Source organism: Triturus cristatus, chromosome 11 (assembly GCF_964204655.1).
Source record: "Triturus cristatus chromosome 11, aTriCri1.1, whole genome shotgun sequence".
Taxonomy (NCBI): domain Eukaryota; kingdom Metazoa; phylum Chordata; class Amphibia; order Caudata; family Salamandridae; genus Triturus; species Triturus cristatus.
Genome location: NC_140594.1, coordinates 387,408,185 through 387,552,363, shown reverse-complemented (window position 1 = coordinate 387,552,363; position 144,179 = coordinate 387,408,185). Strand labels below are relative to the sequence as shown.

Genomic DNA, 144,179 nt, shown 5'->3' with positions numbered 1-144,179 from the left:
TTGGCTAGCGCCACCTAGCGCTCCCGCAAATGTTTTATAATAGCAGTCATTGCTTGTAATCTAGAGTCCAAAGATGGAATATTAGTTTGAGGTTGTACTAACAGCAATGGACTGTAATGTGGATGATAGCCATGATTCGCGAAGAATGGTGACATGTTCGTGGAAGCATGCTTTAAATTATTGTAGGCGAATTCAGCTTCCCAGAGGAGATTCACCCATGAGCCTTGTTGTTTGAATAAATAGCATTGTAGATATTGTTTTAATACCTGGTTCACTCGCTCTGCTTGGCCATCCGATTCCGGATGGAAACTTGTGGACAAGTTTCTTTTTATCTGTAAGTGTCGCACCAAGCTTTCCATACTTTTGAGGTAAATTGTGCATCTCGATCGGAAATAATAGTGCGAGGCAAGCCGTGTAATCGTACTATGTTTTGAACCAGTAAGGTTACTAACTGAGTTGCTGTTGGTATTTTCTCACAAGCAATAAAGTGAGCCATCTTTGACAGTCTGTCGACCATCACTAAAATGGTGGGTTTCCCTTGATCCTTGGGTAAGTCTATAATAAAGTCCATGGATATATCTTCCCAGAGCCACGTTGGAGTAGGAAGGGGCTGCAATAATCCTTTTTTTGCGCTATGAACTCCTTTAGCTTGAGCACAAACGTCACATTGAGTTATATTTTGGATAACATCTTGTCTCCAGGTAGGCCACCAGAAATGTCTTTGGACAAGCTCTTGGGTTTTTGCTATTCCTGGATGTCCAGCTAATGGTTTTGTGTGACACCATTGTAAGACTTGTTTTTGTAAGGATTATGATGGAATGTATAGGAGTGTTTTTTGAAACGGTAATCCTTGAATAATAGTTCTATCTTTCTCTTATTGTTGCCAAATTATGATCTGTTTTAACGGCATACTTTTTCTTATGTCTTTGAAAAAATTGTTCAGACATGGTAACTCCGATAATTTGTTCTTCTGGAATTATGGATTGAGGTGTAATTGCCTTTTTTTGTTTTTTCTTCTGCTGTTTCGCATTGAGATAAAGCATCTGCTTTGTTATTTATTTTGCCAGGTCTGAACGTTATAACAAAATTAAATTCTGCAAAGAATACGGTCCAAAGCTCGAGCACATGGTAAAAATTGGAGGTTACGATGGTCGGTATAGACAGTCAACGTATGTTTTGCACCTAGAAGATAATGGCGCCATTCTTTAAAGGCGAGACGAATAGCCAACAGTTCTTTTTCTGCCACTGTATAGTTCATCTCAGCTGATAAAAATATTTTGGATAGGAATGCAATGGGATGTAATTGGTTAGTTCGTTCATCCTTTTGAGATAGAATTGCCCCAATTGCAGTATCTGAAGCATCCACTTCAATTATGAAACGCTGATCGATGTCTGGATGATTTAAAACAGGGGCTGCTGTAAATGCAGTTTTAAGGGTTTGAAGGGCAGATTTGGTTTCTGGCGTCCATAGGAATGGAACATATTTCCTTAGCAATTTCGTTAAAGGACTTGCTTTGCTGGAAAACTCCTTGATGAAGCGACGATAAAAATTTGCGAATCCTAGAAATCGCTGGATATCTTTCACTGAGGATGGTTCTGGCCAGTCTAATATTGCCTGAACTTTTCTGGGTGCCATTGTGATTCCTTGAGGTGACAATATGAAACCTAAGAATTCCACCTTGTAGGTGTGGAATTCGCACTTAGATAGTTTACAGAACAGGCCATGTTGGCGCAGGGTGTTTAATACCAGTTTTACATGTTTCTCTTGTTCCAAGACAGACTGTGAATAGATCAACAAATCATCGATTTAAGCGATGTCGAACCTGTCAAGAAAATCTCGTAAGACAGCATTTATGAAAAATTGAAATGCCACAGGGGCATTGCATAATCCAAAGGGCATTACTCAGTATTCGAACAAGCCAAAACGAGTTCGAAAAGCGATCTTCCACTCGTCTCCGGTTCGGACATGTACGAGATGGTATACCCTTCTCAGATCCAACTTGGTGTAAATAGTTGGTGTTAGAAATTGGGGTCTCCAGTTGGCAATGGCGGCCGCCAATGTCCAAGTAGGGACCCTTCTTCCTAAGTCAGGGCAACCCTCTGGTAACGTAGCATGAGCAGTTAGGCCTATCTCAGAGGCAGTGTGTGAAGCATTTATGACCATGTACAATAAGGCAGCAACGACAAAAGGACAGAACTCAGGTAGGTATAGAAAAATAATATCTTTATCTAACAGTTTAACTCGAAATTCTCAAGGCGTTTCAACAGCTACAATTCACGTCAACCCATAGGGACTCCAAAAGGCAATTATGTATTCACCAGAACGTGACACTGACTAAGTTCAAGGCTGGGGCCAACGCGACCCGTTGCGCACCAGATACCTGTCAGTGAAAGGGGACACAGCAAGCAGCCTCTCGAAGAAGCAGTGACGATGACAGGCGGACTCCCAGCGACCACAAGTCCGGGCTGCAGAGGTCTGTAGCATACACCCACAATGATTCGGGCACTCAGGGACAGGTGGGCTCTCAGCGGCAGCAGCACGAGGCTGCGGCAGCCTGGGCTGGTGGTGGTGATGACTCTCGTTGTGCAGCTCCGTGGTGGGCTCACAACGGCAGCAGCTCTCTCTTAGCAGCGGCGGCCCATGAGACGATAGCAACAATCCTCGACATGGGTGAACAAGGTGCGGGCACACAGCGGCAGCAGCTCTCTCTTCCCGGCAGCAGCCCACAGGGCAAATCCCAATGATGCAAAGTTGATAAAGGTGCGGGCACTCAGCGGCCACAGCTCTCTCTTAGCTGCGGCGGCCCACGGGACGAATCGCGATGATGCAAAAGTTGACAAGGGTGCGGGCACTCAGCGACAGCAGCGCTCTCTTAGCTGCAGCGGCCCACAGGACAAATCACGATGGTGCGAAGTGGCAAAGGATGCGGGCACTCAGCGGCGGGCATTCAGCGGCAACAGCTCTCTCTTAGCTGCAGCGGCCCACAGGACAAATCACGATGATGCAAAGTGGCAAAGGGTGCGGGCACTCAGCGGCAGCAGCTCTCTTAGCTGCGGCGGCCCACAGGACAAATCACGATGATGCAAAGGGTGCGGGCACTCAGCGGCAGCAGCTCTCTCATAGCTGCGGCGGCCAACAGGACGAACCACAATGATGCAAACGTTTGCTAGGGTGCGGGCACTCAGAAGCAGCAGCTCTCTCTCTTAGCTGCAGCGGCCCACACGGATCCAGCAAAAGGGTCAAGGGTTCAGATTCAGGCGGGCTCTCAGCGGCGGCAGCTCTCTCTTAGCTGCATCGGCCCACACAGATCCAGCGAAAGGTTCAAGGGTTCGGATTCAGGCGGGCTCTCAGCGGCGGCAGCTCTCTCTAATCTGCAGCGGCCCACACAGGGTCAGCGAAAGTTTCAAAGGTGCCCAGTCTGCGGTCCTCACAGTAGAACTAGAGGCTCCGGATTACCCGACAGAGGCCTCACCTGCAAGCAGAATTCCTCGCACAGGAGTTCCGATGGCTGACGGGGTGAAGTCTAATGTCCCTGAGACTTCTGCAGGAGGTGCTCTCGATTCAGGCCCTTGGGTAGTTTCTTCGGCAAGCTTGGTGAAAGTTTCAATGTCCTTTCCTCTGTTCACTCGGACAGAGTTTCGTCTTGACATCCAGAAGGGACACACCCGGACAAATTTCCAGCGCAGCATTTTATACCTAAAAAGTCTTTGTTCTCTAAGGTCACAAATTACCGACTCCAGTCAGAACCAGTTCGGGGGGGTCGGGGAGCACTTGGTTTACGAGGTGACATCCTGCCCTTTCAGAATGAGGGGGTCTGCTATCAGACGCCCAGTGGGAGGTGGAGCCGTCATTCACCTTGCCTGGCACGGCCCTGCTCGGATCAAAGAGTCACCCCTCCCCTGGCTCTGAATACCGATCTCTCTCTCCAGCCAGGTCTGGCCCTGCTGCTCCAAAACCAGATGGCAAATACACATACTCGTAAAGCCTACAGTAAAGCTTAGACAAGAAACTATCACGTTTTCAGAAGAGGCATTTCTAAACATGGGATATATAAACAGTCCTTACTAAAAATGTGTCACTCAATGTCTTGGGCACAAACATATCTAACTCGAAGTTCCTATCAGGTTCCTGGGGCCAGATAGGATGATAGAAAGTAATCCTCAACTGGCCCAGTCTGGCCTATGAGAACGGATCGTGTACCAGTAGTGACAGTGAAATGGAGGGTAACTCACTATTGGACATGCTACACAGATCTAGGCCTTATGGTTATCCTAAGCCATAGAGTCATTTATATACAGGGAGCATTCGCGCTGTGGCACTGATTAGCAGTGGCATTGCGCCCAGAGCATCTAAATCAAGCCAACATAAAAAAATAGAAAGAGGAGAGGGGAAGGGAAGGGAGACCCACGCCAATGATGCCAGGTCTAACAGTTGGTGATCTTACCTGGTCCAAGAGAACGGGGATAAGTGGCAAAGGATATCTGTTTTTAATCGTGATGTTATTTAAAGCGCAATAGTCTATGCACACGCATTATTTCCCATTACTTTTGGGCACAATAAACAGAGGGGACGTGGCCGGAGACTTGGAAGGGTGAATTAAACCATTCTTCAAAAATGTGTCTAGGTAGTTTCTAAGATGTTGGTTATCTTGTTCAGTAAGTGCATAGATCCTGCACCAGGTAGAAGGTCTATTTTACAGTTGTATGTTCTATGAGGGGGAAGGATCTCAGCACTTTCGTCACAGAATACTTCTCGGAACTCTTCATTCACTGCAGGTAATTCTATGTCCTGCTCCGCAGCTATAGCGATATAATGAGCAGTAGACTTGGTATGATCTTGAACTAAGAGTTTGGACATATTTTCTACTGGGTGTAAACATTCCTGTTGACACCACTCTGACTGAAAAGTAACACTTCTCTTAGACCAGTCTATTGTGGGTTTGTGGTCGGTCAACCAAGGCCTCCCAAGGATGACACCAAATTGGGGAGCATCAATTATATCAAAGGATATTTCCTCCATGTGCGTTTGATCCTGAGTAAAACATGTCATGGTTACTTTAATAGTAGAATGAGTAATCAGTCCAGATGTTAATTGTTTGACATCTACCGCATGAACCATTTCTGGTTTTGTTTTTACCAAGGTAGGTATTTCTAATTTTGTTGCGAAAGCGGTATTGATAAAGTTGCCGGTGGCTCCAGAATCCACCATGACACCACAGTTTTAGGCTCTTGCTGAGAAATGGTGAATTGTACGTTTAATACTAGATGGGGAACAGAGCTTTGCAATGTGATGGCAACAGATTGATCAGGAGGCAAAGATTTGGTACTCGAGGAAGTCTCCTGGCTGTTCCCCAAGTATTCTAGTTTCCCACTTTGGTCGTAGTTGTATTTGGCTTTGCTAAGCAGTCTTTGACAAAATGTCCTTTTTTGCCGTAACGTAGACCTTTTTTCCGACGAAACTCCTTTTCTTCAGAGGTTAAGGGTTTTTGTATACCTCCGATCTCTATTAGTTCATTAGTATCCTGTAATACAAGGTGTGGTTTTTCTTTAGGTCGAATGGAAGGTCTGAACTCTATCCCTTTCTTGTTTCCTTTACGATCCAAAACTCTGTGGTCTAACCGAAGACTTAAAGCTATTAGGTCTTCACATGTTCTTGGTTGAGGGTCTATCGGAGCTATCAAATCTTTTGAATTCGTCTCTTAAGCCTTGATAATATAAGGCTGCCCTTTTTTCCTATGGCCAATTTGTTTCTGTTAAGCGATTGAATTGGGTTAGATAATGGACCAGGTCTTTATTTCCCTGTTTGAGTTCTAACAACTCTCGATCAGCTGATCCTGTTATTGTTCTTCGGTCGAAGACCTTTTCAAATTCCGTTTTGAAGCAAGACCAACTATAAAGCAATGGGTCATCCGATTGCTCCAAATAAGAGATCAAGAAGGGGGTTCACGATTGAGCATCGGCGAAGGATGTGGGTTTAACCATAAAGTGTAACTGCACCTGAGTTAAAAAGGTTTGAAATTTGTGGGGTTCACCTGCAAACCTTTCGTGAGGTGCAAAAGGAACAGTCATTGGAACCGTTACCGATACTGTAGATGGATTTGAGCTACTGGCAGCGGCTACCTCAGGAGGACGAGACAGCGCTAGTTGTGTTTGTAATTGAGTGACCCTATTAGCCAACACCGCAGTTTCCTGCCTAGCAGCTGACAGTTCTTTCTGCCCCAACATAGAACACAAATCTTCCAAGGTGGCCATTCCGAAGATACTGCTCAGGAGGAACCAATTTTGTCGGCTGGTTATTCTGTCAGAACTGGTAAAATTCCGTTGGGTTCCTCAGGAGCAGTACCCTCAAGAAGCCCACCTTCCAGCAGCCTTGACTCAAGCTTAACTGCACTGAGTATCAAAGTGGTAGACGGGTGGGAAGGGAATTAGGGAGGGTACTGAGGGGAAGGAGACCTGGAACGAGACGTTGTCCTTGATTAGCTTTCCTTTAGTGCTTAACCCCTTCGCTGCCAGGCCTTTTCCCCCTACTGTGCCACGCCCTTTTTTGGCTATTTGGGGTAGTGCGCGCTGAGGCCCCTGTAACTTTTTGACCACATAAGGTAACCACGCCAAATTTGCGTCCTTTTCTTCCAACATCGTGGGGATTCTGAAGGTACTCAGGCCTTGTGGATTCCCCTGGAGGTGTCACAGAAATGAGCCAAAATACAGCAAAATTTAGTTTTTTTGGGGAAAAATCGGAAAAACGGGCTGCAAATGAAAGCATCTAGGTTTTTCCCTGAAAATGTTATCAAAAAAGGGTTTGTGGGGCTGAAATCACCATTTTCCCAGCTTTTAGGGGATACCAGACTTTTGTCAGAAACCCAAAATTTTTTACACAGTTTTGGCATTTTTCTGGGACATAGCCTATTTTTGCTATTTTTTGTGCTTTCAGCCTCCTTCCAGTTAATGGTAGAAATGGGTACAAAAGCAATAATGGATCCTGGAAAGCTATACATTTTAGAGAAGTAGATAACATTCTGAATTCTGCAAGGGGTCATTTGTGTAGATCCATCAAGGTTTCTTTATAGAAACTAACAGTTAAATATAGGAGAAATTGAAAATTTGTTGAAAAAAAGCGCCTTTTGTGTCAATGTTTTCACCTGTAACTTCTTCTAATTTTGACAGCTCTTTGAAAGCAATATACCGTTACATCCGCTGGACATTACTGGTTGTGGGGATATATAGGAGTTGTAGGTTCACCAAGAACCCGACGAACCCAGAGCCAAAAACTGAGCAGCAACTTGCAATGGTTTTTTATTATGTACCGGGTATATAGTAATTATTCTGTAAAAATGTGTACATGGAAAAATCGGTATGAAAGACACCTATGTATTTCTGAAATGGGAACAAAATATAGAGTTTAGAAACAGTAGATATTTGCACATTTCCGAAATTGGGATACTCATACTAGCATGAGAATTATCAGTCATTTTTTAGAATGACTTCTTTTTTACACAATGTCTTTCATTTGGAAGGCAGAAATGCATCGAAAATCAATAGGTAATAAGAGTTCCTTTACAAATCTGAATTACCCTAAGTCTCCCGATAAGAATGGTACCTAACTTGTAGGGGTAGGCATAGTGCCCACGACAGGAAATGGCTCAAAACCCAACGTGAACACACCACATTTTCACAATGCAAAATTACCCTTTTTTAGCAAAGTGCCTAACTGTAGTTTTTTAACCCTAGCTCTGCCGGCACCTAGGGAAACCTAGCAAACCTATACATTTTTTAAAACTAGACACCCAGGGGAATCCAGGATGGGGTGACTTGACTGCTTCCCACCAGGTTCTGTTACCCAGAATCCCTTGCAAACCTAAAAAATTGCCAAAAAACACCTTTTCCCCACATTTCTCTGATGGAAAGTTCTGGAATCTGCGTGGATCCACAAATTTCCACCCACCCCGCGTTCCCCAAAGTCTTCCGAGAAAAATGGTACCTCACTTGTGTGGGTCAGCCTAGTGCCCGCGACAGGAAACGGCGCAAAACGGAAGGTGGACACACCTCAATTTCACTGTGAAAAATGACCCTTTTTTGGCAAAGTGCCTAGCTGTAGTTTTTGAACCATAGCTCTGCTGGCACCTAGGGAAACCTAGCAAACCTATACATTTTTGAAAACTAGACACCCAGGGGAATCCAGGATGGGGTGACTTGACTGCCTCCCACCAGGTTCTGTTACCCAGAATCCCTTGCAAACCTAAAAAATTGCCAAAACAAACACATTTTCCCCACATTTCTGTGGTGGAAAGTTCTGGAATCTGCGTGGATCCACAAATTTCCACCCACCCAGTGTTCCCCAAAGTCTTCCGATAAAAATGGTACCTCACTTGTGTGGGTCGGCCCAGTGCCCGCGACATGAAACGGCGCAAAACGCATCGTGGACACACCTCAATTTCGCAGTGAAAAATGAACCTTTTTTGGCAAAGTGCCTGGCTGTAGTTTTTTAACCCTAGCTCTGCCGGCACCTAGGGAAACCTACCAAACCCACACATTTCTGAAAACTAGACACCCAGGGGATTCCAGGGAGGTATGGCTTGCGTGGATCCCCCAACGTTTCCTTACCCAGAATGCCCTGCAAACCTCAAATTTAGCTGAAAAGATTCACCTTTTTCACCCATTTTTGTGTGGGAAAGTTGTGGCATCACCGGGCTGACACAAATTTCCTACCACCCAGCGTTCCCCCGGGTCTCCCGATAAAAACGGTGCCTCACTTGTGTGGGAGGCCCAAGTACCCGCGACAGGCAAGGGCCTAAAACGTATTGAGACGACATGAAAATTGCCTACCTCAAAACGACCTGGTTTTGCAAAGGGGGGTCACCTGGGTTTTTGGCCCGGTGCTCGGCGGCCACCTAGGGGAACCTACCAAACCCACACATTTCTGAAAACTAGACACCCGGGGGATTCCAGAGAGGTATGGCTTGCGTGGATCTCCTAACGTTTCCTTACCCAGAATGCCCTGCAAACCTCAAATTTAGCTGAAAAATTCACCTTTTTCACACATTTTTGTGTGGGAAAGTTGTGGCATCACCGGGCTGACACAAATTTCCTACCACCCAGCGTTCCCCCAGGTCTCCCGATAAAAACGGTGCCTCACTCGTGTGGGAGGCCCAAGTACCCGCGACAGGCAAGGGCCCAACACGTATTGAGGCGACATGAAAATTGCCTACCTCAAAACGACCTGGTTTTGCAAGGGGGGTCACCTGGGTTTTTGGCCTGGTGCTCGGCGGCCACCTAAGGGAACCTACCAAACCCACACATTTCTGAAAACTAGACACCCGGGGGATTCTAGGGAGGTATGGCTTGCGTGGATCCCCCAACGTTTCCTTACGCAGAATGCCCTGCAAACCTCAAATTTAGCTGAAAAATTCACCTTTTTCACACATTTTTGTGTGGGAAAGTTGTGGAATCACTGGGCTGACACAAATTTCCTACCACCCAGCGTTCCCCCAGGTCTCCCGATAAAAACGGTGCCTCACTCGTGTGGGAGGCCCAAGTACCCGCGACAGGCAAGGGCCCAAAACGTATTGAGGCGACATGAAAATTGCCTACCTCAAAACGACCTGGTTTTGCAAGGGGGTCACCTGGGTTTTTGGCCCGGTGCTCGGCGGCCACCTAAGGGAACCTACCAAACCCACACATTTCTGAAAACTAGATACCCGGGGGATTCCAGGGAGGTATGGCTTGCGTGGATCCCCCAACGTTTCCTTACCCAGAATTCCCTGCAAACCTCAAATTTAGCTGAAAAATTCACCTTTTTCACACATTTTTGTGTGGGAAAGTTGTGGCATCACCGGGCTGACACAAATTTCCTACCACCCAGCGTTCCCCCGGGTCTCCCGATAAAAACGGTGTCTCACTTGTGTGGGAGGCCCAAGTACCCACGACAGGCAAGGGCCCAAAACGTATTGAGGCGACATGAAAATTGCCTACCTCAAAACAACCTGGTTTTGCAAGGGGGTCACCTGGGTTTTTGGCCCGGTGCTCGGCGGCCACCTAAGGGAACCTACCAAACCCACACATTTCTGAAAACTAGATACCCGGGGGATTCCAGGGAGGTATGGCTTGCGTGGATCCCCCAACGTTTCCTTACCCAGAATGCCCTGCAAACCTCAAATTTAGCTGAAAAATTCACCTTTTTCACACATTTTTGTGTGGGAAAGTTGTGGCATCACCGGGCTGACACAAATTTCCTACCACCCAGCGTTCCCCCAGGTCTCCCGATAAAAACGGTGCCTCACTTGTGTGGGAGGCCCAAGTACCCGCGACAGGCAAGGGCCCAAAACGTATTGAGGCGACATGAAAATTGCCTACCTCAAAACGACCTGGTTTTGCAAGGGGGTCACCTGGGTTTTTGGCCCGGTGCTCGGCGGCCACCTAAGGGAACCTACCAAACCCACACATTTCTGAAAACTAGATACCCGGGGGATTCCAGGGAGGTATGGCTTGCATGGATCCCCCAACGTTTCCTTACCCAGAATGCCCTGCAAACCTCAAATTTAGCTGAAAAATTCACCTTTTTCACACATTTTTGTGTGGGAAAGTTGTGGCATCACCGGGCTGACACAAATTTCCTACCACCCAGCGTTCCCCCGGGTCTCCCGATAAAAACGGTGCCTCACTTGTGTGGGAGGCCCAAGTACCCACGACAGGCAAGGGCCCAAAACGTATTGAGGTGACATGAAAATTGCCTACCTCAAAACAACCTGGTTTTGCAAGGGGGTCACCTGGGTTTTTGGCCCGGTGCTCGGCGGCCACCTAAGGGAACCTACCAAACCCACACATTTCTGAAAACTAGATACCCGGGGGATTCCAGGGAGGTATGGCTTGCGTGGATCCCCCAACGTTTCCTTACCCAGAATGCCCTGCTGTCAGATCTAGAGTCGCGATCTCCCCAGGAAGAGATGACTAGTCCTCAAATCCCTCCTGCCAAACCCAGTGACAAGAGATTAACTACTGTCTCTGAATTCAGCCAAGGGGGAAAGGGGAAGTGGAAGACAAAACATGAGAGAGACTGCCTCTGGACACGGTTCTTCACTGGGCTTCCTATGAAGATATCTGAAATGACAAACACACTTGTTTAATATCTTCCCTACCTACCCTACTCTAGGTAATTAATCTATTATCTTTTACAAATACCTTTTTATACCAGAGAACTTGCCACTCTCTATCTTATTTGTTTTGCCTATTGTTTATTTGATCAGTCTTCGGGAATTCTGTATTCTCTATCTTGAAATTCTTGGCGCTTGGGGATACTTCTCCAACCAAGGGTATTGATAGTACAGTCTTTGTGTGAAAGTTCAGTCTTGTATCTTTTCAAAAATGAATTGCTGACTCCTTTGAAACTTCTGACCCGTAGTGTCACTTTACTTTTTAGGAACTTGTAATCTACCTCATGGAGTCTATGACAAGTTCGAATTGCAGTTGATAAGCTTGCTGCTTGAGTTTTAATTGCAAGCGTAACATTAAAAGTTCTGCTCATACATTAGTCAGAGGTTCCTCCAATGCTTTTCTTTCTGCCTTCACTTGACTAATAAAATGTATTAAATACTCTTACTTCTGAGGAGAGAAGGTTTCTCTTGACTGAAACGCTTCTCCAGGATTCCAATACTCCACTGCTCTCACCGTCTTCGAACTCCAAAACAGAACTTGCTGAGAGAACTCTGTGAATTTCAAAAAGGTCACGTCAGGACACTCAAAAACCCATTTGAAATGCGTACTGAATAACTTCCCTGTACACTGGAAGTCGAGCGCTGAACTATTTCAACGTGTGTTTTCTCCTCAGGAAATACGGACACACAGGAGCTCAAAACACGACCGTTGCTGGGATTCTTTCAGTTGAAGTGCGCCGCGCGAATATCGCGCAGGCGCGTTGAAAACAAAGAAGTGTCTCGCGACCAGAACAACTAGACCGCAGACCTTCTTAAGAAGTGAAAGCTCGTAACTAACAGTGGAAAACAGATTCTCTCAAGCCATTGAGGATGGACTTGAGAGACGTTCTCCAGGTCGGAGCCAATCTTAACCAACGGGGATATTTGGTCAAGCACAGTCTATCTGGGAGGGAGTCAGCTCTTTTGGAAATTAAATTAAAACAGAACAATGGGGTCTTGACAGTACTCCCCACCAAAAGACGTCCCTTCCTTCTTGGCTTAGTAGGATTTTGTTTATGAAAGTCTCGAATGAGTCTTGGAGCATGAACATTAGTATATGGTTCCCAAGATCTTTCTTCTGGACCAAAATTCTTCCAACTGATCAAATAATACAATTGACCTTTTCTAAAGGTGGAATCAAGAATCTCATGCACCTCAAACTCCTCCGCTGAATCTACCACAATAGGTTTAGGAAGTGAGTGGACTCTCAAATTTGGTGGGCTCTTTTTCAACAAGGAAACATGAAACACCGGATGTATTTTGAGATAAGAGGGCAAGTGAATCTTTACTGATACAGGGTTTATCATTCTGTTTACCTTGAATGGGCCAATGAATCTTGGTTGAAACTTACGATTCTCTTTTAATTTAAGATGTTTAGTGGATAACCAAACCTTCTCTCCTGATTTAAAAACTGGACACTCTCGTCTCTTCTTATCTGCCTGGGACTTATAAGAGTTTTTAGCCTTTTGTAAATTCTCACCAGCAAGAATGAAAGACTTTTGAACTCTATTTACCAATTCTTCTGCCACTGGTACTGAACCCTCTTCCTTCTCTAAAACTAAACTTGGGTGTCTACCATAGTTTAAGAAAAAGAGGGAATAACCTGTAGAGGAGTGCTTGGCGTTGTTATAAGCAAATTCAGCGGACCAAACTAAATCTGCCCACCCAGCTTTCTGATCCATCAAATAAAGTCTGAGGTATTGCTCAAGGTCTTGATTGACTCTCTCGGTCTGACCATCAGTTTCAGGATGGAAACTGGTGGAAAAGCGAGCGTCAATTCCGAACCTTCTGGTGAAAGCCTTCCAAAAATGGGAAACAAATTGTGAGCCCCGGTCAGAAACTAAAACCTTTGGGATTCCATGCAGTCTTACAATGTGCAGAGTAAATAATTGTGCCAATTCTGGAGCTCGAGGTATATTTTTCAGTGGGACAAAATGTGCCATTTTAGAAAACATATCCACCATCACCAAAATTGTGTTAAACCCATAACAGGGAGGGAGGTCTACTATCAGATCCATCAAGACCGTATGCCAAGGATAAGGTGGAGTGGGCATTGGCATCAAGAGCCCTTGTGGTGCTCTCCGATCCGATTTTCCTTGCAAACATCTCTCGCAGGTGGTAACATACAGCCGTATTTGAGCTCTTATGTTGGGCCACCAAAAATTCCTTTCCACCAGTTCAGAAGTCTTTTGTATTCCTTTATGACCAGCCATCAAATCATCATGACACATCTTCAAGGCTTTCTCTTGAAGCCCCTTTGTAGGAAGATACAAACAATTTCTGAGGTATGGAAGACCATCCCGGATCTCTCTCTCCAGCTCCTCATCTGCCCAGCGATTCATCTCTTCTTGGGACATTGCCTCCCGAATTTCTTTTGAAAAATCTGTATTGAGGGTGGCCACAATGATCTTTTCTTCTGGAATTATAGTCTGTTTCTTTTGGTCAACTTCAGAGTAGTCAGAGTTTATTCTTGAAAGTGCATCTGCTTTTGCATTACTTGTACCTGGTCTGAATGTTATTACAAAATTGAAATCTGCAAAAAATAGAGACCAACGCAATTGTCTGGCCGTTAATGTTCTAGCTGACTTGAGAAATTGGAGGTTACGATGATCCGTATACACAGTGACCTTATGCACTGCAACAAGCAAGTAATGCCTCCATTCTAAAAAGGTACCTTTTACAGCCAACAGCTCTTTGTCAGCGATTGAATAATTGCATTCAGGAGGGGTTAACTTTCTGGAATAGTAGGCCACTGGATGAAGCTGACCTGTATCCCGATGTCGTTGAGAGAGAATTCCTCCAATAGCAACGTCAGAGGCATCCGCTTCTACGTAAAATGGCTCATCTGCCCTTGGATGCAACAGAATAGGTGCTTGCGTAAAGGATCTCTTCAGGAATCGAAAGGCTTCTTCTGCTTCATCATTCCAAACAAACTTCACCCCTTTTTTCAACAATCTTGTGATTGGACTGACTTTATGAGAGAAATTCGAAATAAATCTCCTGTAGAAATTAGAGAACCCAATAAAACTTTGGACCTCTTTCACAGATGAAGGAGAAGGCCAATCTTGCACTACTCTCACTTTTGCATTATCCATGCTTACTCCTTCAGGAGATAAAACAAATCCAAGAAATTCTACCTTTTCCACATGAAAGGCACATTTCTCCAATTTCACAAAAAGATGGTTCTCAAGTAGTCTGGATAAAATTGCTCTAACATGGGTTACATGCTCTTCAAGACTATCTGAAAAGATCAGAATATCGTCGATATAAACGACAGCTATTCGATCCAAAAATTCTCTGAGAACGTCATTTACAAAATGTTGAAATGCGGCTGGGGCATTGCACAACCCATAGGGCATTACAAGATACTCAAATAATCCATAGCGGGTTCGAAATGCTGTTTTCCACTCATCACCTGAAGCGATGCGGATCAAATGATACGCCCCTCGTAAGTCCAATTTGGTGTAGACTTTTGCATTCTTGACCTGATCCAACAAGACTGAAATTAGTGGGAGCGGGTATCGATTTTTCATTGTGACTTGATTCAAGGCTCTAAAGTCTATACAAGTACGAAGATCTCCGTCTTTCTTTGGGATGAAAAATAAAGGAGACGAGACTGGGGACTTGGAAGGACGTATAAACCCATTTGCCAAGTATTTTTCCAAGTAACTTTTGAGATATTGATTTTCAGTTGCTGTCAAGGCGTAAATTCTACTGCAAGGCAGAACCGCCCCAGGTTCAATATCTATCTTACAGTCGTAAGGACGATGAGGGGGAAGTTTTTCGGCCTCTTTTTCATCAAAAACTGAAGCTAAATCCTCATATTCCCTGGGAATCTCTTTAGTTTCTAAAGAGCAAATTGACGCTGAAAGACAAGCCAGTCCTTTGGCTGGTGATTCTTCTAATAACTGGATTTGCTCACAAAAACAATTTTCCTTGCAATAAGTTGAATTCATAGAAATGGTTCTCTTTTCCCAATCTATGTATGGGTTGTGTTCTGTTAACCATGGAAAACCTAGAATGAGCTGAAACTGCGGAGCGTCAATCAGGTTGAACGTTATTATTTCTGAATGTTCATTGAACCCAGTTAACTGGATAGATTCAGTTTCATGAGTAATGAGCCCTGAAGACAAGTTTGTACCATCCACAGCTCTGACCACTTCCACGACCTGCTTCTCAACAAATTTTAATCCAATTCTTCGAGCATATTTGATGTCACAAAAGTTCCCCGTTGCCCCTGAGTCGATCATCACGGAAACTCCGATCACTTCTTGATCACAAAATTTTGCAGTTACAGATACAACCAGATGGGGTGCAGAAGATTGTAATGTATTCACAACTTGCTGGTAAAATGGAGCTGTCTTTAAATTCGCTTCACCCTGTGCAACTCCTTTTACAGGTGAAGCCGATCTTTTACCTGCTGTGCAACCTTAGTTTTTTTCGGACAATCTTTTACAAAATGACCAGAGAGACCACAATACAGACACAGATGCCCAGATCTTCGTCTTTCCTTTTCTTCCTTGGATAGAGGACCTCTTATTGATCCTATCTGCATGGGTTCATCTACAGATGAATTTTCAGAGGTCTTATTTCCCTCAGTCTTCATTCGATCAAAGCGAGGTGGGAGCGGACGGAAGTCTCTTCTTTTTTCACTTCGTCTCTCACTCAAACGATGATCGATCTGTAGCACCAAATCAATTAATTCAGAGATTTCAGTGGGTCGCCTAGGAATCTGTGCCAAAGCGTCCTTAAGTTCATCTTTTAAACCTCTATAAAAAATTGCTGCTCTCTTGGCTTCTGGCCAACTTGATTCCACAATCAACTTATTAAATTGGGCTAGATAGGCTACCAAATCCCGATTGCCCTGCTTGAGCTCCAAAAGTTCATTGTCTGTGGCTTGTGAGGCTGCACGTCGATCAAATATTCGTAAAAATTCTACCTTAAAGTCATTATAGTTGTACAATTTGGGATCATTCTGCGTGACCAATGACATTGACCAGGCTGCTGCATCACCATTCAAATACGACAGTATGAAAGCCACCTTTGATTGATCCTCTGCAAAAATGACTGGCCGACACAAAAAATGCAAAGTACATTGTGTCAAAAATATTTGCGTCTTTTGGGGGTCCCCACCAAATCTCTCAGGAGGCGCCAAGGGAATAATAGGTGAGACAGCATGTATAACCTGAGTGGAGATATCTGAAGGGGATAAATTACTTGGTAGACTCGGTGAGCCCTTATATCCAGTACCGGAAGCCACAAACTCTTCTAATCTTTGTCTGGTCTGAATAGTTTCCTGACTCGATCTCCTAACTTCTTCTCTTAAAGATTTATTCTCCTCTAAGGCACAATCAAGTTGTTTCTGCATTCCTTCTAAAATGGAACCTAGGGCCTTCAAATCTACCCCGTCTGCCATTCTGTTCAGGAGGAGATCTATAATCCTCAAAAGAGGTTTTTTTAGGGCACTTCAATCTGTCAGATCTAGAGTTGCGATCTCCCCAGGAACAGATGACTAGTCCTCAAATCCCTCCTGCCAAACCCAGTGACAAGAGATTAACTACTGTCTCTGAATTCAGCCAAGGGGGAAAGGGGAAGTGGAAGACAAAACATGAGAGAGACTGCCTCTGGACACGGTTCTTCACTGGGCTTCCTATGAAGATATCTGAAATGACAAACACACTTGTTTAATATCTTCCCTACCTACCCTACTCTAGGTAATTAATCTATTATCTTTTACAAATACCTTTTTATACCAGAGAACTTGCCACTCTCTATCTTATTTGTTTTGCCTATTGTTTATTTGATCAGTCTTCGGGAATTCTGTATTCTCTATCTTGAAATTCTTGGCGCTTGGGGATACTTCTCCAACCAAGGGTATTGATAGTACAGTCTTTGTGTGAAAGTTCAGTCTTGTATCTTTTCAAAAATGAATTGCTGACTCCTTTGAAACTTCTGACCCGTAGTGTCACTTTACTTTTTAGGAACTTGTAATCTACCTCATGGAGTCTATGACAAGTTCGAATTGCAGTTGATAAGCTTGCTGCTTGAGTTTTAATTGCAAGCGTAATATTAAAAGTTCTGCTCATACATTAGTCAGAGGTTCCTCCAATGCTTTTCTTTCTGCCTTCACTTGACTAATAAAATGTATTAAATACTCTTACTTCTGAGGAGAGAAGGTTTCTCTTGACTGAAACGCTTCTCCAGGATTCCAATACTCCACTGCTCTCACCGTCTTCGAACTCCAAAACAGAACTTGCTGAGAGAACTCTGTGAATTTCAAAAAGGTCACGTCAGGACACTCAAAAACCCATTTGAAATGCGTACTGAATAACTTCCCTGTACACTGGAAGTCGAGCGCTGAACTATTTCAACGTGTGTTTTCTCCTCAGGAAATACGGACACACCGGAGCTCAAAACACGACCGTTGCTGGGATTCTTTCAGTTGAAGTGCGCCGCGCGAATATCGCGCAGGCGCGTTGAAAACAAAGAAGTGTCTCGCGACCAGAACAACTAGACCGCAGACCTTCTTAAGAAGTGAAAGCTCGTAACTAACAGTGGAAAACAGATTCTCTCAAGCCATTGAGGATGGACTTGAGAGACGTTCTCCAGGTCGGAGCCAATCTTAACCAACGGGGATATTTGGTCAAGCACAGTCTATCTGGGAGGGAGTCAGCTCTTTTGGAAAATAGATTAAAACAGAACAATGGGGTCTTGACACCTGCAAACCTCAAATTTAGCTGAAAAATTCACCTTTTTCACACATTTTTGTGTGGGAAAGTTGTGGCATCACCGGGCTGACACAAATTTCCTACCACCCAGCGTTCCCCCAGGTCTCCCGAGAAAAACGGTGCCTCACTTGTGTGGGAGGCCCAAGTACCCACGACAGGCAAGGGCCCAAAACGTATTGAGGCGACATGAAAATTGCCTACCTCAAAACGACCTGGTTTTGCAAGGGGGGTCACCTGGGTTTTTGGCCCGGTGCTCGGCGGTCACCTAACAGAACCTACCAATCCCACACATTTCTGAAAACTAGACACCCGGGGGATTCCATGGAGGTATGGCTTGCGTGGATCCCCCAACGTTTCCTTATCCAGAATGCCCTGCAAACCTCAAATTTAGCTGAAAAAATCACCTTTTTCACACATTTTTGTGTGGGAAAGTTGTGGCATCACCGGGCTGACACAAATTTCCTACCACCCAGCGTTCCTCGGGTCTCCTGATAAAAACGGTGCCTCACTCGTGTGGGAGGCCTAAGGACCCGCCACGGGCAAGGGCCCAAAACGTAGTTAGGCGACATGAAAATTGCCTACCTCAAAACGACCTGGTTTTGCAAGGGGGGTCACCTGGGCTTTTGGCCCGGTGCTCGGCAGCCACCTAGGGGATCCTACCAAACTCACACATTTCTGAAAACTAGACACCCGGGGGATTCCAGGGAGGTATGGCTTGCGTGGATCCCCCAACGTTTCCTTACCCAGAATGCCCTGCAAACCTCAAATTTAGCTGAAAAAATCACCTTTTTCACACATTTTTGTGTGGGAAAGTTGTGGCATCACCGGGCTGACACAAATTTCTTGCCCGCACCAGAGGGATTCCCCAGGGAATGCCTCATGAAAAGCTGGACCCGTCATGGGCACAGCGCGACTGTGCTCCCTGACGAGTCCAGCTCGTCATGGGCACACAAGGGGTTAATAAACTCTTTGACTATATTTAACATGGGTTAAACAATGACAACATACCTGTAAAAGAAAAGTAGGTTATGCATAGAACAGTAGTTGTGTACGTCTTCTCAGGCTCCACTGCCAATTTCTGTTCCTATAATTCTCAAGGATACAATGTTATGGCTAAAAAACCATGTTTCAAAACAAAGGACACATTCATATAAAGAGCCACTTGGCTTTAAACACAATGTTTCCATAATGATGTGCTTTAACAACTGTTAAATATCACAGTGGTACTTCCAACAACCTTTTTTCAATACACAACACATTACATATGCTAATGAGGCAGATTAATATTCAAATGCTCAAGGAATCGCTTCAGCGCTATGTATCAGAGTCCAAATATGCAAATGTTCAAAGAGCGCTTCAGCGCAATGTGACACAATGCCAAAGTCATCACGTATGCAAATCCCCCAAAAGCGCTTCAGCGCAATGTGTCCAAAATGCCAAGTTGTCAAAATTACCAAACATGAAAATGACCAACGCGTACTTCAGCCCAATATACAAACATGCCAAAATCAGCAAACATGTAAGTGACCAAAGAGCGCTTCAGCGCGATGTACAACAGTGCCAAGATCACCAAACATGTAAATTACCAAAGAGCGCTTCAGCGGGATGTACAAAGTGCCAAAATTACCAAACATGTAAATGCTCAAAGAGCGCTTAAACGCGACATGCAACTTTCTTTCAAAATGCAAAATAACAAAAACAGCAAATAACAAAAACGGCACTTCTGTAGTAGGGGATCTCTGTGTATAGTCATAATCTAGTGAATAGTCCCGCCCATGTGCGTGGACCCCGGAGCAATAAAAAATAATCTCTAAAAGGTGACAAATCATGCAGACCTGCATACACCTTTAAGAGAGAATTTAATTTAAAGACAGATAATGCAGCCTATACCCACAGGCTACACTGTCCAGTATTTCAACTAGAATTCCACCAACATCCACAAACAGCACTGCCTGTCTAGTTTTTCTCCCCATAGGAAAAAACCCTGCCTCTACCAACAAAAGCCTCTGGAATGATAGAGAGGAAGGAGTGGACAGACAAGCCCCATAGGCTGCCATTATGTGGCTTAAAACAGGATACTGTGCCTTTAAGAAAACTTTCCAGGTTTCCAGAACTTTCCCCAGTATCCCAGAATGCCCAGCAGGTCCCATCTACTTTCAGTTCTTTTTTCCGGCTCCTGCTAGCAGGACCCTGGAGCATTGAGCTCTCCCCTTTTCAAGGGTTTTTTGGAGATTTTGTCAATTTTTGTCACTTTTTCAAGTGCTTAGTAGCTGGTACTGTCAACATGCCTGGCTTGTTCGACAAGTGCCCGGAATGTGGTAGAAAGAAGGCTAAAACTGATCCACACGAGGTGTGTATAGGTTGCCTTCCCCAGTCCCACGTGCCTGAAGACTGTACCATCTGCCACTCGTTCTCAGCCAGGACCCTGAGGGACAGAATGAAAATCAGGCTTCAAGTTCTGGAGGAGAGAAGACTGAAGGCACCAGGTGGGTCTGGAGGGGCTGATTTGGCCCATACTGAGGCCTCTGGGGGGCTCCCCAGGGGCAGGAAGACCAGTAAGCGCTCCCACTCCCCGTCGAGGGCGTCGACGGCGACGTCGAGGAGGATGACCACCGTCTGTTCGCCGTCTCCCCAGGGCTCTGGGGAGAAGCGGCGTCGACAATCGACGTCGAGGGACCTGAATAGGCCGCCGTCGACTACATCGGCATCGTCGGCGACGACGCCGTGTTCGGCGCCGTCCAGCAGTCGGCGTCGAGATCGGACCCGGCGTCGGCGCTCGCCGTCGAGGGGAGATCGGCGTTCGCCGTCGATGAAGAGGAGACGGTCGACGTTGCTGCCGAAGAGGAGATCGACGTCGAGACGCTCGAGGTCGAGGAGATCGCCGTCGAGGCACAGGTCGCCGTCGAGGACGATGAGATGGCCCACATGAAGGCGGAGGCGGAAACCCTGACGGCCGTTGGGTTGGAGAAGGCCGAGAAGAAGAAGCGCCCGTTCTAGAGGCGGTTCGGGTCTTCGGGCAGAGGGCGTGGGCAGGGTTCGGGACAGCAGCAGCAACAACAGCAGCAGTTCCGCAAGCCCTTCCAGAAGCGCCAGAGGGGTAGAGGAGGCCAGCAGGCTACTACCACTACCAAGGGCCCGGCTGGGTCTCGGCCCTGAGCGGCTACTTCCCCCTCAACCGTTACCCACTCCAGTGGGGGGAAGCATTCAATTTTTTCCGGCAGAGTGGAGAAAAATTACTCAGGACAAGTGGGTGCTGAATATTGTTTGCAATGGATACAGTCTTCGGTTTATCAGCCCGCCTCCAGCGATTCCGCCGGTCAGCTCTCGATTCCAGCTGAGAGAGCTCCAGGCGGAGGCAGACATCTTGTCGGTAGAAGAAGTACCTCTGTCTCAAAGGGGAAGAGGTCTGTACTCTCGGTTCTTCCTCGTTCGCAAGAAGGACAAGAACGAGTTCAGGCCCATTCTGGATTTGCGACAGGCAAACAAATGGATTCGCAGAGAGAAGTTTCGCATGCTATCGTTGCACCAGATTTACCCTCAGCTGCAACGGGGAGACTGGCTCTGTGCCATAGATCTACAGGATGCGTACTTACATGTGCCCATAGCAAGGAAGCACAGGAAGTTCCTGCGATTCCAAGTCGGCGCCAATCACTATCAATACACAGTACTGCCATTCGGGCTGAAGTCTGCTCCCAGGACCTTCTCGAAGTGCATGGCGGTGGTGGCGGCACACCTGCGGAGGAACAAGGTGTTTGTCTACCCGTATCTGGACGATTGGCTGATCAAGGCTTCATCCTTCTCGGAAGCACAAGATCACTTCCGATGGACGTGCGCTCTCTTACACAAGTTGGGGTTGCACGTCAACATGTCCAAATCGGTCACGACTCCGGTCCAGTGCATACAGTACCTGGGGGCCTCCATCGATACGCGGTCAGCAAGCGTGTCTCCTTCGGAGGAGAGACGGTTATCACTCCTTCGGAAGGCTCAGGACCTCAGGACTGCTCCATCGACGACAGTGAGGAAGGTGTCTTCTCTACTGGGATCAATGGCCTCCTGTATCTTCCTCACGCCTCACGCACGGCTTCACATGAGACCACTGCAGGAGTGCTTGGAGGATCAGTGGGATCAGAGGACAGGCTCTTGGGATGACAAGATACGACTGTCGCTGCATGCTCTTCAGTCTCTAAAGTGGTGGTGTTCGGCGGAAAACCTCCTCAAGGGGGTTCCCTTCCACAAGGACATTCCCACGACGAGTGTAGTGACGGATGCTTCTCTCCAGGGCTGGGGAGCGCATTCCGGGGACTTGCAGATTCAAGGAAAGTGGTCTCCTTTGGAATCGACGTACCACATCAATTTCCTGGAACTCAGATCTGTCTTCCTGGCACTGAAGGCCTTCCTTCCGTCCTTCCAGACCACCTCGCTGCTGATACAGACGGACAATACAACCACGATGTATTACCTCAACAAGCGGGGGGGGGTCGAGATCGCGCACTCTGTCGCAGGAGGCGCAGGCGATCTGGCGCTGGCTGCTGGCCCGAGGACTGACGATTACGGCCACGCATCTGCCAGGGGTGCAGAATGCTCAGGCGGACGCCTTGAGCAGGCTGATTCTGGAAAACCACGAATGGGTCATAAACGACGAAGTACTAGGAGAAGTCTTCACAAGGTGGGGGACTCCAGACGTAGATCTGTTCGCCACCGCCGAAAACAGCAAATGCCGAGACTTCGCATCCAGGTACTACCAGCGGGGGACGCTGGGGAATGCGCTATGGATCGATTGGTCGAACAGCTTTCTGTACGCTTTTCCACCCATTCCCCTGATTCCGGCAGTGCTCATCAAGCTGTCCCAGTCCAGGGCGCGGATGATCCTGATCGCCCCGGAGTGGCCCAGGCAGTGGTGGTTCACGGACCTACTTCACCGGTCTCTCCTTCCTCACATGCGGTTGCCGTGCAGGCCGGACCTTCTCACGAAGTTCGGGGGGCGGATGGTGCACCCCAACCTCTCGTCTTTGAGTTTGGCGGCATGGCTCCTGAAATAGTGCAATATGGCCATCTGAATCTACCAGACGATTGTATGGACATTCTGAAGGAGTCTAAGCGACCTTCCACTAGGACATCCTATGCTTACAAGTGGAAGAGGTTCTGTATCTGGTGTAAGTCCAAGAACTTTGATCCAACAACATGTAAGGAAGATGTCATCCTTCCATACCTTTTACATCTGGCGCAGTCTGGCCTTAATTTCCATTCCATTAAGGTTCATCTGGCTGCTTTGACTGCTTACAGGAAATGCCCTTCACAGACTTCCTTCTTTCAGATCCCTGTGGTCAAGGATTTTTTGGAAGGCTTGAAGAAAGTGTTTCCTCCCGTCAGACTTCCCTCGCCTTCCTGGGACTTGAATGTGGTGCTGTCCAGACTGATGAAGGAGCCTTTTGAACCCATTCACAAGGCTTCATTGCAGCACCTATCCTGGAAGGCGGCGTTCCTAGTGGCCATTACATCGGCCCGCAGGGTGAGTGAACTTCAGGCATTATGTTGTCAAGAACCTTATACTCTATTTCATGCTGCTAAGGTTGTGATGCGTACTCACCCTAAATTTCTTCCTAAGGTTATCTCTGATTTTCATGTCAACAAGACCATAACTTTACCTACGTTCTTTCAGAATCCCTCTTCGCCAGCGGAAAGGTCTCTCCATTCCCTGGATGTTCGGAGGGTGTTGAAATTTTATCTGGATAAGACCAAGGATATTCGTAGGTCTGACCAATTGTTTGTTAATTATGGCTCAGTCAGGACTGGTCTTGCGACCTCTAAGCAGTCCATTTCTCGGTGGATTGTGTCCTGCATACAATTGTGTTATCAAAAGGCTAATAAGACCTTAGGGGGTAAACCTAAGGCTCATTCCACCAGGGGCAAAGCTGCCACGACGGCTTTGCTGCGTAATGTTCCGATTGCGGAAATCTGCAAGGCGGCCACTTGGAAGTCGGTCCATATCTTTGCTGCGCATTACTGTCTGGACACGGATGCCAGGGCAGATGCTCAGGTTGGGCAGGCTGCGCTGCGAAATTTGTTCGCACAGTAGTGGTAGTGTCTTGTGTGTTCTCCACCGCTTTTGTTGTGTGGGGATGGGCTTGCCATTCTATTCACTAGATTATGACTATACACAGAGATCCCCTACTACAGAAGGAGTAGTTTCTTTTCTGTAACTCCAGTTCTGTAGTAGGGGTATCTCTGTTACAGTCATAAGCGCCCGCCCTCCTCCTCGGTGGAGAGATACTTATTCATATGTAGAATGCTACAGGTCTGGCGTGCTACGCCTTCAAAAAGAACTGAAAGTAGATGGGACCTGCTGGGCATTCTGGGATACTGGGGAAAGTTCTGGAAACCTGGAAAGTTTTCTTAAAGGCACAGTATCCTGTTTTAAGCCACATAATGGCAGCCTATGGGGCTTGTCTGTCCACTCCTTCCTCTCTATCATTCCAGAGGCTTTTGTTGGTAGAGGCAGGGTTTTTTCCTATGGGGAGAAAAACTAGACAGGCAGTGCTGTTTGTGGATGTTGGTGGAATTCTAGTTGAAGTACTGGACAGTGTAGCCTGTGGGTATAGGCTGCATTATCTGTCTTTAAATTAAATTCTCTCTTAAAGGTGTATGCAGGTCTGCATGATTTGTCACCTTTTAGAGATTATTTTTTATTGCTCCGGGGTCCACGCACATGGGCGGGACTATTCACTAGATTATGACTATAGCAGAGATACCCCTACTACAGAACTGGAGTTACAGAAAAGAAACTACTCCTTAGTTCCTTTCACAATGCTGTTGGTTAAGAAAGGAATGATCCTACCTGATTGTAGCTGAGAGAGGATCTACAACCTGGGAAAAGAACACAGAAGTCTCCTTGCTGCAACCGGAATTTTCTTTCACCAACCAGAGAACAGGAACAGCTGCTGCTCAAGCTCAGGATTCTCAGTAACCAGAAATGAGAACAGGGTGTGGCCCCTATTTAAAGAGCTCAGGGAGAAGCTTCCAGAACAGGGTGTGGCCCCTATTCAAAGAAGCTTCCAGATTCCAGCTCACAGGTAAACTACTGGAGCTGAGAAGGGACAATAGGCCGTGATAACATCATAGTCTGCAACAAGCACTGGCACAGACAAATAGCAGAGTCACAACAAGCATTGGTAAAAACAATAGAAAACAGTAAACAGGTGCCAGACAAGGTGCACCAGGAAACTGACTTGGCTGTCAGTGAAGAAGTAAGTCCACTTCTCTGAGTCCTGACTCACCCTAAATCCATTACCCTCAAGCCAGACACTGGATGGAGAATAGTACAACAAATGTGAGATATGTGCCTGCCTCGTCGAGTCCCTCCAAAGAACCTGACTATATATCTGTCTTTCTTTCCGAGGCTAGTGGGACTGCCCCGGAAGAACAGGTAAATGATGATGGCATGCATTGCACGCTGACTCTAAGTGATTGGTGTTTGTGTTGTGTATGATATCTACTAGTATTTAATCTAAACACAAAAAAGTAACTCAAGTCAATGTTTCCCTTGTTGTTCAATAACAAAATTGTACTACTGCAGGCCGATCCATTGCATTTTTGATTCTGGACTCACTCTTGACACTACAGAGTTGGACACCATAATGACCAAACCATACTCGCAGTCGGTCAGTAGGATTGGAGATGGTTGATGGAATAACTCGGGCATTTCATGAAGTGGCCTAAAAGGTAAACAACAACTACACCAGACCTACATGTAGTGGTGGTATGACTGACAGCGATGGATTGATTTTGTTATTTAATTTGGAAAATGCTATGTTGCTGGGTATGTGTGCTCAGTGCTGTTTGGCTCAAAATCTAATCTAAGTGGAGGTTGGGTGGGCGGGCCTGCTCCTGTTGTTGTAGGTTATTGCTGGAAACAGAGTAGACATGATTTAGCCATGCCGCCTCTGAAAGTTTTCTTGTTGCACTCCTTCGTAATTTTCTCCTTGATTGTTCAATATCCTTTTTGTCTTTACATCTACACTTACAGGCCGGCTTATACCTTGTTTTATACTGGGAAATACAACTCACATGTACCTTACCAAACCGCATCCCACAGACAGGCACCCAAGATGACAGGCGGACACTCTAAGGAAGGACCAAGAGGAATGCCAAGTTGCAACCCCCAATTTGACCATAATTATAGTACCATCATTTCATTTGATCCATTTTTTTCTTCAATCATTACGTCTGTGTGTGTTGTTGTTTATTATGTTTGCTTATATTTGACTCCTACAGATATTTTTTAATTTTCTTTGCTAGCTTTAAAAGGAAGCCCGGTACACCAGAACATCAAATGTATGTAACTTGTTTCTTTCTGGGGGCAGACAGGAAAGCAAATGCATAATAATAATAATTAATAATATACTGCTGCCCTGTACTCCTAGTCTAGTACTACTCATCAAGTAAGTCATCATTATGCATGCATTTCCTTTTTATCCCTTAATAGATTTATGATGGTCGGCTGCCAAGATTGTGTGTTGTCCATGTGTAGTTTTTCTCTTTGTCAAACCTTTCCCCAAACCCCTCTTCCCAACCATTCATCCAAACCTAACCCTCCTTCCCCAGGCTGTCTGATATATATTGAGGTGTGACTAAATTACATTTGCACCAATAATGATCACACACTTGCTGGGGCAGGTGTGGTGAAAGCAACCCTAACTCAAGGCAGGGCGAAGATCTTCTGCTCTATATATATATATACACACACAGACACATATATATATACACACACACTTCACTATAGCACACACTGGTGATATAGGTTGCCCACCCATGCACAGTATTCGATATTCAAATGTATTTTCCAGAGTAACATAAAGAATCCATCATAATAATATAATTGGTTGCCAGCATTGAGTCACCAACCATCATCCTAGTTCCAGCACTAAAGGTTACAAAGGCGCTTGTCCGCTTCATCATCGTAGCTAGAGTCGACTTCAGTTTGTAACTTATACTTGGCTAGCCCTCCAGGCATTCTGGTTTATTCTACTCTAGCATTGCTTATCATCATCATGGTTTCTTGTTTGGCAGTCTTCTTGTGTACTGTACTTCTACTACTTGTTCCCGAGTCTCCCTCAGGTGACTGACTGTCTCATTTTCTTTTTTTTGCAAATGTTACTGTTAGTGTCTACTACTACTACTACTACCACCACCATGGCACCTTGGGAAACCAAACCATCACCATGCAGCCATTGCTTCGCCTAAGTATAAATAAACATCAATCACAGGTAAGAGAAGAAGTTTGGGGGAGGCATAATTAATAATATGGAAATTAATTCACACACCCACACCCATGTGAGTCTATAGGGGTTTTAGTTGCATACTGCATAGACTAGGATAAGAGACTGACAGTACTAGTAGGACAAGTCACAAGTGAGGGTACCGCATCTATCTGTTGGTGTGTTACACTATCATCAGATTATTTCAGTCAAAAACTGGCTGTGGCCCTGAAGCAGCAAAGGAAGCCATGTGAAATAAAATAGTAACCCCCCCCCCCCCCACAAAACATTCACATCATATGTAAACTAAATAATTTATTCCCCTAACAAATAGACTAATGAAAAAAACACAACACCTGACCCGACACTCTCTCTAACCCCAACCATTGTCCATAAGAGTCCAATGCCCATTCCATTGTCCATAAATAAACCCCAACTTTTCGCCAACGCCCAATTCCCACCCACCAAAAAAAGATGAAAAAAGGGGCAAGGTGACAGAGTTCTAGCGGGGGGCTCGCCGGTTCTTTTCCAGGGCCTTTATCCACTCCTTTAGGCGTGCCATCTGGAGGAGCATGCGGCGCTTAAATGCCTTACAGTTGCATGCACAGCATGGGCAGCAGTGTTCAGAGAATAAGTGTGGCAGGCGGCTGCGAGACCATGGTGCCGTACCACCGGAGGCACTGGGGGGCCTGGCTGGGGTCTGGGGCATTGGAGGAGGCTGCAGCTGCTGCCGCTTCCTCCTCCCCCTCTGCCAGAACCACCAGCTACAGATATTTGGTACAGATGCCCTCCAGCTTCCGTTGCCAGGCCATGGCTGCTAACTCTTTCCTGTTTGGTGGTGGTTTCGGTTGGGAAGGAGTAGCTATATGAAGAAAGAAAAAAGACAATTGTAACCAATACTTTCAGCAAAACAGTAACACAAAATTAATTATACACATAAAATTATAGTGGCCCAGTAGCACTAGCAAGCACAGTACATAACATTTGTGGTATCCTCCCACTTCCTCGGCATCTAACATTTGTGGGAGTTTCAGGCATTACTACTAGGCACTATGAGTAGACAAGTCTTCTTCTTCTTCTTCTCTCTCGCTCCTGTTTAGCTAAATTAACGTTGTAGGCATGCCAGCTCAGTCAGCTTGTGCCCTAGACAGACAGACTTGTTTATTTACAGCTGTCTGCAGGTAGGGCAGCTGTAGTCTACAACTGCACAATTATCTTACTTTTCTATTATGGCCATAATCTGTTACATCAATGGCAACTGCTCAATTTCACTTTCACCCTGACTACTACAACAAGGCAGATGATATCTGATCCGAATGATCATTGATTATATATGGGACGACATGAGGTACCTTTGATTGTGTAACCAACCATGCAGCCGATAGGCCACCCATGGCAGGCTAACATGGTAAAAAATGACATAGGTAGGGATTGGGCCTCGGATTCGGAGGGAGGCGATTGATAATGGGTGGGTATGGGTACATACATACACAATATATATATGCTGTGCTTGCAAACTACTGTGAGTCAAGGAAGTATTCTGAAATACAACCTTGAATCAAAAACCTTGAAAACAAAGTCCTTGTTTCTCTTCCCAGTTATTTTTCCATTTATATTTGCATTGCTCTTCTAGCATTATATTTGTTTTAATTCTAATCTTATTCTATTCTTCACCCATGGCTTTGCTACTGTGGCACGGTTTATTTTTCTTTTACATTGTCTTCATCCAGTGACAGTCTCCACCTATGCTATGATTGAATACCATCCAGGCATCCATCCATTTCAAGTAAACATGGCTATCATTCTTCTAAATCTCTGAACAAACCTTTCACCAACAACATATATTTGTAATTTTTTTTAAACCACAACCCATGCGTCCTTCCTTGCTTGCCTTTGAGTTTGACCCATCAAACCACCCGGAGGATTCCTATCACCCATACAGTTTCATCCACCCAGCCAGGCATCCTTTCTTTCACCCATCCTTCAACCACCCATGCATCCGATTACTCTCAGTCACCTATGCATCCCACACATCCTTCTCTGCCAGTCATATATTACATGTCACCCGTCCTTTCTCCTTCCATCCTTCTTTCCCTTTTCGTTCAAGCCATCCATCAAGGTCGTCTGACTCTTAGTCTTCTTCATAAAACTTTCCCAGCTGAGTTGAAGTCAGATAGAAGAGGCCTTTAGTTACTCAACTCCCGCCATGAATGCTATTGCTAATGCTATTGCTAATGCTAAGTAAAGGGTGTCTTCTTCAACCGTTGTTCACAACAACTTAGTCTCTCTCAACAGTACAGTGTATACCCTTGCAGCGGCTGTGTATTGTCAATAAGTAAGGAATATAGCTTACCACCGCCCGCCACTCCTGCTGGCTCACCCACCCCCTGCAGCAGCTGCCGCTTCTGCTCCCTCTTGGCTGGCGTCGCCTGCCCTCCTGCTGGCCTTGGCACTGGTGGTTGGTAAACCTAGAAAAACATTACACACTTTTTAGATGCCAAATACGCCACCTATTTATTTATTTTCACTAGCAAGATTGAAAATACAATACATACACCACACACATCACTAGTACAAATCGGGGACTAGAGTTGAGTAGGCAGTAGTAAGTCCTATCCTATCCAAAATTGTTAAATAGTTGGTTGGGCATTTTGTTGGTGGCAATTTTCAAAAAGCCTCTCAAGAAGAGGATAACCCAAAGGACTGGACTCAGTGGCTAGAGCTATTGGTGAATCTGAGTTTTAATACTTTTTAAAAAGAAAAAGAGTGGCCAACTGGGCAAGCTACAGACAGACTAATAGTAGTACAGAGTCTGAGGCAGTTAATTGATGTAAAAAAAACTGACACTAGAAATATAATAACTAAGTAGGTAGGTAATGCAGAGATAGCAAGAATTTAGAAACAAATAGATCGAAGAAGATTTGGTAAAAAATAGAATTAGGAAATGGAAATAATAGTTTGAAAAAATAAGGTGCAGTAAAAGATAGGGAAATATAATCATTAATATTAAAAACAGGAGGACGTACTGGGGCCAGCAGCAGAGCCCGCTGTAGAGAAGCGATCCTGGCCCTGGGAGGCATCTCCAGCTCCCGCGTCAGACCCCGTCGTCTTCTTGCCCCTGGATGTTGATCATGTAAGATATAATAAAGAGACAAAAATTGATTGGTGTGAATCAAATAAAATATTTAAAAAAACGCTCTAAAAAGATTTTTTTGACAGGAAATGACAATTGCAATAAAATTGACCTATCTAATCTGATCGACTAGTAGCATCACGATCGTGGACCGTCTAGTTATTTTATTTATTAATCCAGTGTTCCATTCCGATTCCAGAATCCTAAACTTAAGTCCTACCACCTAGCCCACCTATTCCAAAGACATTGGAATGAATTGCCAAAAATTATATATGCTTCTTCTAAGTTCTGATCTCATTCACAATCATCAATGAATCAACCCCCTTTGACCGGCCAATTGTTCACTAAGTCTGCCTTTCCATTTATTTTAGTCCTCAAAAATGCATAGATGGACGCATGCATATTGCATACAACAAATTGTTGGTTGGTTGCTGCTGATAAGTTGCTCTATTACTCACTCACTAACAAACTACAAAAGGTTCTACTATGGACGGGAGTCAGCAGCACGTGATGGAGGACGCGTCATGCCATCTAATACTAAGTAACTAACTATAATAACTACCTACCTACCACCACTATCTTCGTGACAGGACAAATGAAAGGAGTCTCTCTAGCATTGCCTAACTTAAGTTCTCTAACCTCTCTTACATAATCAGCCCAAGCGAGCGCAAAGTTGCAAACAAGTAAGATTAGTAGCGCTAAGCACCTGTCTAGAAGAATAACAATCACATAATATAAGATTTTTAAACGTAACTTACCTGCATGTAAGCAGCAGCAGCATTCTTGCTATTTGGGAAAAAATTATATTCACAAGTATACAGAACAGAACACACAAAAAACAGGATGTCAGACCACCGGTAAATCAGCTGGTTGTGGGTGCGCAGGACCTCAGAGTAGCGAAACACTGCCCGGTGCACCCTCGCCCACCAGCGGTAATGCTCCTGGATCCCAGAGCCGGGGCCTGCTGCCAAGGTTATGGGGAGGTGGCGCTGTACAAGAAAACACAAGGGCTGCTATTTCCACCTCAGAGACAGGGCCCGGGATCCTCGGTGCACTACTCTTTGCCATAGCCTTGTCCTTAGCCTTAGCCATGGTTCCGAGGGGGCGAGCGGAAAAGAAAATGTAGTGGTAAATCATAAAGTCAGGAAAAGAAGCAGGGAAGTAAAAAAAAAAAGCAAGTAATAGAAAAACAGTAAACAAAAACGCAGTAAAAGTAGAAATAAAACGCAAAATATACACTTAGGGAGAGAGAGTCTTGTGCAGTTCCTATAGAAAATATACAGGATCTGCACGTTTAGACAACATACACTGTAGGATTGGTGTCAGACGAGCTCTAATCACCCCCACTGGGTAGGTTAGCTCTTCTGTATCAGCTAGTTCACAGTGCCACCATAATCTCCTCTTATCAAGGAGAGAATAGTTTCTGGCAACCTCAGAACATGACAACCCTGATCCCTCAGGACCGTGGAAACAATGTACTACCTCTTACTCAGTCACTCGAGCCTATTTTGTTTCTTTCAGAGAGATACACCGAATAAAACAAGCTGGATGTTTTCAATACTCATTTATTGAACAATTGTTATTCTGGTGTAGAATAGATGTGCTGCAAGAACCATTATTCAGTATAGGATATACATGATTAACAGTACTATGAAAGTAACAGGATGATATAGTTCTAACATCTTACTAAAATCATGAATACATTCAAGTATATAAAACACATGATAATAAAAGGTGCGTACTCCTACTATGCCTCCCTATCTAGATGTACCTAAATGTACCTAGCATGGGTGTAGGTGTTAAGCCAAGAATTCCTCTAGGATCTAGTCAACCCCATTACCTTAAGTGAGACTGTGGGACCCTGTTCTGGTCTCGAGTTGGACACGCTGCGAGGGATGTCTTCAGACCACTGCGAGCTGTAGAGTCTGTATGCAGGAACCTCAGAGTCTCTGGTCAGTCTTGATCTCCTCTATCTATCTTAGCAAGATGTGATGTATATATACCTATAGGTCTCCCCAGGGGTCTTACCTTGCTGTATGACTGTGTCAGCCTAAGGATGACATCGGGCATGAACTTTGTACATAGATTTTATACAGGAGGTGGCAGTCCTGCTATGCTTCCAAGAACCCTCATGCAAAATGTATGAGATTTAGAACTAGGGAAAACCCGTGTTCTGAATGCAGTGTAATATCTAGGTAAAAGGTCAGTCCCTGTAAACCGTGACAATTGTAATGTAGGGAGAGAATATAGGTGAAGGGTAATGAGTTTATCGAGGCCTATATTATACTACCTATATGCAATATAAGAAGAGGGATAGATAATACATTAAAATGATCAGAAAAAAGTGTAAGAAACAAAGGATTAAAAAGACTGTAGAGGGATAAAAAAACAGCCCCCAGAACCACACAAAGAGTAGAAAAATGAGATGGCCGCACCCTTTGGCGACCCTGTGGTGAAGTTCCCGCGATATTTCCCCCAAACACTCAATCCGCGTTGCCGAACGTCAGAAACGTCTCGCGAGCATGCAGAACAAACAACTCTGCATGCTCGCGGAACTGTCTGAAAATGTAAAACAAATAACGCCTGCGGTGGGGTGGGAGATAGGGACAGGAGCACCAGGCACAAGGGGGAGGGGCTGGAACATCTCATGCACTTGGCAGAACAGCATTGTAATGCAAATTAAACAAGAGGGAAAGAGTGGGGGAAGAGCAGAGGAAGCACAGCGGCCGTGAAGCGGCACCGCAAGGGAAACACAACGCTCAGACTTTGCCTGGTGAAATTTAAAACAATAGTCTCTGAGCCAGGAAATAAAATGGGACAGGTGGCAGAGTACAATTCCTGTGGCAACACTCAATGGAAGTTAACAATTGAGAAAAAGATGGGATAAAAGTGAAGCATTATCCAATTAGAAGCAATGTGTTTTTAAAGAACAATGACAAAAGCCAGTCAAAGGCTGGAGGCAGGCTTTCTAAGTGCACAGAGTGAATACAACATGTCTTGCGAGTCAGCGCATGTGTTGCTGCGCTGCCTAGGCTTGACCTAAAAAGGGGGTTACAAGGGATTCTAGCTTGAAATTCAGCTGGGTTCCAATGGATGTAATGGCAGAGGCTGGGCCTCCAACACACTTCCCATAAGGCAGCCATCCAGCCAAACCCTAATTGAGGCCAGAGGGGTATGAGTAGGCTATCTGGTTTTAGGTTTAAACCTATAATAACTGATAAAACCCCACCGAAAGGAAAATAGCCATCACCGGTATAAACATATAAACACTGAAAAAACACCTTAGCAACCACAAACTAAGTGCCATTCAAAGAAAGGAAAGGATGAGTGAAAGAGTCATTTTTATTTCTACATGAAGGGGCCAATACAATGTAACTTTGTTATACAAGGCAACAGCAAGAAAGACTGGGCTAATATTAAGCTGCTTTAGTTTTGTTGTTTAGGGATGTCACTAAACATTGTCTCTTCTTCCTTCCGCTTTTTACAGTTCTATGGTCTTTGGGCTAAAGATGCAGTGTTTCGAAGCAAGTTTTAGGTCTTATGTATTTATTTTAAAAATGGTAGAGAATCAGGAAATATCAAAATAATATTTGATATTTTGGCTACATTTGATTTCACTGATAGGTAAAATGGCTGGTTTCATAAGAATCTTTCCCAATATGTACCATCACATTTACCCATAGACAGAGAATGGGTGAAGTCATTTGATACATCAGCCCCGTTTCTAGCGGGTCTGTATTGATTGTAGGTGAATTGCCAAACACCCCATGCTTTAAACTTTCAATGCCAGGTGTAGTGACAGTTATATGTGAAAAGAATGCTGTCACCAAGCATCTGAGATGGTGGTAAAAATATGACACCAGACGCTGGTAAACATGGTACGCAGTGTCACTTGGAATGCTGCTGGAAAACGTTCCTACCAAGTTCAATAAAGATTGTAGTAATATTTTTGTATTTGCAGTAATTCAGCCATGTACATGAAAAATGTGTATGATGACCTGTCAAAATTGCTACCTGAGCTGAAGTGCTTCCCTGTAAGAGATCCTTGTCACTTGGTAAATGGTATGCTGAAAGCATCTTTACAATCTTCAGAGTTAATGAAGAATGGTATTGAGTTTGTAGTCTATTCTGGTACACTGTTTCGTTATGCCCGGGAACTAAAATGAAAATATTTCCCATTTTGTGCTTTGTGTGGCATCAAAGAAAGAGTCATCCTAACTGTGCCATTTGGCCGGTGGTTTTCAGTCCTAGAGGCTGTGAATGCCATATTATCTATGTGGCGACCTTTTATGGAATTATTGCTTAGTGATGACGCCAAAGGCAAGAAATGTGATAATCTTCGGTCACATATCTAAAGTGATGTGAAAAAAGTACAGTCTACTGCATGCTTTGGTTTTTACAGAATTACATAACTGCTGTAGTGGACTTAATCAAAATACTACAGTCTGAAAACACCCTTGTCTACTTGGTGTAGATGTGAAACATCTCCTTGAGAGTAAGCTGGGCAACATTTTTAGTGACTTTGGCACTGCAACATGCTCCATGTTAAACGCCTTGCCACTTGGTAAGCTAAGAAATGTTGAGGAGCAATTCAGGAAATGTTCATTTACAGTCTATGGGAAATGGCTTGCAATGATGCATAGAAATGTCCCTTCACCAGCCATGGCATTTGAAGTTAATGAGACCTCAATGAGGTACTCTGCACAAGTTCTAGATCCCTTCTGAATTTTCTCCAGACTTTGAAAAGTAATGCTTCAATTATGACCGCTTCAGTAACTGAAGGCATATGTGCCCAATTCAATGCATACACTGCAGAACATGTCCTAGACAATCACAAAATTCAGGTGCACCAGTATTTGCATGGAAAGCTATGTCGTTGGCCAGAGTTAGCAAATTGTGTACTGGCTGTTTTGGCATTGCCCGTCTCAAGTGCCATTGTTGAGGAGACCTTTTCACAGATAAACGTTTACATAGGAAGGAAAGAGCAATCGTGCATGACCAAAGAGACTCTAAAGAAGTATTGTATGGTTTACTACAATAAGTCTGATTTGTAAAAATGTATTTGGACCTCCTATACACTGTACACACACTGTCTATACACCATGCACTATCTGTGCAGAAAGCAAGTAATAATTAAAAGCAAAACATTCCATAAACAGCTGCAAAAACACTGTTCCTGTTGTTTTTAATGGTGTGAAAATGTGTATCCACTGATAACCACTCTTTTTTTAAGGAACTGAAAAAAACCCCACCAGAATTTACCAAAAATAGAAACTGAAAACAGGAAAGCCTAGGTATGAGCAGTAAGTGGGAGGTAATGGAAATTCCTCCCTTATCTGGAAGAGAAAACACCCAAATGAATTATTCTCCTACACTGGGTTTGCATGCTTCAGGAAATATACTTTCAGGGCATTTTCCTCCAAATTTTGCACTTCCTATGGAAACTGTTAGATTTTTAATTACTTACCATGTATAAATCTATCAGTTGACCCTCGTATTTTAGCTGAAGCCCTCATGAATGCTGTGACAGGCATGCAATGTCAGACGTGTACATGACATTCATACATTTAACAGTATAGTCCTCCTGATGTAAGAAAAGGTGGGCATACTTTAGAGTGTGAATGAAGTAGTGTTCTAAAGGAAATTATGCTTTACCATTCACAAGGCCCCTTTAGTTATAAGTAAGGGTGAAAACAGACAGTCACTGCCAGTAAGACTGACATCTAAATTCAACTTCATATTCATAAAGGTTGGCATACCTCCACAGAGCCCAGGTGGAAATGCATACCTTTTGGCTTGTGCCAGTGGTCTAACCGTGAGATCCCATCCATTGCCATCCAAAAGTGAATGTATTTTGATGCTTCCACTCAGGAAAAGAGAATGAGGCTTGGAAATTAACCCAATCAACTATGCAAGGAATTGATAATCTACCATTCTAACTTCAATCCATGAAAATTTAGAGAACTTGTTATCAGAAGTCTTACGGTAGTGTTGACAAGTAGGCAAACTGGAAATGTAGTTGCTCTAGTGTGCATTGTAGGTTGTTTTAACCACCTTCGCATTCTAAAAGCAGCCAGTGATTTCGGTAAGACAACATCCTTATTATATATTGTGCAATTCAGCTTTTAGATTTGTATCTCCTCATTTCTGATGGATACATCTGCCAGTGGATTCCTCACATTGTGAATATCCCCTGCGCCAGCAACATTCGGAAACATTTGTAGCAGTCCACGCCGATGAGGTCGAAGACGACGTCACAGAGACACGGCTCCGCTCGCGACTCCGCTGACGTCACCGGCTCCATAAGAAGACCTCGTCGGCGTGATGACGTCAGTTCCCTTTTTTCCGCGCCGTCGACGCCAACGGATTTCGGGAATTGCTGTTGGTAGCTTCACTGTTACTTTGTGTTTTTTCTGTTTTTCTCTGTTTCTCTTTCGAGAAATATGTCGACAAGGAAGTCGGGCTTCAAGCCCTGTCGGGAATGTGGCAAGCACATGTCAATTACAGACCCACATGAAGACTGTGTTTGGTGTCTCTCGTCCGACCATGATGTGGATGGTTGTTCTTGTTGCCGGAAGATGAGTTCTAAGGCTCTTAAAGAAAGGGAGGCGAAGCTTTTCATCGCCAGGATGAAGAAAGAAAAGAGAGGAAGGAGAAAGTCCAAGTCGAGGTCGAGGTCGGTGTCCAAATCGACTTCGGGACATGCTTCGAGAGGCAAGAAGCATAAGAAGAAGAGGAGACATTCTTCACGGCATCACTCCGATAAGAGTTCGGCTCCGAAGTCGCCGGCTCGGAGGGAATCCGTGTCTCCTTCTCCAGTCCCGGCCTCACCTCTGGTTCCTTCTTCTCCGGTGGCTTCGCTGGCTCCGGCTTCATCTCCGGTTCCGGTGATATCCCCGACGCCGGCTTCATCTCCGGCTCCGGATTCATCTCCGGCTCCGTCCCCGGTTGAGGATCTTCCAGTCCCGGGTGAGCCTGCGACGCCGCTTATTCCACCGTCGGCGCCGGTAGGCCCGAGTCCGGTGATGCCTGACCAGTACCCTGCCTTCCCTGGACCGGGTCAGGACCCGTCGCATTATCTGAATGCGATGTATGGGGTGTTTTCGAGGGCCATGTATACCACTGGTGCAACTGCGGGTCCGATTGGTCCAACGGCTTTTAACTTGGAAGTGCCACAGGTCTATCCTCAAGCTCCATTCATGCTGTTCTTTCAAGCGACGCCGTCTTGGCATCTGCCGGCGCCGAGGACGTCGACTCCGTTTCCCTCTTCACCGGCGCCGGCTCGACCTCGTTCGACGCCGGCTGCTCCTCTGTGGATCCACGTTCGACGCCGCTGCCGGCGCCGTCTGATTCGAACACGGCGCCGCCAACGCCGCTGGTGCGGATTCGATCCAGAAGGAAGGCACAGAGAGTGGTGGATGAAAGGAGGTATCTTTTGGAGAAAGCTGAACCTGAAGAGGGAGAGTTGGTTGAATCTGATGAGGTGTATGAGGAGCTAAAGGACGCAAGTGGTTTGGATTTGTCTCCGGAGTGGGAGATCACTCCTCCATCAGATGAGCCCTCAAAGGATGCAGCACCGTATCATGCGGTTATTAGGAAGGCTGCAGAGCTGCTTGATCTCCAGTTGCCAACTACGGAGTTTAAGTCAAATATATTTACTGAGGTATTGCATTCTCCTACGGCAGTGTCAGAGCCATTGCTTCCCTTCAATGAGGCTATTGTTGACCCTGTTTTAGAGGTCTGGCGTAAGCCTTTTTCTGCTCCTGCGGTTTCCAAGACTGTTGCTAGGAGATACAGAGCAGCCGCAGGGGACCCTGAGTTTTTAACATCACACCCTTCGCCTGAGAGCCTGGTGATTCAGGCAGCTTGTTCGGGGAAGTCCAGGGGTGCTTTTCCTCAGGTGCCTGGTGACAGAGAGGCTAAGAAGTTAGATCAGTGGGCCAAGAAGGTCTTTTCATCGGCCAGCATGGCACTTAAATCGACAAATGCAACTTGCCTCTTGGGACGATATGTGCATGCGCTTATGGATTCGGCTAAGAAACTGGCGCCGAAACTGTCTGAGGAGGATAGGGCTGGATTCAATGAGATCTTGTCGGATGCCCAGGCGGCTGCACGCCAGGTGATCCAGAGTGGATTGGACACGGCGGATTCGGTGGCGAGAGTCATGGGATCTTCTGTCGCCACCAGAAGGAGTGCATGGTTAAGATCTTCGGAGTTTTCACAGGATGTGCAATCGACTCTTTTGGACCTGCCATTTGATGGTTCTGGCCTGTTTGGCAAAAAGGCAGATGCTGCTCTGGGGCGATTTAAAGACAGCAAGGTGACAGCTAAATCTCTGGGCCTGCAGTCTCAGTCGAGGGGGTCTTTTAAACAATATAGAGGTTTCGGAAGGACATCTTTTCGAACCTATAGGCAGACCCAGCAGCAGCAGCAGCAGCAGCAGCAGCAGCTAGGTTCCTCGTCTAGAGGTTACAGAGGAAGAATCAGGGGTCGCTCACGTGGCCGTCAGCTCTCCTCCTCCTCTTCCTCCTCCTCAGCCCCTCCCACCACCGCAAAGCAGCCCTAGATCCACCATTCCGGATCTTGCTGGTTCTGTGGGGGGCCGGCTTACCCATTTTCTGCAAGATTGGGAGTCTGTAACTACAGATCTCTGGGTTCTGGATCTTGTAGAAAATGGGTACGCCCTTCCCTTTCGGGAGTTCCCTCCGAATTACCCTCCTTGTCAAGGTGCTTGCTCGGAGGACCACCGTCTTCTCCTACAGGAGGAAGTCCTGAAGCTGTTTCAAAAAGGTGCGATAGAGGTGGTTCCAGAGCAGGAGAGGGGTCGGGATGCTACTCCCGGTATTTTCTGATTCCCAAAGAGGACGGCAAATTGCGTCTGATACTGGACCTCAGAATCTTGAACTTTTACCTGAAACAGGAGAAGTTCAAGATGCTCACCCTTGCGCAGGTTCTTCAAGCGCTGAATCAGGAGGACTGGATGGTGTCGCTCGACTTGCAGGATGCGTATTTTCACATCCCCATCCTGAAGTCGCACAGGAAGTATCTCCGGTTTACGGTAGGGTCGCAACATTATCAGTTTGCGGTCCTTCCGTTTGGTCTTACTTCGGCACCTCGAGTCTTCACGAAGGTGATGGCAGTGGTGGCTGCCAATCTCAGAAGGTCGGGGGTCTCGGTTATCCCTTATTTGGACGACTGGCTGATCAAGGCGGAGTCGCTGGAGAAGGTGCTGCGTCATCTGCAGGATACAACTCAGCTGTTGTACAAATTGGGTTTTTCGATAAACGTGCCCAAGTCTCACCTGGTGCCCTCTCAGTGCAACCTGTTCATAGGTGCGGTACTGGACACTACTGTTTGTCGAGCATTCCCTCCTCCTCAAAGGATTCTCGACATACAGGAAATGATTCCTTTATTTTACAACGGAGCGGTCGTTCCAGTTCTGAAGGCCCTTCGCCTGCTCGGTCTGTTCGCCTCCTGCATCCTGTTGGTCAACCATGCACGCTGGCACATGAGGGCGCTCCAGGGGTGTCTCCGCAAGCAGTGGTATCAGCACAAGGGAGATCTCAGGGATTCTGTGAGGATCTCCAGAGAAGCTGCAGCGGATCTATCTTGGTGGAGCGTGGAGGGCAATCTGTCCCAAGGAAAGCCCTTCCATCTACCTCCATCGGTGACAACAGTGATAACGGATGCATCCACCTTAGGGTGGGGGCTCATCCCGGGGATCTGGAGATCAAGGGTCTTTGGTCTCCAGAGGAAAGGTTGCTTCACATCAACCTTCTGGAATTGCGGGCGATTCGTTTGGCGCTCAAGGCCTTCCTCCCTTCCCTTCGCGGTCAGTCTGTTCAAGTCCTGACGGACAACACTACTGCGATGTGGTATATAAACAAACAGGGAGGAGTGGGGTCTCTTTGTCTCTGCAGAGAGGCCCTGCGTCTATGGTCCTGGGCTCAGGACCATCAGATTTGTCTAATGGCAAATCATCTGGCCGGGGTGCTGAACGTACGTGCGGACAGTCTCAGTCGGCAGTTCTCAGTGGATCACGAGTGGAGGCTTCATCCGGAGGTAGTTCGTCACGTCTTTCGAATGTGGGGGACTCCTCGGGTGGACCTGTTTGCCACTCACGAGAATGCTCACTGCCCGTCATTCTGCAGTCTCCAGTATCCGATGCAGGGAGCATTGGGGGACGCGTTTCAGTCGAGTTGGAGATCTCGACTCCTTTACGCGTTTCCTCCCATACCCTTGATTCCTCAGGTTCTGAGGAAGATTCGCCAAGACCGGGCCCAAGTCATATAGATCGCCCCGGATTGGCCAAGAAGGGTGTGGTATACAGATCTTCTCCACCTCTCCTTGTGCCCTCCGCTCCGTCTCCCTCTGAGGGCAGACCTCCTCTCTCAGTCGGAGGGGCAGGTTCTACACCCCCACCTCCAGAGCTTACACCTTCATGCCTGGAGATTGAACGGGGCAATCTGAATTATTTCTCTCTCCCACCAGATGTGGTGGATGTTATTTTATCGGCCAGGCGACACTCCACCAAATCTATATATTCATATAGGTGGTCTAAATTTGTGTTTTGGTGCGGAGAGAGGTCCATTGATCCCTTGAAGGCCCGTCTATCTAACATTCTACAGTTTGCCCTTTCACTTGCTCAGCAAGGCTTTGCTGTGGCTACTGTGAAAGGATACTTATCGGCTTTGTCGGCTTTCCTTTGTTTGCCGGATCAGCCGTCATTATTCAAATCACCTATTGTTCTTCGTTTTATAAAGGGCCTTACAAACAAGTTTCCTCCAGCTCCTTTTATTATGCCTCAATGGGACTTAAACCTTGTATTAACTTAACTTATGGGTTCTCCCTTCGAGCCCTTACACAAGTGTCCTTTGAGGCTGTTGTCCCTTAAGACGGTATTCCTCATTGCAATCACCTCGGCAAGGAGGGTAAGTGAGCTTCAAGCTCTAAGTTCAAAACCCCCATTCTTGACTGTTCATGCTGAACGAATGGTACTCAGGACCAGGGCTGCGTTTTGGCCTAAGGTGGTAACATCTGGGGCAGTCCATTACCCTTCCTTCTATCCTCCCCCTCACCCTTCCAAGGAGGAGGAGCGGCTTCACCGCTTGGACCCTAAGAGGGCGGTGAGCTTCTACCTGGACAGGACAAAGGACTTCAGGGTTGATGACCAGCTCTTCGTGGGCTTTGCTGGCTGCAGGAAAGGTCGAGCGGTGCACAAGCGCACCCTTTCCAGGTGGATTGTCTTGTGCATCAAGATTTGCTACTCCCTGGCTGGTAAGGAACCTCCGGAGGTTTTGAGAGCTCATTCCACTAGAGCAAAGTCTTCCACGTCTGCTTTGTCTAGGGGTGTTCCTGTGGAGGACATTTGTAGGGCGGCAACTTGGGCCTCCCTCCATACCTTCGCAAAACATTATTGCTTAGACACCGAGGTGAGGAGGGACGGACACTTTGCGCGATCCGTCCTTCAGGACTTTCCGGTATAGAAGGGTGGACACCCTCCTCCGGGAGTGGGGACTGCTGTGGAATCTATTCACAAGGTGAGGAATCCACTGGCAGATGTATCCATCAGAAGAACAAGTTACTTACCTTCGGTAACGCTTTTTCTGGTGGATACAGTATCTTCCTGTGGATTCCTCACTGACCCACCCGCCTCCCCGTTGTCCATCCTTCTATACCTGTAATTCTATTGATGGTATTTCAAATGTGTTTTGTTACTGTCAAAGGCATTATGTTATTTCTTGTGCCTTGCTATTTATTCTCCACACTGTGTGTGTTGCTTTGCATATCATTTACTGTGTATACTCTGTATATATTGCTGTCGGTCCGTCCGTGTGCCTCGAGGGCACGGAAAAAAGGGCGGAACTGACGTCATCACGCCGACGAGGTCTTCTTATGGAGCCGGTGACGTCAGCGGAGTCACGAGCGGAGCCGTGTCTCTGTGACGTCGTCTTCGACCTCATCGGCGTGGACTGCTACAAAAGTTTCCGAATGTTGCTGGCGCAGGGGATATTCACAAGGTGAGGAATCCACAGGCAGATACTGTATCCACCAGAAAAAGCGTTACCGAAGGTAAGTAACTTGTTCTTTTCTATTCTGCCGTAACTATGATTTTATTAGTGACCCAGGAAACGTGTCCATTGTCTTGCACCTCATGTCAGGCCTATATTGCTGTTATGAAGGAGACCCATTTTGGTCCATTAAATCATATACAAGAAAGGTTTATGTACATTGTACATCCTGAACCGTATTATTTCAAGCTGCTCTCAAATGCGACGATCATGGGAAAGGAGGCACAGTAAAGAAAAGTAAATCCTAAGGGTCACAAAGTGTGTTCAAGCATGGATTGAAACTAGGTTCTAATGGTCAGGGCCCCATAACTAGTTTTTGCGCCAGGCCACCCAAAATCTTGTGACTGGCCTGCATTGTCTCTGTTTACTTAACAAAGGGCATCATTACAATGTCGGGCACTTAGTGGACTGGAACCCGCTCGACCATAGGTCGGCGGTTCCGACCGCACAATTTGGATGTGACCGCCCTCCGGGCGGTCAGAAACATCCATTTTACAATGGCAGCTTGTGCAGTGGGCAGAAAAGGCTTGCAGCACAAGCTGCCATTGTAAAATGGATGCTTTAAACATCCCTGCACCATGTGGCAGGCTCCCACTGTGTGGCAGATGCCACACATTGCAGGGATATTTAAGGCGTGACTATAGGTGCTCTCCAGGCCTCATAGCGGAGGCTGCGGAGGGACGGGGGCCCGGCTAGGTGCCCCCAAATTCACTTTCTGACAGCCTTTCCATGTCGTAAAGGCTGTGGGAAAGTGCCACCATAATCCTGACGGCTGAGCCGTGGCTGGCTCCGCTGTCATTATGGGAGTATGATGGCTTCTGATGGGCTCCTTGAGCAGAGACGTTTTAATGCATGGGCAAAGTGGGCTCTGGCCCAGGGCCCCAGCCTTTCAGGGGGCCCCCTGACAGTTAGCTCCATTCTCCAGAGTTTTGCCCTAATGACCTTGAATAATTCCTAAACAGTTTGTTTTAAATTCTGTTTTCCTTTCATTTATTTCTTATGTACCTGATGTGTTAGAGTCTAGTACAGCCATTTTGCAGAGAAATTTTGTGTTTATGTTTCATGCAATATACATAAAAAACGTTTATTTTAGATCAAAACAAGGCCTAACATATAAGAAATAGGAGGGCGTCACAGACATTATTTGCAGTAATATTGGTGAGCTGCTGCTGTGTTACAATATTGAAAACACACATAACTATCCCTGAATATTAGATGTAAACACATTCAGGGCCTTATTTATGAGAAGTGATGCATCGCTGTGTGAAAACATGGATGCGTCACTTCTTAGTGCGCCCTCGTTGCGACATGATGGATGTGTCATATTTACTGTATGACGCATCATGTCGCAAGGAGTTACAGATATGTTAGTATTTCTGAAAAATCTGTATGCGCAAAAGTGATGCATTGCTGGGGTGTGTCTGAAAATAGACGCAACTCCAGCAATGTGTCCTTTCACATGGGGCAAGCCCCATGTGAAAGGGCCTGCATCAGTCTTATGCCTGCTGTGTGGCAGGTGTAAGGTATTGACGCAATGGCGTCCTAGAAGTGGCGCACTGAGTTCTCATAGATTTCAATGCGCCACTTCTACAAGGCATTTTGCGGGGCAACACCCACCCTGCATACATTATGCCTGGCGCGGGTATAATGCGGTGCAGGGGTTTACAAAGTGAAGCATCTGCCTAGATGCGTCACTTTGTAAATAGGGCGTAACATTGCATATATTTTAATGCTGCCGGTGCGTCACAAAAAGTGACGCACCAGCGGCATAAAAGTGAAGCAAGGCCTCATAAATAAGGCGCTTAGAATTTGGACGAGTGTTCCTTTGCACTGTCAGGGACCTAATGAAATGAAATTGTGTATTTAATAAAGCGCGCAGCTACTCAGACTAGAGAGTCCTGGCGCATGACAGTGGGAGGAAACCATGCGTAAAAGACCCATCAGTTATCAAAATGCCAGGTTTTTAAGTTCTTTCATGAGAGAGAGTAGGTCTGTGGTTAGTCTCAGAGACGCAGGGAGGCTATTCCACAATTTTGGGCCTAGAAAGCCGTGGGATCTGCCTCCAATGCGGGCACTGCATATTTTAGGCATGATGGCCAGGTTGGCATTGGAAGAATTTAGGGGTCTAGCTGTTGTGTAGCGATTAACGCGCTTATTTATGTAGCCGGCTCCTAAGCCATGGAAAGCTTTTTAAAGAAGATGGTCATCGCTTTGAAGCCGATCCGTTCTTTTATGCGGAGAGACTTAAGAATAGGGGTCATACTAGATCTGGGTTTGGGTCTCAGGATGGCTCTGGCCGCCCCGTATTGTACCACTTGTAGGCGCTGGATAAGGGATTTGGGAAGACAGAGGTACAAGCTGTTGACATAGTCAAGCTTTGATGTCACCCCAGTCTGCACCACGATCTTTCTGCTCTCAAGCGGTAACAGTGGCAGGAGTTTTTTTTAGCATCCGGAGTATGCCAAAGCAAGTGCCATTTAGATTTTGAATTTGAAAGCACATGGAGAGTGTCTTGTCTATGACAATTCCTACGTTTTTGACTTTCTCCTTTTCAGCGGGCGGGGGCGGCAGATCTTTTGGCCACCAAGCGCTCCAGTCAGGCGTTTATGGATTACCAAAGAAAACAACTTCAGTTTTGTCAGGATTGCACTTCAGCTGATTGATCTTAAGCCAGTTAAAAAACCTTTGTGAGGCAAGACCTAATCATTGCCCCGTCAAAGTCGGTTCCTTTATCACACGTAAAAATCAACTGAGTGTCATCAGCATAGGAAACAATTTGCGGCGCCCTCTTCCTCTACCAGAAATGCAAGGGGGATAGATATATATTAAAAAGGGTAGGACTGAGAATGGAGCCCTGAGGGACACCTACATTCATGGCCGGAACTGGGGATGAGAAAGGGGGGAGCCAGATGTCCTGAGATCTATTTGCCAAGAAGGATGACATCCATTGTAAAGGCGGACCCCCCCCCCAGATCGATGTTAGCAAGTCTCTCCGGGAGCCTCTCATGTGGGACCATATCGAAGGCCGCCGACGTATCGAGCAGTATCAGAACAGTCTTGCCTCCCTGGTCCAGCTTACCCTTGAGAAATTCAGGCACTTCCAGCAGAGTGGACTCCATACTGTAGTTAGCCCTAAAACCGGATTGGGACTCATGAAGGAGCTTCCCATCGTCAATGTGTTTTTGGACATGCTTCTCTAGTACTCTGGAGAGGGTCGGAAGAAGGGAGATTGGTCTGTAGTTGGCAGGGTCCGTCGGTTTGGCGTTAGCCTTTTTTATCAGTTGAAGAATCTTAGCATTCTTCCATAATTTCTGCATGTTGCCTGAGGAGAGAGAAGCATTAAATAGCTGGTTTACTGTGGGGTTTATGGTGGGAGCTAATAGGTTCAAGATATTCCCTGGACATGGGTCAGTAGGAGAGCCAGACTTAATGCTTTGGAGAGGGGTCAGTGACTCTTCAAGCTGAAACTCAGGGAAAGCTAGTAAAGATGTAGGATCCAAGAGGTGAAATTTGCTATTAGAACTAAGGTAGAAGGTCAGTTCTTCCTCTGAGATGTTAGTGAAGGCTTGTTGGATCATGGATTATGGAGATCTTTTTGTGGAAGAATTCAACTATTTACTTGTCTTAGACCATTCTTCAGTGCATGTCCCTTCCTTTGTGCCGGCTCTCAGGGCAGTAAAGGATTTAACTATGCTAAAGATTTCCTTACTCTTATTTTGGGCATTTTCTATCTTGGTTTGAAAGAGGTTTTTCTTGGCTGCCTTCACAAGAATGTAATGAGCTTTTAAGGTGTCTTTATACACCTTCCTGTCCTCAGGTAGGATTTACGCATTTCCGTTCAATTGTTCCACAATTTCTGTTGCGAGATCTAAGGGAATCGTTAAACCATGGAGCTGGTGGGGCTGACCTCTTTGAGAAGCAGCAAACAACCAGTACCACTGCATCAATGTTGGTTCGGAACCATGAATCTATTGAGAGGGCGTCTGAGTTGGGGCAGCCAGACAGCTCTGGTGAGGAACGACCGAGGGCATCTGCTAAAATCAGGATGGATATTTTATGGAACGTCCTGTAATTAGAGACCCTCTGCCCTGTGTTAGCTCAAGGGGCTGTGGCAGAGTTGGGAATGATGAATTTGAATAGGAGGTGGTCCGACCAGGTAATGGGAAGAGGTAGGTTTACTGATATGTCAAAGTTGTGAACGATTTGGTCTAGGGTATGGCCCTTCTCATGGGTGGCCAAAGAAACAGATGGAAACATGCTGCAGGCCTGCAGCGCCTCCAACAAGGAAATTGTTTGAGGGTCTTTTCCATTGTCCATATGTATATTGAAATATCCCAGAATGAGGCAGTTGTTGTATTTTAAGGCCAGGGAGGTGGTGGCTATATTAAGCGTAGTAATAACATTTCCAATAGCACTGGGAGGTCTGCAAATCAGAAATCCAGCTATGCTATGATGGGGGGATAAGGTACAGCAGAAGCCTAAGCAGTCTAGTTTTTTATTGTAAATTATGGCAACACCTCCCTCCTTCCCATTCGATCGGTCCCTCCTAAGAATGTTATAACCCGTAGGGATGGCCGAGGTGATAGTAGGGTTGGAGGATTCAGACAGCCAGGTCTCAGTGAGAAATAAAAGATCAGACTGTTAGTCTAAAAGTAGGCCATAAATGTATGGTTCATGCTTTTGTATAGAGCGACAATTTAAAAGGGTGGCCTTTAAGTCCTCTGTTTTCTTATTGTTTTTACACTTATTGTTGCGTGGGAGGATATTGGGTGCGAGTTTCCTGGGCTGGAGGAGAGTCCAGTTGCACTTATTGCATCGAAAGTCTACCTCCAACCTCGGATCAGCGGCTGTACAGTGACATAATGGTAGCCGCTTAAGGCTAAGCAGTTTTTCCCTAATACAATATAGTGAAAGAAACTCACCGGAGGGGAACTGGGCAGCATGGCCGGCGCCGAACGCCTCCGGGCGCAGACAGGCTTACCCTCGGCGCCAGTGGCGCGCCCGCTGTGCACGTCCACTTAGCACGTCCGTTTGCATCGGGAATATATAGGCTAATGCCTATGATGCAAACTGGATCGCCAATGCAGCTGAGGAAGTTGAAACTGCATAGGCATAAGTGAGGAGCCCGATAGTAGCCCCAGCCCTCCGCACAATCGGCGTATCAGCCGCGGCGGACCAGGACTGGAGGAAAAGCGAGATACGAATCCAAGCAGCTAAGGAGGTGTAGGCAAACAGAATCAAGTAAAGTGCAAGTGCGCAGAGGTAGGAGAAATTATTAAAAAGCACAGAGTAATTTAGCCAGACATATACAATTTAAAAAGTAATAAAAACCTAGTAGCAGGGCAGGAAACACAAAATCCTACAGCTATCAGCTGCGCGCATCCGTTTGCATCGGGAATATATAGGCTGATGCCTATGATACAAACTGGATCACTAGCACAGCTGAGGAAGTGGAAACTGCGTGGGCGGAAGGGAGTAGCCCGATAGTAGCCCCAGCCCTCCACACAATCGGCGTATCAGCAGCAGCGGACCAGAACTGGAGGAAAACCGAAATGCGAATCGGAGCAGCTAAGGAGGTGTTGGCAAGCAGAATCAAGTAAAGTGCAAGGGCGCATAGGTAGAAGAAATTGTTAAAAAGCACAGAGTAATTCAGCCACACATATACAATTTAAAAAATATTAAAAACATAGTAGCAGGGCAGGAAACCCTAAATCCTACACCTGTAAGCTGCACATGTCCATTTACATCGGGAATATATAGGCTAATGCCTATGATGCAAACTGGATCGCTAGCGCAGCTGAGGAAGCGGAAACTGCGTGGGAAACAGGGGCTCAAATTAGATCATAAATTCAAAGGTGTCCTGAACAGGGGCCCCCAAAATATGTTTGGCCCAGGGCCCCCCAAATCCTTAAGATGTCCCTGTCCTTGAGCCCGTTAGAAGAGCAGCGGCATGTCCCTGCTGGTTTCCTTCTGACCTTTGGTATTGTATTAGGGCAGTTAGAGGGAAACCATCAATCTGCGACGGAAATCCTCTGACAAGGTGTTGGATGGTTTTTCGCCCGACATCGAAATCGAGACCAAAGTGTTTAAAGAACATATTGTGTATTTTTATAGTCTGAGGCTTTCATTTAAATAGCTTCATTTAGTAACAGGAGCTCTCCAGGAAGGTGTTATATCCACATAAGTGCAGAGCTGTTTCATCTTTCCTGTGTCACAGTGGTTTGTGTATGTTATGTAACCATTATATGTCTACAAGTTGAAAGGTTACACCGTGTTTCCTTTGACTGCTTGCCAAGAGTGTGGTTCTATGTAAAGCCCTCTGTTGAATAAGGCCATGTAGCTTTATTCAACAAAGGCTAGTGGTTACTCGTTGGCTTGGGGTTGGTCAGTGATATACAGAATGTGTCTTTGTTTTCCTTAAAATGTTATGGAGGCTCTGAAATAGCCTGCACAGTATAATGAAACCGATTCACAAATATTTTGCGATGAGTAGGTACAACTCTTATAGAACGCATGGCTTACTGTTGGATTCAGGAATGAGCCAGGTGTAGTACAAGGGTAAGTCACAGAATACTGTTTGTAAATCAAACCCTCCCAGTGTAACCTAGACTAACAAATAGCCTCAAGAAGCTGACCACGCTGCATGTAGGTAGGGAAACTCCCTAAAAGGCTAGGTCAATTACAGACTTGGGCAAGAGCTCATATATTCCCGCAGCCTATGAAAACATTCTGGGACTAAAAGAGATAGACACTGGCAGACCATCCACCAAACAGAGGCCTCAGCCTCAACTCCTCCGGCAGAGAATTTCATACCCTGTTTAGAAATCCCCACCAGCTGCTGCTGAAGCTTCCTTCACTGCACTGACGTTTTCTGGGAAATGGAGTGTTTAAAGTAATCACTTGACAAACTTAGTTTTCAGGGAAAACAACCTCCCAAAGCAGGAATTAGTTTTATCTGATCCAAATGTGAATGGCCTAAATGTGCAGGGAGTTTTCTCCCTTCAAGTATGGTCCATTCTGCATTTTCCCTGCCATAGCGCCCCTTACCCTCGAGTGTGGATAGAGTGGAATGAACGTCACTGTGACTTGGAGGACCTTTTGCAGACAGACTGTCAGGTTTGTGGCTTAGCTAGCGGAGCCAGTGGATACTTTGCCAGGGTAAACCTGCCATTTTCTCTTCTCTAAATATTATGGGATGGAGCAAGGCGGTGGCAGGGCTATGTGGGGAAAACTAGCCATGATCATGGATAGAGGATTATCTCAGGGGGTCCGGTGATGCTTCTGCTGCAAGCCAGAAAAAACAAACTGGGATAGAGTGAGATGTGGCTGGGACCCCAAGAGCAAGTGGAGAGGCCGATGCATCAAATGGTTTTGTCACAAGGTTCTCCCTGATGCTCCAACCCACAAAATACTGAACAGTGCCCTTCCCCTCCTTTGCTTTCAAGATGTGATTGAGGCCCTAGATGCAGTGCAAAAAGAGGTTTTCTGAACAGGGCAAAATTCTTAGAAGATTCCGCGTGCGAGAGGTGAATGGTGGACAGAGGTGGTCTCTGCCTGCCAGGGAGATGAGCATCCCGAAGATCGGCACCATGAGTCCCAAAATATGGGGCGCTGACCCTGGTGACACAGTGTGGGGCATCAGGGAGATCCGAATAGGTAAGTAACAATGCTTGTCAATCAATCAATCAGTATTTGCTCAGCGCATCTCTGTCACTCCTAGGGGTATCTGGGCGCTGAGAATGCCAGAGCTCAGTCAAAAAGCCAGGTCTTGGGTTTCTTCTTGAAATCTTCCAGGGTGGGGGCTGTCCGGAGGGGCTAGTTGTTCCAGGTCTTAGCGCCCCCTCTGTGGTTGACGCGAGGGTGAGTGACGGGGATGCCAGTTGTCTTAAGGGCTGGTGGATGTTCAGTCCATGGTTTACGTAGGATGGTCGCTGGTCGCTGGTCGTTAGGGCTTTAGAGGCAATCGTGAGGATCTTGAACTGGCATCTCTTCTGAACCGGGAGCGAGTGGAGGTTTCTGAGGTGTGGGGTGATGTGTCCATTTGGGGAGGTCCAGGATGAATCTTGCTGCAGTGTTCTGTATGGTTTGGAGTCTTCTGAGGAGATGAGTGGAAATTCTAGAGTAGAGGGCATTGCCGTAGTTGAGGTGACTAATGACAACTGCCTGAGTGATGGTCTTTCTGGTGCGAGTGGGATCCAGCTGAAGGTTCTGCAGAGCATGTGGAGAGTGTGAAAGCAGGAAGAGGTGACTGCATTTATTTAGCGTTTCATGGTGAGTTGGCTGCCGTTGCTGATGTTCAGCTTGCGCCCATGGTCTGTCCGCATGGGTGTTGGTCCGAGTTTTGCTACCCCCCAGGTGTGGGCCCATCCCGTGGTGTCTTTCCTGAATATCAGCACTTCTGTTTTGTACGAGTTGAGTTTGAGGCAGTTGTCTCTCATCCAATTGGCTACGTTGGTCATTGCATTGACAAAGTTGGTTCTGGTTGGCGGGGTCTTTGGTGAGCGAGAGGATTAGTTGGGTACCGTCGGCATAGGAGATTATGTTGAGTCCGTGGGATCTGACAATGTCTGCGAGGGGGGTCAGGTAGATGTTGAAGAGGGGGGGACTGAGAGATGATCCTTGGGAGAAGCCACAGATGAGTTTCTTGGAGGATGTGAAAGGAGGCAGTTGGAGGCTCTGTGTGCGTCCTGTGTGGAATGAGGCTATCCATTTGAGGGCGTTCTGCTGGATGTCTATGCTGCGGAGTCTGTCTGTCGATGAGGGTGTGGTGAGAGACGGTGTTGAATGCCGCCGAGAGGTTGAGGAGGATCAGGGCCATAGTTTCTCTGCGGTCGAGTAGGGTTCTGATGTCGTCTAAGGCAGCAATCACTGCGGTCTCATTGCTTTGATTGGAGCAGATTCCTGATTGTGAGATGTCGAGTAAGTGGTTGCTTTCTAGGTGTTTAGTGAGCTGTTGGTTGATGGCCTTCTCGAGTACTTTTGCTGGGTAGGGGAGCATGGATATCAGTCGGTAAGTCTTGAGGTTGTTGGGGTCGTTTGTTTGTCAGACCTAAAGGAACGAACCCCTGAAGATGACAGTAGACCGCACAAGGTGAATCCATAGAAAACTAACACTGAGAAATACCTGAGACTGCCTTTAATTACCACAGCTTCATTTTACAGAACAATCCCCTTAACACCATGCTTCAAAAAGATGTTACATGAAGACCTCAAGATAAAAAAAAATGTTTTTGCCACACTCCGCTCGAAACTCAAAATACAGATTGGAAAATGGACCAGAGCAATCCTGTGACTCTGGCTAGACCCCTCGGGAGTCTTTGAGTTCTATGTCCTATTATAAAATCTGAAGGCCAGTGTTCGAAGCATCGTTCACGAAGTTATGGCGATTGAGGCATAGTACGAAAGAGGACTGTGAAGTTTTGTACCTGTGCGTTGGGACCGTCTGCATTTTACTTGCCCCCATGGGCAAGTAAAATGATTGATGGTAGTTCCATGTCCAGTAGGGCAAGTTAACCATCACTGTGATCTGTTGACCCCTTGACAGAGTAACCTCCAGGTCAGAGGTTTACGATGCTGGAGCCAGCTTAGGCCCTGCCGATAGGCCTATGTAAACCTGCCATTTTGCATAACTCTAAAAAGAGAGGAACGAGTTCTGCGGGATAGAGCAGTGCTCTTGCCATCCCTTACCATAAAACAAGCATTGGCAAAGCCAATAGGATTGGCTTGTCGGCCAGCCTTATGACATTCTTGTTTTGTCATGATTTTTGCAAAGCTTTAATGTTCGGGAAGCTGCTGGGCATTTGTCAATCTAAAAAAAACATTGGCTAGAGCCAAAAATGTTTTTGGGGTCTCAAAATGTACACATTAGTAGATTACTCTCTGGCACTGAAGGGAATAACTTTGTTTGTGCTTGTGCTCCTTGTGCTAGGGCAGCATGCTCTAAGTAATTGTCCTTTGATGTATTCTCGAGAAAAATGTGAATGACACAACCACAGAAAAATAGATGAAGTGTAACTATCTCATACACATAATTTTAGTAAAATCAAAAGGTCTTGGCAGACACAGATCTAAAAGGTAAATGGTTCTGACATTGGCTGAGAGCCTGTTGCCTTTGAGGAAGAAAGAGGGAAGGAAAAGAAAGAGAATGAAGAAAGGTAGGAAAGAAAATGAAAGACAAAAGAAAAAAAAAGAAAGGGATGAATGAAAGAAAGAAAGAAAAAAGGAAGGAAGGAAACAGAAAAAGGAAGGAAATAAAGAAGGCAGTAAAGAAAGAAAGAAAAAGGATAGAAATACTGAAATAAAAAAGGGAAGAAATAAAAACTAAAGGAAAGATAGAAAGAAAGACAGAAGTAAGAAAGTAAAGAAGGAATGCAGGAAGTAAGAAAGGTAAATAAGGAAAGCAAGAGAGAAATAATGTAATATAGAAGGAACAAATCATAGAAACAAAGTAAGAAGTTAGGAAAGAAGGAAAAGGTAAAGGAAAGTGTTAAAAGTGCCACAAATTAACACAATAAAAGACAGGTTTCTTCCTGGGTAAAGTTTATTAAAGAACCATTGGTGAAATTGAGTTCAGTATAAATGTACTCTGAAGAATTGTACGCTTATGAATTCATTTGTATAATTTTAAAGCTTTCCATTTGTGTACAAAGTAGTAAGAGGATAACTTAATACAGAACAGCTTCAAGTGGTCAGAATTTGTCATGCTGTGAAATACCAGCAGTAACAGAAATTTACAACAGCATTGGCATAAGACAAGAACTGATGAAATCCAGTATTTGTAAAGCACACAATTACCCGAGGGTGTCAAGGCGCTGGGGGCTGTCGGGAAGATTAAGCGAGCTATTCCTCAGAGTCACATGGTGCTGGGCTAACCTGCCACCAGCACCGGGGATCAAACCATGAACCCCGTGGTCTGGAGTCAGGCGCCCTGGCCGCTGTGCCACACCTCTTCCCCAAAAGTGTGGAGTTTGGCCTGTGTTCACTTCTGGTATAAAGCTACTTACTTTCACCTCAAGCTCTAAACACAAAGCCAAAACTAGAGTAATTATAAAAGAAAAATCGAAAACACTGACACTGAAATTAACTACTTTGTGTGGAAATGTGCTCATTGTGAGGGCAAAATGCAGTCACTCTAAGTGAAGTTAAGCAGTGGTAGAAGTAGGTTGACCCTTTGCCCCATGCTGCATGTGATAGTGGGTGGCAGCAACATGTGAATGACACAATAACAGACCAATTTATGAAGAGAGGTGGCTGAAAGCACCATCTGAAAGAAATACATTAGTTATAGATTCCTTACCATAGAATTACCCCCAGGCGTCAGACAAGATCCGGAAAGTTTTTTCTTCAGCAGTACCTCTGCGCGTCGGAAAGTGGCATCGGTCGGCTCCGCGTCTGTCGTTGGGGGATGACATCACGGCAGCTACTTAGACGCCACCCTCGCGCGCTGATATCAGTTCTTGTTTTTCCGCACCAGCCAGCGCAGATCTGGGAAGAGCGGTACCTCAGTCATTTTTTTGACTAACTTTTTCTCGACTTTTGCCGATGTCTTTTTTTGAGTCTTCGACTCTGAAGGTGCACGAGGGATGCCCGTTTTCAAAACCTCCGGTTCCTGTCATCGCATGATGTCTGTGATGGATCTGCACCTCGTGTGTCTTTTTTTAGCCTGGAGCGCGACTACGACCCCAAGTCGTGCTCCAACTGCCGGTCGATGGCACCGACGGCGTTGTAGGAACGGTCCCGAAATCTGCTTGAGCACCGTCAGTCGGCTCCGCAACATTCGAGGTCCCGGTCGAGAGAGAGGTCGAGGGACAGATCGCGGAGCCACCACCATTCCGGTTTGAAATCTTCGAAGTCTTCGCACTCTGTCAGAGTACATATCAGAATGCCACTAACCTGAGATCCTCTGCACGGCAGGGGTGATATCTGAAGATATGTAACCCTTTCCCCATTTCTGGTATCTTCCGAGAGTATCTTAATATACCACTCCAGTAAGAAACACCAGTCAGGGGAAAGGGAAAAAAGGGACAAAGGAATCAATAACGCAAAAGAAGATGCAGCCGTGTTGACTATCCATCAGGCGGGCTTCCCTGGTAGAAGGAGCAACAGCACTAGCCTCTCTACCCAACTTGCTAGCCTCGAGGGACCTGCAGTAAACAAGAGAGAACGAGAGAGAGAGAGTAATACTAATGTGCCAAACAAACAATATATCAGTCTACTGTAGAATGACTGAGCAAGCACTTACGTTCTACACTGCCACATTCACGCCACATGTATATGACCACCAGAACCTTGGAAACATGGCACTCCTGTGTCTACTTGGCAAAAAAAATAGTTATTGGCTTACTGTAGCATAGTCTATATACACGCATGTGTACCAACGAAGTTGAATCTAAATAAAGTACAAAAAATATAGGAATGTACTTATCTGAATGTCTCCTTCAGAGTTTCTTCAAAAATAATTAACTCTTCTGCACTAGTACCTCACACAAATAAAGGAATTAATTGCTTCCATTATTGTAGCCATGTAATTCTTCATGCGCACCTGCGCAGAAATGTAGCTCAGCAAAGTCTCAAGTCGAAACTTTAGTTGACTAAATAGTTATCCTTCCAGGGCTTATTTAATCCTTCCTCGTCGCGCTCCGACGCGGGAAGGTACAACCCGGTGAACACTACTCCAGCGTTAACCTCCAAGTTTCCAAATGTCTAAATAAAAGTATTTATTCTTCGCGCGCTCCGGCGCTGGAACGAAGAACCAAGGATACACTTGCCTGAGCGTGTCAGCCCGTAATTACCTTCCTTGCAACAATGTTGCCTCTCTTCTTTGTGTTTCAACGCAGAAACAGAAAGACGTGAAAAAGCGCTCGCCTGAGCGTTGAATCCAGCTGGTCAGGTACAAGTTGAAACAATGTCTCCAAATCTTCATCGCGCACCGTGCTAAAAAACAAAGAAACGTGAAATAAAGGCTCCTCACAGCCGGTAGGAATCTCCAAGGGAAAGGCAAACACTGCAGCTGCCTTCCGTACACCAACTCAAATTGTCAAGCACTGGACGATTCGCAGTTGGCGTTTTTTAAACCTTGGAAACCAGATCTTCTTCTATGTCCCTCCTCTTTAGGCATTCTGGTATGTGGAGTTCTCACATTCACGCAACCACTTTCATGCCTTAGATCGGATTCCTGCCCTTGCGGCCAGTCAGAGTCAAGACAGAACCCCCTCTCAGGGACCGACGCCCCGACGGTCTCCCGGCTTTGTGGGCTTCTGAAGGTGAAAATGTCTAAGGAGCCCCAGGCACCTAAGGTTACGTCTGTGTTCCCATGTTCTATCTTCAGGTCCATAACCCTTCCAATCTACCAAATAGTACACCTGCCCTCTGGCTAGTTTGGAATCCAAGATGCGTTTAACCTCGTATTCCTCTTCCTCTTCTATTTCTATGGGTGGAGGCTGTGCTGCTTACCTAGTTTGTGCAGGACAGTGACGCAATAATGAGACATGAAAAGTGGGATGAATGTGCCAAGAGGAAGGGAGATCTAGTTTTATGGCTACGGGGTTCATGACTCTGTTTACAAGATAGGGACCAATGAATTTAGGTTTTAGTCGAGTATTCCCTTTCATCTTTAAATGTTTTGTGTTAAGCCAAACTTTATCCCCCACCTGGTATACAGGTTCAGCCGAGCGTCTTTTGTCAGCCTGGTATTTGTCTGACAGCTGTGCCTTAGCCAGATGAGCTTTAGAGTTTTGCATCACCTTTCTAAGATGGGAATGGTGTTCTTGTAAAGAAGGATGTTTGGACTTTACGGGCCATTCAAAGGGTAACATGTTGGGATGATGTCCATTTAAACAAAAGAAAGGGGAGCACCCTAGAGTGGAAGGCATTTCAACAATGAAGTCCATAGAGACTGTGTGCCAAGTAACCGGTGGTATGGGTATTGGTCGCAGCAATCCACTTGGTCATTGGTGTAGTGTTTTGCTCTGGGCACAAATTGGTGCAGTCTGACACATATTGGATGATATCAGTGCGTAATGTACGCCACCAAAAATGCCTCTTCGTCGCTTGGATGGTGTTCACTATTCCCAAGTGTCCTCCCAATGTAGAATCATGTATCTATTGTATAGCCTGTATTTGTAGTGATTCTTCAGGTACGTATAGCTTGTTCTCTTGGTACAGTAATCCATTTACCACCGTGCGATGTTCAGAATCAATATCCAACCATTCTTGTTGATCAAAAACAGCTGTTTTCTGCCTTACTTCCTCCAGGAAGTCTCTCGTAGTCACCAGAGCGGTAACTGATTCAGGAAAGGCTGCCTTTTGTAGGATTATGAGTGGTTCCTCCGAGGACTCTATGCTGTCTTCCCGCACTTGATTCGGCCTAGATAAGGCATCCGCCTTCCCGTTTTGCGGTCCGGGTCTATACTTGATTATGAAGTCATAATCTGAAAAGAAAAGAGACCAGCAAAGCTGTCGAGGGGTAAATGCTCTTGCTGTTTTTAGGAATTGCAAATTCCGATGGTCAGTGTAGATCACTATTGTATGTTGAGCCCCTAACAAGTAATGTCTCCATTCTTCGCATATTCTCTTTATGGCCAGGAGTTCTTTATCCTTTATTCAGTAGTTAACCTGGCATGGTGTTAGTTTTTTGGAGAAATAAGCCACAGAATGTAGCTGTCCAGTGTCGGGATGTCTTTTGGAAGAGACTGCTCCTATCGCATACTGTGATGCGTCTGTCTCTACCACGAAAGGCATAGTAACATCGGGATGTCTCAACACAGGAGCTTACATGAAGTGATCTTTCAACACTTGAAATGCCTGATAAGCAGCCTCATTCCATTCAAAACAAACTCCTTTTCGTAGCAGATGTGTTATGGGTTGGATGATCTTGGAGAAGTCCTTTATAAATCGGCGGTAGAAGTTGGCAAAGCCCAGAAAGCTTTGCAATGCCTTTACATTAGAAAGGGCTTCCCATTGTGTGATACCTTGAATCTTTTTCTTGTCCATGCATAATCCCCCTGGACCAATGATGTATCCCAGGAACTCTACCTCCGAGGCGTGGAATAGGCACTTCTCCAATTTGGCAAAGAGTGTATACTTCTGCAGGCACTCCAACACTGCCTTCACATGAGACACATGTTCTTCCATTGTACCTGAATAAATCAAAATGTTGTCAATACCGACGATACATGAAACATCCAACAATCCTCTTAATACTTCATCCATAGAGTATTGGAATGCGGCCGGCGCGTTTCATAATCCAAAGCGCATCACCTGGTACTCATACAGTCCGAATTTTGTCCGAAACGCAGTCTTCCATTCATCTCACTTCTGTACCCGTACCAGGGGATATGCTCCAGAAGATCCAATTTCGTGAACACTTTGGCTCCTTTCAGTTGATCCAACAGAACAGGAATTAACGGTATTGGGTATCGGTTCTTAATTGTTACTCTATTAATCGCTCTGAAGTCTATGCAGGCTCTTAATCCACCCTCCTTCGGTATAAAGAATAAAGGAGATGAAGCAGGAGACGATGAAGGGCGCATGAAGCCAGAAGCCCACATCTTTTCGAGGTATTGTTATAGATACAAAGTTTCAGGCTCGGTGAGAGCATAAATCCGGCTGCATGGAATGGCGGCTCCTAGCACCAAGTCAATTTTAAAGTCATAGACCCGATGAGGAGGTAGCCTTCCTGCTTCTTGTTCACTGAACACAACAAGGTACTGCTCATACTCTGGGGGCAAGGTAGTATCACAACACAATGTTCGGTCGCTGCATCCACTGGATAAAAGACTGGTAGGCGTTTCCATGATCTCACTCTGGAGGGCTCTCTCCTTAGTGCAGTGCTCCTTGCAATATGCTGAGTCCATTAGGACTGTTCTGGCAGCCCACTTCACTGATAGATCATGATAAGTCAACCATGGCATCCTCAATGTAAGTGTAAAGTGACGGATGTCAATTAAATCGAATTGTATGTGTTCGTAATGGTCATCCCCCATTTGCATTTGTATCTTCTGTGTATGGTAACGTACTGGTCCAGAAGTCAACGCTGTACCATTCACTGCCTTAACCGGTTCGGGAACCTCCTTCTGGATGCATGGAACCCCTAATACCTTGGTGTAGGCTTAGTCCATGAAATTTCCTGTTGCGCCTGAGTCCAACAACGCATGGATGACCACATGCTCCTTCGTGTGTAACCACAATGTGACACATACGTTCATGTGTGCTACGGAGGACTGAACCGTATTTGCCACTTCTGATGAGACCTCTATTTTCTTCTGCCTCAAACAAGGGATCTCCATCATACTTGAGATCTTCAGTTTTCCGACGGCGTGGAGGGAGTACTCACCACCGGTATTCTCTTTGGCCCCGAAGTGGTCCTATCGCCCAGCTTGCCCCTTGCCTTACAATCCTTGATAAAGTGACCTGGCTTTCCTCAATACAAGCATAATTTTTGTTTATGATGTTTATCTCTTTCTTTCGGTTAGAGTGGCCCCCTTATTCCGTTAACTTGCATTGGTTCTGTTCCATCAGATGGGGGGGAAACGTTCTTCCACTGCTGGTTTAGAGCGAGGCACAAAGTATTTGACCTCAGTTCTTGTCTTATCTCCTTTCCTTTCTTGGAGACGATGATCTAACTGCACAGTGAGATCTATTAACTCATCGCATCTCTATGGCAAATGCACGACTTGTGCTAACACGTTCTTTAATTCTCCTCTTAATCCTTGATAAAACAAAGATGTTCTTTTTTCCATAGGCCAATCCGTTTCTATAATAAGCCTATTGAATGTAGTGATATAGGAGATGAGGTCTTGCGAACCCTGTTTTAAAGAAATAAGCTCTCTATCCAGTGATAACAGGTGTGCCTTTCTGTTGAATAGTTTTCTTATTTCTGTACAAAAGTCAGAGGTCGAGAAATTGTACAACACTGGATCATCCCTTTCAATAAGTGGTATGGTCCAACTGGCAGCATTACCCCCAAGATAGGACATTATAAAAGCAGTCTTTGCTTGATCAGTAGAGAACACCATGGGTTTACACATAAAGTGTAATCCTCACTGGCTGAGAAATATTCAGAATTTCTTAGAGTCCCCGAAGAACCTTTCTGGAGGAGCTAGGGGTAGCTGTGACGGTTGAATCCCTTGAATGGAAGTGGGACTTGCCTGTGAGGCATTGGAAAGAAAGGTAGGACTATGAGCTGTTCCCGTAACCCCTTCTCCTTGAGCCTGGCCTAGGTGTAGAGTGCCTTTATATAGGACCCCCCTCTATTAGAAGCAGGACTCTTGCGGGATATTTACGCTATATCTCTCCTTACTGTTCCCATCTCATTCTTCAATTCTAAATTCTCACTGCAAAATGCATCAACCTCCATCCTCAAGGTATTCAGGGTTTCCAACACCGTGGTGAGGATGGTGTTGGTGTCCATCGCCCAGGCCGAAGGTATACGTGGGCTTGACAATCTGTCAAGAGTACAAATCGGAATGCCACTAACCTGAGATCCTCTGCACAGCAGGGGCAATGTCTGAAGATATGTAAACCTTTGCCCTTTCCTGGTATCTTCCGAGAGTATCTTAATATACCAGTCCAGTAAGAAACACCAGTCGGAAAAGGGAAAAAAGGGACAAAGGAAACAAAAACCCAAAAGAAGATGCAGCCGTGTCGACTACCCATCAGGCGGGCTTCCCTGGTAGAAGAAACAACAGCACTAGCCTCTCTAACCAGCTTGCAGCACCTGCAGTAAACAAGAGAGACAGAGAGTAATACTAACATGCCAAACAAACAATATATCAGTCTACTGTAGAATGACTGAGCAAGTACTTACGTTCTACACTTCCATTTCACGCCATATATATATGACCACCAGAACTTTAGAAACATGACACTACTGTGTCTACTATGCAAAAAAAATAGTTATTGGCTTACTGTAGCATAGTCTATATACATGCATGTGTACCAGCGAAAGTTGAATCTAAATAAAGTACAAAACATATACGAATGTACTTATCTGAATGTCTCCTTCAGAGTTTCTTCAAAAATAACTAATGCTCCTGCGCTAGTACCTCACACAAATAAAGGAATTAACTGCTTCCATTATTGTAGCCATGTAATTCTTCATGCGCACCTGCGCAGAAATGTAGCTCAGCAAAGTCTCAAGTCGATACTTTAGTTGCTTAAATAGTTATCCTTCCAGTGCTTATTTAATCCTTCCTCGTCGCGCTCCAGCGCAGGAAGGTAGAACCCGGTGAACGCTACTCCTTCGTTAACCTCCAAGTTTCCAAACGTCTAAATAAAAGTATTTATTCTTCGCGCGCTCCAGCGCAGGAACGAAGAACCAAGGATACGCTTGCCCGAGCGTTTCAGCCAGTAATTACCTTCCTTGCAACAATGTGGCCTCTCTTTGTTGCGTTTCAACGCAGAAACAGAAAGACGTGAAAAGGCGCTTGCCTGAGCGTTTAATCCAGCTGGTCAGGCACAAGTCAAAACAATCTAAAAAAAGAGAGTTTCCCAGGGACCAGAAAGGACTGGGTGTCAGATATTTATCAAAAAAGATTCCTTTCTGTGTATTACTTTTTTAGTTGGTGACCATGAGGCCTACACATTTAGATCAATAACCTTTGATTTTTGACTGTGACACTGGACAAATATTATTACTCCAGACTAGAATATACTTTTTGTTACTCTCAAAATTTATTTTTCATAGGAAAACACTTATATTCAATAAAATCATATTTTAAAATTGCATTCAATATATACTCTGATTGGGTGCTCTGGTACAATCTTATATATGCTATCTAACAATTCCGTATTACAGTATCTATCACAGAGTCACACACAGTTCAAATCATGTACTTTCAAAATTGCAAATTAAATACTACACAAATACATTTCATATACTTTAAAAAGTCCCACTGTCGACGCGTTTCGGTGCATAGGTTACAATAGTAGCACCTTCCTCAGGACGGACGAGAATTTAAAACCAAAGTTTTGTTCTTCTTTTTTAAGTGTAGGAGTTGAAGTCCTTCTGTGGGTGTTCAGGACGACTTTATCACCTCTCAACTTTTGTGATTTTAGACCACTTGCATCATAGTCAGTGGAGTCATAGAATTTTTTAAAAAGTCACGTTGACACATGTTCAATGGTGTCTTAAAACAGGTACGTCTTTCGATATGCACCGCCTGTATTCAGTTGTTTAGCTGTGCCAATAGGTTTTTCGCCTAATGTTTAAGTTCAGGCTGTCCTTCCCTGCACCTTTTCAAGTGGTGTCCTGATACCAGTTAGAGCCTGCAATATCTTCTGGCAGCCTGAATCTTGACAACGCTGTCTTCTTTTCTTTAAGCGCTGTCAGCCACACTGTAGGTTTTCTTGGGGGTGTTTGTACTTTTACTCCCAACCTTTAAAAATCGGCGAGCCTGCTTGTCACAACGTCCTGCTTCCACCGCAACTGGTATCAGGACACCACTTGAAAAGGTGCAGGGAAGGACAGCCTGAACTTAAACATTAGGCGAAAAACCTATTGGCACAGCTAAACAACTGAATACAGGCAGTGCATATCGAAAGACGTACCTGTTTTAAGACACCATTGAACATGTGTCAACGTGACTTTTTAAAAAATTCTATGACTCCACTGACTATGATGCAAGTGGTCTAAAATCACAAAAGTTGAGAGGTGATAAAGTCGTCCTGAACACCCACAGAAGGACTTCAACCCCTACACTTAAAAAAGAAGAACAAAACTTTGGTTTTAAATTCTCGTCCGTCCTGAGGAAGGTGCTACTATTGTAACCTATGCACCGAAACGCGTCGACAGTGGGACTTTTTAAAGTATATGAAATGTATTTGTGTAGTATTTAATTTGCAATTTTGAAAGTACATGATTTGAACTGTGTGTGACTCTGAGATAGATACCGTAATACGGAATTGTTAGATAGCATATATAAGATTGTACCAGAGCACCCAATCAGAGTATATATTGAATGCAATTTTAAAATATGATTTTATTGAATATAAGTGTTTTCCTATGAAAAATAAATTTTGAGAGTAACAAAAAGTATATTCTAGTCTGGAGTAATAATATTTGTCCAGTGTCACAGTCAAAAATCAAAGGTTATTGATCTAAATGTGTAGGCCTCATGGTCACCAACTAAAAGAGTAATACACAGAAAGGAATCTTTTTTGATAAACAAGTCAAAACAATGTCTCCAACTCTTCATCGTGCACCGCGCTGAAACGAAGAGACGTGAAATAAAGGCTCCTCACAGCCGGTAGGAATCTCCAAGGGAAAGGAAACACCTCAGCTGCCTTCCGTACACCAACTCGAATTGTCAAGCACTGGATGATTTGCAGTTGGCATTTTTTAAACCTTGGAAACCGGATCTTCTTCTATGCCCCTCCTCTTTAGGCATTCTGGTATTTGGAGTTCTCACATTCACTCGCAACCACTTTCACGCCTTAGATCGGATTCCTGCCCTTGCGGCCAGTCAGAGTCATGACACACTCGGGGTCGGGTATGTCGAAGCATAAGAAGAAGTCGAAGACGCATTGTCGCTCTTCGACTTCTCCTCGTCAGTCGGCTGATCCGATGAGACACGTGGGTGGTGTCCCTCCCGCGGCTCTGCGCTCGGAGCCCGAAGAGTCGACTCCGAGCTCCCCACCCTTTCTTTGACCCGGAGCGACTCCGGCCTCACTTTGTACATTCTATGAAGCGATGCATGCCATCTTTGGGTGGACAGACCCCACCGATGCGCCTTCGTGCCCCGCGGACTCGATTGGCGTGTCTAGGTCTTCGCTGCTGCCGGCGACTCCGGCGCTGCATGCCCCCCTTGGATCCAGGCCTGGATCCGGATTGGGGCCGGTTGCCCTCGTTACGCCTCCACCGGCGCCGCTTACAATGGCACACTACCACACTCGATGCCAGTCGGCCCCCCAGCCGGCGTCGACCCCGGCCTCCATCCTGACGTGGACACGTAGCCGGACCGGCCACGTCTGATGCTGGATCCTGCGCCGGGTGGGGTTTTTGTGCCCCTGTTCACTCCTGGGGTCCCTTTTCAATCACAGTGGCACCCAGAGGAAGATGAGGAGGACTGGGAGGGGTCAGGGGACCCTCTAAATGACCAGTTGGACAGTGAACAGGACTGGAGAGAGAACCTGGGGGATGCCAGTGGTTCGGACTCCTCCCTTGACCTTGGCATGTTGTCTCCTCCTACAATGGCTACGGAGGAGGGAGCGTCCTATGCAGCGGTGTTGCGTAGGGAGGTCGAGGCTCTTAACCTCGTGCTTCCTACGGTGGCGGTCTGGACTAACCTCCTGACTGAGGTGCTTCAACCAGCTGCAAGCTCTTCGGAGTCCCTGCTGCCATTTAATGAAGCCTTCACTGACGTCCTTTGGGCACGTGGTCCAGGCCCAACACAGGGGCTCCCGTGGACAGGATGATTGCCCGACACCACCGCCCGGCTCCGGGCGACCCCACTTTCCTCTCCCAACACCCCACCCCGGAGAGTTTGGTTGTCCAAGCCTCCACTTCCAAGAGGTCCTTTCCTACCGCTCCACCGGAAAGTGATTCCAAGGAGCTGGAGCACCTTGGTAAGAAAATGTTCTCTTCAGCCAGCTTAGGACTGTGGTCCGTAAAAACACCGATTGTCTCTTGGGCTGTTATTCCCACTCAGTGTGGGATACGGTGGCGCAGGTGCTGCCTCAGTGTCCGGAGGAGGCTGGAGCAGTGCTCTTCGAGGCTGTTGCCGCCGGGAGGGATGCAGACAAGTGGGTTGGACACCGCCGACTCTCTGGGCAGGACCATTTCAACATCAGTAGCGCTTTGTCGCTATGCCTGGATGAGGTCCACTGGCTTTTCGGGGGATGTCCAGAACACCCTGATGGACATGCCATTTGATGGCCGGCGCCTTTTTGGCGACAAAGCAGACAACGCTATAGAGTGTTTTTAAGGACTCACAGGCTATGGCCAAGTCCTTGGGCCTCTCCACCCGCCCTACGCAGTCTACTTTTCGCCCCTTTCGCAGCTACGGAAGGGGTGCCCCTCTACGTCCTGCCTAGAGCCACAGGCCGCAACAAGTTACCCTACCTTGGCGAGGCCGGAACATGGAAACAACCGCTGTGGTTCCAGAGGCCTGCAGGCGGGCCAGTCCACCAACCCCCCCTCTGCAGCAGCCTCCAAACCCTTCTAGTCCAACTTTTCAGGCCCATCAAACGCCAGTGGGCAGCAGGCTTCGCCATCATGTCCCCCACTGGTGCACCATCACGTCGGACAGGTGGGTTTTGCAAATAGTCTGAAGGGGCTACTCCCTCCCCTTTGAGACTACCCCTCCAGCCATGTCACCGAGATACCACCGTATGTCAGAGGATCATCTGGCCCTTCTCCAGCAGGAGGTTGCGGCTCTCTTGGCCAAGGGAGCCATTGAGCTCGTTCCTGTCCTAGAAATAGGTCGTGGTTGTTACTCCCACTACTTTCTGGTCCCCAAGAAGGACAAGGGCCTGCGTCCTATCTTGGACCTCCAGGACGTCAAGCGCTTCCTCCGGAAGGAGAAGTTTAAAATGTTGACGCTTTCTCAGGTCTTGTCTGCCCTCGACCCGTTGGACTTGCAGGACGCTTATTTTCACATTCCCGTCCTGCCATCCCACCGGCGTTACCTACTATTCACGGTAGGTCACGAGCATTTTCAATTTACCGTGCTCCCTTTTGCCCCTCGGGTGTTCACGAAAGTGATGGCGGTGGTCACAGGTCATCTGCGCAGATCAGGAGTTTCAGTCTTTCCCTATCTCGACGACTGGCTATCTTTCAGCCTCTATCCCGGGTTACGGTCAGGATGACTCTGAGGCTGCTGGGCCTCATGGCCTCCTGCATCCTGCTGGTCGATCATGCCAGGTGGCATATGCGGGCTCTGCAGTGGGACCTGCAGTTCCAGTGGGTGCAGCATCAGGGAAATCTGTCTGATTGCGTCCAGATCTCAGAGGACAGTGCACAACAACTGCAGTGGTGGCTCACGAACCAGGATTGGGTCAATGGCAGATCCCTCTCCCTTCCCCAACCAGACCACACTGTGGTGACGGACACATCCCTTCTGGGATGGAGCGGCCACATGGGAGAGGTGGAGATCAGAGGTCTCTGGTCTCCAGCGGAGTCCGGGCTTCACATCAACCTTTTGGAGCTCCGGGCAATTCGTCTTGCACTGAAAGCATTCCTTCCCTCTGTCCAGGGAAGAGTAGTGCAGGTGTTCACGGACAATACCACTGCCATGTGGTACTGCAACAAACAAGGCGGGGGGGGTCGTGGACCCTCTGTCAAGAGGCCCTTCGCCTCTGAACATGGCTGGAACATCAGGGCATAACCCTGGTGGTTCAACACCTGGCAGGTTCTCTGAACACCAGGGCGGACGAACTCAGCCGCAGGTGCATGATAGATCACGAATGGCGTCTTCACTCAGAGGTGGTGCAAGGTCTCTTGCAACAGTGGGGAGAGCCACGTTTAGATCTATTCGGCACCAAAGAGGACGCGCAAATGTCAGCAATTCTGTGCGTTGGAATTTCCAAGGCAGCACTCGCTCGGCGACGCTATTCATCGCGAGTGGAGTTGTGTTCTGTTGTACGCCTTTCCGCCTATACCAATTCTGCCCAGGGTGCTGAAGAAGATCAGGCGCGACCGGGCCCAAGTCATTCTTGTGGCCCTGGATTGGGCCCAAAGAGTCTGGTATCCTGAGCTGCTCAACATGGCCATCGATCCTCCGATCAGACTGCCTCTTCGGGAGGATCTTTTGTCGCAGCAGCAGGGGACGGTCCTCCACCCAAACTTTTCCAGTCTCCACCACCTTGCATGGAGATTGAGCGGCGGCAGTTGACGTCTCTCCACCTGCCTCCTGAAGTCTGTGATGTAATCTTGGCAGCCAGGCGTCCCTCCACTAAGACGGTATACGCCTACCGGTGGAACAAATTTGTGGCATGGTGCACAGCAAAGGCTGTGGATCCCCTTTCTGCCCCTCTTTCTGAGGTTCTCTTGTTCCTTCTTTCCCTAGCCCAGCAGGGCTCTGCTCTGGGCACTATCAAGGGCTATCTTTGAGCCATCTCTTCCTTCCTTCGGCTGCCAGATCAGCCTTCCCTTTTCAAGTCCCCGGTAGTTAACCGTTTCTTAAAAAGCTTAACACATCTCTTTCCTCCAATCTCCTTCATTATGCCTCAATGGGACTTGAATCTTGTTCTAACCTATTTAATGTGCGCTCCCTTTGTGCCGCTTCATAACTGTCCCTTACGTCTCTTGACTCTTAAGACTGCTTCCCTGGTGGCCATCACTTCTGCTAGAAGACTGAGTGAGCTCCAGGCCCTATCTTTCAAGCCTGCTTTCTTGTCTGTTCATCCGCATAAGGTGGTTCTCAGGACCCGTCCATCCTTCCTTCCTAAGGTGGTTACTGCCTCCCACATCGGACAGACCGTTACTTTACCCACCTTCTTTCTGCCTCCACATCTTTCAAAGGAGGAAGAGAGGCTCCACCGTCTGGACCCAAAACGTGCGCTCTCCTTCTATCTAGATCGCACAAAACAGTTACGGGTGGATGACCAACTCTTTGTTGGCCACGTGGGTGCAAAGAAAGGTCGGGCTGTACACAAGCGCACCATTTCTCGATGGGTCGTGTTGTGTATTAAGTTACTCTCTGGCTAAAAAGGAGCCTCCAGTCGGGCTACGTTCCCATTCCACCAGGGCGACGGCAGCCACCACTGCCTTGGGAAGAGGAGTTTCTCTGAATGACATCTGTCAGGCGGCCACGTGGGCATCGCTGCACACGTTCACCAAACACTACTGCCTGGACAGCCAAGTCCAGAGAGACGGCTTCTTTGGCTGTTCTGTTCTCAAGGACTATCTGGTGTGATCTTGGTTCGCAGACCCACCACCGGGGTTGCTATTCCTGGGGTATCTATTCTAAGGTAAGGAATCTATAACTAACGTGTTTCTGTCAGATGAACAAGTTACTTACCTTCGGTAACGATATATCTGTAAGAAACATTAGTTAGTTTTAGATTCCTTACCGCCCCACCCAGTCTCCCCATTCTGCTAACTGATTTCTAGGGTTAAGGACATTCTTTCAGGGGCCTAGTTTTGTGCACCATTGGTCAGTGTCTTGCATGTCTTTGTGTTTCTGGCACGGAAAGTCGTGTACAGAACTGACGTCAGCGCGCGAGGGCGGTGTCTAAGTAGCTGCCGTGACGTCATCCCCGCGACCGCGACGACGGACGGGGAGCCGACCGGCGCCACCTTCCGACACGCAGAGGTACTGCTGACGAAAAAACTTTCCGGATCCAGTCTGACACCTGGGGGTAATTCTAAGGTAAGGAATCTAAAACTAACTAATGTTTCTTACAGATATATTGTTACCGAAGGTAAGTAACTTGTTCTTTAAGTAAGTATATTATACATATCATTTTAGTAAAGCCAAAAAGTCTTGGCTAACGCCAAATCTAATGAGCCCCTCATGCCACAGGTGGCTAAGTGTGCCCCAGCTCCAGAGTCCTTCAGAGGCACTGGTGTTCCAAAATATCTTTTTATTTCTCAAGAGAAACTTCTTCCTCAGCATATTGTAACAGTGGATTTATTGATGGCCTGAAATGCTGGTTCTGCAGCTGAGACTCTTGGTTCACTCATTAAGCTTACCCAGAAAAGTCAGGTGAGTTAGTAGACAGTGCATTGAGGGATCGGTGCATACATACTAACCCTCCAGATTCGGTCGGGAGACTACCAAATTCAAGGTTAGTCCTCCGCCTCTAGATTCCTGCATGCAAAACCCGATTCCTCAGCAGGCTTCAGATGGCAGGGGATGTTCTTGTGTGACTCGGATTATGCGCTGCCAGTAACCTGCTGCTGCAGGCTAGTGTACAACATTTTTGTCACGCTTTCTTTGCCTGCCATAGCGATTTTTCTGTGCTCCTGACAGGTAGGGCACACACGTATATTTGAATTTCCGATGTATGATCCTGCAGCAGCACACTTGCAAGTGCCATACACGCCGATAGACCCGATGCACACAGTAAGAAAGTCAATGGCAGAAATACATTCTCCCGATTATTTATTTAAATCTTCCACTTTTCTCTTCCAAAATGTTGGAATGTATGTGGGTGTATCATTGCCCATAAACGCTGTGCTCTAATTGCATGCCTTAATTTAATTTATTAATAGGAAACGAGGAAAAAGAACTCAGAAAACTGTGACATGAGCAAAGGTAACCTAATGTCGTCCACCCAAATAGGTAAGATGTAGTAATATTCTACTTTTCTTTCACGTTACAGCAGTCTTCAAAGTAACATTTACTGCCTTTCTTATTAAAGTGCATTAAGTGCACAGATTGCTCTAGTCCCATCCGTATTCTGTTGTACATCCATTATAAATGCAGCCGTTACAGTTATTCCTATTAAGAAACACAAAGGAGGCTGTAAACCTCTTTTCTTAATATGCACAATTATGTTTCTCCTTCTTTCGAACTGTTTCAAGCTGGCAGTCTGTGGAAAGCAGATATTTTTGCTCTGGTGTAAAAGAGGTTTATAAAGAAATAAATGAACATTTGGGAGGCTATACCATGCAGAGGCTCTGTTACCAGCCGTGCCTCTTGACTTAAGTCTACAGCCTCTTTCAGTGTGCAGGCGGATACTGAGATCTTTGTATACTGTTCTTACACACACTGTTGCTTTGTACTAATAACCTTCTTAGGTCTCGGCTACAGACTTCTTTAGTTATTTGTTGGCCAGATCTATTGTCTCCATTAATGTGAAGCGGGCTCCTAGAAATGAGTTTGTATCATTTTAACAAACCCGTTTAAAGATGACCACCACAGATTCGGGCTCATCCACGTGGCCATCTTTAAAGAGTTTGTTAAAATAATACAAATCAATTTCTTGGTCGCCATAGCGCATACAAGCACACTAACCGTTAGCCATCTAGAAATGGGTACAAAGCGTTTTAAGATGGACGCCTGCCGATAGGGGCTGACCAAAGCCTTTTCTATATATATAAAAGACAGTCAATGTTGTGTGAGGCCTAGATCTAATGAAAGGCTAAATTAGGTACAAAAAGATTCAAACCTGTGACTTTCAAGTTACCACAGTATGAACATTGATCACCAAGGTATATTACTACCTATATCTGCGTCCCACGTATGTGAGCTACAGGGTTAAGGCACATGCTGCAGCGATCTGTGTGTACCCAGCAAACATTGGTAGAATATTGGCAAAAAGCTCAGATTGTAAAATATTTTTTTTTAAATGTTTTTGATTTTTGTGAATCATACAACAAAATAAAATCACATCAAGTTCTTGCGGCAACTTGGATCACTGGCATACATTATAATTTTTTTGTACCACAAATTAACATTATCTCATGAGGAAACATAAGCCCACATCATGCACACAATCTGCCTCTTAAGTTACGTCAAACGTCCCAACATAGACAGTGAGATAGAAATGTAACTGCAGGTTTAAATTTTTCAAAGCAAGATAGGCACATAATTAGCCCTAGGCGGTGAACTTCGCAGAGTTCGCGGAGTGCAGATAACTCCGCTTCGCGATGTGCAGCGGAGTTTTTTTCCCCGCTCGCGATCGCGAATGGTAAGTTTGCGAGTGCGAGCTGCCGCTCGGGTAGAATTTCTACCCGAGCGGCAGGAATACCAGCACAAACTGCAGTTCGCACTGTACTCTACCACTCACGGAACTTCGTGGATTTTTTGTAACTTTGCGGAGTTTCGCGTAGCAAAACACTGCAAACTACGCCCAGGCCTGCACATAATGGGGACTATATATCCTTAGAGTGTGAAACCTTCTGGGCAGGAGAGCGGTATATGCATCCATCATATCATTGCAATAAAACAAATCTGTAGTACAGTCCATCATGATGACTTTGCCATCCCTCCACCCCCTTATTCAATCTCTTCTTTTAGCCATAAGTAACACCAGGGCAGCATACCTCCTTGTCTTGGTCAGGATTTCATATATCTTGCTCAACAATGACATCAATGGGGAAGGGTTCAGTGGCTGTCTGATCATCTGCCTTAAGTATTTTAAATAATGCTACCCATTAAGTTGCTAGGCCCGGACAGTCTTGTGTCCAGTGCATAAAGTGAGCATTATCAGTATGACGCCTAGGGCAATAAACTGTTTCAGATAACCCTTAGTTATGCAATCTGCATGGCACATAATAAAATATTTTAGGTTTAAATCTTTTAATTGCAATTTTATAAAAACAATCAAACAGTGCCAAATAAAGACTTTGCATCACATTGGGCCCTCCTCCCTCCCTCCATTCACTGTGTTGTATCTTTCAGAGTCTTGAAGTTGTGATGGAGCCTGTTAGTCCTTAACCAGGGTAGTAGAAGCACCAGTTTCTGGTAAGCGTAGTAGGCATAAGTATTTAGGGCAGGTAAGTTCGTGGAATTCGGGTGTGAGTAGTGACAAGAAAGGCTGCCATATTTCCCCAAAGGCCGAGCCCTTTCCGGACAGCATGAGCGTTATTTTCTCCATCCCGAATATATACGATTTAAATGTTGAAGCCAACCTGCCTGTGTGGGGATGTGAGGGGTTCTCCAGTGAATAAGAATATTTTGTATAGCTGTTCCCAAAGCTAGCCCAATCTGATGCCCTCTTCTGGACTTTAAAGGATATGTAAGTGGGTTTGGCACACTTAAGAGCAAATAGGCTGTGAATCTGGGGAGTTGAGTATCCAGGTGCGTATCGATCTCATCCAGTATCTGAGTCCAATACTGTTGTAGGAGCTTGCATTCCCAGAGGACATGTACCAGCGTACCGTGCTCCCCACATCCTCGCCAGCAAACTGCGCTTTGCTTGGGATCGACCTTATGGATTCGCACTGGGGTATAGGACCAGTAGGTAACCACCTTCGTTAGGGTTTCTGTCAGCCCCATTTTACTCGCTGTGTGTCTTGCTCTGTAATATATTCCCTCCCATTCCTTATTGCTGAGCGCCCTCCCTATATCCCTTTCCCACCGGACACGACTCACGTTGTATATGTGGTTGTTTTGTGAATTTAGCATTGTATATAAATCAGAAATTAGCTTCTTGTCTGAAGACCTGGTTATAAGCCACTTTTCATATTGTGTAAGGTGTCTCTGTGCATGGGGTCTGTTTTGTGTTTGTAGTGCCCAGTGTCTGAGTTGCAAGTATCATAGCCTCTCTGATTCAGGTATCCCGTAGTGCTGAAAGGAGAGCACCCCTTTTATGTCGAAAAGATGACCTAGGGCACGGCACGCCGAGTAGCGACAATGCAAAAGCAGTCTCACCTATCCCTGGTCCGAATTTTGGATGCTCAAACAGTTGGGTTAGAGAGGAAGGAAAGGTAGTTAAGTTGTGTCTGATGCTAGTCTGGTCCCATGCCACCATTATTTTGTGAGTTATAGGGGACAAATACAGGTTTTGGGGCCTTTGTGGCTTTTTAAGAAGGGAACCTTTTGGAGAGATGTGCCTGCCATCGCCAGATCTTGAAACAACCAGTGCTTCTCAGATTCGGTACGGCTCCATTCCACGAGGTGTCTCAGTTGTGCTGGGTAATAGTACAGTTGAAGATCCAGGGCTCCCCAACCCTCCCTCACTAGGTGGAAGAAAGCAAATAGCTTTTTTCATTCGCAGTTTACGGTCTTGCCAAATAAATTGCAGGATCTCAGCCTGCATCCTGTGAATCAAACTGGGAGGGGGCTTCAGAGGAAGGGTTTGAAACAAATGCAAGATTTTGGGGAGGACAGTCATTTTAATTGCGGCTATTCTTCCTAGCCATGAGATTGGGTAATGTTTCCACCTTTGAATGTCGGAGCGAAGTTGGTTATGCAGGTTGCAATAGTTAATAGCAACAGTGGCCTGCAGTGTGGGTGCCAATTTGATTCCCAAATAGGGGTCTGTGTTGCTTGACCACTGTATAAGTTGTTGAACCTGTAGTCGTTCCATCGCGCAAGGTGGGAGGGAGAGGTTAAATGCGACAGATTTTGCTACATTCACCTTAAAGACCAAAGCCCTCGCAAAGGATCCCAGCAATGTGTGGACTTGTCTTCACTCTTTGTGCCAGTGGCTCCATGTACAATGCAAAGAGCAAGGGTGACAGGAGACATCCCTGCCTTGTACCTCTACTTATAGGAAAGGGGGCCGATGTGTGCCCATTGATTCTGACCGTCGCTGTGGGGAGGCAATAGAATCTGGGTCTTCATTTTTTTATCCCAGGTTGAAGTGCGTCAGTATCCTGTCAAAGGCCTTTTCGGCATCTATAGTCAGAAGAATATACTCTCCAGAGAACCTCACGGCTTTCTCTATGATATGAAGAACTCGCTTGGTGGTATCGCTGGTCTGCCGTTGGGGTATAAAGCCTGCCTGGTCGGGGTCGACCAGGGCAGGCATATATGTGCTTAGCCTGTGAGCCAATATTCCTGTATATAATTTCAAATCCATGTTTAAAAGGGAAATGGGGCGAAACGACACGCATCTAGTTTTGTCTTTCCCGGGTTTAGGGACGAGTATAATTGCGGCTTCTAACATCGAGGTCGGTATTGAATCCGAGATCGAAAATGTATTGATAAGCCTAGTCAATAGGGGGGCTAACACCGGACAGAATGTTTTTTAAAAGGCCGCAGTGTAGCCATCCGGCCCAGGGGATTTAGCCAATTTTAACGGCGAGATTGCAGCAATAACCTCCTCCACATAAATGTATTTCTCCAGATGCTCAGCCTGGTCTGAGGTCAGTGCAGTGGAGTGTGCCTTTGCTAAGTAACTGTTCCCTTCCGCACCATCCAGCATCTGGCCTGAGTAGAGGTGTGTAACACTCCCGGAAGGCCCCTACTATTGCCACGTCAACTGACACCAGCTTCCCAGTCAAATCGTGGATCTCTTGGACCCCTTGTGTCTGTCTGCTCTCATGCAATTTGTATGCGAGCAGGCACCCGCATTTTTCTCCTACATAAACGGAGTGGCGCAGTCGTAGAGCAGCATATTCTGCACGGTCTTGGTCGATGGCAGCCAGCTGGGATTGCACAACTCTAAGCTGATGCCAATCTCTGGGTCCCCCGTCCTCTGATGCATCTGCTCTAACTCCCGGATCCGCTGGTAAAGGTCCTCCCTCTTCTTCCTTCGTCATGTGTTAACAGCGGTTCATGCCGCGATAAGCTCACCCCGAATCACCGCCTTAAGTGCCTCCCATTGTGTTGCTGTACGTGCTTCTGAGGCGTCATTGCGAAGAAGGTAATCTTCAATGGCCTGCTGGATTTGTGTGACTACTTCTAGTCGTTGTAAAAGTGTGTCCCTTAGGGGTCACTGCCTGGAGGGGTGATGCATAAGGGGAAGCGACAGTGTGGCCATGACCGGAACATGATCTGAGAGAGATGCCGTGAGCATCTCCACCTGGCGTGAGTTTTGTGGGCGCTTGAAAAGAAGGAACATTCTCTGGTTTGAGTGTGTAGGGATCTCCAAAAGTCCATCAGGCCCAGCTCCCCCATCCTGTTTAAGCCGTCTGGGGATAGGGCTCCTGTCGGTCTGAATATCTGAGCTGACCTATCAAGGTTATTGTCGAGTACCAGATTGAGGTCCCCCCCTAAAAGTATTTTACATTCATCCGTGGCTGTAGCCTCCGTCAGTGCCGTATGGAAGAATATCTCTTGTCCCTCATTCGGTGCATAAATCAACCCTATTATCCGTCTCTGGCCCCCAAGTGTGAATTGATGAGTCAGAAGCCTCCCTTTAATTTCTGCCTCTCTCTGACCCGCCGTACCTCGGAAAGTCCGGGACACTAGGATAGCCACCCCTGCTGCCTTGGTAGGGCCCGATGAGAAGAACTGCGTGGGGAACGTACGGGATTTAGGTCTTATGGCAATCACGAGCGAGGAGGTGGGTTTCCTGTAGAAGACAGATGTCTGCCTTAGTGCTTTTTAGATACAATAGTATCACCCTTCGTTTTACCGGGTTGTTGAGGCCCCTCACATTAAGTGTGAGAATCTTATGCTCAGTGGGTCGCATCAGTAAAGGTGAGTAAAAGGCTTAAAATGGTAGCCCTGAGTGTAGACTGACCAGACTGCCTTTTACCACTTTTCATGAAGGATTCGTAGACCACGGTGGACAACTTCATAGTGCAATGCTACGGTGAGTGAAGAACCCCAAAAATAACCCCAAATAATTCTAACAAAACATGCATGAAAATAAACAACAAAATGTTCATAGATAGTCCTTCAGCCAAGTGTGGCCGCTAGGAATCAATTTTGGGGTTCATAGTGTGGTCAAGCGCTCGGCCACCGCCCTGCCCACCTCCTGTATCTATTGAACGGGGTATATGCCCAAGTGGTCTGTTCACGGAACCTGCGGCTTTCCCAGAGCAGCCGAGACAGACTCCAACGCCTCTTGTTGCCCTTTCGTGATCTCCGTTTGGTCTGGTCTTTTCAGATGTCATCTATGGCCCTGACGCTGCCATCGTGAGTGCTGCTCCCCTTGGTCGGGGAGTTGGTTCTTCCTTCTTCCTTCTCCTCTGATATTTCCACTCCCAACAGTCGACCTGCCTCGGTAAGCGATCTCAGCTGCTGAAGTTTGCTGTCCCAGCGAAAAATGAGTCGGAAAGGATGGCCCCAAGAATACGGGATAGCCTGCTGGTGGAGGTATGCAGTGATCGGTCGGAAGTCCCTTTGTTTTTGTAGCGTTAACGAGGCAAGGTCTTGATATAGCGTTGGGGTTTGATCTTTAAAGCTAATGCGGTGCATGGACCTAGCCTTGCGTAGGATTTCTTCTTTAGTTTGATAGTCCTGCACACAGACCAGGATGTCTGCCAGAGGGGCTTTATCAGAGCGCGGTGAGCCCACTATGCGCTCTGTCCAGTTTGAGCTCAGTGTCTGGAGGGTTGCCGAGTATATGATTGAAAAGGTCTCTTGCAAAGACAAAGATGTCACTTCCTTCTGCTTTTGTCTTCACACCTCAAATCCAGACGTTGTGTCTATGGGACCGGTTCTCAAGGTCCTCTAAGTGAGCCTGCAAGTCTATGTTCTGATCCTGGAGACAAATGACTTCTTGTTGTAGGGCCGCCATTTCGGTGTCTCTATTGTCCCCTTTGTCCTCCAGTGAGGCCACCCGCTCTCCGAGTGCATCTACGTCCCTTCTAGTTTCCTTGAATTCCAGGGTAAGGTCTCACTTGACCGTCTGTAGGTCCTCGCGAAGTGCAGTGAAGAGCGACTCCAGGAACGCGTAAGTCACTGATTCCTCCTTCGCTCCCTCTGACTGAACTCGGGGTGCCTCCCCTGTAGGAGGGCTCTCCATTGTGTTACCGTATGGAGGATGCGTAGGCATATCCTTGAGTGATCTATCTTTCTTTACCCAAGCGTAGGTCATTGTCCGGGTTGGTTAAGGATAGTTGTTTTCGTCTTTAGGATGTTTTATCGCTCCCCCAGGAGAGCACTCAGTCCCCGCTGTGCCTGTAGCTCTCCTGTTACAGGGCCACGTCCTGCTGTATCCTGGTCCTCCCGCTGGGAACACGAGTACTGTGTGACTAGGGCCCCCCAGGCCGATACAGACCTCTCTGGTGCTGTAAGGGCTATCTGCCCCCGGTATTTGGGAGCGGCGGCCGTGCGGCCTTGATCAAGCTTCTGCCCGGCTCCGGAAAAATCCTGTCCTTCCTGACGCACCCTTCATGACTGTGGCTCGCTTAGGGTCCCCTTCTGGAAAGCTAATTCAGTGCCACTAGGAGTGCGATGGAGGTCCTCTTCCTCTAAGGGGTCATGGAGGGGGGGTCCTATTTGCTCCGAGAGGCTGCACAGGTTCCACTTGACTCCCAGCTGTTTCACCTGAGGCCTGTGTAGATGATCCCAAGGCCACCTCCGCCCATGCCTCGCCGCTGCCGTGCCAGGCCTCCCTCTCGTCCACAACCCCCGTGATCAGGACCAAAGCTGGTGGGGTTTTGCAGGACCCCGGGCAAGACCCGGCAGTGCAGAGCTCCAATGCCTGGCCATTGGCGCTTCTCCAAGGCCCTCGCCTGCTGCTGAGGTGACGCCTCTCACCTACCAGAGTGCCTGGGCCCACTAGTCTCTGTCGTGGATCTCGGGGCGATTCTCGGGCCTCGCACCTGTCAGCGCCGGGCCTGGGCGTCACAACTGCATGGCCTCTATGAGATCCGGGCGCTCTGTCTCTGCAAGCCCCCACCTGGCCGAGCTCGTCCCGCTCACCTCCGCAGTGTTTGGGCCAGGGCCGTCGCCCCTCCTGTGCTTTGTGTGGCGCGCCTCGTAGGACCTAGTCGTCTAGGCCTCGCCTCCCCAGCACCATTTGTCGAGGGCCGTACTGCCTCCTCGCTCGTGCTCCGTCTCCGCCACTCACTGGGTGCTGGCTGTGTCCCAACAGTTCCGGAGCTGTCTAGGCACTGGTCTGTGTGATTTCCACCCCTCTGTGTTGCAATTATGCAGCCGGAATAATGATTTCAGGCCAGTGGCAGGCGAGAGCGGCAGAGCCCAGCGTCCTTCCTCGCCACCATCTTGGCCACGCCCCCTCGTAGTAAAATCTTTTAAAGAATTTGTAATAAATGAGTCCATGTTACCTATGCAAAGCCACCAATCTAATCTGCATGCAGCAGACTGTTCCCATGAGGCACAGGGTCAGACTGATTTGCATATGGCCATGTCTGAACTGGGGTGGCGGAGTGAGCTGAAGAATGATGATGGATTAAACCCAGATCAGTTGACTGGGGGTGAGTGCTTGCAATGTTCAACACTCCGTCCATCATCCCCTTTAGTTTTGCTTTGTTCGCCCTTAGTTGGCAGGGTATGCCTAGACGTGGGTTCCTTGCTCACTTTGCCACTGGATTCAAGCTAACCTGGCTGATGATGTCTGATTAGCCAGAAACCGACCCCAGGATGCTTGTTTCCGGTCCAGGGAAGACATGGCTTGGCAGTTCAAGCTTGTCTGTTCCCATGAGGCACAGGGTCAGACTGATTTGCATATGGCCATGTCTGAACTGGGGTGGCGGAGTGAGCTAAAGAATGATGATGGATTAAACCCAGATCAGTTGACTGAGGGTGAGTGCTTGCAATGTTCAACACTCCGCCCATCATCCCCTTTGGTTTTGTTATGAATATGTCGTTCCCACACCGTCATCTCCTATCCCTTCTCCTGCATACTCTCCCCCTACTGACATCGGGAGCTTTCATGACCTTTTAGTACGTGCCTCGAGGCGCTTTGATCTACCCATTCCAGTTAAACAAACTGAGTTTTTTATATGACTTTAAGCCAGGCACTCAACGATCCATTAGGGCAATTCCCATAGTGGATTACTTATGGCAGGAGGGTCTAAAACTGATGTGGACACCAGCTTCCATCCCAGAAGTAATCCAGAAGCTGGATAAAAAGTACAAAGCCCCAGATAATTCACCCACATGCCTCTTCGGTCATCCTAGACCGGTTTCAGTAATCATGCATGCTGCTCAAAGAAGAGCTAAAAATCCGGCATCTCAATGTTCTGCACCTCCGGATAAAGAAGGACGTTGGCTGGACAACATAGGGAAGAGGTTTGCCGCCCTGGCAGCCACTTCTATAAGAGCCTTAAAAAATTGGACGTCCATCTCGTCTGACAGATGGGTTCTGGATGTATTCCGTCACGGTCATACCCTAGAGTTTGTTCAGTATCCTCCAACTACCCCTACTCCGAAGGTACTACATCGTCATCTGCCAGATCTCAAAAGGGAAATCAAAATTCTTCTTTCCAAACGCACCATAGAAAAGGTACCCTTACGTCAGCGCAATCGGGGGGGTTACTCCCACTTCTTCTTAATATTAAAGGAGACAGGAAAATGGAGACAGGTCTTGGACCTCCGGTTAGTGAACAAATTCATCAAAAACCAATCTTTCAAGATGTTGTCTCTGCAGGATATCTTTCTTCTTATGGAAAAAGGGGATTTTCTGTCATCTCTCAATCTTCTCGATGCTTATTTTCACATCCCCATTCACCCCAAGCAGATATCTCAGGTTCGAAGTGGTGGGGTGCCATTATCAGTTCAGAGTGCTTCCCTTCCGTTTGAAGTCGGCCCCCAGAGTCTTCACCAAATGCATGGCGCCGATACAGCCTTTCTGAGACGCTCAGGTCACCAGGTATGCCCCTGCCCGGACGATTGTTTAATAAAAGCTCATTTGTTTCAGGCAGCCAGGAACACTACTCAAGCTTGCCGGAATCTCTTCCAGGTCTCCGCCTCAATCTAGAAAAGTCCTCGCTCACTCCTTCCAATTCTCTAATTTTCCTAGGAGCTTGCATCAATTCAAATCTCAGCAAAGCTTTTCCAAGTCTCGAAGGGTCTTGCATCTCCAGGGAATTACACGCCTTCTATCGTCAAAAAGGTCAGTTTCTGTCAGAAAGTATAAATCTATGCTGGGGATGATGTCTTCATGCAATCAACTAATTCCAAATTGCCGTCTTCGGATGCGTCCACTGCAAGAGCAGCTGGACACTCAATGGGTTCTATCAAAGGGGTCATTCAATGACATGATTCAAATCTCAACAGCTATGAGAGCTGCAATGTCTTGGTGGGGGATCGAAAAAAACCTGACTCAGGGACTGTCCTTCATTCACTCAACTCCTCAGTTTGTGATGACTTTGGATACGTCCATGAAGGGTTGGGTAGCTCACCTCCAAGAGCTTCAAATGCATGGAAAATGGTCCAAACAGGAATCGAAATGCCACATAAACCTTCTAGAGTTAAGTACGGTGTTCTTGGGCCTCAAAGCATTCTTGCCTCGGATTCGGGGATCTCCAATTCTCATCCGAACGGACAACAGCACCACCATGTTTTAACTCCAGAAACAGGGTGGCACGAGATCTCAGGTTTTCTCTCTTCAAGCACAAGAGATTTGGGAATGGCTTCTCCTCAACCAAATTTCACTCCGAATGGAGCACGTGCCAGGAGTCCACAATCAGTGGGCCGACTCTCTCAGCAGGGTGACAAAACAGTGCCACGAATGGGAGCTCAATGACCAGATGTTGCAGAGGGTCTTCTGGTCTTGGGGCTTTCCACCGTTAGATCTATACGCTACGTACCTAAACAAAAAGTGCACCTTTTGCGCAAGCAGGACTCCTCAGCCAGTATCATGAGGAGACACTTTTCTGCTCTCCTGGACAGGAAAATTTGCCTACGCCTTACCCCGTTTCCTCTCATTCCTCGAGTTCTCCCAAAAATAAAACGGGAGCCGTGCCGCATAATTCTTATCTCTCCCGGAAGGGAAAAGGCAATTTTGGTACACAGAGCTTCTTTGCCTATCAGAGTGCACTCTTTTTTCTCTTTCCTCCAAAGGAGGATCTGCTTTACATGGACATGGGGCAAGTGATTCATCCACAAATCCCTTCTCTTCACTTATCAGCTTGGCTTCTCACTTCATTGAATTTGAGAATTTGAACATACCCAATGATTGCAAAGCAATTTTACTAAATTCTCAAGCTCCTTCGACACTCAAATGTTACTGTGCAAAATGGAAAAGGTACTGTGTGTGGTGCAGCGTTCATTCTCTACATCCTCTTTTATCCACACCGGAGCAGGTATTACCATATCTCTTACACCATGCTAAGGCGGGACTCTCACATTCGTCCATTAAGATTCACCTTGGTGCAATTTCTAGATACAGACGACATCTAGATCAATCTTCATTATGGTCTCATAGACTTATTAAGGAATTTCTAAAAGGCCTATTCAGGACCTACCCATCAGTGAAAACTCCTCCTGTGCTATGGCAACTAAATACGGTCTTATCACAACTAATGCGTGCTCCATTTGAACCTATACACAAATGTGAATTAAAATTTCTATCCTGGAAGGTGGCTTTTCTTTTGTCCATTACGTCAGCCAGACGTATCAGCGAAATCCAGGCTTTTTCTACAAAGGAACCATTTCTTCAGTTTTTAGCAGATAGGGTTATTCTGCGTACGAATCCTTCTTTCATTAAAGTACCATCATCTTATCAACCTCAACAAGCCTATAATTCTAATTCATTCTTTCTAAACCCTACCACGGTGGCGGAAAAATCTCTCCATTCTCTGGACATTAAACGCTGTTTGAAATTTTACGTACAAAGGACAAAATCCTTTCGTAAGTCTTCTCAGCTGCTGGATTCTTACTCTGCACTAATGAAGGGACGCACCCTAACAAGGGCCAGTATTGCTCTCTGGGTCACTTCAGCTATTGTTTTCTGCCTTGAGAAGACTGGACATCCATTGCCTCCAAGAGTGCAGGCCCATTTGGAATGTTGCAACTTCTTCAGCCCTGTTTGCGGGGGCTTCTCTCCCTGACATATGCAGTGCAGCTACATGGGCGAGGACGCACATGTTCACAAAGCATTATTGCCTAGATGGTTGTTGGAAGGCAGATCTATACCAATGTGACAAGCGGCTCTAAGTCGTCTCTTTGCCTAAGGTAGGAGGCGTGTAGCCATCCTGATTTCTTTATCTACTTATGGTGTGTATTCTTGAATAATCTTTTTGATGGTTATTTCTACCTGTATTAAAAGAATTCTGGTTTGATTTGTATGCTTTTCTGAAATTGTCATGGTGGGATTGTTCGCCTTCCCGCCTTAATTGTTGTTTCTATTCATATATAGATATACTGCTCTTTAATTGGATTCAAGCCTGCGAATCTATAAAAGATACAATACTGGAGAAAAAACTAGTTACTCGCCTGTACACTGTGGTTCTCCCTATTGATATCTTTTATAGATTCACATGTGACCCGCCCTCCTCCCTGGTTAGGCTCACCATTCTACCTCAGAGTAATATATATATATATGTATATTTGCACACTTGTGCTTAAAATCTCATGGGGTGGTGGCTCTGTGCAGAGGGTTACTCTGAGGTCTCTGCTGTGATTTCCTGAACTTTGGATGTTATAAAATGAGGTTGATATAGTACTCAATAGAATTTTCCCTCTATGGAGGTCTATGTAATGTTTTCAGTACTACTATTTCTACTGTCACCGGATGACGGGGAAGATTCAAGCATGTGAATCTTTAAAAGATATCAATATTGGAGAACCACAGTGTACAGGTAAGTAACTGTTTTATCTCCTTCTTCCCATACCTCTTCTGGGTCATATTCCACCTACCCTCCACGTTTGTCACCGACTTCGCCACTACACTCTTTGATGGTGGATGATAGTACCACTTTTCATGATGTGTTTATTAGAGGGGCTACGAAGCTTAATATCCAATTGGAAATCCTTCATACTTCAGCCCCAGTCATAATGGAAACTTTACAGCCTTAGGTTACTCTGAGACCAACATAAGCTTTGTTACCAAATTTCACAGAACTGGTAGAAGAACATTTCCTTTCACCGGAAACCATCATAATGGCAACTCCTAGAAGTCTATTCCATCTGACAATGCTGTTGACTTAATATTATATTATGACCCCATAGTTACATATTGATGAACTATGATTACCAGATACCTCAATTGCTCATCTACTCATTTTAGTGAAAATTCTGGGAAAATCAGTGTAGTGTTATTCATTAAGGGCATAATCATTGATTTACTCCAACTTATTTTTAGGCTGGAGAAAGTCCCATATGAAAGGTCTCCTGTATTTGGGGGGTAGATTATGCTTAGGTTATCTAACATAGAGCCAAAAAGGGGATATCATTTGCATCTTTTTCAAGATGATCTATTTCCTAGATGTAAATCTGATACCTCTGTTTATGTGGTGTTTACATATTCCCACACCAGAGATTCCCTTGTCAGGGTATAGAGAACTGGGGAGAGAGGACACCCTTGCCTAGTACTGCACACCACGTGAATGGTGTACAATAGCACTCCATTTAAGGTTATACTGGTAGTTGGGGCATATAGAGTAGGGAAACCCAGGATAATAAAGTCCCTCCTCACATCCATTCTTTCTAGCTCTTGTAACATGTATCCCCACTCCAAGAAGTCAAACATTTTCTCTGTGTTCAGTAATTCTGCTGCTGCTTTCAAGGTTGGATCAAACTGATCAATGACGCAAAGAAAGTGTGAATATTATACATTATCGAGCGCCCTGGGATAAACTTAGCATAGTCCTGGTGAACCAAACCTCTCTCGAAAGATAGTAATTTGTCTACCAGTATTTTGGATAGTATTATTTTATCAGTATTAAAGAGTGAAATCGGCCTGTATGAGGCTCAATTAGTTTTCTGTTTGCCCGGCTAATAAGCATAGTAATAATCATGACTTCATGCGGGGAAGATTATAGGGACCCATGGACCAGCGACTCCTGGAACTTTTCCAGCAGTGCCATTATCTCAATGTAGGCCTTGTGAAAGTCTTTTGTGAGCCTGGCGCCTTGCCATTAGGCAGGCCCTTGGCTTTGGCTTTAATATCATCTTCCATAAGAGGCAGCTCCAGATGCTTCCGATTTTGGTCCTCTATCCAGGGCAGCGTTATCTTAGCCACAATTACCGATTCAGTGTATTGCATTTACGAGATATATAGTGTCTCTTAAGACTGTATTGTCGGCTGATTTTGGTTGAGTTCTGCTGGTGGGTCGTCTCCATCGCCATAGGGTCATGTTCAATTGTATTTCCCTAATAATTGTATTTCTCTATGTGCTGTGTCTTAATGGTGGACTGGCTTAGCTTGAATTTGTTTATCGCCATGTTGAGCATGGAAAACTTTAAGGGGAGCAAATTTTTGTCTCCATTCAGTCCAGATGCCCCTCAATGCTTTATAAATCCCTGACTGTTTGGAAATGGAAACACTCCTTAAGTAAGACTTAATGACCTTCCATTGAGTACCGGCCTCTGCTACAGAACTCTCATTATTGCTGAAGTAATTTAGTATCTTCTCGTGAATCTTCACCCTGAACACAGAATCAAGGAGAGCTTCCGATGGATATTTACTTTTAAAGGCCCTTGAGGTCCACACTGGGACCTCTAGCTACACCAGAACTGGAAAGATGCCCAGAAAGTATTCTGGCAACAGAAGAGAAACTCTGTCAACTGCAGAGATCCCGATGTCATTGGAATGTTAAGGTGCCATGCATGGAACAATTTATCTTGTTGCATAAAATTAAGGATTTGTTTGGCCTGTCCCGAAATTTCTCTCTGTGTCGTTTTAGATCAATCTAGGTGTATGTTCAAAATTGTGTTCAAGACCCTTTGACGTAGGACTGTACTTGAGTCATTCGCTACATATATCTACTAGAGAAGGATGTACAATTCAGTTGAGTCAATGTTAGGTGCATCTCTCCTACATTACCCTGAAGTAGAATAATTCTTCCCTCTCAATCTTGGTGGGTGTAGTGTATGTGGAGAGAGAACCCCCGCGGAGCCATATCATGACACCTCTTGGATGCATGCTGAAGGAGCAAAGAACCACTGACCCCCCATTTTGCTCATTGTAGTGTGCTCATTCAACTTAGGTATGTTACTTGAAGACATGTCACATCAGTCTGTTTTCTATGCAAATACGATAGTACTTTCGGAGTTTACTGGATATTGTTTAGGTCTATACATTCCAGGTTAAAAAGCAAATGGGCAGTTTATCTCATGTGACACCTATAACTGTCCTGTGTGTGCATAGTAAAGGTTTGACTGTTGCATAGGTATATCAGGCTCAATCAGGGACATAGCCATGGTGGGTCCACATAATAATGCTTAACTGACTATCCCCGTCCCACCTGCTCCAGGTGTTGCAGGCAGGAGTCATAAGTCAAGGTCGAGATAGTTTTGCCTAAATATTTTCCGCATGGACGTCAGAATTAAAGACACTGGATTGTGAGCAAATGTCAAAACCTTTGCCTAATTTTCAAATGATGTGAAACTGCTCTGCCATGGTCATGTACAGGAATTATTGTGATCTAGGGGATAGTCATAATGCTGCACGACCCACTATAATGTATGCAAAATACTTTTTTGAAGTAGTTCTCTCCGTTTCTGGGAAAACATTATGGTAGATTTACTAAGACTTTGTGCTGCCGCAAAGTCTGGTAAAGGAATATGCTCATCAGAGCAAAAGCTATGTTGTGCTGGAAAAGTGCCCTTAGTGCAAATTGAGCTTTGCGTTACTGTAAAAAATGGGGTTGTTAGTTGAGGCGAGTAGGTACTCACTTCAAGTAGTAATCACAATCCTTGTCAGACTGAACCCTTAAAGTCACTAAATTGACCTTAGTTCAACCTCATAGCTATGGCACAGAGCAGACAGGCTTAACTTAAAGGCAATCTGTAAAGTATTTGTGCAGTACTAAAACCGAACTAAAGTCGAAATGCAAAACAATCGAATAAATCCCAAAACAAATTAGAAAAAATGAGTAATGTTTAATAAACAGAATGTTTCCAAAAATCAAATAAGGGTAGCCGGGGATATGAATTTCTAAAGTTTTAAGCAGAAATAGCGCCAAGAGGCCCAAAATGTGCTGCTTCGGGTTGTGGTGGAACGGGAACATATTTTTAACTGGAGGCTATTCTTATTCCTTCTCTTGCGCTCCACACCGCAATGCCATTACTAGAGCTGAACGCTCTAGTGGTTGGAGTCTGGGCAGGGCTACAAGCACTCCTTTGAATTTGAATTTAAAATTATTTATAAAGCGCACGTTCACCAGCGGTTTCATCGCGCTGCAACTAACAGATATCTGGGCGAGGGAAGCCGAAGCTGAGTTAAAAAGAAACAGAAACTGCTAATGAACTAGTTAAAAAATGTAGTAAACAAATGAGCTTTGAGCTGTTTCCGGAATTGCGGATAAAGAGTTAAGGCTCTAAGCTCAAGAGGCAGGGAGTTCCAGAAGAGTGGAGCAAGGGTCGCAAATTTCGATCCTCCCCATTTCTTCCTCCGGAACCGCGGGACTGTGAGAAGGGATTGAGTGGATGAACGCAGTTCCCTGGAGGGAACATAGGGAATGATCTCAGATGAGATAAAAGCCGGGGCCGTGCCCAGTCGTGCTTGGAAGGTGATGGAAGCAAGCTTAAACTGGACACGCGCGCGGACAGGGAGCCAATGTAGGGACTTGAGGAGGGGAGTGACGTGGTGAGACTTTGGAAGTTTAAACACCAGGCGCGCCGCCTGGTTTTGGATCTGCTGCAGACACCTTAAGCTATATGCAGGTATACTTGCATATAAGGCGTTGCCGTAATCCAGGCGGGAGATGACCATTGCCAAGGTGATCAGTTTCAAAGCGTCAAAAGAAAAAAAACGGGACACCTTGCGTATAGTGCGCAGTGAGAGAAAAGAAGAAGAAACCACAGAACTAACCTGTGAAGGGTGAGTTGAGAATTGAGATTAATGCCTAATGTTTTTACTGAGGTAGAGGGGACAGGTGGAGAGCCAAGGGAAGGGGGCCAAAACAAGGAAGACCAGGGGCTGGATGAACCACCCGTCAACACCAGCTCAGTCTTGTCTGGGTTGAGTTTCAGATGGTTGTGGTTCATCCAGTCCCGGATATGAATCATGCCCATTTAATGCAGAGGTGCAGCGGCATAAAAGTAAGCAAAAAGATTCTTTTGGAATTTGTTGTTTTAGTCATATTCTGTAAAAAAAAAAAAAAAAAAAAAATTAACTGTTGGATTTTTAACTGAAGTCTTCTGGCGGTGGGATGGGGAACATATTTTTAATTTGAGGCGTTTTTTTATTCCTCCTCCTTGCGCTCCACACCACAATGCCATTTCGGGAGCTGAACACTCTAGTGGTTGGAGTCTGGGCGGGGCTACTAGCACTCCTTTGCCCATTTAATGCAGAGAGCAGCGCAGACGTCAGCATCTGGAACGCAACCAGCCCCATCCATGCTGCACCTTTTGTTTTAGTTCAACCTTTGAGAATAGTTTACGGTAAGGAAACCCTGTTGGCCCTTCGCCTGCCTTTTAGTGGCACTGTATTGTTTAGTTCACAGGAGGTCAGTGTTATTAAGCAATGTTCCCAGTGTAACTTTGAATTTCAAAATAAGGTAGGCTCTTCTGGGGCAGTCTTAAGGGATCACAAGTTGACGACCTCCAAGACTCTTTAGTGGAAATCTCATAAAGGCAGTACTGAGTTAAAAGACTGTTCAATCAATGCCAGATCTCCACTCAAACGTCAAAATGAATATCTGGATTATATTAAATAATGTTTGGGGTATTGTATTTTTAAATGAAATTTAGCTCAGTGCCAATGCTGGCCGCATAGTGCACTGGCTATTGCAGAGGATTATCTATCTCCCATTTGGATTGGTTGGGAGGGCAAGGTGGTGGGATTGCCATAATCTATTGTTTGAAACCCCTACTAAACCAGAGGGTTTGGAATTAGCGGAGGGATTAGCCTTTTCCCTCAAGATTTCCTACAATTTTTCCCTCTCTGGTGCTCTAGTCTACCACCCTCCAAAGTCATCTCCTAAATCTTTGGAAGCGTTCACAAACACGATCAATCCTTTTTTCTCACAATACTTAAACTTTGTAGTACTGGGAAATTTTAATACACATATGTAGGATCCTAACAGTAGACTGGCAGAGCAGTTTACAGAATCCATGGCGGATCTCAATTTAGTACAACTTGTCAATAGCCCCACTCCCAAATGTGGGCATACCCTTGACTTGATTTTCTCTAATTTTTGCTCTCTAGTCACTGGTCCAACTCTTCAATTAGTCTGGACTGATCATTTCCTAGTTCCCTTCTATGTTTCCCACTCTGCTGTTCAGAGCGACACAACCAGGGTTAGGGGAATTTCTAGGCCATGGTACTCTAATCTTGATTCAAGCTTGATTGATATGTGCTCTTGAATTGTGGTAAACATGTCGGAGCGAATTGTTGAAGCAGTTAATTCCGTCGACTCAGCCCTGTTGATAAGCTGGCACCATTAAAAATTGTCACAAAGAAGAGAACTGCACCCTCTGCAGCATCAATCAATCAATCAATCATGGTATTTGTAAAGCGCACTACCTACCCGCGAGGGTCTCAAGGTGCTAGGGGAGGGGGTTGGGGGGGGAAGCTGCTACTGTTCGAAGAGCCAGGTCTTGAGAAGTCTTTTGAAGGTCAGAAGGTCTTCGGTCTGCCGCAGGTGGATGGGGAGAGTGTTCCATGTCTTGGCGGCGTGGTGGGAGAATGGTCTGCCGCCGGCGGTCACTCTTCGTTTGCGGGTGACGTTGGCGACGGCGTGGTCTGCGGAGTGGAGCTGGCGGGTGGGGGTGTAGAGGCTGAGTCGGCTGTTGAGGTACGTTGGTCTGGTGTTGTGGAGTGCCTTGTGTGCGTGGGTGAGGAGTTTGAAGGGTATCCTCTTGTTGACAGGGAGCCAGTGCAGGTCTCTCAGGTGGGGTGCGATGTGGCTGCGGCGAGGGATGTCGAGCATGGTTCTCTTCCAGTCTCCAGGCATAAAAATTAAGATGTAAACAGCATGAACGGAAATGGATGCTAAATTAAAATACTGAGAAGAAGCGGGCATATAAAGTTGCTTTCAAGCAGTTTCGCAAAAATATTTAAAAAGCTAAAATATATATTTTTTGCAAAACCAATAGCTGCCACCTAGAATGCACCAAGAACGTTTTTTAAAATTGTTAAAGCATTCTTGAATCTGGAGGCTAACAAACAAAATTTTCCAACCTATCCGCTGCTGGCTGAAGACTTATCCACCTTCTTTCATGACAAAGTAGAAAAAATCGGCTCTAACTTTGATATGACTGAGGATGTTCTTTCGTTGGGGTTTAATCTTGACCCTGTGCATGAAAAGGAACGCTCGCTGCCTGAGTCTTTAGCAAGGATTATTCTTGCTGAATCTGAGCACATCATCCAAAAAGTTAAATCTGGATCTCGATGTTTGTCCTTCTTATATGTTGTTTGGTGGGTTCACCTCTATCAATCTGCAGATTAATACCCTTTTTAATCTATTTTTGGAATTGGACAATGTGCCAGCAATTTGGAAAAGCACCCCGTAGTCCTCTACTAAAAACAAAACCCAACTCCGATCAGCTTTTCCTGAGTAACTACAGGCCTGTTTCTCTTCTCCCTGTGCTGGGGAAGAATTTGGAAACTCTGGTAAATTGCCAGCTCACCAGGCACATTGAAAGCAATAATATCCTCCATTGTTCTCACTCTGGCTTCTGTGTGGGCTTCAGCAGACTCTGCCCTCTTGAAGGTCACAGAGTATCATACGGTTCTTACGAATTAAGTAGGAATGTGTATCCGGACAACGGAACCATCAGAAAATGAGAACTGCTTCCACACATATCATTAGAGTATGTTGGCCTAATTGCTAGCTAGCTCACAGTGCCCCATCTGGACCCCTAACCTTACCAGGGTACCAGATGGTATCTGCAACCTCAGAACATGACCACTAATTCCCCATGTAAATCGTTGAAACAGATCTACCCTTTGTTGTTACTCAGGCATGCCGAGGGGAGACATAAGATAGATACAAATTGGCTTTTTAAGCACAATCGATACAATGCAGCAGCTCTCCTTATTCTAAATATTTCAAAAAAGGCATTCCATTCAGAAAGGCATAAAACAACTTAATTGGTTGGCATTTCATCACAATGGCCCTAGGTAATCCAGGATAAAGTCAGAAAATACATTCCCCAAGGGTACTGCACTCTGCCAATCAAGACCTGTTCTGTGCACTTTAAAAAAGTGCATAAAGCCAGAGCAGGTGGCAGATATTTTGTTTTTTAGCTCTCAACCTCTGGAATGGCTTACCAATGTATCTCCAGTCTATCTCTAAGAAAAGATTGTTAAGGCCCAGGTGAAGTCCTTTTTGCTTCATGGGTGTTCTGCTCTGCTTCTACCACCGCTATAGGGTCAGGAGTCAGGACCCTTCCTATGAAGCAGCAGCTGCACTTTATTAATGCACTTTCATTCATTCATTCAAAGTGCCAATGATAGTCAGTGGTGGTGGTGGTAGAACAGGATCTGGGTGCAATTTCACACTGACCGCGATGGAGCGTGGGTCAGATACTCTAATAAGGTTTGTCCTGTTCAAAGATTTTACGTTCTGACTTCAGTCCTTTAGGTTTCAATCCACCGCAGCAGTACACTTCTAAAGCCATCCAGGACCTCAGGGGAGGCACTTAGAGACTCACAGGGTGACAGGCAGAGGCTACATCAGGGTCCAGTCTAGTCCAGTTGCCACTAATCAGCTGAGCAGTTTCAGGAAAAGGGCTATTGTAGCTTGTTGTTTCCAGATAGCTTTAACAGGAAGGCAGCCTATGTCCCTTGGAGTATACTTCTTTGCTCTGGGTATAACAGGGAGCGCAGGTTCAGTGCTCTAGGCTCTTCTCAGGTTTCAGACAGTAGGTGCAGAGGGTGCCTTAAAGTGCCACATTTATGCCTGGTATGACCTAGTGAGTGGGAACGATCACTGGGGATGCTCTGACCAAGGGGTTAAAGGCTCCTTGTTACCATACCCACTATGGGCATTTTCACGTTGGCTGAAGTCTTTGCCCAAACTAAAATTGAGCTCTGAGGGTGTGTGTGTGTGTGTGTGTGTGTGTGTGGAGAGTATCCTATAGTAACCCTAGTGTCTTTCCACATCTAAAACTAAAATCCAGTTTTAGAGAGTCCCAGTACCCCTGACAAACTGAAATATAGATGTTTGATAAATTCATCTAGACAGTTGATACACACATAGTGTTTTGACATTCAGTTTTCCTCTTGAGTGAGCCCCAAATGTTACATATAAAACCCCAGCTGGCTTGTCATGCAGGATATTACATTTAAGCAGGATTTGATATTAATGTCAAAGAGGAAGCTCACAGCACCACCCTTGTGACCACTCTAGACCAGTTCTGGGGCATCTCCCTTAGTGTTGGTGCTTAGTTAACTAGAAAGACAAAAGAGGAGGCAGGCCCAGTTGTGAGCTACATCTCCCTGTGACAGGGGAGGCCCCTTTGTAGTATACCAAGGTTCTGGGAACAACCCGTAGGCCATCCTGTCAACAGGAGGGCAACACCTCCTTACAGCCAATGTCCATTGTCCCTGTCATGGGAGCAGTTCTCACCTCTTCACAGGGGAGCCATCCAGTTGCTAGGTGACTGTTGAATACTTACGGGAAGTCCTCATGTGGCTTTAAGCAGGACAATAGATAAAATTTGACTTTACAGTTAAATTTGACTTTGTTTAGCCATTAGAAAGAGTCCTTGAAATATCTCTCTTGCTGTTACCAATGTAAAATTAGTATTATAAGGTATTATAATGTAATCCAGTGTTTCCCTGTAAAAGCAGCCAGCCTTGCTAGAGTGAAATGATTTTATGTCTTTTCACTGTAAGGACATGTGGATATTAAACTTCAACATGTCCTAGTTTTAAATACTACGCACCATGTTCTATAGGCAATAGGGCCTAAAATAGGTGTGACTTATTAATATTTAAAAGGACGGTTTAGGCCTGTCAAAGGGTTTATGTTGACCGGTCAGATTGGCATTTTAAAACTGCCCAGCCATGCTACAGTGGTACGCTTGGAGACATGCTTTACTCTGTCACTGTAGTTGTTGTCACAAGGGGTGCTGCAGCTCAATAGTAACATTTAACTTACAGGCACTTTTTAGCATTTACTAGGGACTTGTAGATAAATTCAAGCCTCGAATAATACTAAGAATGTTACCAGATCTGCAGGTCTAGTGACTTGAATAATCTACTCGACCTGACTGTAATGCTCTTGACCCATAAACTGGATTACATTTTGTGATTCTCTACAAATATTTTATTTCACAAGACGCCTTTTTTTCAATATCACATATGAGAGCACCTTCAAATATGTGAGTTCAGCCTGTCTGCTGTACAAAAATAATTTAGTTTGAGTCTACGTTTGCTCCATGTGTAATAAGAATCTAGCCCACATATAGGGTATGCATGACCTCTGACTGCCTCTTAGTTCACTAACAGCTTGTCTTCAGGGTGGGGCAGGAATGTTTTTCTCAGTTAATGTTTAAAAATTCTCTCTTTTATTAAGTATATCACTAAAGCATGATGTGGTAACACACTGTCATTGACAGACAGCACTTTTTCCTTTGAAATGGCCACAAAATGTCCCACTTACAAGCAGTTTTACTGCTAAAACTATATAGCGTACAAACATAATGTGTCAAAATCATGTTTCAAGCAAATATTTATCATTTGTACATCACTAAAAAAGTGTCCTGGTTTGAGATCTACCCTTTCTTTATCACTCAGGGGCATGCCCAAGGGAGACACAAGAAAGATACAAATTGGCTTTTCAAACATTTAGTGAAACAATTGTGTGAAAAGTGTGAGCTCCGATTATTAGTAGGATGAAACAAAGCAATGTAACCAGCATTACAAGAATGGTGAAAAAGATGAACAGTTTAACCATTATAACATTACAGAGTTATTATGATTATATGTATACTCCTATCCTAATGTTACCTACACTATCAAGAGCATAGAGGGAGTTCCCTCTGCCAAATCTCTTAGTACAATCCAACCCCTCATACCTGCGTAAAATATACCAGGAAGCCAATATGGTGTAGAGCAGGCTACCGTCCTTTGCAGTCTAAAGGCTAGAGTCAGCGGGCTGCATCTCAGGCACGGCATTTCAGGATAATCACAGCCTAAGTGCTCCTCTGTAGAATTTAGCTCGAAGGCGGTTCAAATAATAACATGATAGTTGCAATCACACTGTCAAAGGTGCAGAACCAATTTAATTGTTTGACTTGAGACTCAACGCTGTCTCAAACCGGACAACTAAATGCCAGGGCATAGCATTTAGTGTTTCCGAGCCTTGGCCAGAGTGCACAAACAACTTGATAAAATGCCTACTGAGAAATGTGTTGAATGAAGAATAATTTCTAAGAATGCTATTGTGTAAGTGCAAGGCATGTAAAAAATAAAAAGTCACCATTCAGTAAAAAATGTCAAGTTTAACTAAATGTGTAACTAAAATGGAGACCTCTGAGTGAGTCCTGTTGTACCTCAGAACAAGAGTATATTAGATGTAACCTGGCTCTGGGAAAAAACGGTGGTCGTTCAATTAGATTTCTCTTCCACCTTCGATGCGGTGTCCCACAAAATACTTTTACAGAGACTGGAGAAGGCTGGGAGAGCGGGCAGAGCCTGGAATTGGCTTCGATCCTATCTATCCTAAAGGCAGCAAGCAGTCTTTCTATCACCTTTTACCTACCAGCTTTCTGGGATAGACTGTGGTGTCCTGCAGGGTTCAGCATTAAGCCCAACTCTCTTTCAACATCTATATGGCCCTTCTAGCGCAAATAGCTAGAGGTGGAGTCTGAACATTGTTTTGTTTGCAGATGACACTCAGCTCATGTTGGCATTCCAACAGCTTAATGATACTGTGGTTGGTGATTTTCTGGGCTGTCTTACTGATGTTGGCGGTTGGATACACAATAGCTGTTTACAGCTTACCTTGGACAAATTTGAAATTTTTATTTTTTGGCACACCTTCCCCGATTGATGCCACACGACTTTGGTCTACTGATTTGGGGCAAGCCCCCACAGCAGTTGTCAGGAATCTTGGAGTTCCAAAACTTTTTTTTATGACACATCAGAATTACAGAGCAATGTGCTTTCTAACTGGTGATATATTTTGAAATATTCATACAGTTAATTTAACAAGCTATTTAAATAATGTGTGTTAGAAAAGAACTCACATCCTACAGCCTTTAATTTCACATCCCCTGTACAACAGTGCGATTATTAGACAGTTCACATTACAAAACCCTCTAACTTTGCTGTCAGAGAAAGAAAAGTAAACACCAATCTCAGGTATAAAATAAGCATCAATTTGTAAGGAGACATACGCTGACATTTGACCTCTGTCTTTGAACACACAACAAAGGTAACAAGATAAAAACAAGATTTAAAGACATATTTACTGCTCATTCACTTTTTGAATAAACAGAACACCTGTTGTTTGCCAGTTCAAGCTCTCTCGCCTGAATGGATCGGAAGGTCCTAAAAATAGCTTGCCCTTATAAGATCTGACTTGCCAATAGCAAGTGAGTGAGCAGATGTTTCAAGACCTGTAAGTTAAATGAGCCAATCACATGTATACCAATTTCATCATGTTTAAAGGGGGAACACAATCACTTTACCACTGGTTAGCAGAGGTACAGTGCACAGGGTCCATAACCTGAAAAATAGGGTTCAGCAAAAAAGGCCAAAACAATTCGGGGCAACCCTTCAGAAAGAGAACATTTCCAAAGCAGGCCCTCCAGCTAAACGCTAGGGTAGCCTACTCAATACCTGAATGGACTTGGGCAATAGAACATGGACAGTTTGTCTCTTCTGCTGTGGCACTTGTCTGTTCTGTACTCCTCTGAACTTGTTTGTAGCCCTCTGTCTCCTAGGCCACTGTACTGGCCCCTGGTGAATCCTTCTCCCCTTCCAAAGACCCCATATGTTAGACACTTAACCTTAGCTTGCTCACAGATAAACCCCAGTAGGCAGACAGTACCACTATGAATAGCGAGTTGATGTGGCCCATTCTGCCCTCTGGGTCACACTTCTGCACCCACTTCTGCCCCCACCCCAGGTAAAATGCTGCCTGCAATGCAAATAACTAACAGAGGCCACTGACAGCTGTCGGTCTCAAAACAGTCCACAGCCAGGCCTTTCTGACCTCTTAGGTTTCTCAGAGTGGGTTGCTGCACCCTAAGATGATGCACAACTTCCTTCCACTATAAATCCCACCATTTTAGGGGTGGTATCCTGAGAGTGGCATCTCAGCCTGGGGTATGTACCCTTAAACTGAACAGAAGCATGGCAGTCCTGGACTTTCATGTGGAAACCACTCCTCCTTCAAGGCTGACATACTCTGTCTGTGTCATGCAGTGGTCTGCCTGGGGTAGGTCTCTTGTCATTTGTCTCTGTGAGAGCACAGGCAACACCCCCAAATCAGAAGTGGTCACTGTGAATGGCCTCCACCTCCTACCCCTTAATCTCCATACTCCCCATCTGAGCCTCCGTGGTCTCCCCTTCTGGAGTCAGTCTCCTCAGAAATATGAAGAGTTGGGGCCCCTGACGTGGCCCCACCCAGGTGTTCTTTCACTGGAGAAAGTTCAGTGCCAAGGATGCAGTCAGTGAAATCAGATGATGACCCTCCTCTGAGACACTTCATCCCACCCATTTAAGGCATACTAGGGCACCCTCTGAGACCATCAGATTGTGTCCATTTCCCAACTAGGGGATACCAGGGCATTCTCTACCCGCTCATCTGGGGAAAAATTCCCCCCAGGGCTACATTGGCCTTCCCACCTGTTGGTGGTTTTCTAGGAAAGCTACCCCCTGTTCTGGTGCCCTGACTGGTAGTAGTCATTGTATTGGATTTGCATTTATATAGCGCTTACTACCCCTGACGAGGCGAGGCTTTTTCGGCAAGTTGCACGCTACTCCGGGACCCATAGAGGATTAGTGTTGAATTAGTATAGTGAAATATGAAAGAAATTTTAAGTGGTGGATAGGTTAGTCAGTTACTTGGATTCGGAAGGATAGCAGAAGGATAGAAGAGGAAAAAAGGTTTGTATTTATATAGCGTTTGTTACCCCTGATGGGGTGTTGAAGCGCTTTTTTTTTGTTCGAGTAGCACGCTACTCCGGAAACCCATAAAGGATTAGTGGTGAATTAGTATGGTGAAATATAAAGTAATATAAAGTAATTTGAGTGGTGGATATTAGTTATTTTGAGTGAGAAGGATAGCGGAGGGATAGAAGGGGAAGAGAGGTTTGCATTCATATAGCACCCGTTACTCCTGATAGATATTGAAGCCCTTTTCTGGCGAGTAGCACGCTACTTCGGAACCCATAAAGAATTAGTGTTGAAAATTAGCATAGTGAAATATGAAGTAATTTGATTGGTGTATATGTTATCCAGTTATTTGGATGGAGAAGGGTTGGGGAGGGGTAGAAAATGGAAAATGGGTTGCATTTATATAGCGCTTGCTACCCCTGATGGGGTTTTGAAGCGCTTTTTAGGCGAGTAACACGCTACTCTGGAACCCATAAGGATTGGTGTTGAATTAGCATGGTGAAACATGAAAGTAATTTGACCGGTGGATATGCTAGTCAGTGTTTTGGATTGAGAAGGGTTGGGGAGGGGTAGATAAGGGAAAAAGGTTTGCATTTATATAGCGCTTGTAACTCCGGAACCCATAAAGGATTAGTGGTGAATTAGTATAGGGTAATATGGAATTTGAGAAGTGAACATGTTAGTCTGTTATTTTGATTGAAAAGGATAGTGGAGGGATAGAAGAGTGAAGGATTTGGATTGTTTTTTTTGGGGGGGAGATCATAGCAGTAATAGGATGCTTTTGGATGAGTAAAATGGGGTTTTGGAGGGGAAGAGTCAGAGGGAAGAGTTTAGAAAGGTTTTTTTGGGTGGATCAGTATATTAAAAAGGTGTCAGATGATGCAAGGAGGGGTAGAGTAGGGGGGAGTCTACAAAGCGTTGTTTTGGGGATCATAGTGGTATGGGGTTTGGGATATGTGAGAGAGAGGGTGTAGAGGATATATTGCTAGATGTAGTGCATTGGTAAGAGTAGTGGAAAGAAGTTTGAGACGAGTCAGAAAGTTGGGCTAGAAGATATATTGAGAGAAGTATAGGTTGAGTAATAGGGTAGTGCATTGGAAATGCTAAATTAGAAGAAAGTGATAAATATATAGACCCATAAGTACATTGAAGGTATATAGATGCATAAAGGAGGAAAGTATATGCAGATTAAAGATCTTGATAGAGGTACAGGATGAAAAATAGGGTAGTGCATTGGATATGCTTTTTCAGGAGAAAAGTAACAAACACACAGATCCAAGTACATGAAGGGTACATTGATGTACAATGGAAGCAAGTACATGGTAGCGGAATACCGAATAGCTTACTGTGGGCCCATAACCTAATCTCCACAATCAGCTTTAACTGATGAGTTGCATTCATTAGACAGATGTAGATTTTAGGGGCGGGATACATGTATTAAACGAAACAGTCTAGGATAGTGCATTTTGGGAATTGAAGGATTACCTGTGGTCACTTGTTCACTACGATGAAATTTAAACAATTATGCCATGATTTTACTCACCTGTGACCAAGGCTATTTCTAAAGCCGAAACGCATCAGGAAAGTTTGTGCTTCCTGTCTAAAATAAATGCCAGCATATTCCTTGAGCTGGGCTTCGAGTACTTCTGTAGTGCTGTTTTCTTGGATGTTTAGCCGCAGGCTGCTCCAGGCATGTCAAGAAGGGACGGGGGCTCCTAACACTTGGAGATTTTGTGTGTGATATATATATATATATATATATATATATATATATATATATATATATATATATATATATTACCTACTGGCGGTCGCCAGTAGGTAGTTATAGTTAGGACCCTGTTTCCATAGGAAATCCGCAACATTCTATTTTGAATAACTTTGGCGCCGGTCGACGAATCCTCGCGAATTTCTCAAAATAGGTGGGGCGCTACGCTCCGCTCCTACCCTGAAAGTCTCGGGGGGATTCGTCAAGCGGGGGCTGAGATAAAAGGGGGGTCCCAAAACGCGTTTTTCCCATGCATTTTTCCATAGGACCTTTAGACAGGGCTACAGCCCGAACGGCTGAACAGAATTACTAGAAATTTGGCAGAGAGGTAGTCCTCAGGTCAAGGAAGTGCCTTTTGTAGGTTTGGTGTAAATCTGTTCAGTAGATTCTGAGAAAATAGCCTTTAAATCAATATATATATCTGAGCCAGCTTACAGTACGCTTACCGTAAGCTTACCGTACGCGTACGGTGGCGTGCGCGAGCGCGATTCTGATTGGCTGTTACATCTAAGTAAACATTCGAATCGGTCGAAACCAGGAAGCGGCGGCCGCCATTTTCTCTCTCGCACTCTGAGGGGGGGGCTGTAAACAAAGGCAAAAAACATATAAAGGGGCTGTTTAGACAGCGCCCATGCACATAGCCATGTTAGTTGAGTCCTCAAAGATCCCCCAAGGCCAAAAACGGTAAATTTTTATTTTTTGAAAATTTCGCCGATTACGCTTACCGTACGCGTACGGTGCGCTTACGCTAAAAAATTTAATAAAAAAAAAAAAACACTCTCTGTGCATGGCATATTATTGTCATCACTTACAAATTAAATTTAACAGATTACCTATCACAAGGAAGCGCATAATATGTCCTCCATGTGCGCACGGTGCGTAACGTGGGCACGCGGTGCGCGTAGCGCACTGCGTGCCCACCTTGCGTGTACGGCACTAACTGCGTAAAGTGGGCGCGCGGTGCGCGAAGCGCACCGCGTGCTCACTGTGCGCGCACGGTGCGCGAAGCGCACCGTGAGCGCACGGAACGAACTGCGTTAAGTGGGCGTGCACGCCACGAATGGCGTAAAGTAACTTAGCATTTAAAAAACCGTACAAATTCACTGAAAAAACCATAGGTTTCACACACGTTATAGTTAGGAATTAGCATTTAAAAAACCTTGCAAATTCACTGAAAAAACCATAGGTTTCACACATGTTATAGTTAGCGGAAATTTTACTGATAAAAAACCAATGAAATTCCCCCGTTATAGTTAGTGCAGGCAACTATAACTCACGCGACCGCAATCTTCTGCTGATGACATATGTGTCTTTATGAAAAAAAAAAATTTGTAATATATGTATAGCTAAAAATTTATGGAAGAAGACATGGGCAAATAAGTGTATAAATACAGTATTAGCATCAGCAGAGGATTGCGGTCGCGTGAGTTATAGTTGCCTGCACTAACTATAACGGGGGAATTTCATTGGTTTTTTATCAGTAAAATTTCCGCTAACTATAACATGTGTGAAACCTATGTTTTTTTCAGTGAATATATATATATATATATATATATATATATATATATATATATATATATATATATATATATATGTTACCTACTGGCGGTCGCCAGTAGGTAGTTATAGTTAGGACCCTGTTTCCATAGGAAGTCCGCAACATTCTATTTTGAATAAGTTTGGTGCCGGTTGACGAATCCTTGCGAAATTTTCAAAACTAATGGGGCGCTACGCTCCGCTCCTACCCTGAAAGTCTCGGGGTGATTCGTCAAGCGGGGGCTGAGAAAAAAGGGGGGTCCCAAAACGCGTTTTCCCCATGCATTTTTCCATAGGACCTTTAGACACAGCTACAGCCCGAACGGCTGAACAGAATTACTTGTAATTTGGCAGAGAGGTAGCCATAAGGTCAAGGAAGTGCCTTTTGTAGGTCTGGTGTAAATCTGTTCAGTAGTTCCTGAGAAAATAGCATTTAAATCAATATATATATCTGTAAGCGCGCTCCGTGTGCTTACCGTAAGCTTACCGTACGCGTACGGCGCCGTGCGCGAGCTCAAATCTGATTGGTTGTTAGATCAAAGTAAACATTCGAATCGGTCGAAACCAGGAAGTGTCGGCCGCCATTTTCTCTCTCGCACTCTGAGAGGGGGAGGAAAAACAAAGTTGGATAACATGAAAAGGGGCAGGCTAGACAGCTCCTAACCACCTAGCCTTGGTTAGGGTGTCCCAGAAGGACCCCCAAGGCCAAAAATTTTTTTTTTTTTTTTTTTTAAATCGCCGAATGCGCTTACGGGAAAAATATTAATAAAAAAAAAAAAAACCACTTTCTCCCCCCCCCCCCCCCCCCCCCCGTGTGCAAAAGGTGCCCGCAGTGCACCTTTTGTGCATGGCATATGTCTCATGTGAACATTTAATAGATAACCTTTCACGACGAAGCGCATAATATGTCCTCCGTGTGCAGACGGTGCGTAACGTGGGCACGCGGTGCGTGCACGGCACTAACTGCGTAAAGTGGGCGCGCGGTGCGCGAAGCGCGCACGATGCGCGCACGGAACGAACTGCGTGAAGTGGGCGCGCACGGCACGAACGGCGTAAAGTAACTTAGCATTTAAAAAACCGTACAAATTCACTGAAAAAACTATAGGTTTCACACACGTTATAGTTAGGAATTAGCATTTAAAAAACCCTTGCAAATTCACTGAAAAAACCATAGGTTTCACACAAGTTATAGTTAGCTGTACATTTCACTCGTAAAAAACCAATGAAATTCCACGTTATAGTTAGTGCAGGCAACTATAACTCACGCGACCGCAATCCTCTGCTGATGCTAATACTGTATTTAGACACTTATTTGCCCATGTCTTCTTCCATTAAATTTTAGCTATACATATATTACAAATATTTTTTTTTCATAAAGACACATATGTCATCAGCAGAGGATTGCGGTCGCGTGAGTTATAGTTGCCTGCACTAACTATAACGTGGAATTTCATTGGTTTTTTACGAGTGAAATGTACAGCTAACTATAACTTGTGTGAAACCTATGGTTTTTTCAGTGAATATATATATATATATATGTATATATATATAAACATCTAAAGCCAACTAAGGATTACAGCGGCATGCCATTATGAATATAAGAACTTCAAAGACCAGAATGCTATTTGATGACACGCCCATGTGGGCGGAACTTGTTATTTAAACACCGCGAGTGCGGCGGAAAAACTTTGTCGCTGTTTCCTGCATGAAGATCCCAGTGAGCAAGGGCTATGATAGCCCGAAACGCGTTTGGATACAACATTGATTTTGGCAAGGTGCTGCTGTTCCCCTGTTTTCTTGCCAATAAAGAAGGTGAATCCTTCGACTGTGTGTGGCGCCTCAAGCGTGGTGTGTTACGTATGGAATATTTTAGCGGTCGATGCCAGACCGCGAGGTGCCCCGCTGCGGACGAGCGGCTCCAAGACGATGATGTCTTTGAGCGTCTAAGGAACGTCGTGACCAATTGGCAAGGTGAATACAGGCAGGGATCCAGCCTTACCTTGCTCATTTACCTACTATAGGTTTTAAAGCCAAGTAAGGATTACAGCGGCATGCCATTATGGATATAAGAACTTCAAAGACCAGCATGCTATTTGATGACACGCCCATGTGGGCGGAACTTGTTATTTAAACACAGCGAGTGCGGCGGAAAAACTTTGTCGCTGTTTCCTGCATGAAGATTCCAGTGAGCAAGGGCTATGATAGCCCGAAACGCGTTTGGATACAACATTGATTTTGGCAAGGTGCTGCTGTTCCCCTGTTTTCTTGCCAATAAAGAAGGTGAATCCTACGACTGTGTGTGGCGCCTCAAGCGTGGTGTGTTACGTATGGAATGTTTTAGCGGTCGATGCCAGACCGCGAGGTGCCCCGCTGCGGACGAGCGGCTCCAAGACGCTGATGACTTTGAGCGTCTAAGGAACGTCGTGACCAATTGGCAAGGTGAATACAGGCAGGGATCCAGCTTTACCTTGCTCATTTACCTACTATAGGTTTTAAAGCCAAGTAAGGATTACAGCGGCATGCCATTATGGATATAAGAACTTCAAAGACCAGCATGCTATTTGATGACATGCCCATGTGGGCGGAACTTGTTATTTAAACACCGCGAGTGCGGCGGAAAAACTTTGTCGCTGTTTCCTGCATGAAGATCCCAGTGAGTAAGGGCTATGACAGCCCGAAACGCGTTTGGATACAACATTGATTTTGGCAAGGTGCTGCTGTTCCCCTGTTTTCTTGCCAATAAAGAAGGTGAATCCTACAACTGTGTGTGGCGCCTCAAGCATGGTGTGTTACGTATGGAATGTTTTAGCGGTCGATGCCTGGCCGCGAGGTGCCCCGCTGCGGACGAGCGGCTCCAAGACGCTGATGACTTTGAGCGTCTAAGGAACGTCGTGACCAATTGGCAAGGTGAATACAGGCAGGGATCCAGCCTTACCTTGCTCATTTACCTACTATAGGTTTTAAAGCCAAGTAAGGATTACAGCGGCATGCCATTATGGATATAAGAACTTCAAAGACCAGCATGCTATTTGATGACACGCCCATGTGGGCGGAACTTGTTATTTAAACACCGCGAGTGCGGCGGAAAAACTTTGTCGCTGTTTCCTGCATGAAGATCCCAGTGAGCAAGGGCTATGATAGTCTGAAACGCGTTTGGATACAACATTGATTTTGGCAAGGTGCTGCTGTTCCCCTGTTTTCTTGCCAATAAAGAAGGTGAATCCTACGACTGTGTGTGGCGCCTCAAGCGTGGTGTGTTACGTATGGAATGTTTTAGCGGTCGATGCCAGACCGCAAGGTGCCCCGCTGCGGACGAGCGGCTCCAAGACGCTGATGACTTTGAGCGTCTAAGGAACGTCGTGACCAATTGGCAAGGTGAATACAGGCAGGGATCCAGCCTTACCTTGCTCATTTACCTACTATAGGTTTTAAAGCCAAGTAAGGATTACAGCGGCATGCCATTATGGATATAAGAACTTCAAAGACCAGCATGCTATTTGATGACACGCCCATGTGGGCGGAACTTGTTATTTAAACACCGCGAGTGCGGCGGAAAAACTTTGTCGCTGTTTCCTGCATGAAGATCCCAGTGAGCAAGGGCTATGATAGTCTGAAACGCGTTTGGATACAACATTGATTTTGGCAAGGTGCTGCTGTTCCCCTGTTTTCTTGCCAATAAAGAAGGTGAATCCTACGACTGTGTGTGGCGCCTCAAGCGTGGTGTGTTACGTATGGAATGTTTTAGCGGTCGATGCCAGACCGCAAGGTGCCCCGCTGCGGACGAGCGGCTCCAAGACGCTGATGACTTTGAGCGTCTAAGGAACGTCGTGACCAATTGGCAAGGTGAATACAGGCAGGGATCCAGCCTTACCTTGCTCATTTACCTACTATAGGTTTTAAAGCCAAGTAAGGATTACAGCGGCATGCCATTATGGATATAAGAACTTCAAAGACCAGCATGCTATTTGATGACACGCCCATGTGGGCGGAACTTGTTATTTAAACACCGCGAGTGCGGCGGAAAAACTTTGTCGCTGTTTCCTGCAGGAAGATCCCAGTGAGCAAGGGCTATGATAGCCCGAAACACGTTTGGATACAACATTGATTTTGGCAAGGTGCTGCTGTTCCCCTGTTTTCTTGCCAATAAAGAAGGTGAATCCTACGACTGTGTGTGGCGCCTCAAGCGTGGTGTGTTACGTATGGAATGTTTTAGCGGTCGATGCCAGACCGTGAGGTGCCCCGCTACGGACGAGCGGCTCCAAGACGCTGATGACTTTGAGCGTCTAAGGAACGTCGTGACCAATTGGCAAGGTGAATACAGGCAGGGATCCAGCTTTACCTTGCTCATTTACCTACTATAGGTTTTAAAGCCAAGTAAGGATTACAGCGTGTGAGAAGTTGGCCTGATGTATGATGTCACTAGTTCTAGTGTACACCTTATATCAGTCCAAATACCCTTATGGTGATTGGTTGTAAAGTCAACCTTATAGACCAGCTATCCTAGTGGTAGCATGGACAAGAGCAGTCTTAGGCTAAACTCTGAATGGCATGTGAAGCCAGCTGTGATACCATATATAATCCCTTGAATACCAAATGAAAGGACACCACAACAGATATATATATAAAATAAAGTGTATTTATTCTAGTCAAACCCTCAGCACTCTTTATGAGATTAGAGGTAAGTACAACACAGTCTTATTTAAGCATACATTAAGTCACACAGGTAAGTAATACAGTTAGGCCCTAGGGGCCACGCAAACCATATACTAAGTAAGTGGTATAAGAGCCACTGTCACGGAAATAGAATAGGCCTAGGCCTAGGGAATCGCTGGGGCTACACTACACTAGCGTTAGTTAGGAAGTGGGAGGCCCACGGGATTCGTGTGCAGAGTGGAAACACTCACGCGTAATGCGTAAAAGTCAATAGCAATAGTACAGTTTAGAAAACGGTAGATTCAGGACACTTCCGGAGTAGCTAGGAAGTTGAGACTTGAAAACTAGACACTAGGATAGTCACTATCCTGATGAGCACCGGAGTACCCAAGTTACCTAGCCCACAGGCTGCGGGTGCATAGGGGTGAAGATGCGTCGTTTTCGTCGTCGACTCCTATGGATGCCTGAAGAAAGATGCTGACAGGCAGTCAGTGAAGAGTGTCCGGTGGATCCCAAGGCTGGGATCAAGAAGAGAGGAAACCTGCAAGCAGAAGGGACAGAGTCAAGGTCACTAGCCAGTGACCACGTGGAACCAGGAAGGAACCAGGCGATGTCGTGAAGATTGCAGGTGAAGGTGAAGCTTGTCGCTGCAGCCAGGAGGACCAGGAAGCGTCGAGGACGACCAGGACCAGGAGGCGAGCTGTCCCACGAAGGCTCTTGCTGTCGGCGGCGTCGAAGTTGGACTAGGACTCACCAAGCCTTGGCAAGCGGAACCCACGAAGAACGGAGGACTTGCTTCTGGTGCAGACCAGGAAGGTCTGGGGTGCTTCTTCTTTGCAGAGAAGCGGGAGCCAGTCTGGAGGAGCCAAACCAGCGCAGAAGATTTCAGGGTGCGTCGTCACAAAGGCCACTAGCCAGCGGGCAAGCAACCGGACAGACGCGGCAAGCAGGAAAATGCAGAAGGGCCCCACGCAGGACTCGTGGAGTGTGGGGGGCTGATCTTCGGTGCAGATGGTGCTTGGGGTTGGGGCTTCTCAATCCCCGGTGCACAACTTCGAGGGTACCTCAGAAGCTGCACTTTTTCCAGGTAGCCGGTCCCACGTCGCTCGTCGCCTCCACGGATCTCAGCTTTGCTGTGGATTTGGATCAGGGTCGGAGAAGTCTGGAAGTCAAGGCTCTGGTCGGGCTCTGCAGTCGGTTCCTCGTAGAACGTGGGCAAAGCAAAGGGTAGTCTCTTGATGGTGCCTGTTTGCACAGGGTAGCCACTCCTTGGCTACAAGGGAGATTCTTCAGTCTTCTTCTTTCGTCGAATGTCGAAGGTCCAGAGTTTCTGTTCAGTTTTGCAGGTTCAGGATAATCTAAAGTCTTGAGGCCCAACTCCCACTCTTATACTAATCTGGGGGGCTGGGATACCTGCTAGGTCACGCCTTATGGGTGGGACCTGGGAGGGGGTGGTTACACCCACTTCCCTTTGTCCAGTTTCGCGCCAGAGCTGGGGCTGGAGTGCCCCAGCGCCGGTTTGAACTGGACTATGCAAGGAACACCTTGTGTGCCCCAGGCATGTCTCATTCCTTTCAGCCCACCCTGCCCCAATACACTAAAGGCTGTCTGGGGAGGTGCTAGCACCTCCCCAAGCAGGAAACCTATTGTCCAGGCCTCCCTGGCTGGGATCACTCCCAGCTGCAGGAGGTCAGACTTGTGTCGTGGCAGCAGCATCCATTTTGTGATGCTGAGGCTTTGGTCAGAGGCTAACAGTTGAAGTATGATTTTAACATGTCTTTCCCTCTAGAAGGGGGGAATAATATTCTCATGTCCAGAAATGGCATGGGGGTATTATTCCACAGTGTTAGACACCTTACACTACATGTTTCGATAAAGCCAAACCATAGTTACCATAACCGTCTAAGATTATAAGGCACTTTAAGAGTATATGGTAGGCTATATCATAGAACAGCTATAAGGACAAGGTTCCGAAAGCTGCAGACAGGCTCAGCTCATGCTAGAGCACCATCTCACATGTTACCAAGCACTCTGCCTCCAGGATTGTTAAGGCCTGCCATAGGAGTGACTGATAGGTACACATGTGTCTATATGTAAGTTAGGTATAGGAATACTACACCTAAGCAAGGGGTGATTACACGACCTTGCCCCAGCTGAGTGATCAGCCAGTTGTGTCAAAATGGAAGGCCAGGCCAGGGGTGGCATAATACATGCTGCAGCCCCTGGTTGGCCTAGGGTACACCTATGCCCTGGGTACCTAGGGTACACTGTACAGGGGCCAATAAGGTGATCCTATCCAAATGGGTTATGCACCTAAAGTACATAGTATTAATTTAGAGAGAGAACAGCAGGGCTGTGGGTCTGATTAGCAGGCCCACAGCCACATCTAAGTCGAAAACCAGTAAAGCAAAAGCAAAAAGTGGGGGTGAACATAGAAAGCAGACCCTACTCTCCTACACAGCGGCATGCCATTATGGATATAAGAACTTCAAAGACCAGCATGCTATTTGATGACACGCCCATGTGGGCGGAACTTGTTATTTAAACACCGCGAGTGCGGCGGAAAAACTTTGTCGCTGTTTCCTGCATGAAGATCCCAGTGAGCAAGGGCTATGACAGCCCGAAACGCGTTTGGATACAACATTGATTTTGGCAAGGTGCTGCTGTTCCCCTGTTTTCTTGCCAATAAAGAAGGTGAATCCTACGACTGTGTGTGGCGCCTCAAGCGTGGTGTGTTACGTATGGAATATTTTAGTGGTCGATGCCAGACCGCGAGATGCCCCGCTGCGGACGAGCGGCTCCAAGACGCAGATGACTTTGAGCGTCTGAGGAACGTCGTGACCAATTGGCAAGGTGAATACAGGCAGGGATCCAGCCTTACCTTGCTCATTTACCTACTATAGGTTTTAAAGCCAAGTAAGGATTACAGCGGCATGCCATTATGGATATAAGAACTTCAAAGACCAGCATGCTATTTGATGACACGCCCATGTGGGCGGAACTTGTTATTTAAACACCGCGAGTGCGGCGGAAAAACTTTGTCGCTGTTTCCTGCATGAAGATCCCAGTGAGCAAGGGCTATGATAGCCCGAAACACGTTTGGATACAACATTGATTTTGGCAAGGTGCTGCTGTTCCCCTGTTTTCTTGCCAATAATGAAGGTGAATCCTACGACTGTGTGTGGCGCCTCAAGCGTGGTGTGTTACGTATGGAATGTTTTAGCGGTCGATGCCAGACCGCGAGGTGCCCCGCTACGGACGAGCGGCTCCAAGACGCTGATGACTTTGACTCATTGGTTTTTTACGAGTGAAATATCCACCTAACTATAACATGTGTGAAACCTATGGTTTTTTAAGTAAATTTGCAAGGTTTTTTAAATGCTAATTCCTAACTATAACGTGTGTGAAACCTATGGTTTTTTCAGTGAATTTGTACGGTTTTTTAAATGCTAAGTTATGTATGTATTATTGTTTTTTTTATATATTTATTTTACAATAAACTACGTATTAAAAAAAAAGATTTTTTTGGGGGGGGGGGTTTTCACGCGCACCCCGCGATTTAAAAAAAAAAAAATTAAAATGTTTTTTTCTGCCTTCGGGGTCCTTCAGGGACCCCCTGACAAAGGCTAGGGGGTCAGGAACTCTCTACCCTGCCCCCTTTTCACGTTCGCCACCTTCCTTTTTCACTCTCGCACTGAAAACAAACAAAATGGCGGCCGACACTTCCTGATTTCGACCGATTCGAACGTTGACTAACATGTAACCACCAATCAGAATTACGCTCGCGCACGTTAGGGTGCTCGCACGGTGCGCGGCTATAGATATGTATGTGCTTTTAACTGCAATTTTCTCAGGAGCTACTGAACAGATTGACTCCATATATGCAAAAGGCACATCCCTGAGCTGAGGACTACCTCTCTGCCAAATTTCAAGTAATTCTGTTCAGCCGTTCGGGCTGTACCTTGGACTAAAGGTCCCTATGGAAAATTGCATGGGGAAAACGCGTTTTGGGACTCCTCTTTTTTCTCATCCCCCGCTTGACGAATCCCCCCAAGACTTTCAGGGTAGGGGCGGAGCGGAGCGCCCCACCTATTTTGAAAATGTCGCGAGGATTCGTCAACCGGCGCTAAAGTTATTCCAAATAGAATGTTGTGGATTTCCTATGGAAACACGGTCCTAACTATAACTATCTACTGGCGACCGCCAGTAGATAATATATATATGGAGATACATATATGTTTGTCACATATATAATTGTGTTTCCGGGGTCCCGCGCATGGGCGGGAATATTCTAGTGCTTATGACTTTGATGAGGATACCCCTGGAAGAGAACTAGGATTACAGGTAAGTAACTAATCCTTCTACATGCCATGAGCAGATACTTACAGGGTACGTAACATAATCCTTTTGGTTGTTGTGGCCTCAGATCATCGCGTTGGCGAGCTTCAGGCCTTAAGAGATCGGCCACTCTTCAATTGCTTGTTCCCAGATGAGCTTGCAATGAGAACTAAGGCAGCTTTGCTTCCTAAACCAGCGTCCTCATTTCATCCGGGGAAATATATTGGTTTACCCACCTTCTATCCGCTACTCCATCCTACCAAGGAGGAGGAGCAGTTACATAGACTGAATCCAGGCATGCAGTGAACTTATTATGTTAGCTGTATGAAAGAGATCAGGTCTGATGACCAACTCTTTATAGGGTACATGGGCAAAAAAAAGGTAAGGCGGTTCAAAAGAGAACATGTTCTTATTGTATGCCACTCTACATTATGATTTGCTAAGCACTGGTGAAGAAGGAACCACCGGAGGGCATCTGACCCCATTCCACCAGAACAAAGTGGTCCACAGCGGCTTTGGATAGAGGAGTGCTTGTGGTACACATATGAAAAGTAGAAACGTGGGCTATCCGCCACACATTTGTCAAACACTAATGTTTGGAATCTGATGTTAGGAGGGAAGCCTCTTTGCACGCTCAGTCCTACAGGATTTCCTTGTTTGAATTTCCTTCAGACCACCTCATAGAGGGGGTAATGCTTGGGACTCAATTCAAAGGTGAGACATCTGTAGCAATAAGAATCAATGAGAAGAAAAGGCCACTTACCTTTTGTAACAATCTTCAGTCTCAATAGAACACAGACTCACTAACCATCAAACATGTATACAGAAAACAACCATGTACTTTTCCTAGGCAGCAACAAGGTAGCTTACTGCAGGTGGGAATTGCACAGTAGGGTCCTAGATCTGATTTTCCAGTGGAGTGTACGCCTACTTTCAACATGTTTTTGACTGCATAGAGTTTCAAATGCCAGCTTTTTGACAGAAGAAGGTGGCAGTCAGTGATTCAGGATGAGGCTTTTGTGCAGGATGCTTGTTTACTATTTTCTGACTATTCTTGTTTCCTTTGTCTGCTTATGGGGAAGTGGGAAAGCTGCACGTTCTCATCCTGAAGGCCACTTTATCGCCGTGACAATTCTAGCTCATAGATGACTGAAAGATTTACTACTCTAAGCAAGTAACCATCAAGGCACATCTTTGTCTATTGATCCGGAATGACAGGACAATAATGATCTCCCGCTGAAAACTTGACTTCCATGTACCTAGGGTTTGAATCCCTTGGCATACCGGAGGAGTGTGATGCACTTTAACAGCAGCCAGGTCGCAGTCATCATATGTGTACAAGTGGAAGTGGTACTGTAACTTTGCACCCTCAAACAATATGGCTCTCCTATTGACCAAGAACACACAATGTACTAATTGCTAGGAGTGAAAAAGATAAAGGTTGCGTGATGTCAGAGAAAAAGAAAAAGATGAAGGAGAAATCCTTTCAGGACGAGGACCCTCACTCACCGTAAGGTGACATGCTTCATCATATGGGTTCCCTCCTTACACCAAGGTGTGGGCTACAACTCCCCGAGGGGAGGAGCTGACGTGTTTTCTCAAGAAGAGCGGTGAAAGAAGGTGAATGAGGGGCAGAGTGCAAAAATATGTGATATATGTAGTGACTAAAATTATCTCTGCAGATCCACAAAATCTTTATTTGGTGGCTTCAGGGACAAAGTTAAAAAAGGAGAGGACTGGGAATTAATCAAATATATCCCTCACAAAGGTCAACATGTTTCTGCCGTTAGTTGGTCCCCTATAAGGATCCAGTGGCATTCATCAGGACCTTAGTGTTAAATAGTCACTCTGCAACAGTGCGTATATGTGTGTGTATATACATATACTTGTCATCGCTGTGGACGTCCAATGCAGATCTGGAATTGCTTGGGGCTGGTGCTTTTACAGAACCTATTTAATTTCGGTGAGTGTTGGATTTGGCCTGCACCAAGACTTTTTCATTGAGCCTCACTGCGAATTTCCGTTTTTGGATTAATATTTCTTGTTAGTCATATATAAGTTTATGCATGTACGAAAGAACTCGTGCCAGAGCAGAAACAGTTACTTATCTCTAATTAAATGTTTTCACTGTTGGTGGCTTTCATATATTCATGTGCTATCTTTTATCATCCTCATGAGATAAGACTTTAGAGAACGTTCACTTCAAAGCGCTATGAAACTCTTCACAGTTGAAGCATCTAGAAAGAGCAATTTATTGTCCCTGCTCACTGGCATTTTTTGGTTAATACCATGGGATTGATACGCTGGTAGTTTGTCAATTTATTGCATTTTGTAACTGCTGAAGTAACATTCCCAGCCCAGTTGATGGACAGGGAGAATTCAAACATATGAAACTATGAATGATACCCGCTATGGAAAAGTGTAGTTGCAGATAATTAACTTTTTCTTTCTACCAATCTAACATCTGGCTTACATATTCCAATGTGAAAATAAACTGCACCTATGAAGGGAAAGATGTGAAGAATGTACTTTGTCTTTCTCCTGCAGGAACATCTTTTGCCAGAGTGTTACTTAAGAGGCTCTCACCTTCGGACTACGCATTGGCAGGCTGTCCCATGCCATCTGATCAAAAATACCCAAATTGCTCTGATGCTGACTGTGCTAATGCTTTCTCTCGTTGTAATAAGACTGCAAAAGAATCCAAAGTCAAAAGGGCCACAGGGAACATCAGCAGCTATAGCAGCAGTGAAACTAAAAAACAAAAGACAAAGCCCTTCAGTGACCCTGCCCCTGTAAGTGCACTAGACGTTTTCAATAGGGATTCTCCTGATCAGCAGCTCAGGGAGTCGTGCCAGCTTTCCTCCTCAGCTATTCATCCTGACAAACACAGCAAAAAGGCTGTTAGTAGCTGTGATAGCAAGCATACCTACATGGAGAGCAGCAATCCGTCTCATGTGTCGGGCAATTCTGAATTTATATTCCCTGTGGACTGGAGTCCCCCCAGAATTGACTTTCTTTACAAGGTGGAGCTGCCGGATCCCAGATTCACCCCTCCCCAGAACAGTGCGGACCTCGTGAGGACTGACAGTGGTATGTTGTCAGGTGCAATGGAACTGGAGGTGCAGATAGATGTAGGCACTGAGGTCGCCCACCACACATCTGATCGCTGTGCAAAGGGAGATATAAATCTGCTGGAAGAGACTGTGCTTGAAGAATTTGTGGTGAACGAAACTTCACAGAGTGCTGATGATGTTGCCAGTCCATGTAAAGGGGACCAAATATCCGCAATCTCACCAGAGGCTGATGTCCTATCTGTTCCTCATAGTGATTTTGAAGAAAGCCCAATGGCGGTAGAACTCTTGCAGGAGAAATCCATGATAATGCCCAACAATTCCTGCTCAAGCTTACCCAGTGTTCTGACATTAAAAAGAGTTAGCGTGGCTGGTGACTGGGACTGTGAAGAAGAAGAAGATCAAGGCTTGGGGAAACTGGGAGATCTTTCCCAACCTGTGAAAAGTGCAGGCGCATCTAGTCTACAGACAACCAGCCCCATGCAAGCAACACTCAAAGGAATGCGTTCTCTGACCGTGATGAGCTGTTCTCCTGACAGATGGGTATGTTAACTAGTTGCATAGAATGGGTCACTTGAGCTTTGCATTAGAATTGATATGAAAGCACGGTAACAAAATAAATAACTATATATTGATCTATCTACATAGATCGATATACATTTATATGTTCACTGAAAAAAAAAGGTTAAAGAGACATTATGGTTGGCTGATATCTTACACTTGAAAAAACACTGAAATTCACCTTTTATTTCATCTGCCCTAACTATAACTTGCATCCTCGCCATGCAGTTCTTATGACCTTACATTACACCTGTCTTGACATGTTCAGTGACATCACTGACGATATTGTACTCTACGCCTGTAAAGTAAAACAAACAAATATTTAGTGAGATGAATGTGTTGCAAGTGTTCAATAGCTTCAAAAGTGCTAATAAAAATAGAGATTTGAAAGAACACTGCCTTTCAAATGAGTTGTGGCTAATTTAAGGCTAACAGCTGTCTATGAAGAATGATAGACAGGAGAAAGGCTCTACGTGTGACACAGTTGACCACCAAAGGACCTTGAAAACGGTTTAGTTAGTGGGTTATTTGTGAACTAAAGGTTGCAGAGTCACATCTAGTTTTAGTGTAACTAATAATATACTAATATTACTTTTACTATAATTTTCTAAAACGTCACTTTGTGGAGTGTATGAAAGGAGTGGACTATCTCTAAATGTCAGTGGATTGCATGAAATATGTTTGTCGTTGTGCTTAGGCCACCTAACCTGAATACAATAAGTTGATATTGTTGAAGACAACTGTGCAGGGAGAATCTCTTGGCTTATTGGGGTATGGCTAGAGTGTGATCTTGAGAGGTACAAAATATTTTCACAAAGCTACTTGTGCAAAGGTGGATTAAGTCTCAAGTAGGCCTGCCTGATAGTAGGCATGTACAAGGTAAGAAAAGTGGGTAGGATGTTTTGTGGGGGCATATCTTAATTGAGGAATTGTCTAGCCAACATAATAGGTGTGCACATTGTGTTTTGTTACCTTTTTAGGTCGAGCTTCGATAGATCTGTTGTATCTCTTCTGTGGGGTTTGGCAAACCAACTGATTGCCATTGGTTACTATCTGTGGCATTCAGAAATGCTGGCTTGTTATTGGTGCATTTGTCTAAGTGCCCCTCCTTTGCATGCTTAATTCTGTCCCTGGCAATTTCACTCGGAGAACGTTTTGTTTGTCTATCACACTTTACAGTGTGTGATGGCCCCTTCTCTTTGTTTTTGGTATTCGTTCCTCGGCTAGTGTCATTTTGGTAGTGGCTCCAGAGACGGCTTCGCATCCACTTGACCATAACTTGTTTTATCTACATCTGCCCCGGTCCTCTTCCTCCTGCCCACAGCACTCTATGAATCTGCTGTCTGCCTATACTCGAGGGGCAGGGCACGATGGGAGTTGTGTTTGTTTGTGAAGCTGAGCCGTGCACTCGGCTTGTGTTGCTTCTTTTCCTCTCTGTCCCTTACATCTCTCGCCTCATTCTACCTACTGATAAGCGTGTCCTCTAAATATTAACCACACTCAGAAGATGCCGAATATTTCAAGAAAAGATCCCGCTGGTCCATGCGAATCTTTCAGAGCCCCACGTCATGTTCGGGCATGATAACGTATTGCCAGCAGAGAATCGAAGCATACCAGTAGCCTTGTTGATGAGAGTACAGAGATCACCAGAGTGCATCATACAATGTGTAATGCACAATGACGCACATGCTGGTCAATCAAGTAAGCCGAACAAAATGTCAATATACACAAGCAAAAATACATGTGGTGTGATCTGCTGCCTGCCTATACTTGAGGGGCAGGGCACGATGGGAGTCGCGTTTATTTGTGAAGCTGAGGCGCGCACTCTGATTGTGTTGCTTCTTTTCCACCCCGTCCCTTACATCTTTACCCTTATCTTATTCATCCCATCTCTTTCCACCCACTCTCGCATCTGTTTCTTCTCCTCCCATCCCCTCGTTATGGGTTGTATACTACTCCACGTAGCTAGCTGAACATGTTTCCACTTTAAAAAAAATCAACCACGTCGTTAATTTTAGTATACACATTTAATTGATAGTACTTGCTGAGGTATGCTTCACATTTCTTACAAAAACTACTAGAACTGGATGTGCATGTATGTTAAAGTTGAGAGGAGATGTGAAGTCAGTGTCAAAAGTGCAGGCTGTAACCGGGAAAGGCCAGGCTGAAATCCCTGCGTCCCAGTTCAGTTATATTGTGTGAGCCTGGCTAAGTTGCTCTATTTCCCTCAGCCTCCGTTTCTTCAAATTACAGAGCTGGGTCTGGGAGCAGAAGCAATTCAGATTTCAGAATAGACACTACAAACAACAGCTGCACTCATGCATTGTCAGGGGTTTATAATGTGGCCACATATATAATAGCATCAACTTAGTGCACACGACAAACATCAGTCAATATGCTCTCTTATAGTAACAAAACGTAGGGTTCTTAAATGTCAAAAGTCTTTTATCAAGTGTTCATTTATCAACATAAAATATGCACGTACAATTAATCTGCCGTCTCTTCCTATTGAAGTGCACGTGACATTTACAAGAGAAGTTTTCGCACTCCTAGTCTATGGTGTGCAAAAAAAGTACTTCCCAATGGCGCTAAAATATATTTATAAACAAAGACTGATTTGCATATGGCCATGTCTAAACTGGGGTGGTGTAGTGGGCAAAAGAACGATGGATTTAACCCAGATCTCTTGACTGGGGGGAGAATGTATGCATTGTCAGCATTCCGTCCATCATTTGTTTGTTGTAACGCTTTTCGCCCTAAGTGGGATGGGTATTCCCAGACGTGGGACCCGTGCTCACTACGCCACTGGAGTCAAGCTATCCTGGCTGATGACGGCTGATAGCCAGAAACCGGTCCTAGGATGCTTGATTCCGGTCCAGAGAAGACATGGCTTGGCAGTTCGGGCTGGACTGTCCCATGAGGCACAGGGTCAAGACTGATTTGCATATGGCCATGTCTAAACTGGGGTGGCGTAGTGGGCAAAAGAACGATGGATTTAACCCAGATCTCTTGACTGGGGGAGAATGTCTGCATTGTCAGCATTCCGTCCATCATTTGTTTGTTGTAACACATATATAATAGCATCAACTTAGTGCACACGACAAACATCAGTCAATATGCTCTCTCATAGTAACAAAACGTAGGGTTCTTAAATGTCAAAAGAGTCTTTTATCGAGTGTTCATTTATCAACATAAAATATGCACATACAATTAATCTGCCGTCTCTTCCTATTGAAGTGCACGTGACATTTACAAGAGAAGTTTTCGCACTCCTAGTCTATGGTGTGCAAAAAAAGTACTTCCCAATGGCGCTAAAATATATTTATAAAGCCCAGGTGTGGCTGTTTGACAGATGTGTGCGTTACTGGTGTGTAGCACACACCCATAAGACCCTCAGCACAGGGATATCAAAGGCTGCGTACTTGGTCTTACTGAGCAAGAGAAAGATTTAGTTCCGGAATGTAGAGCTTGGTTTACGTTCAGTATAGCTGCCAAGTTTTCAGACTGCTTATGTGGGACATTTCCATGTTTTTCGTCTGCGTAGGTATGGTATTTCAATGTCTTTTGTGTGACACTTTATCACAAGAAAAAATTGCAATTCCAATGTTGTAGTGAGATATATTTAATAAATGAACCTTTTCATAAAAGTTAACAAAGCTGAAGCATTCTTTGAATTTTTATGGAAGGCCACTAACCCACACATGCCACCACGTAAGAAAAAACCTAAGAGGGAGATTTGGAAAAAATATAGGTGAAATTAATTTCCCTGTTAACAATGTAGTGGGGGGAATTTTAAGCAGTTGAAAGCTAAAATGAAGTCGTTTTCTGCCCCCCAAAAAATGAGCATGCATGTTTTTTTCCCTTTTCTAACAGAGCAGTCCTTACACATTTAACAATCTTTTCTTTTGTAATTCAGCAGCAATTGCATTCTGGGACTTGTAGTGTCTCTCTTACACACACTGTAGGAATGAGCCTATGGTTAAAAAGGCAGAAATACTAAAGTGGGCACCTGTTACCTGCGTGGGTTAAATTTCCTTAACCTAAATGCCAAGCAGAACTGGGACTTCAGCAAAATGCCGCTGTAAGGAGTTCAAGAGCTGATAGCGTGAGGGCTCATATATGTTTTCTATCTAAGCTTTGTTGTATTGTATTGTATAAAATATTTGTATAGCGCAGCTGTCACCCCACGGGTATCCTGGCGCTTAGAGACCCTGATGACATAGAGCAGAACAGAGCGGTTAGGCCGCTGAACAGAAGTTGCTAGCAGTTTCTGGCAAATAACCAGGTCTTAAGGTTCTTCCTAAACATCAGCAACGAGTCAGCTCGTCTGAGGATTATGGGAATTTCATTCCAAAGGCGAGCTGCTGCCGTGCCAAAAGCTCTGCTTCCCAGCTTTGTCAATTTCACTCTGACAACAGACGCCAGGCCTTGGCTGGTGGACCGGAGGAGTCTATTGGGCGCATACCAGGTAAACCGCTCTTGGAGGGGAAGCGGGCCTGTGTCGTGTAAAGCTCTGTAGACAAGGCATAGAGATTTGAAACTGACTCTGTCCTTGATAGGCAGCCAGTGTAAGTCCCTCAATGCCAACATCGCAGAAGAACTGCGATGTCTCTTGAGGGCCAGTTTGGCTGCCATAGACTGGACTCTTTGCAGCCCCTGCAAAATATATTTAGGTGCGCCCAAATACATGGAGTTACAGAAATCCAGTCTACTCATAATGATGCTGCGGACCACAAGTGATCTCGCTTCACTTGAAAGTAAAGGAAGGATTTGGCGGAGGGCTCTCAATAGTGCAAAACATATGTCAATTGTTTTATTGGCCTGGGTTCTCATTTGAAGGTCTTCATCCACAATGACCACCAAGTTACGGACCGTCCTGGCTGCCACTAAGGGATCATCCTCTGGTCGAAGCCTAAATTCGTCCGTTAACTGTCTGGACATTTGAGCTGCACCACAGAACAGCAACTCTGTTTTCCCAGCATTGAGCTGAAGGGAGTTAGCCCCGTGCCAGTCTGAGATCTGCCCCATACACGGCTGGAAGGAGCTCATGGACAGTGTGTGCTTTTCTTCAATGGAAAGTAACAGTTGGATGTCATCGGCATAGTTGACCACATCAATCCCGAAAGATTTTATGATGGGGATCAAGGGGCTAAGATAGACATTAAAAAGAATCAGACTGATTGCTGAGCCCTGGGTACCCCGAAGCATACTGGGGACCAGGGGGAAACAAAAGGCATCATGCTAACCGCCTGCTCTCGGCCTGACAGATAAGATTGAAGCCACTTCAGGGCACACCCCCTCACTGCAATGCTCTCTAGTCTTGCCACCAATACCGCATGACTAATCGTGTCGAATGCGGCCGACATATCCAGTAGGACCAACACTGACGAGGTCCCACTGTCGGCACGCATTCTCAACTTGTCCATTACAGTGATCAAAGCGGTCTCCGTCCCGTGCCCAGGCCGGAATCCAAACTGGTCCCTGTCCAAAAGGTGATTCTCTTCTAGGTAATATGACAGGGACTTGCTAACCAGCTTTTCCAAGATTTTAATAGGGAAAGGTAGCAAAGATATGGGGCGGAAACTAACTGGCAGCGTGGGATCTAGAGATGGCTTCTTCAACAGGGAAGTCGCTAACGCTTGTTTCCAGACATCTGGCACCACTCCTTCTTCCAGGGATTGGCAGCAAATGTGCCGCAAGGCCGGGAAGAGGATAGGGCCATACTCCTTCCAGATTTTATGAGGAAGAGGGTCAAGGGGTGATCCGGATGAAACCTCCTGCGCTAGGCTATTGAAAAGATCGTCTGTGAGGGGTTGGAAATGTTCCAATGAGGTGATATGTCTGTCTTCCTTAATAATTGGCGATGTTCCACTAGAGGTAGTATCAAAACCCCCTACAATTTTGGCCACCTTTTCGATGAAAAAGGTGGCTATCTCATTGCAGAGATTTTGTGATGCCTGAATTCTGTTGGCCATGCACCCAGGGTTGCTGAGATCTTTAACGATTTTAAAAAGGGCCTTGGTGCTGTTGGGCGCCTATAAGATGGAGCTGGCATAGAACTGAGCCTTAGCTTCCCTGATGGCCTGGTTATATTGGGATTGGGCTAGTTTTGAGGCAGTTTTGTCTATTTCAGAATAAGACCTACGCCATCTTTGTTCTGCCTGTCGTCGGACGGAGCGGAGCTTTCTCAGTTTCTCACTAAACCACGGGGCAGATAGTGTAGCCTTAAATTTTAAGTTTTTTCCTAGGGATACAGCCATCAAGCGTGTTGTTGATAAAATTGCTGTAACTGTTGTAATTCTCCTTTACTGAGACGTTAGGGTCATGTCGAAGTGGCTCAGTAAAAAGAGGGACTAGGCTCTCTTTTAAAATTTTTGCCCAGTCTCTAACCCACCGAAAGGAGATTTGTTTTTTTCCAATCGATAAAGCTCCGGGTAGAGTGATCCTAAAGCGTATCAAAAAGTGGTCTGTCCAGCTTAGCGGGGATATATTGAGCACCTCAAGCTCAGACTGCTTGGCAAAAACCAGATCAAGCGTATGTCCTCCCTGGTGAGTTGGCTCTTGGATATGTTGTAATAGGCCACAATTTTCACAGGTTTGAGTTAGAGCTTGTAGATGATTCCCTAGGCTCCCCGTCTCCCAGAGATTGAAATCACCAAGTAATAGTAGTCTAGAGTGTGTCAGTGCTAGGGCGGCAATGGTGTCGAGTAAGGCCTGTTGTTGATGGTCTGGGCCCGGGGGTCTGTAGCAGACCATGCCGGTCAGCACTCTCCCTTTGGCTTTTTGTAAGGTAAAGCCCAGGAATTCATACCCAGCTATCTCACTTACCTATAGCGGGGCACAGTCCCATTTATCTTTAAATATTATCCCTACCCCTCCTCCTCTCCCCGTTAAACGGGGTTTATGAAGAATTTTGTAGCCTGATGGACAGGCAAACCCAATCTCCACAGAGGAGTCCGGGGTAATCCAGGTCTCTGTGTTAAATAGGAAATCTAGGTCCTGGTCTTCTAACAAGTTAAAGATCTCCTGATGATGCTTAATCAGGGACCGGCTGTTAATCAAGCCACATGTAAAGGTCCATAAAGGTCCCCCCCCCCTTCCACCTTTACCGATATTCAGTAGACTGTCCCTTGAGTAGCAAATCCTATCTGTACTGGTTGAACTAGCGTGGAGCGCGCGGACGGGCGCAGACGGGCTTGCCTCTGGCTTGCCTCCGGCGCGCCACCGGCGAACGCGCTGCGCGCTTGCATACCCCTTCTTAAATAGGGCCGGCCACTAGACCGCTAACAAAGATGGCGCTCAGTGGGTGGCGCGCTTCTCGAGCGTTTCGTGACCGTCTCACCAAAGCGGTCAGGTGAGCAATCTTTTAAAGTGCAGGTGAGTGGGCAATGTATCAATGTAACAATTTATTTTTTAAAATAACAGTTTTCACCAGTTAAAACCTGTGCCAATATGCCAGGAAAATTACAGCCAGGCGTCGCGCTAAAAACCTACCCTCCGTCTGCGAGGGTGCGGTGCAACGGAATGAACAGCTGAGTGAGGATCTCAAGCAGGGTGTCCTGCGTTCTACACACTCCGTTTGTTTTGCTAGGCGTCTCTAATGGTAGCGCTGCGTGCTTGCATACCCCTTCTTAAATAGGGTCGGTCACTAGACCACTAGTTGGCTTAGCTGAGGAGGCCCTCGCTGACCTGTTGATTCTTGGTTTCTCGTCTACTCCTTAGGATCACTGTCTGGCATGGTTACATCAGCCCAGGATGCCAGTAAGCCTCCCTTCTGCCCTTCCCATTCTCTGACAGACCTCTCATTTGTCCTTTTGCCTCCCTGTAGGCCCCTCACCTATCTCACCGGGTCTCAACCTGCCCTTTCATCTCTGCCTCTTCCAGCTCCTTGCAAGGTCACTCACCTGAATCCCCCTTTGCCTGACAGAAGACTAATGTCACATTGAAGTAGTCCGAGTCCTAGAATTTGAGCGTCGAGGACGGAGCTGTTAAGAGGCCTGTGGCCAGATGTGTGCCCTTTTCACACCTGCACACACAGCGGGATGGTGCACGACACTGTACATGACCCTTCACTGGCTTAAGGTATGAGCCTTCCCTCCATTATGACTGAACTGCTGGTACCTCGTAAAGCAAGGCACCTGCCAAGTATCAAAGTGAGACTGTACCGCTTACTGTTAAAAGTCGGTCTCTAGGAGCAGCTAGAAATACACCACATACACAGCACTGGACACAAAACTCTCAGTTGTTGTTGCCTGATTGTATGTATGAGAGCACAGCAATCCCGGTGCCAGCTAGAGTTGAGCAAATACATGGTACCTGAGGACTCACGCGCTCTCTTGGAGGCTGGGCTGCATAACACTCCCCTTGATTGACTGCAAGTTACGTGACAGGAGGCAGGTGCCGGCGGCATAATGCTTAAACAATGACCTTCACCGTTACTGAGACAGAATTAGAAACATGCACTGTCAGCATTGGATCAGCTGATTTACGTGAGCATTCTGTGGCCTCACGGTAATGCGGGGGGAAATCCCAGAATGTGTTACTCTAATCCCTGATGCTTGAGACTTGTTAGAGATGATCTGAAAGAAACACGTTAGTTAGATTCCTCACCTTAGAATATCCCCAGGCGTCAGACTGGATCCGGAAGATTTTTCGTCAGCAATACCCCTTGCGCGTCGCTAGGCGTCGTCTGCGGCTCCGCGTCCGTCGTCGGCGTCGTGCGCCGGGATAACGTCGTCGGAGTACTTAGACGCCGCCCTCGCGCGCTGACGTCAGTTCTTCTTTTTTCCGCGCCAGTAAGCGCAGATCCGGGAGAGCTACCCCTTTTAGTCTTTTTTGACTAAATCTTTTTGATCATTTTTGATCCTTGTCTGTCGACATCTGGTGCCGGTAGGATGCCTGGGTTCAAGGCTTGCGAAGATTGTCATCGACTGATGTCGGTGACCGATCACCACCGCCGGTGCCTCTACTGCTTAGGCCTCGACCACGACGCGGAGTCGTGCAACGACTGTCAGGCCCTGACTTCGAAGGCTAGGCGGGAGCGGTCCCGCAAGCTTCTCGAGCTTCGCCACTCGGCTCCGCGTCGTGCGCGATCCCGGTCCAGGAGGAGGTCCAAGGATCGCTCGCGGAGCCCTAGCCGACGCCACCATCGATCGTCGGGCTCCAAGTCGTCGGGTAAGTCCAAACACTCTAAGAAGTCCAAGCGGCGACATCGCTCTTCGGACTCCCCTCGCCGGTCGCGCGACTCGGCCGAGGGTCCAAGTGGTTCCACCCCCGCGGCTCCGGCGGAGCCGCAGGTGCCGCGTCCGCCCCCATACCTTCCGGTCCCTGGGGCTGACGCGGCGCCGGCGGAGATCAGTGCCTTCCTCTCGGCCATGAGGAGCCTGGCCCCGCCGTCGACGCCCGCTGGCGCGCCTTCGGGCCCCGCGGACTCGACTGGGCGACCTCGCGTGCCGGCGGCTCCGGCCCCGGCGCCGTCGACGACTCCGGTCTCGACGCCGCAGGTCCCCGCGGGGCCCTTGCCTGGGCCCCAGTCGACGCCGGTTGACCTTGTCACTCCTCCACCGGCGCCGACGCCTGAACCACCGACGCCGTCACCGGCGCCACCGACGCCGACGCCTGTGACGCCGACGCCCCGGTTTAGCCCTCATCCGGACCCGACGCCGGCACGGCGTCCGCCGACGCCGCATCCGACGCCGCTTGAGTCCTACCATCTCTACAGTCCGGTTCCGATAATTCCTCCTGTTTATCAGGAATCGGAAGAAGGGGGCGACTGGGAGGGGTTCGAGGACCCTCTGGCTGTTCAGTCACAGCTTTCTCAGGACTGGGCAGATGAACTGGGGGAGGCCAGCGGGCTGGACACCTCGCCAGACGCTGGATTCACTTCTCCTCCGACCGTGGCTTCGGAGGAGGGTGCAGCATTTTCTGTGGTGCTGCGCAAGGCGGCTGAGGCCCTTGGGCTCGAGTTGCCTGCCGTGGCTGTGAGGACCAACATCCTCACTGAGGTGCTTCAAACCTCAGCAAGCTCCACTGAGCCTCTGCTGCCGTTCAACGAGGCCCTCACTGACGTTCTGCAGGGCACCTGGTCCAAGCCCTCCACAGTTCCTCCTGTGGATAGGAACGTTGCCAGGCGCCACCGCCCTGCTCCGGGCGACCCCAGTTTCCTGTCCCAACACCCCACCCCCGAGAGTCTGGTTATCCAGGCCTCTACTTCCCAATCCTCCTTCCCGACCGCTCCGCCGGACCGGGATTCCAAGAGACTCGAGCAGTTTGGCAAGAAACTGTTCTCGTCCCTTAGTTTGGGCCTGCGGTCCTTAAATACCGCCTGTCTCTTGGACCGTTATTCCCATTCCCTGTGGGATACGGTGGAGGACGTGCTGCCCCTGTGTCCGGAGGAGGTCCGGACGCGTCTTACCCAGGCTTTGGCCGATGGGAGGGATGCAGCACGGCACGCCATAAGATGTGGGCTTGACACCACGGACTCGCTAGGTCGGGCGATTTCCACCACGGTGGCGCTCCGCCGCCACGCCTGGATGCGGTCCACGTCATTTTCCGGGGATGTCCAGAACACCCTCATGGACATGCCCTTTGATGGCACTCGCCTGTTTGGTGAGAAGGCGGACAGTGCGCTGAACCGCTTTAAGGACTCCCGGGCTACGGCCAAGTCCTTGGGCCTCTCGGCTCCGCGGGCGCACACCTCCGCTTTTCGCCCCTTTCGTGGCCAAGGAAGGGGCGCCTCCTCACGTCCGCAAAGCCACCAGCCGCAGAACCAACCTGCGCGCGGTCGCGGACGTGGCTTCCGCCGTGGCGGAAATGGAGGCCGACGTGGTCAGCCCACATCCACCCCGGCAGCATCCGCCTCAAAGCCTTCCTAGTCCGAGCTTTCAGGCCCATACCACGCCAGTGGGCGGCAGAGTTCGCCATCACCTGCTCCACTGGCGGTCCATAACATCGGACAGGTGGGTGCTGCAAATCGTCCGAAGGGGCTACTCCCTCCCCTTCGAGACGACCCCTCCAGCCATGCCACCGCAGCACCACCGTATCTCGGGGGATCATTTGGATCTTCTCCGCGAGGAAGTTTCGGCTCTCTTGGCCAAGGGGGCCGTCGAGCGCGTTCCGAGTCCAGAAGTAGGTCGTGGTTGTTATTCCCACTACTTTCTGGTTCCCAAGAAGGGCAAGGGGGGCCTGCGCCCTATCTTGGACCTCCGGAACGTCAATGCCTTCCTCCGAAAGGAAAGGTTCAAGATGCTAACGTTGGCTCAGGTTTTAGCTGCCCTAGACCCTGGAGACTGGATGGTAGCGTTGGACTTGCAGGACGCATATTTCCATATCCCCGTCCTGCCGGCCCACCGGCGTTACCTGCGGTTCACGGTGGGCCAAGAGCACTTTCAGTTTACCGTGCTCCCCTTCGGCCTCACCAGTGCCCCTCGGGTGTTCACGAAAGTGATGGCGGTGGTCGCAGCTCATCTGCGCAGATCAGGGGTCCCAGTCTTCCCCTATCTCGACGACTGGTTGTTGAAGGCGGGCTCGCCCCAGGCAGTCGTCTCCCACCTCCAGACTACGGCGGATCTCCTGCATTTGCTGGGGTTTTCCATCAACGTGCCGAAGTCACACTTGAGTCCCTCTCAGAAGCTCCTCTTCATCGGAGCGGTTCTCGATTCGGCGCAGTTCCGGGTCCATCCACCGGAACAGCGGGTCCGGGATATACAGGCCCTGATTCCCATCTTTCGGCCTCTATCCCGGGTTTCGGTCAGGCTAGTGTTGCGGCTTCTGGGGCTGATGGCCTCCTGCATCCTACTAGTGCATCACGCCAGGCGGCGCATGCGGGCTCTGCAGTGGGACCTGAAGTTTCAGTGGGCCCAGCATCACGGCAACCTGTCCGACCATGTCTTGATCTCGGAGGGTACTGCACAGCAGTTGCAGTGGTGGCTCACGGACCGCGAGTGGGTCAAGGGCAAGAGCCTCTCCCTTCCCCAACCGGAGCATGTCGTAGTGACGGATGCGTCCCTCCTGGGATGGGGTGGCCATATGGGAGAGGCGGAGATCAGAGGCCTCTGGTCTCCGGCGGAGTCTCGTCTCCACATCAACCTGTTGGAGTTGAGAGCGATCCGGCTTGCACTGAAAGCCTTCCTTCCCTCTGTCAGGGGAAGTGTCGTGCAGGTGTTCACGGACAACACCACCGCCATGTGGTACTGCAACAAACAGGGCGGGGTGGGGTCGTGGACCCTTTGTCAGGAGGCTCTGCGCCTCTGGACATGGCTGGAACACCAGGGCGTCACCCTGGTGGTTCAACATCTGGCGGGCTCTCTGAACGCCAGAGCAGACGAACTCAGCCGCCGGTGCATGATGGATCACGAATGGCGTCTGAACTCCGAAGTGGTGCAAGGCCTCTTTCAGCAGTGGGGAGAGCCTTGGTTAGATCTATTCGCCACCGAAGAGAACGCGCAATGTCAGCAGTTCTGCGCGTTGGAATTTCCAAGGCGGCACTCGCTCGGCGACGCGTTTCGTCACGAGTGGAGTTGCGGTCTGTTGTACGCCTTTCCGCCTATACCACTTCTGCCCAGAGTGCTGAAGAAGATCAGGCGCGACCGGGCCCAAGTCATCTTGGTGGCTCCGGATTGGGCACGAAGATACTGGTATCCCGAGCTACTCAGTCTGTTGACCGATCCCCCGATACGTCTGCCCCTTCGGGAGGATCTTCTGTCGCAGCAGCAGGGGACGGTCCTCCACCCGAACCTGTCCAGCCTCCACCTCCATGCGTGGAGATTGAGCGGCGGCAGTTGATGCCATTTGACTTGCCTCCTGAAGTCTGTGATATCATTCTGGCAGCCAGGCGTCCCTCCACAAAGTCGGTATACGCCTGCCGGTGGAACAAATTTGTGGCATGGTGCACAGCAAAGGCTGTGGATCCCCTTTCCGCCCCTCTTTCTGAGGTTCTCCTCTTCCTTCTTTCTCTGGCCCGGCAGGGCTCTGCCCTGGGCACCCTGAAAGGTTATCTTGCTGCCATCTCCGCCTTCTTGCGGCTTCCTGATCAGCCTTCTCTTTTCAAGTCCCCTGTGGTTACACGCTTTCTCAAAGGCATTACACACACGTTCCCTCCTGTCCCTTTTGTAATGCCTCAGTGGGACTTGAATCTGGTTTTGACATTCCTGATGTGCGCTCCCTTCGAGCCTCTTCACAATTGCCCTCTTCGTCTTCTAACTCTAAAGACTGCTTTTCTGGTAGCCATCACCTCGGCTAGACGGGTGAGTGAGCTCCAGGCTTTATCTTCAAAGCCTCCTTTTCTATCTGTTCATCCGGACAAGGTTGTCCTTCGGCCTCGTCCCTCCTTTCTTCCTAAAGTGGTGACTCCATTTCACCTTGGGCAGTCTGTCACCTTGCCCACCTTCTTTCCGCCTCCGCATCCTTCCAAAGAGGAAGAGAGGCTCCACCGTCTGGACCCAAAACGTGCGCTCTCCTTTTATCTGGACCGCACAAAACAGTTCCGGGTGGACGACCAGCTTTTTGTTGGGTACGTGGGCGCTAAGAAGGGGAAAGCTGTGCACAAACGAACCATCTCTCGGTGGGTCGTTTTGTGTATCAAAATCTGCTATTCCTTGGCTAAAAAGGACCCTCCTGTTGGGCTGCGCGCCCATTCTACTCGGGCCGCGGCGGCTACTACTGCCTTGGGACGGGGAGTCCCTTTGCAGGACATCTGTCAGGCGGCGACGTGGGCTTCGCTACACACGTTTGCCAGGCATTATTGCCTTGACAGCCAAGTCCGGAGGGATGGCTTCTTTGGCCGTTCTGTCCTCCAGGACTTTCTGGTGTGATCTTGGTTCGCAGACCCACCACCGGGGATGGTATTGCATGGGTATCTATTCTAAGGTGAGGAATCTAACTAACGTGTTTCTTTCAGATGAACAAGTTACTAACCTTCGGTAACGATGTATCTGTAAGAAACATTAGTTAGTTAGATTCCTCACCGACCCACCCATCCTCCCCGTTCTGCGAACTGACATCTAGGGTTAAGGTTGTCCTTTCAGGCCCCTAGATTTTATTTTTGGCACCAGTGTCGGTCTTTGCATGGCTCTGCGTTCCTGGCGCGGAAGGCTATGTACAAGAACTGACGTCAGCGCGCGAGGGCGGCGTCTAAGTACTCCGACGACGTCATCCCGGCGCACGACGCCGACGACGGACGCGGAGCCGCAGACGACGCCTAGCGACGCGCAAGGGGTATTGCTGACGAAAAATCTTCCGGATCCAGTCTGACGCCTGGGGATATTCTAAGGTGAGGAATCTAACTAACTAATGTTTCTTACAGATACATCGTTACCGAAGGTTAGTAACTTGTTCTTCACGGCTTCTAGAGTATGGACGGCTCCTGACACCAACTGAGCTCTTGAGTTGAGTATGAACATGAAAGATGTCTGCCCTGGTTGTGGAGGTCACCTTGTGAGAGGAGTTTCTGCTAATTTATGCCGTGGTACATCTACTGAAAGAAGTGAGAGAAGAGGGCTGACCTATCCCTACGCCCTGAGGACCCTGGCCTGACCACCAAACAAGGTTTGATTAGGGAACATCCGGGGAAACCTCACTTGCTGCATTGAATCAGTGCCCCCGCACAACATCACTCACTTTTACAAAGCGTAACATCTGTTTCCCTAGTGCCCATGGCTACACACATTAACTGTGTATGGTTGAACAGCTAGGGCAGCTGACTTTGAAGCTGGGGAACCAGGTTCGACTATGGCAGGAGGCTCAGACTTCCTGTTATTCCGGGAAAATCACGTAAACTCCCAACCTAAAAATTAATGTGCCCGTCTGTAATGCAAGTGGTGCTCATGTAAAGCGTTCTTATACCTTCGGATCGAGTGTGCGCTATATAAAGCTGCAACAAAAATGTTCAAGCTCTATAAAGCGAACTCTCAGACAAATATCCTTAAAACTTTTGAAGACTACTGAATAAATAACAAGGACACGTCCGTGACATACCTGAAGGATATGCTGCAAACATAGGGGCATATTCACGAACAGGCGATAAAAAATTATCGTCGCCTAATTAGCAAGGCCACGCTAACGCGTGAAACCTTGCGTTAGCGTCAGGATTCCTAACGCCCAGCTTTGCATCTCTAATGAGATGCAAAGTGGGCATTCCTGACCTAACATGACAGAAGAAATGTCGCTAAGCGACATTTATCCTGTCAGCAAGCCCCACGCTATGAAGCATAGCATCAGGAAAAGTAGCGATAGCCCCTGTTATCGCTACTTTCCTTACGCCTGCTTCAGGACTGACTTAGCCATGATATCCTATGGAAGGTGGATATCATGGCTAAGTATGTGAGTCCCTATCAGCAAGCTAACACCACATTGCGTAAGATTATCGCTGGGTTTCCAGCGATAATCTCACGTTAGGCAGTTAGCGTGAGGATTTTTATCGCTGAGGAGATAAGCGTTGCTCATAGCACACTATCTCAGCGATAAAAATCCACGTTACCCGGCGATAATTATCCTCACGCTAAGAGCGCTGAGCGAAAATTATTGCCAGGTGTTGCTGATATGCCCCATAGTCTTTAACTCTCCGTTTGATTTACAGCTGAACAGGATACACAATGTAAACTTGAAACTTTAGCCGTGGACGCGGCGGGGTGCGGCCGCTCATTTGTTTATTAGATGTAGTGAAGGCATTCCATTTGATAGGAGGCCCATTGGCCAATCAGCAGCCGCGGACACCCTCTGTACTCAATTATATCACTTTCCGAAATGAGAGAACATGCAGAGCCGGCACTGTTGTTCTTGCAAGACCACGCTATTCAGATGAAACAGTCTGTTTACACTTTACCTACAAATTCTCTAAGCATCTCGGACATTTATAGATGAAGCAGGAAAATTTGTTTTCCTACCCTCATGGGACAAAAAATAGGAGGCGCTGTTTGCTGTCAGAGACAAATGGACAGAATACCAAAAGCATGATTGGGTACTAGACTGTACACCAGTAAGGTTACCAAATGATTCTTAGTTATCATAGAAATATTATTTCAAAGGCCGGTGTCCTTTTTGCAAATAATTGTTTTCAGATGTTTAGTTCAATTTGCTCATTGAAACAAGTGGCTAAAATTCCCACTATGCATTAGCATACTTTATAATGTAAACGGGGTAGTGGTGGCACAGATGGTCGCACATCAGAACAACAAAGCAGAGTAGAGGTGGGCAGCATGTTAGCAAATACAAGGTATTGAAAAGAATAAGTCTTGGTGCCGATCAGGGTAACAGGAAAACCCCACTACCTTGGGTGTTGATGCATGGTTCTCTGAAAAGATCGGCGTGCTAAACCTAAAACAAACAATTGTATCCCAGCACTCACAATATTACTCCAACATTGCTACTTAGATTTGAAGCACAAAATCTTTTTCTTTTATCGGTCGCTCAAATCACAGGATACAACAATATTTGGATTTGTACTGGGATTCTCTCGAATTTAATAATCAGTATGACATCTCGTCAATACATACTGTACAAACAATGTTGTCAGATCTGCATTTTAGGGTCTCACTTGTGTATACAAAAGGTTGAGGTATATTCAAAGTACATTATTCATACAAGAAAAATATATTTGAGAAACATTGCATGTTATACAGTTATGTTTTTTATGGTCCAATTCTTGTTGCTTGTAGATCAAAACAGCATGGTGAAATAGAAACATGACAGCTGACACGTGTTTCGTTACATTCGTAACTTCTTCAAGGCTTTAATACGTAAGGGAAACGATCCTCAATAACTCGAAAAGAGTCAACCAGAGTTGTGTCGTCTTTGTGTCATAAGGAGTAGCCAAAAACAAGAATGTCCTTATATGTGCTGTTGAAAATCTGTTATTGGCCTTCAAACGTTGTGGAACTGCCACTGGGAGAGAACGTGTAAGCAGGTCATATGGTCTAGACTTCTCAAGTATACATACTTGACAAAGATGGCGTAAAGTATAGGCATGAATTGGTGGGATTCACGAGTCGATTCCCCAAGATAAAAATCCTCCATCCCTCTCTGTGCACAGGTTGTCATCTAAGTACGTTGTATGCCTGAAAACTGCATGTTTGCAAAAGTGGAAGTACACGCAATGTGCCACTGGAGGGCTGTAATACGTCCTTTTATTAGTCCTATGTTAGTGTATCATATGTGGACCCTGGGCTGTAGTATGCCCCAGTCGCTTGTCTTGATAAGACCGCTACCCCGTTCCATTCCGGTCCTTACTTGGACATGCATGCGCAGTTCTCCCAAGAAGTACGTCGGATGTCGGGGTTTGCGGGAGAGAGACCACAGCGAGGAGGAAGAGGGCAGCCCAGAGACGCCACAGTACAGGTAAGTGCCTTTTTTCTTTCTTAATTTGTGTTTTAATATTTTTTATTAGGGGTTGTGGAGGTGGGGAGCGGAGTTCCACAGAGTTTTTTCCCAAACTCTGTGGAACTCCGCGTAGTGGCACTACGCCAGCTCCGCCCGGGGTTAGTAACCACCATTTTAGGTACTCTTTCATTTTAGGTCGAGCATTCAAGACATCTTGTTTACTTTAGTATACTTCTTTGGGGGCTTACAGCCATCCACCTTCTTTTGATTTGTTTGCTTCAGTGTCCTTTAAAAATCATTGCTTGCTAGTGGTCAAACCTGTCTCTTTATTCCTTCTCTTTGTCTTTCATTCTTCCCAAGGAGCACTTGAGCACCAGTTTAGTAGCACCTGAGCATCAGTGCAGCACAACCTTCTCAACATGACTCAGCACCACAGCATCACTCAGCACCACCTCAGCATCACTCAGCAACTCCTCAGTATCACTCAGCATTTCCTGTGCATCACTTTCGCACCAGCACACCACCACCTCAGCACCACCCAGCACCAGTTTAGTCTTTCCTCTGAATCTGGCATCTGTTGATTCTCCCCTAGGGACCCTCCTCTGCTTGTATTGTAATTCAGGTGCTATTTCCCAACCATCACCCTCCCGTTGTTTATGTTCCCTCATAACAAAAAAACTATAATAAACAAGCAGTAGATCAGGCAGGAAGAAGTTCCCAGCATTGTAAAGGCAAAAAAACTAGAAGACATGTTTTATGTTATTCTTTTTGAAATTTTTTTATTGTGCATAGAAAGGGTTACAAACACGGGCCTACAACCACCAGGGCCGGCCGCTAGTAGGTGAAGTGTTCCAGCAAATCAAAAAACAATGACTGGCCCACAGGGGCTCCGCTATATCACAGTAGATCAGAATGCACATAAGGGAAATCAGAATACACACTTTTAATAGAAATAACAACAAAAATAAAAAATACAAAAAGCAAGGCGAAACGACTTGAAATGGGCGGCGAACCACAGCCGGGGGAGTCCACACCCAACCACCCGAGGGCGGTCAATAAAAGAAGGCCTGAGAGGGAGGGGGGGGCCACGGGAGGACCAAATCTGTACTCCAAAGTACGAGATACACAAGGAACCCTCAAGGATCAGGGGGACGAGACAACCCCAGACGTATCCACCAAAGGGGGAGCACAGATAGACCCACGATACACGTTCCACTGCCCCCAAATTCTACCCCAAGCCCCCGGTTTACCACGAGCCACATACACAGTTTTCTCCCTGAACATGCACCAGTCCATGTTCTCCTTCCATACGGACACGGTGGGAGGCCGTTGGGAACCCCAAAGCTGCGCTATATCTCTCTTTGCAATCATGTTCCCCAAGGCCGCCCACCGAGCCTGAGCCGCATTGTAGTCATTGGGCTCCCATACATTCAGCACACAACGACGCACCTCCGGCAGCAGAGCGACCCCGGTGACTCGTCTCATAATATCATGCACCTGGCGCCAATATTCCGCCACCTCGCGGCATTCCCATAGGATATGGAGAAAAGTGGCACTGAGCCCGCAGCCACGCTTACAGAGTCCGTCGTCAGAAAACCCCATCGAGACCAAGCGGGGGCCCGTCACATATACACGATGGAGAATCTTAAGCTGGACCAGGCGGAGACTGGCCGGGATGGCCACCTCCTTAGGGGAAGACAGTGCAGTCTGCCAGTCCTCGTCGTCCAGTTCCACCCCATCTCCCGTCCATGCCTCCCGAAGACGCACCAAGAGGTCAGCCCGATTGTTTATCAGTTTTTTGTAGATCAAGGAGATAGTACTGTCGGGGACGTGACCATCGAGTATGCGGTCCTCGAGAGGCGAAGAAGAAGGGACCGTGGTCCCCTCCCCAAAGACCGAGAGCAGGGCGTGCCGAACCTGTGCATAACGGAAGAACTCTCTTTCACTAAGCTCGTGCTCGCGCTGGAGCGCCGCAAAGGATTTAACCGCACCTTTAACTCACAGGTCCCCCACTCTGCTGATGCCGATCGTATCCCAGCGCTCGAAGCCTTTCGTTGTCCAGAGGCTTCCCAAGCGGTCTGAGGCGAATAAAGGAGTGGCGCACGTTAAACGCTCACTCCAGCCCATTGCTACGTTAGCCGCCTTCCACACACGTACCGCAATCCTGGTAGGGCCCGTGAGGGTCCTACCAGCGGATCGAGAGTAAAGCGCTCTGTTATAGTTACCGCCGGGAAGCAGGAATTTATCCATCTCATATGCCGGGTTCAAACCGGGAGCGTACGTAGCATGATTAATGGCAGACAGCTGGGAGGCCCAATAGTACCGTCTAATATCAGGAAGCGCGATGCCCCCGTCATACCAGGGAAGAGTCAACTTGGCCAAAGCGATACGCGATCGCCCATCCCAAACCAGTCTCCTCTGCAAACTCTCCACCTCCCTAAAGTAGGCCGCAGGAATGACATCGAAGGAGTTCTGGAGTGCATAAAGGAATCTGGGAAGGGACATCATTTTAAACAGCGCCGCGCGACCAAGTGGAGACAAGGGCAGCTTACACCACCGAGCCGTATCTGCCCTCAAACGCCGGAGTGGAGACAGGAGATTCTGCTCATAGCGGACCGCCGGATCCAACGAAACGTACACCCCCAGGTATTTAAAGCCGGACTGAGAGATTTGGAGCGGAAGCCGAGGCGGCAAGAGAGGAAGACCACCAGAGATAGGATATACACAAGATTTGGACCAATTAATTATCAGACCCGAGTTTTTCCCGAAGGAAGTAAGGACATCAAAGAGAACATTGAGCGACTTCCGCGGTGAGGTGAGATACAGGAGAATATCATCCGCGTACAATGAGACCCGATCCTCGAAGCCCGGGGCCCACCGGAGCCCCCTAAGCGAGGGCTCCCAACGGAGCCAGGCAGCGAGCGGTTCCAGGGCGAGAGCAAAGAGCAGCGGGGACAACGGGCACCCCTGCCTAGTTCCCCTCCCGAGAGCGAAAGGCCGAGAAACCCGCCCATTGACAACAACCTGAGCCATTGGTCCAGCGTAAAGGAGCTTCACCCAGCTAAGGAACCCTTCCCCAAAACTAAACTTCGCCAAGACGGCCCAAAGGAATGGCCATTCAATGGTATCAAAGGCCATCGTGGCGTCTAAGGAAACCAATATGGCCGGTTCCGCGAAGTACTCAGCCCTAGCGAGGACGCCGTGCAGACGCCGTAAGTTGAGAGCGGTATTACGATGTGGGATGAAGCCGCATTGATCCGGATGTATCAAGTCACATATAACGCTCAGCAGGCGATTGGCGAGGACCTTAGCAAGGATTTTGGGTTCGGCATTTAGCAGGGAAATAGGCCTATATGAGGCACAGCGGTCACGTGGCTTACCCTCCTTGGGAATCACCACTATAGTAGCCAGACGCTGGTCGTCGGGAAGGGAACCCCTCTCGAGCGATTCCTGAAACATATGACGGAGGAAAGGCGCGATTTTATCCGGGCGTAACTTATATAGTTCAATAGGCAGGCCGTTGGGGCCCATAGCCTTGCCCGAGCGGAGGGAGCGAATCGCAGTAGCAATCTCTTCGACAGACAAAGGGGCATCCATCAGCTCGCGGTCTTCGACGGATAAGCCGGGCAGGGCAATATCCCAAAGCAGAAGACGAGAGTCGTCCTCATCTCTATCAGACACCGGGGAGTATACTGCCCGGAGGTGGTCAGCAAAACACTCCACAATCTCACCAGGCTCAGTCACACACACTCCATCCGAAACCCGAAGCTCCGGGACCACACGATTCACTCTCTCCTTCTTGTCCAACCAGGCAATCAGCTTACCCGCCTTGTCTCCGGCGTCATACAACCTACCCTGCTGCTCCCTATACATAGTCTTGGCAGCATCAGTGACGAGAGACTTATATTCAAACTGCTTCAGGCTGAGGGCGTGCAGCCCATCCGGAGTGACACCCGCCTCCAAGGCTGCCTCCAGCCCCGATATTTCAGTCTCCAGCGTCACCACCGCCTCTCTCCTAACCCTCTTAGCCTCCACTATCTGGGACAGGGCATGCCCGCGGAGCACTGCTTTAAAAGCTTCCCACAGGGACACCGAGGACAACACCGACCCCTCATTCTCAAGAAAATATTGATCAATCGACTTAATCAGGCTATCTCGGATCTTGGGGTCTCGCAGGTACCAAGGGTTAATAGGAGCGATCCGCCCAGCGGACCGCGACCCAGTGTCAAAAAGCAACCACAGTGGGGAGTGGTCAGAGATACCCCGGGCCAGGTGTTTGACCTCTCGAATCCGAGTGGTCTGGGCCGCGGGCATAAGGAAATAATCCAATCTGGAGAGACTCCCATGGGCCCCAGAGTGAAAGGTGTACTGACACTGTGTCGGATGCATTAACCTCCAACAGTCCACCAGACCGAAGGTCTCCAGGAGTCCGCCAAGCCATGCCTGGGCAGCAGGGAGGGCCCTGGGCGGATGACGATCTAGGTCACCCGAGACAACCGAATTAAAGTCCCCACCCATAAGCAAAAGACTGTCAGGAAGCCCAAGCAACATACGACCCAAGTCGGAGAAGGTGGAGTTCTGGAGGCCCGGGGGAACATAGACCGAGATCAAGGAAAGGGACTGCCCCTCCCACCTCACAGTCAGAGCCACATAGCGCCCTCTATCGTCTAGGACCACCCTGGTGATCTCCAACGGAAGTGAAGCTCGCAAGAGAATGCCTACCCCTCTCGAACCAGTGGTGAAACCAGAGTGGGCCACGAGTCGATATCCCCCCTGTTCATGGCCTGACAAACATTGCCAACCAGATGCGTCTCCTGTAAGAACACCACATCAGGAGTCAGAAGACGCAGATATTGCAGCACAACACCCCGTTTGATACGGTCCCCCAATCCATTGACGTTCCAAGACATCAATCTCAACCCTTCCCCCCCCATCCCCTCCAGTAGATCAAGGGCCCCCTAGCAAAGAGCGCAACACCCAAGGATGAACCATAGCCAATACTTCGCCTTGAAAACAAAAAACACAAATCCAAACAACCCCACCCACCCACCAACCCCCCCCCCAACTCCAACACCCCCCACCCTGTACCCCTGCGGTCCAAAAAACCACCCCAACTTGCAGTGTGCCTGTCGCCCTACAAACCCCATTCTACGAAAAGACCCCGGAGGAGGAAAGGGACCCGTCCCCGCCCGCCCCCCACACAGAACATAATGAAACAAAATGCACAAAAGAAGTAGAACCCAGCCGAACAGTACAACATGGAAGAGTCAGGGACCATAAGTCACTCCGAAGGAGACCCGCCACCCTCGGTACCGGCAGAGGGCCCAGTCCGGCCGCCCCGGTCCGGCAGCGAATCCAGCCAGTCACTCACAGTCGCAGGAGAGTCAAAAAAGGTAGTCCGATCTTCATGTTCCACTCGGAGCCTTGCAGGAAAAAGCATAGAGTACTTGAGACCGAGGTCCCGGAGACGCCGCTTCACCCCCTGGAAGCCCATCCGCTGTTTCTGGACAAGTTGGGTGAAGTCCGGGAAAAAGTTAATGGACGAGTTCTCATGTCGGACCGGGCCATGGACCCGTGAGGCCTGCAGAATCGCGTCTCGGTCTCTGTAATGGAAAAGTCTCGCAACGATAGGCCTCGGGGGGGCCCCCGGTCGCGGCCGGCCACCTGGGACTCGATGGGCCCGCTCCACAGCGAAAAACTTACTCAGGCCAGCGGGAGCAAGATGTTCGAGGATGAGCTCCTCGACCAGGAGATCAACCGGGCGGTTATCGGAGGTCTCCGGAACGCCTATGACGCGGATGTTATTGCGTCGGGCCCGTCCCTCGAAGTCCTCCAGCCGCCGGGCCATCAGATCGTTGGCCGACTTGAGATCGCCGAGAGTGGCCTGCAGGTCGACACGTCCGCACCAAGGGAGGACGTCCGCACATCCAGCGATTGAACCCTCTCGTTGGTCTTAGAGAGATCCGCCCGGATTAGCGTAATATCAATGGCCACCGTGTCGATTTTACGGGCCAAGGCCTCGTACTGCGTAGCGATGGTCTCCCTGATGCCTTTAATGGCGCCCATGATGTCCTGCAGGGACAGATCCAGAGAAACGGACGGGCCACCACCGGTGTCCTCCGGGGGGACATTGGCCGTCCCAGGGGATCCTTTACCCTGAGTGTAGCGGTCCATGTTGTTCGTCTGGACCGGTCCCCCACGTAGGGATGTTTTGGTCTTACGCCTCTCGGGGTCTCCCTTGCCTCCCATGAGAACCTCGATCGCCGAAGGGGACCACCGAGGAAGCGTCGAGGTGGCACAGGCCAGGCAGACGCGGTCCGCACCAAAGGCCGCAATGTGGCGGAGCGAAGGGACCACCGTCGATGAGCACACTGGTAGCAGGCGAAGACACAGGCATCAAGCGAAGGCAAAGTGAAAGCCCAGTCGCACCAAGCAAGTCCACTGTCCAGCCCCTCAAAGACCAAAAGTGAAACCGAAAGTGATGTGACGGCCACTGGCACAGCCCCGCTGCCGTTGTTGTTCAACTACGCCCCGGCTCCACAGATCACCCTCGCATCGGGCACAGCCATCGGTTGGGCCTCAAAAGTTCAAACCACCATAACTCCGGATTGCCAGGTCCGATTTGATTTCCGAAAGGAGTTTAGTGTTCAGCCAGCATTCGTCTTCCAAATTCCATCAACCAAGTCAGGATAAAGTCAGGATAAATTCCGAGGAGCAGCGAGGGTCCGGGGAGCCCTGTGCTCACGCGACCATCTTGGATGCGCGCTAGGCTCCTCCTCTATGTTATTCTTTTTTAATAGGGTTGTTCAGTTGTACTACATAATTTCTTCTTGGTTATATTTAAGGTAACAACAATGCTTATATCACTTTTTTGTTGTAACTTTTCAACATTCTACATAACAGCCACACTACTCTACAACATTGCTGAAAGACAATGGCAAAAGCAATAGCTCTGGGTAAACACTTATAAGGTCCCAAAGGCGAGACCTATTGGCTATGCCAATGCTTGTTTTACATGTATTGCTATGTCTGTCCAACTTAATGAGTTTGAGTTTTAATTTGGTGAAAGAGTACTGTGTTTTGTACGTTGTGTAACTATGCTAATGTTGATCAACAGTAGCCTTTTAGTGGATTCTCCTTATATGGTTACAATATAGTGGGTATGGATTTGTGTTTGTTGTGGAGTCTGAAGTCGGATACCAAACCTACACCCTTATGTAAACCTGTATGTTGCACTAAATCAAATCAAATCAGGTGTTTGTTAAGCACGACTACTCACCCATAAGGGTCTCAAGGCGCTGGGGGGTGTGGAGGGGGGTCGCAGTTTCCAGTCAATCAAGGAGGGGGTCTGTTGAAGAGCCAGGTTTTGAGGTTTCTTGCGAAGATGGGGAGCAATGTTATCTGTCTGAGATGGAGTGGAAGGTCGTTCCAGGCTCTGGCCGCCCGGAAGGAGAAGGAGCGGCCTCCCGATTTGGTCTTTCCGGTGCGGGGGATCACAGCGTAGGAGAGCTGGGCTGATCGTAGGGTCCTTTGGGGTGCGTGGAATTTGAGTCGGCTATTCAGGTATGCTGGTCCAGTGTCGTGGAGGGCCTGGTGAGCGTGGGTTAGCATCTTGAAGGTGACTCTAGCTCCGATGGGGAGCCAGTGGAGTGTGCGCAGGTGCTGAGAGATGTGGCAGTGTCTTGGCAGGTGGAGGACCAGTCTGGCGGTGGCATTTTGGATGTTCTGTACTTGCGGGTGAGGTTTTTGTTTATTCCAGCATAGAGTGCGTTGCTGTAGTCGAGCCTGCTGGTGACCAGAGCGTGAGTGATGATCTTTCTGTGTTCGAGGGGGAGCCATTTGAAGGTCTTACGTAGGAGGCGGAGGGTGTGGAAGCAGGAGGACGAGACAGAGTTGATCAGGCGGTCCATTTTGAGCTCTGAGTCCAGGATGATTCCCAGGTTGCGTGCGTGGTCCGTGGGGGCGGGCGGGCTTCCGAGGGCGGGGGGCCACCAGGTATTCCTTCCAGGCGTCTGGGTTTGGGCCCATGATGAGTACTTCCATTTTGTTGGTGTTTAGTTATAGGCAGCTGTTTTTCATCCATTTAGCGATGTCTTCCTTGCCTTCTCGAAAGTTGTGTCTGGCGGTGTTGGGTTGGTTGGATAGGGAGAGGATGAGTTGGGTGTTGTCTGCGTATGACACAATGTTGAGTACGTAGGTTCTGACGATGGGGGCGAGTGCAGCCATATAGACGTTGAAGAGCGTAGGGCTGAGGGAGGACCCCTGGGGGACTCCGCAGGTGGTCGGTGTACGGTCCGAGAGGAAAAGGGGGAGTCTGACCCGTTGCGTTCTGCTGGAGAGGAAGGAGCGGATCCAGTTGAGGGCCTTGTCTTGGATCCCTGCGTCGTGGAGTCTGCGTATTAGGGTGCGGTGAGAGACTGTGTCGAACGCCGCTGAGAGGTCAAGGAGGATGAGGGCTGCTGTTTCTCCTTTGTCCAGTAAGGTACGGATGTCGTCTGTTGCGGCGAGGAGGGCAGTTTCCGTACTGTGGTGTTTTCTGAAGCCAGATTGGGAGGAGTCGAGGATGTTGTGCTCTTCGATGAATGTGGCGAGTTGGCTGTTGATGGCTTTCTCGATGACTTTCGCTGGGAACGGGAGCAGGGAGATGGGGCTGTAGTTTTTGAGGTCGGTGGGGTCCGTTGAGGGTTTCTTCAGGAGGGGGTTGATCTCAGCTTGTTTCCAGTCGTCAGGGAACTAAGCGGTTGCCAGGGAGCGGTTGATGGTGTGGCAGAGCATGGGTGCAATGGTGTTGGCGGCTCTGTTGAAAAGGTGGTGGGGGCAGGGGTCCGTGGGGGCCCCGGAGTGGATTGACTTCATCGTCTTCAGTGTGTCTTCGGTGGTGAGGGCTGTCCAGTTGTCGATCGCTGGCTTCAGGGTGTCGGGGGTGGTTGGTGAGGGTTTAGTGTGTTGGTTGTCTTCATCGAAGTTGTCGTAGATGCTCTTGATTTTGTGGTGGAAACAGGTGCTGAGTTTGTCGCAGAGGTCTTGTGAGGGAGGGATGTCGGTGGACTCGCTGGTCTGTTGGGTGAACTCCTTGATGATGTTGAAGAGTTCTTTGCTGTTGTGTGCATGAGTGGAGATTCTGTCTTCAATCGCTTTTTTCCTCGTTTTTCTGATGAGTTGATGGTGGGCGTTGGTGGCGGCTCTGAAGTTGTTGTGGGCTTCTGTGGATTTGGTGTTCCTCCAGGCCTTTTCGAGGCGGCGGCAAGTGTGTCGGGACTCTCGAAGTTCGGTGGTGAACCCTCTAGCTTTCTTGGCGTGGTTGTTGTTGTTTTTCTTGAGGGGGGCTATGGTGTTGGTGCTGTCGGAGATCCATCTGTGCATGGTTCGGGCTGCGGCGTTGGCGCCATCGTTTTCCGCGATGGTTGGGGTGGAGTTGCTGAGTGATGAGGTTAGCTGGTCGTCGGTGATTCTGGTCCAGTTTCTTCATGGGAGCAGGTGCTGGTGTCTGTGGATGGTGGGTGTTCTGAAGGTGAAGTCGACGCATCGATGGTCAGTCCATGGGAGTTTGGTGGTGTGGCTGAAGGTGATAGAGTTTCCTGTTGTGAAGAGGGGGTCGAGGGTCTGTCGTGCTGAGTGCATGGGTTCGGTCACGATCTGGCGGAGTCCAATGTTGTGGAGGTTGTCCAGGAGGGTGCTGGGGTCCAATTGGTTGTCGAGGTGGAAAGTTGAGGTCTCCCAGTAGGGTGTAGTTGATGGACGCGATGGCATGCGGGAGATGATGTCCGTGATGGAGTTGGTGAAAAGTCTGCGGGGTCCAGGGGGTCGGTAGATGAGGGTCCCTCGGAGGGTGGAGGTAGGGCTGGCCAGTATCTTGAAGTGAAGATGTTCCATCAGGTCTGTGGGCTCGTCGGGGAGTGTGCTCAGGCGGAGGGTGGATTTGTGGACGATGGCGATTCCTCCTCCCGGGCGGGTGGGGCGGTCCTTCCTGGAGATTTTGTATCCTTGGGAATGGCAATGGCGATGTCTGGTTCCGAGGTGGTGTTGATCCAGGTTTCGCTAAAAAATGCTATGTCTGGGGTAGTGCTGTCGAGGAGGTCTCAGATTTTAGTGGCGTGTTTGTGGAGGGATCGGACGTTGAGGAGGATGCATTGCGGGCGGATTGCGCTGGGTCAGTGGTCTTTGCGGTGCTGCAGGTGTGCCGGCAGCGGTGACAGCTGAAGTGTCCGTGGGTGTCGGCTGGTGATGCTAGCTTGCAGTTGTTGTTGCGGCCTAGGTTGAGATCGTGGAGTGCCGCTGGGTCGTAGAATTGGCGGTGCAGAAATCCAGGGTTCCTGGAGCTGGTCGCAGTCAGGTCGCGGACGGGCACAGACGAGCTTGCCTTTTGCACCCCGGCGGTGCGGCCGCCATTAAGTAGGGGTCGGGGAGGGCTGGACAGCTGGGAGGCGGGAGCCGGGAGGGGAGCTGGATTGGGCCAGTCTCACTGGTCATGCTGGGGGGGAGGGGCCGCTGGGGCAGCAGCGGCGGGGAAAAACAGGCTGAAAAAGGCAAAAGGAAAAAGCCAAAAATAGAGAGAAAAGTGCAAATAAGGCAGCAAAAGTGCAAGAAAGAGGGGAGGAAAGACACAGAGGACACAGGAGAGTGAAAGGGGGAGATTGAGATGAGGGTAAAAAAAACGAGTGAAAAACGGAGGAAAGACACAGAAGGAAAGTGAAGGGGGAGCTTGAAATGGGGAGAAAATGACAGAAAATGGAGGAGAGACCTAGAAGGTGAGTGAAGGGGGAAGATAGAAGTGAGGGAAAAACGAGTGAAAAAGGAGAGAAAAAGCAGAGCAAGAGATTGGAGACAGAGGTCCACTGGACCACCAGGGATGAGGCGCAGGTGAAACTTGCGGGTGGAGGAGGGCCTCAAACACCAACACTCGAGAGTGCAGGGGCTTGGGGAAGGCCTCACTTAATGGTGGAGCTGCGAGGGAGGGAGAGCAATTTTACTGACAATGAGTCAGTGGTCTTGCACTACATTTCTTTTTCTCCATCTGTGCTGATGGGCTAATCTCTTTGCTTTAAATTGTTTATTTTCAATTGAATCTAGCAAATTATCTTGTAAAAATGACTGATGTAATATGTGAAGCCATAAGCACTGCATGGCTGAGGTGGAAGTTATCGTTAGGGTAGAGAAACTTTAACTGGTGAATTTCAGTGGTGTTTATGTTTAAAATGTTTAATTGGGAGATATCAGCTAGCTATAATGTCCCTTTAACCTTTGTTTTTTTAAGTGAATTTCTAGAATTGTTTTTTTAAATGCTTAGTGAGATATTTTTACCATTCCTAACTACAACATCACTTTAACCTTTATTTTCTTCAGTAAATTTCTAGGGTTGTTTAAAAATTAAGTAAGATGTGCATCACCATGTTTGTCCTGCAACCAAGCCCTGCACCCAAGTTTCTGGAGGTGCTCAAAACTGTGAGGCACACACTGAGAGACCAAAAATTATCTGTTACATTTACTGTTTTAATAATTGTTAATATAAATTGTAATATACAAACAGAAGACAAAAATAAGCATATTTATGAGAGTAATAAAAGATTACTTATATTTTTTTCCTTTTATGTCGGATCCACCTCAAGGTCAAATGCCTGGCTATGCGGTATCCATTTCATCAAACCTCCGCTTCCTTGATCTGCTTCTCTGCCATCTTGTCTTTTAAGGCTGAGTTACACATTTAAGACACTTTAAAACTGTTTATGGAGTCAAGTTAGTCACTTCAAAACCTTACAACCAAACATATTTAGAGCCATTTTATGGTTAAAGTTTCCACTTGTTCTTGATACGTTTTACCGGATTCACCATTCTCCACAGTGGCATTGTGATGGCTCTGCAAATCCGATGTCTCATGTAAAGAAATATTCTGATTGGTTAAAACAGGTGAAAACCCACTTCTGCAGGAAGTTGTCACTCTTCCTTTCATTCTTGGGTGTGTCAGGAAGTTCACCTCACCTCTCCATAGTCCTGGCAGCATTTTTGTGGTGCTTCTTTATTCTGATTGTATAACTATAGAATGGTTTTAGGTGAAGACATACGACATCAGGAGGATGAAGATTCACAGTATGAATCACCAACAAAGAGACAGTCAATACGTGGGACTTCTTCAGTATCCCATAAAGAGAGGAGAAAGTGGTGTTGAAGGTTGTAAAATACAACCTTGGCGAAAAAGAACTTTCAAGAGGGACCACAAATAATACTCCCATGCTACCTTGAGCATGCTTACGCATCTCAAAGCCATCTATCCTAGGCAGCTTTTGAGAGCAGAGATGGCACAAGATGCAGATGATGCCTTTACATCATCTGTAGAACGATCTTTGGCCATTGGAGACGCAGTGCCTACTAATATTGCTACAGAGCTACCTAGAGGCATCTCCCTGATGCAGATGACTGCAAATAGTTCGCACAGTGTGCAATAAAATCATTACAGTTGGTGAGCAGTCCATGGCTGTATTTATAAAAGCTGTGGTAGCCCACAAGTGTTATTTCTTTTTTTTTGTTCCTCCCAAAATCTTTCAAGTTCCAGATCCCTTATTTTTCTCAAAGTTAGTTTGTTTTGGAAATTGAATTAAAAAGCATCAATTTTTTTTACAACTGTTAGTAAAAACACAAAAAATAGATTATTTTTAGAATTGCCTATTTTAGTTTAAAGAAAAAAACTATATGTTATGTGTTGGTGTGTGGACTTCTGAAAGTGTTTCTTATAAAGCAAACACAAGGAGATGCTGGACGGAGCGCTGAAACTTTGCAGACACTCACCCCCAGTCACAGATCTGGGTTGAATCCATCATCATTCTTTAGCTCTTTAGTTTTTCCTGCATATGGAAAGTGAGGGGATATTTCAAGTCACCTTTGCATATTGCACGTACGTGCTCTTGAATCCTCACTTTTAAGGGCCTAATGGTACTGCCCACGTAGATATTGTTACATGGGCAGCCCAAGATGTAAATTACATGTTTTGTCTTGCAGTTAATCAGATGTTTGATATTGTATATCCTCGCTGTATTAAAGCTGAAAGTCTTTGTCCTATCCTTCCCAAGTGTGCATACATTACAGTATTTGCAGGTGTAAAAACCCTTGATTTCTGTCCTTGGTGTGGTGATGTAACTGGGGCACAACCAATTCCTCAGATTGTTTCCTTTTTTATATGTTACTCTAGGCCTAGGGGCTAAAGTTTCTTTCAAACGTGTTATAACCGTGAGAAGATGCCAGTGCTTTCTCAACACATCATACCCCTTATCACTTCGACTGTTGAGCTGTGTATTGAAGGATAAAGGGGCTGCCCTGGTCTTCCTGGGAGCTTTTACTGTCAAAGTTGTATCTCTGGACACTCTAGCAATTCTTCTTTCTGCCTTCTCAATAATGCCAGGGAGATAACCCCTTGCCAAAAAACGGCGTTTGGTTGATTGGATATTCGTAATGAAGGTATCCTCAGAACTACAATTCATTCTAATACGCACCATCTCACCGTAAGGAATATTGTTTACCACATGCCTCGGATGTGCACTTTGAAAATGCAAAGTGCTATTGCAGGCAGTTGTCTTGCGGTGGATGGTGCTATGTATGCAGTTGTTCTGGACAGGAAAGTCAATGTCCAAGAATTCAATATGTTCCCTACTGTAATTCATAGTGAGGCATACATTAAAGGGATTGTTGTCCAAATAGGCATGGTATTCCAATAATTTGGTGACAGGTCCATCGCAAAGCATAATAACATCATTGATGTACCTGCCCCAGAAAATGATGTGTTCTGTCCAGCTGACGGCGAGGCGTCCCCAGGCATGCTCCCGCTCGTACCAGCCCATAAAGAGCCCGGCATAAGCGGGAGCAAACCCGGAGCCCATCGCGGTACCCTGCACCTTGTGGTACTATTGGTTGTTATGCATTAAAAAATTCTTTGACAAGATGATGTCAGTCATTTCCATCAGAACCTCATTATGCATGTAATGGCCATCGGTTCTTTGTCCTAAGAATTATTCTATGGCCCTCACCCCAAACTCCTTGATACATGTATAAAGACTGGCCACATCCACAGTAACAAAAAGGAGATTTTCAGACCACTCCACATCCTCAAATTTATTCAGAATGTCCTGGCTGTCTCTGATATAAGCCGGTAAATTTTGGACAAGAGGTTGGAGGAATTTGTCCACGTATTCAGACAGTTTCTCTGTGGGGGAATTAACCCCCGAAATGATGGGACATCTGGGAGGGAAGGGGGCACCCTTATGTATTTTTGGGGAGTCTATATATGCAGGGAAAAGAGGGTTTTCCGACCATAAGGTAGTTGCATTCATCATCACTTAGTAACCCACTCTCCCGCCATTCAACCAATCTCATGTTGATGTGGTTACTCAGTGCTTTGATAGGATTCCCTGGCAGTTTTGAATAGCAGTTTTTATCTGCTAGTTGACGGTCAATTTCCTGCATGTACTTTTCCCTGCCCATCACCACAACGTTACCCCCCCTTGTCCGCCTCCCTTATCACAATGGAACGGTCGGACTTCAGTTCCTCCAATGCCCTACTTTCTGCCATAGTGAGATTGTAGTAAATTTTAAATGGGGCCACTGTAGGAGTTTATAAAAGCCCTTAGTAACTTTCTCCCTGAATACATCAATGTTTGGGTGTGTTCCTACTGGGGTGAATTTGGATCGTGTTTTCAGACCACTGTCAATTTCCACATTTTCAGAGATATTAAGGTCAGCTCTTAAAGCATTTACATCCATTGGTATGTCATCCCGCAATGACATCATCAATTGCAGCATGTTAAAATCTGCAACTGTGTGAGTGGGTGGTGTACATTCCCCAAGAGCTTCAACAGAAAAAGACGGATTGCGTGTGAAATGATCTCTCAGCTTTAATAAGCGTACAAACTTATATAGATCAACAAAAATATCAACGTCATTTCCAAATTGAGTTGGGCAAAAACCCAAACCTTTACTCAATACAGATATATCAGTTTTAGACAACACTGTGTCAGACAAGTTCACAATCATTAGTTCCTGTGTTGGACCCTTCATATGTTCCTCTGTGAAATGCTGTTCTAGTTCTTTTTGGATCTTGTTGTCATGGCAACAGTCTTGTTCCTTTCTCAGTGTATTTTGCCAGTGTGGTACCATCCCACCATCTGGACATCACTTGTTTCTTCATTTTTTCCAGTCTCTGGAATTTAGTTTTTAGACCCTCCGTGTTCAGGCCACTTGACGGTACTCCCCCACATTTTGTCTAGGTGAGAAGAGATCCTGACCCAACTCCTGTCTTCCAGCTTTAAAGCCTGGCATGACTGATATATTTTAAGAGAAAAATCTATAGGTGGAAATGGGGCAGGTTAGTGCATATGAGGTTTAAATGCTACAACCATAGGATCAATGACAGTGAGAAATCTTCGGACTAGCACCTAACCTACTATCCCCTATTCATCAAACTATTAGGGAAGTATCCCAATGATGTGTGCACACAGTATATATGCACCCACTGTCACGGTGAAGTCCACTTTACTGGACTTAACAAACTGTAAAGAACAAAACATATGGTGCACCACTTTAGTAACAATGAGTAATTATAAAATCCATGTCCAGATTCATCATGTCATGTCTCAAACTATGTCAGACAAGTTCACAATCATTAGTTCCTGTGTTGGACCCTCCATATGTTCCTCTGTGAAATGCTGTTCTAGTTCTTTTTGGATCTTGTTGTCATGGCAACAGTCTTATTCCTTACTTTTGTGTTCCAGTTTGTGTTTGTATTCTTGCCATCTACTCTCCCTTCTTGTTTTTGATCCTTTCTGATGGTTTTGACCCCCAGTCTTAATCTCTCCATTTCCAATAAAAAGTAGATCGATTATCTACATTAGATGTGCCTGGTGTCTCCTCAGTGGGAACTGAACTCGCTACTGATGACAGGGAACTGATACTGCTTGCAGATGCTAATTCAGATGTCTCGTCTCAGGTTCTCTTTCCCTCCCCTGGTACCCTTACATTATTGTACCTGTGTGCAAATGTATAGATCCTCCCGTCGCTGTATTCTTTATCGTCCCTCTTGATTTTCTTGACTTTTTTATCCAGCAAGTAAATTTGATAATCTTTTAAGATCTTATCTAGGATATCATAGTTCATTTTTACTGTCTCTTTCATTTCTTTAGAGGCGATCTCTTTTTCTAGTTCTTCAA

At 46.7% G+C, this 144,179-nt stretch overlaps 1 protein-coding gene across 1 annotated transcript; it reads left to right on the top strand.

Annotated features, from left to right (window-relative positions):
- Nucleotides 1-25,937: 25,937 nt before the first annotated feature.
- On the top strand, nt 25,938-111,064 carry LOC146784241 (uncharacterized). The gene is made up of 3 exons (XM_085634737.1): nt 25,938-27,177; nt 68,528-68,597; nt 109,595-111,064. Exons 1-3 carry the CDS (start codon nt 27,133-27,135, stop codon nt 110,668-110,670), a joined length of 1,191 nt encoding a protein of 396 aa, XP_085490863.1. The 5' UTR covers nt 25,938-27,132; the 3' UTR covers nt 110,671-111,064.
- The last annotated feature ends 33,115 nt before the right edge of the window (nt 111,065-144,179 follow it).

Coding starts and splice junctions, on each gene's coding strand:
- LOC146784241 (XM_085634737.1), top strand. CDS start 27,133: ATGCAGCCATTGCTTCGCCTAAGTATAAATAAACATCAATCACAG. Junction 27,178..68,527: donor TAAATAAACATCAATCACAG/GTAAGAGAAGAA, acceptor ATTTATTAATAG/GAAACGAGGAAAAAGAACTC. Junction 68,598..109,594: donor AATGTCGTCCACCCAAATAG/GTAAGATGTAGT, acceptor TTTCTCCTGCAG/GAACATCTTTTGCCAGAGTG.